The sequence below is a fragment of the Malania oleifera genome, chromosome 5 (assembly GCF_029873635.1).
Source record: "Malania oleifera isolate guangnan ecotype guangnan chromosome 5, ASM2987363v1, whole genome shotgun sequence".
NCBI lineage: Eukaryota > Viridiplantae > Streptophyta > Magnoliopsida > Santalales > Ximeniaceae > Malania > Malania oleifera.
The window spans coordinates 18,887,683-19,031,861 of record NC_080421.1 but is presented as its reverse complement, the minus strand read 5'-3'; the positions used below and the strand labels follow the sequence as shown (position 1 = coordinate 19,031,861).

The 144,179-nt window shown below is 36.1% G+C and overlaps 3 protein-coding genes across 4 annotated transcripts; all 3 read left to right on the top strand.

Annotated features, from left to right (window-relative positions):
* The first annotated feature begins 16,180 nt into the window (after positions 1–16,180).
* On the top strand, positions 16,181–20,153 carry LOC131155809 (receptor protein kinase-like protein At4g34220). 2 transcript variants are annotated; one of them, XM_058109238.1, is made up of 3 exons: positions 16,181–16,464; positions 16,707–18,388; positions 19,118–20,153. In XM_058109238.1, exons 1-3 carry the CDS (start codon positions 16,418–16,420, stop codon positions 19,762–19,764), a joined length of 2,376 nt encoding a protein of 791 aa, XP_057965221.1. In that variant the 5' UTR covers positions 16,181–16,417; the 3' UTR covers positions 19,765–20,153. The 2 variants fall into 2 exon arrangements, with proteins under 2 accessions (XP_057965221.1, XP_057965222.1); XM_058109239.1 differs by having other exon boundaries at positions 16,262–16,464; positions 16,707–18,382.
* A 26,752-nt stretch (positions 20,154–46,905) lies between these two features.
* Positions 46,906–63,230, top strand: LOC131155812 (probable carbohydrate esterase At4g34215). The gene is made up of 2 exons (XM_058109243.1): positions 46,906–47,676; positions 62,867–63,230. Exons 1-2 carry the CDS (start codon positions 47,131–47,133, stop codon positions 63,068–63,070), a joined length of 750 nt encoding a protein of 249 aa, XP_057965226.1. The 5' UTR covers positions 46,906–47,130; the 3' UTR covers positions 63,071–63,230.
* A 2,065-nt stretch (positions 63,231–65,295) lies between these two features.
* Positions 65,296–130,888, top strand: LOC131155873 (subtilisin-like protease SBT3.5). Its single transcript, XM_058109323.1, has 13 exons — positions 65,296–65,482; positions 67,658–67,760; positions 68,150–68,228; positions 116,956–117,047; positions 118,416–118,513; positions 118,614–118,769; positions 118,855–118,969; positions 127,222–127,768; positions 128,703–128,803; positions 129,206–129,448; positions 129,694–129,805; positions 129,876–130,062; positions 130,188–130,888. Exons 1-13 carry the CDS (start codon positions 65,296–65,298, stop codon positions 130,739–130,741), a joined length of 2,574 nt encoding a protein of 857 aa, XP_057965306.1. The 3' UTR covers positions 130,742–130,888.
* The last annotated feature ends 13,291 nt before the right edge of the window (positions 130,889–144,179 follow it).

Sequence of the window (144,179 nt, the reverse complement as noted above, 5' to 3'; positions counted from 1 at the left end):
TCAGATTACCTTTCTATATTTTCATAACCCCACCTTCAGACTTGTAATTGAAACAATTACAATCGAAGGTGCCAAGTGAAATAAAACTCTTCCTCAACTCTGGTATGTGTCTTACATTATTCAAGGTTCTCACAGCACCATAAAAAATTTTAATTTTAACATTTCCAATGCCAATGATCATACAAGAAACATCATTGCCCATAAGAACTGAACCTAAATTTACCAACATGTAAGTGCTAAACCACTCCTTATTTGGAGTCATATGGTAAGAACATGCCGAGTCAAGTATCAATATAACGACCCCAAAAATTTTGCTATATTTTTTTTCCACATAATAATAATAATAATAGAACTCTTATACCATAAAATATAATCAAAGTGAACTCGGACCCAAAGGGGTATGGGAGATCAACCTGTTTATACATACATGTCAACTATGCAACGGAAACCATAATATACTTAACCTTATATACAATACCAGAGTTTTACTATATCCATAAGTACACATATACATCCCAAAAAGGACCACAGATATCCTAGGGTCATACCCCAAAAATCCATCCTGATCTCAACTCAACTACTTACCCTTCAGTCAAGGTAGCACTAACAGTCTCCTCTATCTCGGAGCTTGCTCTGCTCATCTATCTGGGTTTCCTGAAATGTTTGTATTTCTGGGGTGAGACACCTCTTAGTAAGGGAGATAGACTAATATCAGAGTGTGGAAACATGAGTATTATTGTATTATAAACATATACTGTACATGATAAAATGTATCTAATAAGTAAGGAAAATATGTACATAGTTTAACTGCATTTGACAAATCTGGTAAAACTGTTCTGTATAAATTTGAATAAATCATATTTCAACATAACATATTGTGTCATACTAAATTTTTGTACACGTATAAATCATCTATTATATCTATATATTACTAAAATCATACCTTGGATGGATAACTAGCTGATGTCATGTATTACCCCTACATGACTGGGTTATGTGACTCGTATGCGGGACCTAGCAATGGTTGACCTACCACGCTAAGCCAAAATTGATTAATATGTAAGTACGATTGCCCACCCAGCCTGGTCCGGACCCATCTTGCTCTCTGCAACACTTCACGGGCCGGCCCCAGGGGGGGTATCCTACTCTCCGCAACACTTCACAGGCCAATCGACTATCCATCCCTTACACTCTGTCTGAGACGTGTGGTAGCACTACCTAATCTGAATAGCTATGGTACCGAACTCTGAAACTAAACTAAGTCATCAGGGTTCTGCTATCATATAGTATATTTCATATGTAGCTGTATAATACTATTTCATGATTATATGTAAAATCTGTCATAATAATATTTCTATATACCTGTTATAAATACATCTAGTCACGGTATCTACGTTGGCTGAATATCACAGCATCTGCACCATCTGAATATCACGGCATCTGCGCCGGCTGAATATCATAATATACTGAAAATATTATTTATGTCCTGTTTATAGTTTTTCTAAAAACTGTCGTCAAATCATGCTTGTTTTGTGAAATCATAAAACATTCTGACATACTGTGACAACCCGAATAATAATGGGATTTAAATAATAAAGAGGAAGGGAAATGGAAACAGTAACAGAAGGAGAAGGTCGACTTCGTTGACGAACGCTTCACGTTCGTTGACGACATTGCACTTTGAAAGGAATAACTGAGGGAGATTATCAAGGCCTCATCAACGAACACAAGGGATTCATTGACGAGAGTATCACAGGACCTCGTTGATGAAGGCAAGATTCGTTGACGAGGAGATACCAAGAGAGATTTTGAGTAGTCTGAATTTCGTCGACGAGGAGTGGGTTTCGTTGACGAAATTATTAAAGGACTTATCGATGAAGTGACGTGTCTCGTCGACGAATCCAGTCCTATAAATATCAAAAACCTGGATTAATCTTCAAAAATTGTGAAAATTTCACACTCTCTCTCTCCCTACGGTTTCTCTCTCTTCGATTTTAGGCCGGATTTCCACCGATTCGATGATCTGAAGCCACCACGACGCTCTTGGGGAAGTTCTCTCCAAATTTACTGGAGCGGATCGTTAGAGAAAGTAAGTTGGAAATCATCCCTTAGTTGAGGTAAGACTTTTTATGCCAAATTTGGTCTTACGGTAATTATAGGAAATGATATACATATGAAAATACTGAAGTTTAGTACTGAGAGTTTTCATTTTCAGGGTATTGAGCAGGAAATCCTACGGGTGTAAGTCCAGAATTTCTAGGGGTTTTTCTCAGTAGCCAGGTAAGGGAATAAACTAAAGCAGTTATTTTTCACGCAAAATACTATTGTTTATGAGTACATTGATTTTCTGAAAAATATGTACGATGTTCGAATATTATGGAATAAATGCATATTTGGGAAAATACTGTTGTTGTACGGAAATTATGATTTTAGAATGAAATGTATGATTTACTGATTTACCAAGCTTTATGTGGCATGAATGTTATTTTCATGAAAAATATTATGATATGGAAAATTTTACGAGTAAAGCATGTTTTCAGGTATTATGAAAAGGTACAGTATGTTATGATGATTTTGACCAATACATGATATTGAGTTATTTTCAGAATGTATATATATGAAATGATTTTGGCATGAGGCCGTATTTATGTATGATTTTGGCGCGAGACCGTATTTATGAAACGATCAGCACGATACCGTATTTATGAAATGTTCGGTGCGAGGCCGTATTTATGAAACTATGAAAGATGTTATATTATCATGTATTATAAGTATCAGAACCCGGATGTTAATTTAGTTCAGTTCAGGAGCGCGGTATCGTAAATTATATATCAGATACCTATGATCAGATTAGTGCTAACCACCCCACGAGGGGTTGGGAGATGGATAGTCAATGTGGCTTTCAGTAGAGTGTGGACATCCACCTAGCAGTCCGGACCAGTATGTGGCGGGCCCATCGTACTTACAGACATTTTTGACTCAGCAGTAGTCGGCCAGCCATTGTCAGATCCCGCCTTCGAGCTGCACAACCGGTCATGGGGGGTAATACATGACATCAACTAACTATTCATCTTGGGTATGTTTTCAGTATTATTAGTTATAACAAATGTTTTATGTACGATACGATTTACTAGTAAGTATGAAAGTATATGATTATTCAGTACGACATGATGAATGTTTACAGAAATATAAAATGTATATATATGTATATAATTGCATTAAATGTTCATATTGTCACACAACTGTATTTAGTTTATTTTCCCTTACTGAAAAGTGTCTCACCCCCGAATGCAATTAATTTTTTAGGAGACCCTGAGAGACCGGCGAGTCACGGCCGCCGTTGAATTTATTGAGTTACTCCACTAGGAGTGTAAAATTTTGATCTAGGATTAGGAGATTTTTATTATATGATCCTATGGTTATTTTGATATTTTGGAGGTTGTATATAAATACAGTATTTTGATGATGTAGTAAGCTTTGGTATTATGTTTTATGGTTGAATGATTGAAATTTTATACTTACTGCTGCTTAGGTTTCCGCTGTGATTGACAGGTGTCCCCGTTACCCACGGGTTCAGGTTGAGATTATTATTATTTATGTTTCATTTATGTTAAATTAAGCAGGACGTTACACATACCATTATTTACAGTAAAATTTATACTCATGCCACACACAAGTGAGTACTACTCTATAGTATATTATCTAGCCTGGAAAAACATATTTTGCTGACAAAATAATATTAAATATATTTTCAAGATTTCTTCGGTTCAACATTAGTATTCCCAAAAATTATACTAATTCATATATACCTTTCTGAATCAAATACTGTATATTCAATGATTAATTTATTGAAAATACTTGACTTAATCTATCCTCTTTCCTGTTTCCTGAGAAGCCAGCTAAAACCCTAAACCACACCCGCGGTGCTCCGAATTCCAAACCCTGAAATCACATTATCCCCACTTCAATCAACTCAACCCTAATATATTTATCATCTAATACATTTTCTGGGTCCTTATGTTCCAAATAATCATTTAAATTCTAAAATAACTTACTTATCCTGATTTTAGAGTGGTGCCTAAGGACCCCAAATCGACAATCCGCTCCGATCACCTTGCAGATAATCACCCCTAGATCTTCGTGGTGGTTCCCGATCGTTGAAACGGGATAAAATCGGGCCGAAAATGAAGAGAGAAGGAGGAGAGGCTGAAAGTTAGAGAGAGAGAGAGAGAGAGAGAGAGAGAGAGAGAGAGAGAGAGAGTAAGTGAAGGAAATCTATTTTTCTCGCTGAAAATTTGATTTGAGCCTTTATCTAGACAGTTGTCCACCTGTTCTCACTGATGAGACACGTGTACTCGTCGACGAATCACATAAAGGCGTTCGTCGATGAAGAATGGGTTTGTCGACGATACACAAAAGGCCGCTTGTCGACGAACATAATAGGTTCATCGACGAACCCTTAATGGCCTAAAATTCTCTACTCTCGGTACCTCCTTGTCGACGAGACACGTGTACTCATCGACGAGATCAAGAAGGACATTCATCTACGAAGATAATGGGTTCGTCACGAGTCCCTGATGATGCACCTTTTTAAATTTCTTTTCCCCTTCTTTTTCTTTCTCTTTCCTTTCCTTTTTCCTTTATTATTTTTATTGTTATTATTTTTTCGGGTCTCTACATCTTCCCCTCCTTATAAAAATTTTGTCCTCAAAATTTGCTATTTGTCCCTTACACCAATCCTTAAAGAAAAATACAAAAAATTTATTAATTACCCTCACTTATGGCGGATGAATACCGTGGTTACATTTACGGTCCTGAGAGATTACAATAACCAAACAAAAGTCTCCCAAAACCATTAAAACAGAAAACTATTACATACAACTAATTAAAAAAGTTTTCTTTTCTTCCTTTCTTTGATTATTTAATTATTATAATTCTTCGGGTCTCTACACCTGGGAGCACTCGTCGACGAGTAGGGTACACTTGTAACGTCCCTCAATTTCTTAACATAAAATATCACATAATAAATAAAATGGTCAACCCGAACCCGTGGGTAGCGGGGACACTTGTCAAAACACAGCGGAAAACCTAGCAGCAGTAAACATATAATCTCAAACATCCAATCATAAAACATAATACTAGAGCATTTTATACATCCTCACATACATCAAAATATCTCTAGGGTCAAACACAAAATAACTCTGACCCTATTACAAAATCTTACCCTTTTCACAGGGTAATCCCACTAGCTCAACGGCGGCCCTGACCCGCAGGTCTCTCAGGGGCTCCTGAAAAATTAATTAAGTTTGGGGGTGAGACACTTCTTAGTAAGGGAAAATAAACTAAATACAGTTGTGTGGCAACATGAATATTTAATGCATTTATACGTATACAGTACATTTCATAATTCTACAAATATCATCATATCGTACTAGGTAAACATATATTTTCACAACTGTTAATTAATCATAACATACATAAAATCATCTGTTATAACTGTAGTATTGAAAACAAACCTAGGATGAATAGTTAGATGGTGTCATGTATTACCCCTCATAACGGGTTGTGCAGCCCGAAGGCGGGACCCGATAATGGCTGGCCAACCACTGCTGAATCAAATATATCTGTAAGTACGATCAGCCCGCCACACCCTGGTCCAGAATGCCAGGTGAACGTCCACACTTTACTGAAAGCCACATCGACTATCCATCTCCCATCCCCTTATGGGATGGTTAGTACTAATCTGACGTAGATATCTGATCTACACATATAGCTACGGTACCGAGCCCCTAAACTGAACTAAACTAACATCCTGGTGGTGATAACATATAATACATGATCATATATATAACATCATTACGGCCTCGTGCCGAAAATATAGTAATTACGGTCTCGTGCCGAAAACATAAATACATGGCCTTGTGCCGATAACATAAATACGGCCTCGTGCCGATAACATAAATATATGGCCTCGCGCCAAAATTGTTTCAGGTATATATATTCTGAAAATACATCATTTATCACATAATTGTCAAAACCATCACAACATAACTCATATTTTCATAATACCTGAAATCATGCTTGGTTCGTAAAATCTTTCACATCATAATACATTTTATATAAAATAATATTCATGTCACACATATGCTGTTAAAAGTCATACTTTATATTCTAAAATCGTGAATTCCTTACATCTCATACGCATCATAGCAGTATTTTCCCAATCGTACATTTCATTCATAATACACAATATAACATATGCTTTTTTGAAAATAAATTTACTCATAATCAATAATAATTTGTATGGAAAATTACTGCTTTAATTTATTCCCTTATCTGCCTACTGAGAAATTCCTTAGGACCCAAAATTTCACGCCCTTGGCGCCCAAAATTTAATTCCTACAAATTTACATTTTTCCCAGATTAATTAATCTATTTCTCCAAAATAATACTCATCTAGCCTTCCCTAAGCTCCATATACCTCAAATTAATATTTAAACTATTATTTAATATCCCTACTTAATTTTCTGAATTTTACCTACAGGTCCCAAAATTACACCCGTGGCGCTCACCCGGACCCTAAATTTTAGAAATCCTACTTCAGTCCTAAATGCTTAATATTTTAACATTTTTAAATTAATGCTAATTAATTAAAAATAAGCCCCTTAATAATCGCCGCACCCCAAATTTGGGGTTTTGGCCCGACACCCACACGAGAATTCCGTCCCACTAGACTTGTAGAGAATCATCCCTAGATTCTCGTGGTGGTATCCATTCGTCAATTGGGTTTATATTTTGTAAGAAATTAAAGAAAAAGGAAAAAATGGCTTACCTTAGGGAATACGCTTACGCCGCTCCTACCACTGATCCGCTCCGGTAGAAATGACGGCAGCGACGAATGGAGTCCAATGATATCTTCAGATTTTCGATCGGGCAAAAATCCATCACAAAATCGATGAGAGAGGGAGAGAGAACGTGAGGTGAGAGAGAGAGATTGCAGAGAGTTACAGAGAAAAGAAAAGAAAAGAAGAAGAATAATAATAATAATAATAATAATAATAGATATACTGAGAATCTCCTGAAGCTCGTTGAAGCTTCAGGAGGATAATAATAATAATAATAATAATTAATTAATATTAATAATAATATATTTTTTAATAAAAAAATTAATTTTAATTAATTAAAATTTTTTTCTTTTTCTTTTTAAATTCGTTTAATTAATTAATTATTTTTTGGAAATCAATCTATTAATCTTTTATATCTCTTTTTGGGGTTTTTACAATACTCGTTAACGATCGGGGTCCACGTCAACTAGTGAGACCCATTCGTCGACGAGTCATTGAAAAACTGAGATTTGTTATTCTCGGTATCACAGATGTCTGAGATTTTTTGGCTTTCGGTATCTCCTCGTCGACTATTGAGGCACACTCGTTGACGAGTCCCTGCTACATAGCACCAATGAATTCATCCATATACTTTTCTTTCTTTGTTTATGAGCTCCACTAAGTATAAGAGCCACACAAACACAACAAAAACAATACATAATAAGAAAGTAGAGCTATCTTTGAAACATTAGAAGGGTTTCTTCTCTCTTTGGTACTTTGAACCTCTATGATTGAGGCCTTAACCTAAGTCCTAACAAAACTTTATCACAAGCCTTGTCAAAGATGGGAGGAGGAAAAAAAGAACAAAGAACAAAGTTTAGCCACTGCTTTACTTCATAATCCACTTTATAATTAAAAGGTATTTCATACAAACATCATCATATGTCACTCACTATTTTCATTAGCGGGTTAAATTACTTGGTCTCCTAAGCTATACTCTACTATAGGTGCTATTTGTCAATACTTTTCATGCTTAAATTTTTATCAATCATTTACAATTAAAATTATTTAACTCACAAAAACTTAAACAAGCAAATTAGCATAGAAGAGTTACGCTGTGTGTTAGGGTGTGACAATGTAATGGGGAAAATGGGGGAGTGAGATATTGCTATAATTGTATTCTTCAGGGATTTAGAATGAATATATGAATATCTGTGTTATCGCTTGTATGGTGATTCTCTTGTGGATGAATAATACAAGTAGTTCTTTTCATTGTGGTGTTCTGTTGCCTTGGATTATGATGTCTCTGATTGTTATAGTCTTATTCAGTGTATAAGAATATATTGTTCATGTGAAATCCTATTGTTCCTTGTTTTCCTTGAGTATTGAGACTCACCTGGTGCTCGTGCTTGCAGGCTTGAACGTGTGAGAGTTGGCTGACTTGTCGAGGGAGAGCTCTCAACGAGTGCCACACGGCCCGTACTTGAGTCCCATTTTGGGGGTCTGTGACAGTTGGTATCAGAGCACAGTGTGTGCGAGCGCCATGCGTGGGATTAGGAGAAATAAGTCAGGAAGAGTGAAGCGCATTGAGGCGCTTGAGACAAAACTTGCAACCCTGGAGACAACGTGCGGTGACCTCCAAGGGTTGGTGGCAACATTGATAAAAGAGAAAGGCGGGTCAACAGAGCTTGAGGCCGCCGAAGAAAACCCTAGAGAAAATCTCTATGGGGTATCAAAAGTCGTAGAGAGACTTGAGGAACTTGAAAAATTCATTCCAAGTGTGAAATCCCTGGAGAAACGGCCAAGAGAGCTTGAGGCCTTCCAGAAGAGTATCGAGCAGTTGGAAGCCTTTGAGAGTAGGCTACAACATATTGAGGGCATATTGCCATCTCTTTCGTCCCAACGGGGAGAGCCAATAGAGCTTGAGGCCTCCTTACGGGAGCTAACAGATAATCTTGATTTCCTTACAGAAGATGTTAAAGTGTCCATTACTGCTTTGAAGGGAGATTTGAAGGAGATGGGCAATGTCCAAAGTGCGGTGGTCCAAGTCCAGAGGGATTTACAAGAGATCACTGCGAAAGTGAATGCAGTGGCACAGTTAGCCCGATGGCCAGTTGCACATCCAAATGAGAGTTCTCGATGGAAGGTACCAGAACTTAAAAGTTTTGGGGGTACACGAGATGCAAAGGAGCTAGACAATTTCTTCTTTGATATGGAACACTACTTCACATGCTCCCGAGTGGATTTAGAAGTAGACCGTGTCAATATGGCAACGGTATACCTGGTTGGGGATGCAAAATTGTGGTGGAGAACTAAATGGAATGATATTCAGCACAATAGATGTGTCATTAACACATGGGAGGGGTTGAAACAGGCGTTGAAGGCCCAATTCTATCCAGAAAATGTGGAGTATATAGCAAAGTGCAAAGTAATGGAATTGCAACAGACAGGCTCGTTAAGGAGTTATGTAAGGGAATACCAAGCCTTGATGTTGGACATTGTAGACATGACTGAATCGGATAAACTGATTCATTTTCTTCGGGGTTTGAAGACATGGCCAAGAAATGAAATACGTCGGCAAGGTGCTGGTGATCTCTCTTCTGCCCTCGCTGCTGCTGAACGGTTGGATGATTTTTCAGATACTTCTGGGAAGCGAAATTTCCCTACATCCGCCAATAATGATTCCCGTCCCAACAAAGTGTACAAGCCCACAAATGGGGGAAGGGATAAGGAGACAAATAGTTCTTGGAAAGATAAAAGAGCGCCCATGAATAGGGAGTGGAGGGGCGGACGAACCGGGGGTGGAGAGCGTCGACCGATCTCTTGTTTTCTTTGCAGTGGACCACATCGAGTGGCGGAGTGCCCCGATCGTAAGGCTTTGAATGCTATGAAGGCCCTTCGAGGGGAAACCGAAACCTCGATAGTAATTCCAAAAGAACAACCAAATATGGTGGGAGCCTTGAGATTTTTGGGGGCATTAGAGCGTCAAGTAATTAACAACAAGTCTCAGGAGAAGGGACTAATGTATGTGGATTTACTTTTGAATGGAAAGAAAATCAGGGCCATGATTGATACAGGGGCCACCCATAATTTCATTGCGGATTCTGAAGCTCAACGGTTAGAATTGCGAGTAGATAAAGATGTGGGCAAGATAAAAGCAGTGAATTCTCCAGCATTAACCACGGTGGGGGTGGTACCTAAAGTGGCATGCCAAATGGGATCATGGTCTGGAACAGTTGATTTCACTGTGGCACCCCTTGACGACTTTGATGTGGTATTGGGGATGGATTTTCTTAAAGTGACACGCTCAATGCCGATCCCAGCTGCGGATTGTCTTGTGATAATGGGAAGTGCACCTTGTGCGGTCCCCGCAGTTTACAACAGTTTCGATGAGAGGAAGTTGCTTTCAGCCCTCCAATTCAAAAAGGGAGTAAAAAGGGGAGAATCTTCTTTCGTGGTTCTACCAATAGTCTCAGAAGATGCAGAAGTAGGGGAATATCCACTTGAGATTAAGGAAGTTTTAGAAGAGTTCAAAGAGGTGATCCCGGAACAACTACCCAGGGTTTTACCACCTCGACGACAGATTGACCACGAAATTGAACTTTTGCCAGGAGTAAAGCCGCCAGCACGTGCCCCTTATCGAATGCGCCGCCTGAGTTAGCTGAACTTAGAAGGCAACTGAATGATCTTATTGCAGCAGGGTTCATCCGGCCTTCAAAAGCACCTTTTGGGGCCCCAGTGTTATTTCAGAAGAAACAAGATGGTAGTTTGCGCTTGTGTATAGATTATCGGGCTCTTAATAAGGTGACCGTGCGCAACAAGTATCCTATTCCACTGATTGCTGATATTTTTGACCAGTTAAGTACAGCTAGATATTTCACGAAACTGGACTTGAGGTCGGGATATCATCAAGTGCGCATTGTTGAGGGAGATGAACCGAAGACCACTTGTGTCACACGGTATGGAGCATTTGAATTCCTTGTCATGCCTTTTGGGCTAACAAATGCACCCGCTACCTTTTGTTCTCTAATGAATCAGGTTTTTCCGGACTACCTTGATCAATTTGTGGTTGTTTACCTTGATGACATACTGGTTTTCAGCGCATCCTTAGAAGAACATAAAGATCATCTTCGAAAGGTTTTTCAAAAACTCAAAGAAAATCAGTTATATGTAAAAGGGGATAAGTGTGCTTTCGCTCAAAAGCGTATTAAATTCTTGGGGCATATCATTGAGGAGGGCCAGATTCGGATGGATTCAGCTAAAGTAAAAACTATCAAGGAGTGGCGAACACCTACATCCGTTAGAGAACTGCGATCTTTCTTGGGTCTAGCCAACTACTACCGAAAGTTTATAGAGGGGTACTCTAGCAGAGTTGTATTGTTAACGAATTTATTGAGGAAGGGGGTACCATGGGGGTGGTCAGAAGAGTGCCAATCAGCATTTGTTGAATTAAAGGAAAAGATTGTAGGAGATCCTGTGCTAATCTTTCCTGATGTGACAAAACCGTTTGAAGTGCAAGTAGATGCCTCAGACTTTGCATTAGGGGGAGTTCTCTTGCAGGAAGGGCATCCAGTTGCTTTTGAAAGTAGAAAATTGTGATGACCCAAAAATATATATATATGATTAAAGTACAATAATAATAAAATAATAAAAATAGTCATTAAGTTAATATCAATACAGAAGTGTTTTTCTGTAGGATCCTTGATTCCATGTTTGATGCCTAAGAAAGACCTTGTCTTAGCGAGTGCTCAGAGACCATTGCGGCTCAGTCGCTCCCTGGAGGTCAGCCTGGTCAAAATGGAATTTCATAGGATAAACAGGATAGACACTATTTGTACACGTAAATAAGTATATATACATAAAATAGTGTTTTGACAGACATAATTTGTAGAAATACATAATAAGATAATAATAATATAGGTATCATATGTGGGGCCCACAAGACTATGTGGGGTCCACATGAGTCCCCGGAGCCACAAGACACTGTTTATATACGTAAATAAGTACATAAAATAATGTTTTAACTGATATAATTTGTAGAAATATATGATAAAATAATAATAATATAGGTTATCCTATGCGGGGCCCACAAGACTGTGTGGGCCCACATGAGTCCCGAAGCTGTATGGAGGTTTCACAAGTCTCAAAGTTATGTAGGATGCATAAAATCGTATAAGAGTTATTCGAGTTACGTAGGATCCATTCGGGTCTCGAAGTTGTGTGGGGCCCACAAGACCATGTGGGGCCCACATGAGTTTTCAAAATTCAAATTTTATTCTTATTCAAAAAATAATAATAAAATAAATAATACTAAAAGTAGTTTAAAATTAATAACAATGATAATAATAATGATAATAATGATTAGAAAAAAAAAATAATTAATTAACTAATTGATTAATTAATTAGATAAGTGATTAATTAAAAATTTATTTAATGGGAATGGTGGCAAGCACTCCCATATGGCCTCCATCCCCATCCCATACTCAACCCATACCTTGCCCATCCTTTGCCCATTCTTTAATTTTTAAAATTATAATTTCACCCATCTTCCCACACTTTTATAAATTCTATTTCTTCCCCAAAATTTTCCTATAAATAGGGAGCTCTCAACCTTCATTTTTCACAACAATTTTCCAAGGAAGAGAAGGATTAGTGAGTGAAAGAATTTGTGGTGGAGAGAGAATTTTTGAATAAATTCTCAATCACTCACTTTTTCCGATCTCATTTCTTAAAGATAATTATTGTGTTCGTAGCACACGGTAAAAGAAGAAGGTAAGTAAATTTTGATTATGTTAGTTTCTTTTTATTTTAAATTCATACCCGAACTTATTTTATACGTAAATTTTAATTATGTTACTTAGTTCCACAAAATTTCCATGAGTTTATTTTTACGCATATTTAATTATACCAGTTCTACCTTTAATATACTTGCATCTATTTTTGGGTTAAGAAATGTTCCAATCCCCTCGGGTAAATTTTTAGCATTTCTTTCTATTCAAAAATAAAATTATATATATTTTTTTAACACAAAAATTGTGTGGCATGAGTTTATTTCTACGTTACATTTTTTATGTAAATATGAGTAAAGATAAGATTTTCACGATATTATTTTAAATTGCATAAATGATAATAAGATGATTTTCAAACCCCTTATGGCAACGAAAGTTCAAAGTTACAGATGCTCGGTACCGCAGCTTAAAGTTTATACGGATCAGGGTGCACCCACACTGTTTACAGAGTGGTTATTTATGTTAGTGGATTTCTCCTGAGTGCACACCTGGTTTAAGTCCAGGACTTAATAAGGAAAATCTCACTTAAAGTTTACGTACGTTGATTTAGTTTGGTCGGCCAGCCAACTAAGTCCAGTCTTCGGACCGCACAACCCAGTCATGGGGGTAAACATGACTTACGGCAAACAGGCCTAAGGGTGGTTTTTACTATATATGTTTATACATATTTAATTACGTATACAAGTTACTGATGATTTGAAGGAAAAGTATAAGTTTACGTGAAAAGGATCATTCTAGTGCTTAAATGACGATCTAAGGAAAATGTATAACGAAAAGTATATGTATGTTTATCATTAAATGTTTTTACAGTTTTAAAGTTAAAAGTTTAATTTAGCAGTTATAATATATGATTATAATAATTTACTGTTGAAATTGATGACAAAAGTTTTATGCAGAAATTTTTAAATTTATATTTATTCTAAAAGCAGTCTTGAAGTTATATTATTAAATATTGTTTTATGAAATTTTTTAAAAGCTCATTTTAGCCACACACTAATAATAATCTTATTTACTTACTGAGCGTCGTCTCACCCCAATCATATTTTATTTCAGATAACTCTAAAGGACATGTCGGAAATCAGACTTAGCAAGCATGCGGGTGGGGATTAGAAAAATAAAGATTGATTAGAAATATTAGTATGGTTTCAGATATTTATGTTTGTGTAATTTTCCTTCTTTTGAAATAAATGATTGTAATATGGAATATTAGTGCTCTGGTTTAATAACAATTGAGTTTATTTGCTTCTGCTGTAAATTAGTAGTAAAAAGTTAATATCCCAGGCCCCTCGGGGTCGGGGTGTTACAAAAATTGTCGGGTGCCGAACGGAACTACACAGCACAAGAAAAGGAGCTTCTCGCAGTGGTACACTGTCTTCGGGTGTGGAGGCACTATCTCTTGGGGTCCAAATTTGTGGTAAAAATCGATAATGTAGCAGTTACTCATTTTTTGTCACAACCTGGACTAACGTCAAAACAAGCCCGTTGGCAGGAGAAACTAGCTGAATTTGATTTTGCTTTTGAATATAAAGTGGGGAAGACGAATGAAGTGGCTGACGCTTTAAGTAGAAAAACTGAATTGGCAGCATTGAAAATCATCAGTCATCTATCAACTAGTAGGGTGGCGCTACCTTTGAAGAATCTTATCAAGGAACATTTAAGTACAGACCAGCAGGCGCAGTCACTAAGCAAACTAATAGACGAAGGGAAGACACGACAATTCTGGGTAGAAGATGGACTGATAATGACTAAAGGCAGGAGAGTCTATGTGCCTAAGGCTGGAAACTTGAGGAAAACCTTACTGAAAGAGTGTCATGATACGTTGTGGGCTGGTCATCCGGGATGGCGAAGAACTCATGCTTTGATTACACAGGGGTACTATTGGCCAAATATGCAAGATGATGTGATGAGTTATACTAAAACGTGCTTGATCTGTCAACAAGACAAGGTAGAAAGAAAGAAGACCTCAGGTTTATTGGAGCCATTGCTAGTTCCTGCTAGGCCATGGGAGAGTGTCTCTTTGGATTTCATTTCCTCGTTGCCAAAAGTAGAGGAGTTTGACACAATTTTGGTGGTGATTGACCGGTTCTCAAAGTATGCAACTTTCGTACCAGTCTCGAAGCCGTGTTCAGCAGAGAAGACAGCTCAGTTATTCTTCAAGCATGTGGTGAAATATTGGGGTGTTCCAGAAAGCTTAATTAGTGATAGGGATGTTAGATTCACTGGGGGATTTTGGGGTGAACTCTTTCGCTTGATGGGTTCAAACCTTAATCTTTCCACGAGCTATCACCCACAGACAGATGGTCAAACTGAACGTTTTAATGGGATGCTGGAAGAATACTTGCGACATTTTGTTCACTCCAATCAGAAGAATTGGGTTACTTTACTAGACACGGCACAATTCTGTTTTAACTCTATGAAATCTTCTGCAACTAATAAAAGCCCTTTTAAGATTGTGACAGGTCAACAACCGACTCTTCCACACACTCTGGATGGTCCATACAAAGGAAATTGCCCAAAAGCCTACCAATTCACGAAAAATTGGTTGCAAAACATTGAAGTCACCCGAGCTCAGTTAGAAAAAGCATCCAAGCGCATGAAGAAATGGGCTGACAAAGGGAGACGACCACAACAATTTGAAGCTGGAGATCAGGTTCTTGTAAAAGTGCCACCGGAGACATTTCGCTTTCTTCGTGGCAAGGATAAAAGGCTGTTACGTCGTTACGAAGGTCCAATCAGAGTAATCGAAAAGGTGGGACATGCATCTTATCGGCTTGAGCAACCCGAGTGGATGAAAAGCCACAGACGTCCAGTTCATCCCGTGTTTCATGTAAGCAATTTAAAGCCATTCCACACAGATGAAGCAGATCCGCACCGACAAAAATTACGGAGATCAACAATTTCCAGAAGGCATCCTGTCACCAAAGAAGTCCAGGAGATCATTGCAGACAGAGTCGTCAATCTAGACGGTCGTCAACAACAACAATTTCTGGTTCAGTGGTTAGGACTGGGGGAAGAAGAGAATAGTTGGGAAACAGCAGACAACCTTCAGCATGCTATACAGAAGATTGAAGATTTCAGAAATTCGTAGTCAACGACATCTACGTCAACATCAGAAGAGTGAGAAAGCCGTCTACAACACATCGACGAGGACGTCGATAAATTGAGTGGGGGAGGATGTTAGGGTGTGACAATTTAATGGGGAAAATGGGGGAGTGAGATATTGCTATAATTGTATTCTTCAGGGATTTAGAATGAATATATGAATATCTGTGTTATCGCTTGTATGATGATTCTCTTGTGGATGAATAATACAAGTAGTTTTTTTCATTGTGGTGTTCTGTTGCCTTGGATTATGATGTCTCTGATTGTTATAGTCTTATTCAGTGTATAAGAATATATTGTTCATGTGAAATCCTATTGTTCCTTGTTTTTCTTGAGTATTGAGACTCACCTGGTGCTCGTGCTTGCAGGCTTGAACGTGTGAGAGTTGGCTGACTTGTCGAGGGAGAGCTCTCAACGAGTGCCACACGGCCCGTACTTGAGTCCCATTTTGGGGGTCCGTGACACTGTGCGTCACGAGCTTGTGATGATACAGGCGTGGCAAAGCTTCACTGAATATAGCAATGTGAGTTCCACACTATTATATCCACTGTTGCCCCGTCCAATGGACCTGTGTCATAGACACCTGTGATAGTGAGCATTTTCCATGTGAGAAAGAAGCAAAGAGAGCGAAGGAAAGAGGCTATTAGGCATACCTCTGCCCATCCCCTGCAAGCTGATGAATCTGTCCAACAACGCACAGAAATGTCCTGTAGCAGCCATCAGAGATTCCTCCTCTGCTTTTCCCAATTGTAAGTCCAAGCAGACTCTGCTTGCTAAGTGTTAAGAGTCACATTACTTTATTTCTTGTGTTCAAGTGAGCGGTGTCCCACTGTATCACCCAACATAGCATCGAAGACTAATTAAACTTTTCCCTCACTCTTCTGTCTCTCTCTGCTCACTTTCCCTATCCTCTTCGCTTTGTCACCAAAACCACCATTGCTGTAGTTGTTCACCCTCTCTCTCTCTCTCTCTCTCTACTATGAATTTGCAGTCTAGGTGCAGAGTCAGTTCAAGAAATCATGAGTACCAGTAGGAGTGACGATCTCCATTTTTGGTGGAAGATCACTTCGTTTCTTCTTCTGCTGCACAGCTCCTTTGCTCTGAACTCAGATGGGGTCTCCTTGCTTTCTCTCAAGTACAATATTCTCGGCGACCCTTTATCAGTACTAGAGAGCTGGAACTACGACGATGAGACGCCGTGTTCATGGACGGGAGTCATCTGTGCGGAAATTGGAAACCCCGGCTCGCCGGACATGTTTCGGGTCATCAGCTTAGCGCTTCCGAACTCTCAGCTTCTGGGTTCCCTATCCTCGGACTTGGGTATGATCGAACACCTTCGATTTCTCGATCTCTCCAACAATTTCTTTAATGGGTCTCTGCCGGCGTCTCTGTTCAACGCTTCGGAGCTTCAGGTGCTCTCTCTCGCCAGCAATGCCCTCTCCGGCGAGTTGCCGGAGGCCATAGGAAGGTTGACAAATCTTTCGTTTCTCAATCTTTCTGTGAATGCTTTTGCTGGGAGACTCCCGGAGAGTCTGATTGCTCCGCAGAATCTATCTACCGTTTCTTTGAGGAGCAATCACTTCTCCGGTACTGTTCCGAGCGGATTTAATACGATCCAGGTGTTGGATTTGTCTTCAAATTTGTTCAATGGGTCTTTGCCTGGAGATTTTGGTGGAGGGAGCTTGGTTTACTTGAATCTCTCCTACAATAAACTTTTCGGAAAGATTCCTCCGGAATTTGCACAAATTCCGGCCAATGCGACAATCGATATTGCATTCAACAACTTGACGGGTGAAATCCCGCAATCGGACGCATTATGGAATCAGAAAAAGGAATCTTTCACCGGAAATATTGATTTGTGCGGGAAACCACTGAAAATCCTCTGTTCAATTCCTTCTTCCCACTCTACTCCTCCTAATGCTTCCTTTCCTTCTTCCCCTGCAATTGCAGCCATTCCCAAAACGTTCGACACAAACACGGTGAAAAACTCTTCAACAACATCAGATGGGGCCCAAGAAGAAAAGCAGGCTGGGCTAAAACCAGGAACAATAGCCGGAATCGCCGTCGGAGATTTAGCCGGTATCTCAATCCTCGCCATTATTTTCCTCTCTGTTTACCAAATCAAAAGGAAAAAGCAAAATCCAAGCGACAGTTCCGACACACCCACCTCAGAAAAGGGCCCGAAAGGAGACCACCCCTTACCATCCACCGATTCCAGAGGCCTCGGCGGAACGTGCTCGTGCCTAGCGAAGAACGGCGACGAGACATCAGACGCAACCTGTTCCGACGCTGAAGGCAGAGAAGTAACCGGAAAGGAGAATGGAGACGAGAGGGAGAAGGTTGAGAGAGGAGGGTCGCTGGTGATGGTGGACGGAGAGATGGGGCTGGAGATGGAGAATCTGTTGAAAGCCCGGGCGTACGTGTTGGGAGCGAGCGGGCGGAGCATAGTTTACAAGGCGGTGCTGGAGGACGGGACAGCTCTGGCGGTTCGGAGAATAGGGGAGAGTGGGGGGTTTGAGATGAGGTTGAAGGAGTTCGAGAACCAGGTGAGGATGATTGCTAAACTGCGCCACCCCAATCTGGTTCGCGTTCGAGGGTTTTACTGGGGAGACGATGAGAAGCTCCTCATCTCCGACTATGTCTCCAATGGCAGCTTGGCCACTGTTGGTAACAGTACGCTCTCTCTTTCTCTCACTACGTATGCGTATTTTAGCAGGGTTCAGTGGTTTCAGTGGTTTTTGCTAGAATGAGCAGTTAAGTGTGTGTAGATGTCACTTCTAACTTGCTCCCCTGTAATTAATTTGGCTTGTTTAGATTATATAGGAAAATTAAGAATAACTGACGAGGCTTCTTTGGGTAGAAATATTTTTTTATTCTATTTCTATTTTTAAAAATAATTATAAAAATATGATCTTTTTTTTTTAGCTTTTTGTTATTTATGTGAAAATTTCGAAAAATATCTTCTTCTTTTTTGTATTTTTTAATTTCCTTATAAAAATTTTGAAAAACTAGAAGCACTTTTGTAATTATCTAGGAAATAAAAATAATTTTTTTTACAATTAAACTAGACCTAGAAATCTGTTCAATTGTGGAAATCAGATGTCACTTTTTTTTTTTCTTAATTTTGTAATTTTTTTTGAAATTTTTACTTCGCTAGTTTTCAGATATTTGTGTGTATATATATATTATTGTGGTAAAAATTAGAAAATAATGTGATATTTTTCTGGAAATTAAAATTATTTTACATAAGTAAATCAATTTTAATGTTTTATTTAAAATATTGTGATATTTTTGTAATATTTTTTAATTTTCATAATTAAATTAGCCCAAATCTTTTATGCATAAAAATTTGAGGCTACCACTTAGTTTCTCATTTCATTTTTTTTGAAAAAAAAAATTCAGGGAAAAATGGCTCCTCCCCCTACCATCTTCCCCTAGAAGCCCGGTTCAAGATAGCAAGAGGCATAGCCAGGGCCCTCGCCCACATCCACGACAAGAAACACGTCCATGGCAATCTCAAGCCCTCCAACGTCCTCCTCACCCACAACTTCGACCCCGTCATCTCCGACTTCGGCCTGCACCGTCTTCTCCCCTCCCACCACCGCCAGAGCAGCAGCGGCGGCAGCCGCTCCACCGCCTCTGGAAAGGACTTTTTCATCGCGGGCGACCATCCCCATTTCGCTGCCGGTGCCGACCAGGCTCCCGCCGGATTTGTATCTCCATACGCCCCGCCGGAGTCGCTCAAGAACCTGCGGTCCAACTCCAAGTGGGACGTGTACTCCTTCGGGATTTTACTGCTGGAGCTTCTCACCGGCCGGGCGTTCTCGGACCGGGAGGTGAGCCGGTGGAGCGCCGAACCGGCGGTGGACGAGAAGAACCGGGTTCTGTTGTTGGCCGACGGGGTGGTTAGGGCTGAGGTGGAGGGTGCCAGGGTGGACGCCTTGCTGGCATGCTTTAGGCTGGGGTTCGATTGCGCGGCCGTGGCCCCACAGAAGAGACCGTCTATGAAGGAAGCACTCCAAGTGATGGAGAGGGTCACGCATTCTTAGTACTAATGATGGTGTATGGGCCCACACAGAGAACCAATTTGGGTTTAGGGTTTAAGGAGGGAGCGTCATTGTCAAGGGAGAGAGTTGGGGAATGTTCACAAGGAAGAGTGCAGTATTGTTGAAGGGGCAAATTATAAGTATTAATAAAGGAGATTGTGTACTTTTTATTAGGCAAGGGATGGTGAGGATGTTTGGAAATGGGATGGCAGTGAGATATGCGATTCATTGATTGCCAAATGATGCGTGGCCTTGATTTTCTCCCCCTACCTTCTGCTCGAATATTTTAAGAAGTTATCCGAGTAATTTGATGTACTAGTACTTTGGGTTATGAGCTTGTGACCATATAAAAATATTAAAGAGAAGTTATATAAAGCTTACTATTGTTTTCCCCTTTGGTATTTTCACATGAATCTATAATATTACGGGTTTATAACTTTAATTTTTAGTTTATGATGGTGTATAGATTATTTTACTACTACTTCCAAGGGTATAATTTAATGACATAGACCTAAAAAGATGTTTGCAATGGGCTAATTGGAGCTATTTTTTTTTTTTTTTTTAAATATGGGAGGGTAATATGATGCAATGCTTTAATGTTTTAGAGCAAATACTAAATCTTACGAGTCATGCATATAAATAACAATGGAATTCACAAACTTACAACTATTTTTTATAATTTAAATGAATACATACATCTTACCATGTGCTAATTAAGTGGAAGGCCTAAAAAATATCATGACTAATGAATGCAATAAGAAGAAAAACCAAAATTTATCTGTCTTTATGCTCTTCATCATAAAAAATTAGAAAAGATGCATTTTGATCAAATAAGAAAAAAAGTGTCATCAAATAAGAAACCTCCTTTTAAAAATTTCTCATTAGATAGTTTAATATGCATGAAAGTTTTTATTTTCTTTAGTAAAACATTTAAAATTTATCTTATGACAAAACTTGGAGGAGGGGTAGTTGTGTTCGTTTAGGCTCTTTTGAGATAAGGTGACTCATATGTTCTTTAATAATATTCCAAATGAAACGTGAAAGAAGTTAATATTTAAAGTCTTGACAATTCAAAATTCATTTGAAATTCTTAAAATTAATTTAGTGATGAAACTTGGGGAAGAGATAATTGGGTTCCTTCATATTTTCCTGAGATGAGATGAACAACATGTGTCTAAACGAAATTCCAAATGGTTGTGTAGGGATTTTTTGATATTTCAAAGTTGATTAACTAAATAGACGTGTGAAAATATCTTAAATCAATCTTACAATAGAGTTTAGAATAAGGGCAATTGTGTCCATTTGGTTTAATTTAGATGAAACAAAGTCAATGTACTTGAACAAAATTCTAGGTCTTTTTTGGATTTTCATCTCTTTAAAAATCTCAATAAGAGAAAGGTTGAGGATATGACTTTGTTGCTGTTCAAGGATTTGATTGGGGGATTCTTATGGTTCTTCAACTTCTTCATCTTCATCTTCTTCTTCTTCTTCTTGCTTTTGACGACCAATCTCTTCAAAAAAGGATTTGAGGAATTGTATGGTAGTTGGAGTTAGTGGTTCTTCTCAACACCTTGCTTGATCCATTGAACAATCAAACAATTTGTCTTTGAATACTCAAGGGGATTTGGAGCATTCCCCTAGGGCAATTAGATGTCAGGTTTGTAACGACCTGCTTAATTTCCATGTTTTTTTTTTTATTTTATACTATGACATATAACATGCTCTGATACCATTCTGGGAGTAAACTCAATCATTAGCTTAAACAGCGAGAAGTAGAAATCACATAGACATAACCATATGAAAATATATATACAATATCAATACTAGAGTACTAACATGTTTCCCTAAAATATACACATATATCAGTTTCCCAAAATACCCTCAACTATACTGGGATATACAAAAATCCTCCACAAACATACTCACTATCTACTGAAAGGGTAGTACTGTGGCCCTTCTATCTGCGAGCCTAGTCTGCTCGCCTACCTGGATCACCTGAAAAATGATTCAATACTAGGATGAGTCAACGCTCAGTAAGACGAAATATGCTATTATTAGTGTGTGGCAAATGAGTTACAATATTATGAAAATCTGTTTTCATATATTCATGTATAACTGGATACGTAAGTACAGTACAAGTAATAAAATACACAACCCTTTCCATGTTGCTTAACATAACAGTATTGTAAGTTACTATTCAAAATATTTCTAGTGTACATAAGTACGTTCCCTGTTTCTGTAAAGTTGTATATACGTAATAGTAACTGAAAACTTTTCCTGTGAATAACTGTGTGTCATAATTTAACCCCTCATGACAAGGTTGTGTGGCCTATAGGCGGGATCTACACTGGCTGGCCGATCAGGGTAAATCACTATACTCCATCGTTCTGATCTGCTCACCTCAACCCATATCTGATGGGGAGCCTATCCACGTCAAGGGTCTAGGTGATCGACCTACTACCACGTATTATCTAAATAGGTGGTTACACTCATAACATAACATAATATTTGTAGCAACGGTACCGTGCTCTGTAACTTCATAGTCCAATAGGGTCTGATATTATATAATATATCTCTATATACCACTATCTGATTTACCGTGATTATGAAATAACTGTAATAACCATGATGCTGCATAAACTGTAACTGTAATTCATACGTCATAATACTGAGAACTGTATAATCATAACACTGATAACTGCATAATCATAGTACTGTAATTCGTATAATCATGGTACTAGAATTCATATAATCATGGTACTGAAATTCATAAAATCATGATACTGAAATTCATAAAACATATCTCCATACTATATTCATATTCTCAAGCCACACCATACTTTAATACATAATTTTCATAATTTAATAAACTGTATAATATTTCAAAATTTCCTAACATAACATATTTCCCTTACCTGACTACTAGAAAGCCCGTATGGTATACTGGCCTAACACCCGTAGGGCCTCCTACACAACACCCTGAAAATAACATTTGCCAGAATAAAATATCAGTATTTCTTTGCCTATATCATTTCCTATAACTGTCATAATGCCAAAAACGGACTAAAAGGCCTTACCCTGAATTTGGGATGAAATCCAACTTCGTTTCACCAACGATTCGCTCTGGCAGGCTTGTAAAGAACTTCGCCAGGAGCGTCGTGGTGGTTTCGGATCGTTGATCCAGCGTCTAGCAGAGCCGAAATCAAAGAGAGAAGGGAGAGGGACCGTAGAAGAGAGAGAGAGAGAGAGAGAGCACTGAAATTTGAATAAAAATCCGAGTTTGCACTATTTATAGGGCCAGATTCGTCGACGAGTCCTTCATTAAATTCGTCGACGAACCTTACCTTTGTTAACGAAATTCAGAGCAGCCCAATCCTTCGCTCGGTATTTTCTAGTCGAAGAGATCCTAAAGACCTTTGTCAAAAAATCCCTATATTCATCGATGAAGCTTAGAAATTTTCTTGAAATTATTATATTCTCCAAAATGTAATGTCGTCGACGAAGTCTACTGCCTCTTCTGTTTCTAATTCCATTTCTCTTCATCTTTATTATTTAAATACTATTATTCTTCAGGTCACTACAAGGTTAGCATTAAGCAATGGGACCAGGAGATTGACCATTCATGATTACCCTTCAGTATCCAACTTTAGTCCATTGCTTCGCATGCTTTAACTCAAAGTGTACTTTCTAATCTAATGGGACCTGTTAAGCTATCAATTGATGTGGCTGATCCCCTGTTTGGTTTATCGATTCACTTTTTTTTTGGGAGTTGTTGGCCAATCTCGTGAAAAAGGCCTTCCTATTCGGCAACTTTCTATAAAGGCTAATATCTTTTGCGACCGCCTATTGATTTAAGTACTAGTGATCATTACTCCTTTAATCAGTCTATCCAATATAATTAATTTTGCACATTAAGATATTGTAAAATTGGACTACATTAGGCTAACTAATATCAGAGTAGACTAATTTTAATAATTAGCATACCCTTACTTTGCTATTGTTGTGATATGGATCGAATAATTAGGATGCACGACTGAATAAATACAACAAGTAAATGAAACTCAACCAGAAAATGATAAACAACAGGAATAACAACAAGATTTACGTGGTTCAGCAAAACCTACATCCATGAAAGCAATGACACAATAATTTCACTAAGGAAATCACAAAGTACACAATACACTTCTCAAATGATCACCTTCCCTATCAATATGTGCCTAGAATGACATATATAATAGTCCCTCGGAGGTTTCCCTCCGAATACCCAACCACCCAACGTTCAAAATTCAAAATTCAAAATTCAAAATTCAAAAAAAATGTTCGCAGTCCAGGGGCATTCGTCAATGAGTACAAGGGATTCATCGACGATCCATAGAAAACCACTCATCAACGATAACAGGGCATTCGTCGACGAGTCTAGAACTTTGAGATTTTCCTGCTCTCGGGATCTACTCGTCGACAAGTACAAGGCACTCGTCAACGAGTCCTTGTTGTGTTGTCCCTTTATATTTTTCTTCTTCCTTCTTTGTTTAAGAAAACCAAAGTATAAAAGTCACACCTCAAGCAACAATCTCCACCTTGGCGATTATACACCCCTTAGGAGAATCTCGAAAAACATGTCTAACTGCTCCACCTTGAATTTGAAACGCTTGGTTGGATTTATCTCCCTTCTATCAATTGAAGACATGGAGTAAGTCCAAGAAATGCTTGAACTTCTTAGATGTAACCGATTTTGTCAGAATATTCGCTGCATTTTCAGACGTGTGAACTTTCTCCAACACAAGCTCACCCGAAGAAATCAATTCCCGAACTTTGTGGAACCTCACATCAATATGCTTGGTTCTAGCATGGTATATCTGAGTCTTTACCAAGTAAATGACACTCTGACTATCACAATGCAACACCACTCCATCTTGCTGTAACCCTAGCTCTCTAACTAAACCGGTAAGTTATAAAGCTTCCTTTGTAGCTTCGGCAATTGCCATATATTCCGCCTCAATCATGGATAATGCTACCAGAGACTGTACCATGGATATCCAACACACCGGTCCTCCTACAAGGATAAACACATATGCCGTTATATACCTTATGTCATCTATATCTCCAACATAATCAGCATCAACAAACTCCATAACTGAAGGACAACCGTGTTGCTTGCCGAACATGATGTCATATCCTAATGTACCCCATAAATATCTAAGTATCCATTTGACAACTTCCCAAAGGTGCCTTCCTAGATTAGAGAAAAACTTACTTACCACGCTCATCAACACCTTCTGTACATAACCACCCTAAGATAGCCATAATCTTCCTGCAGTTCTATCACGGCGAATTTCCATCCCAAGTATTTTCTTAGTCGAGCTAAAATCTTTCATGTCAAATTCCTTATACAACAGGTCCTTTAACTGATTCACCTTAGTTAATTCTTTTGCAGCTATCAACATATCATCGATGTACAATAACAAGAAAATAAGAGAACCATCCTCAAGCTTGTTCATATATATGCAACAGTCATACTCACACCTCTTGTAGCCAATCTTGATCATGTAAGAATCATATCTTTTATACCATTGCCCTGGAGACTATTTTAGCCCATAAAGAGATTTTTTCAATCTGCAAACTAAATTTTCTTTTCCCGGTTCAATGAATCCCTCTAGTTGTACCATGGAGATTTGTTCCTCCAAGTCACCATGAAGAAACGCCGTCTTCACATCCATTTGTTCCAAATGAAGATCATAATGGGCTACCAACCCCAACACAATTTTGATAGAAGTATGTCGGACTACTGGAGAAAAGATCTCATTATAATCTATTCCCTTCTTCTGTGAGTATCCTTTTGCTACAAATTGTGCCTTGAATTTATCTCCTTTTTTTCTAAAATTGCTTCCTTCTTCCTATATACCCATTTGCAGCCTATCGGTCTCTTTCCATCTGTAAGCTCCACTAAATCCCAAGTTTGGTTCTTATGTAACGATTCCATCTCTTTAATCATCGCACCCATCCACCTATCTTTCTCATGACCGTGCACTGCCTCTTAAAATGTAGTTGGATCATTGCAACTAGTAAGAAAAGTATAAGATACTAACTCTTCAAATCCCTACCTCAGTGGAGGTCTGATAGTGCGTCTAGATCTCTGTATAGGAATATCGTCGACTTGCTGGATTCCTGAGCTAGAACTCCCTGCAACCATAGGACCATGATCATTTTCGTTGCCCTGAGCTTCCAACTCCACCAACACAATATGTTCATTACTACCCCAGCTTTCTGGCTCCTGTTTCCGTTCATCATACTCTTGAGTACGTTTCACCATAACCTTTTCATCAAAGACTACATCCCTACTAATCACCACTTTGTTTGCCACAGGGTCCCATAGCTTGTACCCCTTCACACAATCTGGATATCTTAAAAAGATACAACGACGAGACTTTGGGTCAAGCTTAGACCTCTCTTCACTAGATATGTGAACATAGGTTGGACATCCGAATACCTTCAATCCGAAGTAGTCTACTGCATTTCTCATCCAAACCTCTTCTTCCACTCTGCCCTCTAATGACGTCCTTGGTGATCGGTTTATCAGAAAACAAGCCATAGTCATTGCCTCGGACCAGAAGTTCTTCAGTATCGTTGCATTTAATATGAGACACCGAGTCCTTTCAGAAAGAGTTTGGTTCATCCGTTTTGCGACACCATTTTGCTGAGGTATCTAACAAACTGTAAAGTGTCTCTTGATGCCGTGCTCCACACAAAACTCCATAAATCGAGAATCAGCGTACTTGGTCCCATTATTCGACCTTAGTATTTGATTCTCCTCCCTGTTAGGTTTTCCACTTCAGCCTTCCAAATCTTAAACTTGGTAAACATATTTGATTTGTGACGCATGAAATAAACCCAGACCTTCCGTGAGTAATCATCAATGAAACTCACATAATACACATGTCCACCCTTTGATGCAACTCTAACCGCGCCCCAAACATTTGAATGCACATATTCAAGAATATCCTTTGTCTTGTGTTTAGCTGATCTGAACTTTGCCCTATTATGTTTTCCAAGAACACAAATCCCTCAAAGGTTTCCCTCCAAATACCCAACCACCCAACGTTCAAAATTTAAAATTCATAAAAACTGCTTGCAACCCAGGTGCATTCGTCAATGAGTACAAGGGATTCGTCAATGATCCATAGAAGATCACTCATCGATGATAACAGGGCATTCGTCGACGAGTCCAGAACTTTGAGTTTTTCCTACCCTCGGGATCTACTCGTTGTGAGCATAGGGCACTCGTCGACGAGTCCCTACTGTGTTGTCCCTTCATATTTTTCTTCTTCCTTCTTTGTTTAAGAAAATCAAAGTATAAGAGCCACACATCAAACAACACCTATTTATATAGGATAGAATAATAAGGACATGAGTAGAAATTTCTTTTTTCTCTTTTTATTGTTTGTGCATTTTGTTTGCCTTAACTTGAGATGATAAATAAGGGGAATCGGCCAACTCTAATCAATGTCACAATAAATTTTGAAGACCAAACCTTCTGTTTAGAAGCATGAAATTTGGTTTATAAATTTGAATTGTGTGGATTTTGACAATAAACGACATATAGAATTGTATTTTTTTTACAAATCTAGGCTTACCTATATGCAAAACAAAGTACCTATTAACTAAGCACATAGCTCTTACAATCAACTATAAAAAAATAAAATAAATAGAGATAAAAAAATATATGTAGCTAATCTCACTTTCCCCTTCCCATCTCCTTGGTTATAGTTATTAGCCAATGCTCGGTCAGTAAAAATAAAATAAATTGAGTGTAAAATGCAATAAAAAATTGCATGACAAAAATATAAAATTATAACGACTAATTCTAATTTATTCCATTCTATTCTTACATATCTGTTTATGCAATCTCTCAAATCACCATTTTCTCATCTCAATATTTATTTTACTATCATTTAAAATGTACTTGATTTTTACTTAAACCAACACCCATATTAGAATTGTTAATTTTGTTATTAATCTGTTAATTAGTTTAGTTGTTAATTTGTTAGTTATTATTTCAGTTGTATTTTTCATTTCGTACACTAGTATAAATACTAGTATAAATATTACTGTAAAGATAACTTTAATTCTAGAATAATACAAATTATTTATTTTAATATGGTATCAGAGCATTTTCCTTCCGCTCTCTCTCTCTCTCTCTCTCTCTTAGTTTCAGAGTTCTTCCGCTATTCCTTGTGAAGAGTTCCTCTTGCAATCTCGCCTCTTAGAGCACTCTTCGCTCTACTCTACCGCTCTCTCAATCTCCACAGGCTTTGCGATCTCTTCTCACTGCAATCCCTCGCGTTTGCCATGTCCGTAGCTCCAGATTCCGTCAATGTCGTCGCCACCGGCGGTGATGACTTCAAGTTCAGCTTCTAGCATTTGAAGAGCAAGTAAATCGTTCTTGCAATCAAGATTCATGGGTTCCCACTCACGATCAAGATCACTCCTCATGTTGAAGCCCTTGAAGCTTCTTGATGACACCTCTGAAACCGGGTTCTTGGAACCCCTCACCGTTCTTGTGTTGGGCAGTCACTGCGGCTTTGTTGCAGACATTTGCCTCTGAAACCGAGTTATCGAAACCATAGTTCACCCAGAGTCGTGGATTCCTTACTGCTTTGTTGCTAGAGGTGCCGAAGAGTCGGATGGGCGAGGCGTTCTGTATTTTGCGAGATTTGAAATTGCCTATCTCAAAGATTTTCTATTCTTGTTTTCTTTGTTTGGGCATTTCTCATTTCGTTTTCGCTTCTTTGGTTTCTTCTTTCCCCTGTTGGTGATTGCGTCGCTTCCCTTCCTCAGATTTTTTGCTTTTCTGATTCTTGCTTCCGCATACATTTTTTTTTTCTTTTCATTCTCCCATATTCTGCTCTAGAATTTTGGGAATTTTCTGCTCTAAACTTCTGCTCTAGAATTTTATACTTTGGAATTTTATGCTCTGCAATGCTGCATATCCTACTCTAAAATTCTACTCTGGAATGCTGCATATCCTACTCTAAAATTCTACTATGGAATGTTGCATATCCTACTCTAAAATTCTGCTATGGAATGCTACATATCCTACTCTAAAATTCTACTATGGAATACTTTAAAATTCTACTTTGGAATTTTCTTCATTTCTTTCTTCAAGTTTTTATTACTTGGAAAATTGCTGATGATTCTTTCTCCCATATTCTGCTCTGGAATTTTGGGAATTTTCTGTTCTAAAATTCTGTTCTGAATTTTTTTTTTCTCCCATATTCTGCTCTGGAATTTTTGGGAATATTGTTTAGTATGGTTTCATTTCCTATGTGTGCTCCAAGTGTTCGAAAGAATGACACAAAGGAGCTGGTGATTCACAATGCTCCGGCAATTGGAACAAGATCAAGACCTGTCTTGCGGTTTGCGTCAAGCTCAGTTAGGAGTATGTCACCGTTGGTTAGTTCTTCGCCGCCCGAATTTCGCCTCTTCAGTTTGGGTGGTGCAAGCCTCCATCAGTTTGTGGATATACTTTCGTGAACCCAATTACAAGGGTGAATCCAGTGAACCAAGCATCGACTTCTTGGTCTTGTTCGTGTTTTTCTTTGAAGTTTGGATGGAATTTTGTTTTATCTCTAATTGTTGAGCGAGGATGTTGTTTGTTGCTATTAGTTAAAAAAAAAATAAAAAATGGTGGCAATTGGAATTCTGGAACAGGTCTTCAGGAAATCCCTTCCATATCTGCTGTTCCATTATCTCAATTGAAGTTGATCCATATCTGCTGTTCCATTATCTCAATTGAAGTTGATTCCCATGATTGCCGGTCAGGAGCTTCGCACTTCAGAGTGACTTCGCAGCTCTCCACTCTATCTCTGGTTTGATCTGCTAGTTTGTGTCGTCGTCTCCGTCTCGTCTCCGACTCACTCGTATTGGGTCTGGTCTGCTAGTCAGCCATTCCCGCTCCGGCTATGCCGTGTTTCGTCACTCGTTCTTAGAGACAGTTGATCTCTTGGAGTTTCTTGATTGAAGGAATTTTTTACAGGCTTTTCTTTCGTTTTGGGCCATATTTTTGGTCTTCACTTCGCAGCAATTTTCGTGTTCGTCGGCACGTCTCGCCTGCTTTATGCATCGGCATCTTCTCCTACGAATCATCTCCGTTGCCGTTGCCTTCTCTGCTACTGTCATACTTCACATTAATGGAGTTTTTTTTTTCATCATCTTTTTACCGCAAGATGGCGATGTGAAATCTTTATTCACCATCTCCATCTTGAGGGGGCGTATTAGAATTGTTAATTTTGTTATTAATCTGTTAATTAGTTTAGTTGTTAATTTGTTAGTTATTATTTCAGTTGTATTTTTCATTTCATATACTAGTATAAATACTAGTATAAATATTACTGTAAAGATAACTTTAATTCTGAAATAATACAGATTATTTATTTTAACAACCCAAACAAATCATGGAAGGAAAAGCAAAGAGAAAAAACAAATATTATAACATATAAACTAATATTCGGCTCGAGTTAATTACATTATAATACTATAAATTGGATAACAAATTATGATAAAGGTTGGAATGCAATATTGCCTCCTAGCTATATATGAAAGCCCTATATGCTCACACAAATATGATTGAATTGGTGACATTTTCCATGTGCAACAATTGACTTGCTGCAATGCCATGAACAGCGGCCCCCTGCTTACCCTCGATGCAGAATTCCTTGCGCAGGAATATTGTGCCATCATATGCACGTATGAGTAGCAACACTCATATAATTGGAGTAAGGAGTCTGCATCAAAATTCGTTTCAAATCTTAAAATCTTGGCTGCCATATTTTTTGAAATTTTGGTTAGGTCACAATGACATCTTTCATTTTTGCAATTACTTCTACCTTTCTTTATCAAACAAAACTTATATTTATGGTTGGGCAAAGCAAATTAAAGACTATATTACTACGTATGACCTTGTTGGACTTAAACAAATATTATATCAGGGAGTATTAGGAGCATGCAACAAGTGTGATTTTATTTTTAAAATGCTTCTTATATTTTCCTCATCCTTGGATAAAGTTTTATGCTTTTAATTTCAGAAAGCGATTAGGCGAGGTGTTAGGGTCTTCAAATTTTATGACTCTAACACATGGTTTTGGAATATGATACTGTCTTGGAGGGAAGGTCAATTAACCTAGTTGTTGTTACATTCGAAGGAGCCCATGGGTAGACTTGATACACATGGATGAATACCAACTTAACCCAAAAGCTTAAACCTATTGGGTCTTGAACCCAACTATGTATATAAGCACTCATCATCCATTCAATTTTTCCAATGTGAGACAAACCCACAAATGAAATTCTCAACAATCTCTCCCTCACTTGTGAGTTCCCACTACTCCCCCTTGAACGGAAACCGTCTCCCTTATGGGAGTCACCTCAATTCCCCAACAGTTGCTTAAGTGGGTCTTACCACTGGCGCCTTATGTGCCTTGGATTGCATTCCATGTGCGTCCGAACCAATCCTACCTCCTACGTCTTGACCCTATTCGGATCCATCCCTAGCCTAGATGATCCTTATTGGCCTTGACCACACACTTGGCCCTCCAACTGTTAGCACATCAGGAGTATTAGTTTCACGTCTCGACTTTTTACGATGCTGCTCACCGTGAGTTACAATTCATCGGCTCTGATACCACTTGTTAGGACTAGAGGAGTCTATAGGTGGACTTGATACCTATTTGCTGTTAACACCGAAGGAGCTCATGGGTAGACTTGATACATATGGGTGAACACCAACTTGACCCAAAAGCTTAAGTCTATTGGGTCTTGGGCCCAACTATGTACATAAGCACCCATCATTCATTCAATTTTTCCAATGTGGGACAAACTCACAAGTGGAATTCTCAACAAGTGTTAGGTGGTATTAGGTCTTCTCAACCCCAAAAGTTGGCTCATGGGGTGAGGCTTTCCCACACACTTAATAATTGACCACCAGCCCCTTCCACAACCGATGTGGGATAACCCCAATAGCTACCACTATGTTGTTGTCACGAAGATGACTCTAGTACGTTACTATAATGTTGCGGTTGGTCCAAAAAGTATTGGTTCTGAATCTCACACGTATGATGATTAAATCGATCTTCGGTGGTTACTCGTATGTGAAAAGGAATACTTCAGAGACATGATTTTTGGGTAAACGCTAAGTGAACAACCTATATCCCCCAGTATCCTATTAGGTACTAAGTGAGCACCTTAGTAGTGATCAGGGGCGAGCTTTTGAAATCCTTGAGGGATGTCCTAGGCTTCCGTGTGGGAGTGAGAGCCCCATGGATGATCCATTTGGGAATGAGATCACATAGTACTCTCTACCTAAAGGTTTAGGTGTACACCCTTCCTGGTTATCTGCTTGACAATTGGGCGGTTTCGTCTAAGACTATGGCTATGATATGGGGTTGAGAGTTATGATATGGGGTTGAGAGTTACCCTTAGTATTGGTGGAATGTAAATTATTTTTCTTTATTATATGAATTCGAGTTCATTGGTGATGACCTTAGTTAGATCAATGGTTGATCTGCGAGACTTGACCACTTGGTTAGACACTTGAGTGTTTTCTGAGATAATGATGAGTATAGATGGACTAGACTTGGTCTAGTCTTTTCGCCACATGGGCATAACTCCTTGACACTTTGGGAGGATCTAGGCAAGGGTGATTTCTTTTGGCCATTGAGATCTCCACGCATGATACCAGTTGGTATCAGAGCGGATTTCTTGATTTTGAATGAATGTGAGATTGAAACTATTAGCATTAACTCGATTATGGGAATTCAATTTGAGACATTGAGTAAAGGGAGGAGTGAATTATCTTTGAGTAGGTTCTTGTCTTGCACTCCCCTTTTGTCATGTGACTCATTGTAGGTGATGAAGTGAAACTCAACCTTTAGTGAATATTTTGTGAACGTTAGGTTATCCTTGAGAAAGGATGAGGGTAGATGGAAGGGAACAAAGATGAGAATATCTTGTGTCCTTGAGGTGTGTGTTGTTGCCACACTTTGGGAGTCATTCTATTTTGGTTGACAATGGAGCTTGTATGGTTATATGTTGAGACTTCGTGGTGTCCTTGTTTCATAAATAGAGGTGATATTCTTAGTTCTATTGGAAGTGGACAGTTGGAGGAGTTTGCCTAAGGGTGTCTTTCATGAAACTTGTGACGTTTGAATTCATAGAGAGATGTGACATTCTTAAATCTATAGGGAAGAATGAGCTATGAGCACCTTGGACAAATAGTCCTCAAGTCACGAGTGCAGCTCTGTGTTGGTCATAGTAGTGACATTTACTTATGGGGTATGGAATCAAAAGAAACCACGAATGTTGCTTATTGGACTTCAATGGGACCTAATGATTGTCTCGATGGGAATGCAGTTAGAGACCGCTATTTTGGAATTGACCAGAGCGCATTTGCGCCATAATGACCTATGCCAGCGGGCATTAAATTGAGTTTTCCAAGGGCATTTGACCTATGTTGCCAATGGGCACATGATTTGTATTAGTTAGAGGACCATTTTGTTTGTTGTCGCTATGAAAGTTCATCCAGCACAATCGAGCCAGAGGGTCAATTTTAGATAAAAGCTTGAGTTTAGTCTAAGGGTAGTGGTATCATATTAGTAACCACTACGGACTGTGATTGAGATCAGTTTGTCTAAGGACAAGAGAATGTGAATCTTTGAGCTTTGGTTTGAGTTTTGATATTTCGATGTCTAAGGACATGGAAGATTGGAAACAATATTGAAGATTGTTACTTAAGATGTGACTTGAGATTGAGTGTAACGCCCCGAACCTGCCAATGGGGTCCTAGGTGTTATGTGTTCCATTCACCTATATCTAATACCTCATTCATCAAACACGCAGTGGAATTAATAATACATCCTCAATTATAATACCAGAGTACTATACTATACAACCAAAAAGGGCATATTTATTCCACAATGTTACATAACTAGAACTATAAAACATAACAAAAATACATCTGAGTTTCTACAGCCATTCACGCTATGTTATACTATCAACCCTACTTTGGAGCTTTCTAAAATCGACCACCAGAAGGTCCTGAAAAAAATGAGTTGTATATTGGGGTGACACTTCTTAGTACAGATGGAATAAATTAACGTCAGTGTGTGGCCAATGAGTTTAGTGTATACAAAATATAACCATTTGTTAATCAACAACAATTGTAAACTCATTTATAGACCATACTCGCACATACATCATTATTATAAGTGAGAGTTCCTGAGGATTGGGGAGATTACACGCCTATACATGTAACGCCCCTTTGCTCTGATACCTTATGTAACCTTGCCCATTTAGCTTGGGCATGACTACAACTGATACCTATCAGGGCACTCGCCTTACTCAGCAAGCCATCGGGCGGAGAGTTTACCTCGCCCCAACCACATGTAATACCAATGTATAAAATACATTTAATACTTTACTATAAATAACTTTCACATACATACTATAACTCACACCTATATAAATACTATAAACGATAAGCTGTTAATACTTTTGCAACCATAAGTTGTGTACTATAAATACTTTGCAACTATACTCTATTTTCATATGCTCTGTTCTACTCTGGTTAGATCTACAAATATGAATATAAGAACTCACTCTCGAATGGATAAACGACATGCTACTCCCCATGACAGGTTGTGCGGCTCGTAGGCTGGACTTAACCCTGCCCGGCTTGCCACTAGGTTAAGTCAACAATATTGTATATTAGTACGAATGACCATCCCATAGTTGTCTAGACTCTAGGTGGGAATTCTACACTTCACTGGCCCAATCGACTATTCAATACCAACACTCTCTCCATGACGTGTGGTTGCACTAAACTCTTCATTACTGTAGCTACGACAACGAGCGATCTATGGTCTACCAGAGTTCTTAAACCATACTTTGCAATTTGATAAAACTACATGTGGTCTATATGCCACCATAATTATTTACTATACATGCATTCTTTTCAACCATTCCAAAAATTAATATATATATATATATATCAACACATTTCCAGTATTTCCATCAAATAGTTCGAATAACATTTTCACGATAATACTACAAATATACTCATATTCAATTATGTAGTAAAATATAATTAAACCTCATGCCATACAATTTATTCAATAATTATAATTATATAAACTACTGAAAAATAGGAAATTTTATACCCAATATCTATTTTATTGAAAATATCAGTTTAATTATCTCCAACTTTTATTTAACTCAAAATATATATTTAAAGGAAAAATGGAGATAATCAACCCTACTCACTTTAATCCTTTACCAACACATGTTTAACAACTCAAACTAATAATTTAAACTGGCCAAATCATTCAGAAAATCTACTAAAATAATCCAAAAATCAAATACTTTAATTCAATCAATTCAAGTTTAAAATAACAATTATTATAAAATCCCTAAGCTCATAAACACCCATTTAATTAACTCATAATAATAATAATTATAATCCAAAATCCAATTTCCATATACCAAAATATTCAAAAAAATGTGTATATAATTCCTGTAATTTCATATTACAATTTAATCGGTTAAATTATAAAAATTTCTAACATAATTTATTTCCCTTACCTCACCCCAGGAGTGGTGCCTATGACGCTCCTACGACAAATCCACTCAGGTTAAAATATTGGTGGTCGAGAATGGAACCCGAGGGTATTTTTCGTTCTTCGATTAGCACACGTTTGGCAGAGAAAAATGAGGAGAGAGGGAGAGGGATTGAGGAGAGAGAGAGATGAAGCAAAAAAAGAAAGATAACTCGCTGAATCTGAGATTAAGATTGAATCTCAATCTCAATTATTATCTACTTTATATATATATAAATTATAATATTATATTATATTAATATATTATATTAAATTATTTAATTAATAATAATTTATTTATTTATTTATTTATTTTTTTGGGACCACTACAATCTCCCATTTTTAAAAGAATTTCGTCCTTGAAATTCACTAATTAATCCTTTTACCTAACTCTAAAATTACCTAATCATCTTCATACCACAAATTCTAGTATACTCCACAACTATAAATAAATATATTAATCTAGAACAAAAATAACCATTGTTTGCCCTATAACATAAATATATTACCTGCTACGCCACAAACATTAACCGCGTCAGTCAGGATCAGCATATACACATGCGTCGGGCCTCCTTTGGGTGCCTGAATGTTCCCTCATTATTGACCAAAAGCAGGTGCGTTAATCGGCAGCGCACAGTAGTATCGTGCGATGTGACTTGGCCTACCACACCAGTAACAGTTCACACTCCCAACCTGACAGTCACCCTGATGCCTTCTGTTACATCTATGGTATAGAGGGTGCGACGAATTATTCTAATAGCCTCGATCCCCTATCTCCTGCCTCCGGCTCACACTGTCCCTACCTCTCCTCCATGAACCCTGACTGGCTTCAGTGAGGAAACCTGAAGGCATGGGTCACTTTTTCTGCTCTGACAGCTCTGCATCTCTCTACAGGCTCATCTCTATAACAGTGACTTTATCCACCAGCTCCAAGAAGTTATGTACCTATAAGACTGCCACTTGCTTGTGGATCCTCTATTTCAGGTCCCTTTCAAACTTCCTCGCATTTTAGTATTCATCTAGGACCAAGAACGGGGCAAAGTGTGACAGCTCCACGAACCTAGCAGCGTACTGCTGAACGGTGAGTTGCCCCTGAGTCAGGTTAAGAAATTCCTCCACCTTTGCATCCCTGGTGGTAACGGGGAAGTATCGGTCGTAGAAGACCTTCTTGAAATGACTCCATATCATAACTGTGGGTACCACTTGTTGCTCGTCCAGCAACTTCATCTCTAGCCACAACCGCTCAGCTTTGCCTGTCAGCTTAAAGGTGGCGTAGAGAACCTTCTACTCCTCAGTGCAACCCAGCACTGTCAATATCTTCTCCATCTCCTACACCTAATTCTCAACCATGATTGGGTCGACACCATCCGAAAAAGCAGAGGGTTTCAGGAGAGTGAATTGCTTGGTCGAAGTGCCCTGGTTCACATGTGGATAGTTCTGTCCCTTGGGATCCCACCTAATCTCTTCCCTGGCCTGCCGTGCCAAACCTCACAGCAATCTGGAGGTTTCAATCTCATCCCTGCCGGAAGCCCCAAAATCATTTTCCTCTCCAGTGTCCATGTCCTTACCTTTGAGATCCATCCTAAAGATAAGACAGAGGCGAGTTTAGAATTTACATATCTTAACATAAATGATACAGTTATAAAGTAAAGAAACCAGTTTAGCATTCAAATCCTCAATTTAAATATCAAACACCCAACTTGACCTCAACCGTCAAATCACAACACCTAAATTACCAAAATACTCTTTCAGATGCTTATCCCCATAAATCAACCAACCTAACCTTTGAGTTCGAATTTCAACTTCCAATCTCTCCGCTTGGAAACATAACTGTCGATGGATTTACCTTAGTTTTCTGAACTTGTCGATTGATTCAGAAAAACACAAAAGTCCGTCAAGGGATTTCTGCCTCTAGGCTATGAAACAAAACTCAAAATTCCTATTAGTACCATAAGCTACCCATTTCTATCCTCATCCTAACTCGAACCTATACTCTAGTATTAATCCACCCTAGAGTATGCAGAACCTAACAACCTAAAGCTCTGATAACACTTGTAATACCCTGAACCTGCCAGTGGGGCCCCGGGGTGTTATGTGTTCCATTCACCTATCTCTAATACCTCATTCATCAAACACGTAGCGGAATTAATAATACATCCTCAATTATAATACCAGAGTACTATACTATACAAACAAAAATGGTATATCTATTTCACCATATTACATAACCAGAATTATAAAACATAACAAAAATACATTTGAGTTTTACAGCCACTCACACTATGTTGTACTATCAACCTTGCTCTGGAGCTTTCTAAGATCGACCACTAGAAGATCCTGAAAATGATGAGTTGTATATTGGGGTGAGACACTTCTTAGTAAAGATGGAATAAATTAACGTCAGTGTGTGGCCAATGAGTTTAGTGTATATAAAATATAACCATTTGTTAATCAACAACAATTGTAAAATCATTTATAGACCATACTCACACATACATCATTATTATAAGCGAGAGTTCTCGAGGATTGGAGAGATTACACGCCCATACATCTAACGCCTCTTTACTCTGATACCTTATGTAACCTTGCCCATTTAGTTTGGGCATGACAACAACTGATACCTGTCAGGGCACTCGCCTTACTCAGTAAGCCCTCGGGCGGAGAGTTTACCTTGCCCTAACCACATGTAATACCACAATATAAAATACATTTAATACTTTACTATAAATAACTTTTACATACATACATACTATAACTAACGCCTGTCACACCCCAAATCTGCGGATGGGTCCTAGGTGTGAATATATTCTACTTCGGCTGCAGCATTCTTCTTCTTGATCTCATAAGTCATGAGAGATCCAATGAGCTCATCAAGAGTGACCTTAGATAGGTCCTTTGTTTCTTCAATTGTCGTAGACTTTGTGTGCCACGATTCCATTAATGAATGAAGAACTTTCTACACATTATCTTCCATAGAATATTCCCTACCAAGTGCTTTCAATCCATTTATTATATGTGTAAAACATGTGAACATGGAAGCAATCAACTCATCTTCTTCCATTTTAAACATTTCATATTCTTTAATTAACATATAAATTTTTAATTTTTTCACCTGATTTGTACCTTCATATGTTACCTAGAGCTTCTCCCATATTTCCTTGGCTGTGTTGCATCCACAGATCTGGTTGTATTCTTCATCGTCTACAGCACAATAAAGAAAGTTTTTTGTTTTAAAGTTTAGTTGTGCTAGCTTTGCATCAGCTTCTGGGAGTTTCCCAATCGGTACAATCTCATCATCGTCATCCTTAAATACGTAATCTCCTTTGGTGATTACATTCCATATTTTGTAGTCGTATGCTTGGATGAAGATTGACATTCGGTCCTTCCATGTTGGATAGTTGACACCGCAAAACTTGGTTGGACGGTCAACAGATTGTCCTTGGGCAAACATGTCCGCCATTGGATCTTTGCGCTCTAGATGTTACTCCAAAGGTCTAGCGACTCGCTTTGATACCACTTGTTGGCCTGGGCGTGCATCTAGAGGGAGGGGGGGTGAATAGACGTCTTTCACGGATATAAAACTTTTTCTACAATCACAAAAAAACATTGGCAAGATGCAAGAGTATTATATCACAATTTATATTTAAGGCAAATAATAACAAGCAAACTATATGAAAGAGGAAGGAGAAGAAGAGCTTAACACGACAATATTAACGTGGTTTGGCACCAAACCTACGTCCACGTCTTGAGACCAACTCAAGGATTCCCCAAGTCCACTAAGCAATCCTTCTTCACCGTCGGAGAAGTCTTTACAATCTAACTGCTCACCAAGAGCTATAACAAGGTGCTCACCAAGAGTCACCTTAACGAAAGCTTACCAATAGCCTTCAAGGATCACACTCAACAAAGCATGTAGAGATTACAAGACGTTGCTCCTTCTAGAGCCGATGATATAAATAAAACCTCACACTACTCTCTTTTAGCAACTGATATATAACTAAGAATAAACAGTAAGAGAGCTTGAGCAATTAAGAGCAAGAATGAATGTTTCACTAATTTTATCAACAACTAAATGCTTCAATCAATGTTCAAAATAAATGCTGAAGGGTTGTATTTATAGCCAAGGGGATGAACTAACCGTTTGGTAGCCGTTGGGCATTTATTGAGTCAATACAAAATAATAACTAGATGTTTTAAACTCATTTAATGTATTCTATCACCGCCAGAAACCATCGACGATTTTCCTAAGCATTTCATAAACCATCAACCATTTTTTGTAAGGACAGCAGTCTCGACCCAAACCGTCAGCGGTTTTTTGGGCACTCTCCAAACCGTCGACGATTTTTTGTCGGCCAGGCCCTTTTCCAGAAAACCATTTAAGCACTTGTTTTAAATCATTTATTTGGGTGCTTGACTAATGTTTAACTAAAATGGGGACCAAGTTTGTAAAATATTGAAATACTAACTTGTTAAAAACTTGTCCTTATAAAAGTTTGTCTAGTTGTAGGATATCTTGCAAAAATATGTTTGAATACTAATTAAGTTCGTTAATCCTTCGAACTAGCATGCAGATGCAATTGCTTAATCTCTTGCTGAGTATTCTTACCAATATCATGCCATAAGAGTTACAAGGGTTTCCTACCCCACACACAACCCAGTACATATAATCCTAAAATGTGGACTTCAATTGGTTGTGCTTTGAGTACTCATCATGTATGTCATTGCTTATTACTTCATCAAGGTTCATCTGATTCTTATGCTTGCTTTAGAGTCCACCTGGTTGTCTGCACTGAACTTGAGAAAAGATATTAGTAAACTTATTGACCTAATAGGTCACGCCCAGTTTTGATCATGACAAATACTCTTGATACTAATGGTTGTACTAAGGCTTGTATGCAGGTTCACTGTGCATGTGTATTTGGACTGAAAGACATACCATGATGGCGTGCGGTGTTCGTGCCAAAGAATAAAGAATTTTGTGCTGTATTTGTATTTATATTTTATTTTCTTCATTTTGGGATGTAATATTTATTATAGACTGTACACTCCTATGACTTGTAATAATTTGCATCATGCATGATAGGTAGGTATGCTCATAATAGACCCTAGTTTGACTTTAGGTACCTACATTTAGTACACGTGTCCCCAACATCACTCTTCATATCAGGGGAATCAATTCAGGCTAAAAATGAACTTAATAGAAAATATTGAGAGGGTTCGGGCAACCGAACCTATGCCGTGTAAAATGGTTCGGGTGATCGAACAAGTCAATATATTGACTTGGTGTTTGGGCACCCGAACCACTTTTGAGTGTATCTCCCTTGGACACCCAAACTTGTGTCAGGTTCATTTTCAACAACCCGGGTGCCCAAGCAATCACGTTCAAAATGGGCTCGAGCGACCAAATTGGTCAGTTTGATTAACCGAACTTGGAACCGGGCACTCGAACTAATGAACAAATGCTACTGACTTTTGTTCAACCGACCGACCGTTTTTTCGAGCACCCGAACCATTAAAAATTGGATTTTTGACTGAGTCTATTCGGACACCCGAACCTCAGGCGGGGCATTCGAACCTCGTGGGTTAAAGTATTTTTTATCGATTTTTTAAATGGGTAAAATGGGTTAATTTTCTTAATGGCTTTTGAAACAAATTTAATTATTCCCATTGAGTCCCCAACAGTTAAAAATTTCTCCTTACCTATAAATACTTGTTCTTTTGTCATAATTAGCAAGGATTAACATTTTGATTAAGGCAAAAATTCTCTCAATTTCCAAAACCCTAGTTTAGCCTATATTACTCCAAAACATTCATGCACTTCATTTCCCTTGATCTTTCAAGTGTTGTGAGTATCTCTAAGGCTATTGTGCTTAATCTTACTAGTTAGAACTCTCACTTGTATTATTGCTTAATTTATTTTCTTTGAGAGTTTAGCATTAAAGTTCTTCCACCGATTTCATTTGATAAATCTTGTGTGGGAAGATTTTGAGGGTTGTTGTTCTTGCATTGTCATTGCAAGATACCTAAACCTATATTTTTGTGTGCAAAAATCCTTTTCAAAAGCTAGTTTTTCAAACAACTCCGTTGTGCTTTGTATGTTGAAATATCTTATTGAGTTTGTTTGAATCAACTTGCTTAGCATATTTGAAACCCTGATCTGATTTTGTATCATTCACGTGTTGTGTTTCAAATCTTGCTTTAATATACACTCTAGATCTGGACTGATAATCTATACTTGATTGAGTATTTAACACACATTAGAGCACTGAGCATATTTATATATCATTCACGCTTGCAATATTAATTGAGCTGTACTGGTGCACATATCTGCTTGTGTAGAAGCATATTTCTGTGTACAAATTTTATACACATTGGTTGTATTCCAAACACATGCCTGAAGAGGGAGACTAGTCCCGAACTGGCTTAAACTCAGTTAGGAAAATTAAGTGCGCCATCCTGTTAAGGTGTGTTGGTTGAGGTCAGCCACTTGAATTGACCTGATTGTAATTGGTGCCGCTCCATTCGTTAAGTGAGCAGTAGTAAAATCCTTGTGCTGGTGTGACCAAGGCGAGAACGTAGGCAATTTGGTTGAACCTCAATAGCATATTGCGTGTATTGTTTACTTTTCCGTACTTTACTTTTATTGCACGTATATGTTTATTTATTGATCGCATAGATTGACCCCAGGTAGCGTAATATTGTTGTTAAACCAATTGACTTAGGCGATAATTTTTAAATACCCAATTCACCCCCCTCTTGGGGTTGTACCAAAACTAACAAAACTAAAGAACCACTAATGGGTTGTTATAATTAGAACAAACCGAAGTGAGGAACCTTAGCCACTAGGGCTAACACTAACATTAGGAAGGAGTGAGAATGTGTTTATGATCATTACAAACTTTATTTATTTATTTATTTGTTTGTTTTTTTTTTTTAGATACATTTAATTATTTACAACAAATAGGAAAGTGTCACATTTAATAGTTATTTGTGACAAAAGAGAAAACATTGAAGTCACTTACCTATAACATAATTAACATGCCTATGTACTCTCCTTTCTCTTCCTTTCAAGTGGGTCTGTGATCATCACAAGAAATTTTAGGCTTTCATCCTTGTAGAAATTGGGGTCTCTAATTCGAAAAAAAAAAAAAAAAAATTGATGTACAAGATCGATTGTTCCATGTTAGTTTTGGTCCTTGATTTTCTTTAAGAATGGAATCGATGCTTTTCAAAAGTTTTATTTTGCCTTGTTTCACTTCACTATTTTTTTTTATTTTTTTTTGATCGGTAAATGATAAATCAAATTGATCAAATGGAAAATGAACAGAAAGCTCCGGACATACACCAAGAGAGGGAGGGGGGAAACAAGTCCCCAACACAATTGCTAAGCAATACAATCAAAAAGCCAACCAAAAGGCCACCTACATCAAGAAAGGAGACCTAAGCTCCTACTCAAAGTAACACAAAAGTCACACAAAAAACCTGGGCATTCCCAGGGGCACAAAGGCCAATCCAATAAGATACATTTATGAGCAAAATAGGAAAAGAACAGCTAAACCTCAAGGAGGCCGAGTGCTTTTGTTCCTTTTCTTACTCATCGTAGATGTAGTCAAGGCTAGTACAATCTGTCCCTACACCTTCTTCCCAATTTCGGTTTGGCTACCCTCTCCATGATTCAGGACACTCCTAGAGCAAACAAGAGGAGTTTTTACAGCAAATCCTTTATCAGAATCACTATCAATTGCAGGAGCTTTACCTGGCTGAATGTTCTGAACCATAGCTGCCTTAGTGACTTCAGATTCACCAAACATCTCTCCCTATGCAGCACTCATATTATTCTGAACAACTCTTTCTGCCACAAATAAATCTCCCTGCCCATGTAATTATTTACCCTGGATAGTCATGGTATTGCAGGAAGGAAAGTCAACAGGAATGACACCTACTTGTTCTTCATTCATCTTGCTTTGAACATGTTCATTAGCAGTACAGTTCTCTTCAACATGGCCCATACTCGAGCAAAGTTTGCAGAAACTAGGCATCTGCTCATAAATAAGCTCCTGAGAAATTACCTATTCATTAGGAAGCATGATCTTAACGGAATCTTTAATATCTTTGGCAACATCTATCTCAACCAAAACTCTAGCATAAGATAATCTCTCCATATTAGTGGTGAGTTTATCGGCACACCCAGACCTTCCCAACTCTGAACAAATCTTACCCAAAGCATATGGAGACCAAAATTCAAGTGGCAGGTCTTTAAGCTTAATCCAAATTGGACAAACACTAAAACTCTCTTTCTCAAATTGGAAAAAAATTTGAATCCTTTTAAGCATAAGAAGCCGTCCATATGCATGATAAGCGCCACCTTGTAGCACATGGATCAATTCCTCCTCTTTTCCCAATTTGAAAACAATCCAACCACTCTCACGGTGAAAGATTTCAACCTTTCCATTTTCCAACAATAAAATCAAGGGCTACTTTACCTGGGAACTTACCCATGAAGCGACCAACCAAGCAGTTCTTCCATTGTTCAGCAGCGTGTGCTAAATCTTCAGCTTCAAAACGAGCTCCTGAACCATATGAACAAAACTAGGGATAGCTCCACAGTTCTGTTGGTGCCTGTTTGAGCAAATAAATCAGCCCAAGGCACCTTCTTACCCCCTTTCATAAAGAACTTCTTTTGCTCCTTTGTGGGATTATGTTGAACACCTTGAGTGTAGGTAGTGTTATCATCTTCCTTTGCAGTACTTCACCATCGGAGTAAAGCCCAGAATCTTTTACTGCCCATCGTTGCCTACCTTTCCCATAAATGCCCCCTTGAGACATTTAATCGAGCACCTTGAGTGCAATCTTCAGCATCAGCACTCATATTTGCCCTTTAATCCCCCATCTTTCTCATGTATGTCCGTTGAGATATATTGTCGAGCACCTTGCTTGCAAGCTTCATCATCAACTGAGTTGACAGCATTTCGTGTATTGTTACCCACCAATCTAGCAGACTCATCACAGTCGGAATCATCCTCCACCTTAATCGTGTCTTTTGTACCCAAGGATTCCAATACTGGACATTCATCACAATCCAAGTCACAATCACCTTCCGAAGACTTTCCATCCAACTGTTCTTCATTATTCCCACCTTGAATCCCTTGAAGCACCATTTTAGACAACCTCTCAAACTCAGCCATAATCTTAAAATGCTTCTTTTTAACCCAATCATTCCGGATACCACCTTTAATTTCAATGAATTTCAGGGCATTTCTCAATCTCCTCCTTCATCTCAGATTCCAGATTTGATTTCCATGTGTGTTGTTCACAATCACCCTCCGATTTCAGCTTCTTTGCTGAATTCTGACGAGCCCCTGCATCGCCCTTTGCATCATTTGCATTAGCTGCATTCTGTCGAACACCTGGAGGGCAAGCTTCAGAACCGGCTAGAGCATAATCATCACAATCAGCGTCCTGATATTCAGTCGAACATCCGGCACATTACCTCTGGTTCGACCATCTACAGAATCATTGATTCCCATCTCTTCATCCGATTCACCTTCAGGGACATCATCCGAAGATGACACACCCTTTCGAGTTACCTGATTTTCCATTGCCCTCTTTGTCGCTAAATGTTTCACAATCACCATCAGATTCCTCATTTGTGTTGTCATCAAAATCGATTTCAGAATTCCATTCTGCAACAGATTGTTCACAAACATCCTCATCCGTCCCTGTTCTGCTACTGTAAACTGTAGCTTTCCCTCTCTGTAACCCTTGAACGACATAAACAGTTGTACCACTCTGGGTTTGACGTAGATCTCGACCAGAAGGGCTCTGATGGGGGTTCCTCTTTACCCAGGCCAAACAATACCCCCCTCTTCCCGTTCATTATTTGCTTCATCAGATTTTCGTAGCAAAGAAAACCGATTAGCAGCAGGAGTGATTCGCGCAACCTCCGCTCAAATCTGCTGCACATTATTCCTCACCCAAACCCCATGATTTCCACCGTGGTCTCTTGCAAAATCCATATTAGATTCCCTTTCACTCTTGATGAGCGAAGATTTCATCTTAGCAGTAGAGGTTACTAACTCAAAATCAAGATCAATCTCAAGAATCAAGCATTTCCCAACCCATCCCAAGCGTCCCTCCTAGAGAGGGAAGAGAGCTTCTCTCCTCCATAACTTGGGATCAATCCTCTTTCTGTGGAACATCAATTGTTTCACTTCACTCTTTTTTTAGGTGACGTACCGGTGTGCACGTCTTTTTTATGGTTGGTGGCTAATCCCACGCCACATGGAGTGACCTACAATACCATGCAAAAATAAATTTAGGAGATCAGAGGAAAAATCAAATTCGAGAGGCGCATTGCTAAGCTCGTCAGAGGCACTCCCAACATCCGATCTTACCATCCGAACCATGCCCTAGGGCATTGTTTCACGTCACTCTTGTCTACTCCTATAGTTGTTAATACTTGTATTACTGGTGGCTAGTGGCCTATGGCAAGAGTGCCCTTACCACCTTCTATAGAAGTGGCTGCGCCATCTCGATTTTTGGGTAATACTACAATCCACACACATCAATATTCTTTTAATAGTTTTACTTTTAATTTACTCATCTACTCTCACTATTAACTATTTCCAAACAAATCTAATTGTGTTCATGTATTAACAATTTCAATTCTTTCTTGGAACTATTAGTCTAAATAGAATGACTAACTTTTTTTTTCGCATTGATTCCTACATAATCACAATAAGAAATTTCAATCAACCACCATTTTTGGGCTAATTGCATCACACTTGCTAAAAGATACCAATTGGTGTTTCGTGACTATACTCTCTCATTTTCACCATCGCAAGTTTGTACGCTTCATGAGCATAAAACTAGATAACTCGTGAATCGATAAATCTCAACGAAGATTTCATTGAATCCACTAATGTTAAATATTTATCGAGCAATTTTATTTCTAGGTGAAAAGATAATTGATGATTATAGAACTAGTGGAGGAATATTGGACGTTTTGATGTCAAACTTGTGTTTCATTGCCATTAGCTAGTGGGGGAAATAATAATTAAAAAATTGGTGAGATTAAAGCTGAAGAAGAGATGATTTAACAGTGAGTTCTATAAGGATCGTGGTAGTCATTAATCCTATGCAATATTAAATAAATTTTAAAATAATTATAGCTTAGCAAACTTCTATAACATCATTAATTTATTTTTAAATGACAACTTAACAATAATTAATTTTAAAATTATACTTAAGTTTATTGGGATTATAACTACAAATTGTTTTGCACAATATGCTATTTAATCAATAATTACAAATTGAAACTCATTTATATATAGCAAAGAATTTTCAAAGAAAAAAAAAGAGAGTTTAAATAATTTTCTTTTAATATTTTAAAACAAATTGAACAAAATCATTATGTTAATTTAACTGCATTAACAAAAATATATTGATTTGATTTATTATTTCAGTACTTGAAACTACCAACTGAAACTTTAATTTGGCTAGAGATGAACCAAGCCCACATAGCCCAACCATGGTCATAATTTGACAGCCATTTCCAGGCACAAAGCCCACATGCCCCTCTTGTTTGGTAATAATTTCTACCAGCTGGACCTCATCATTTCTCAACAAAACAGGGTTTAACAAGCTGAGAAACCATCCTCTGCAATTTCATTTTCCTCTCTGTGTAGTTTCACCCCTAACCAAACAGCCCCAAATCCCAGAAGCCATGGCGACCTCCAGCTCAATCCAGAACTCGGAACCCCCCGCAGACAAACAGATCTTCATCCTCTCCGGCCAGAGCAACATGGCCGGCCGTGGCGGCGTCAACAGGCACAAAAAGTGGGACGGCTTCGTGCCCCCGGAGTGCTGCCCCCACGCGTCGATCCTCCGCCTGAGCGCCGACTTCCGGTGGGAGGAGGCTCGCGAGCCGCTCCACGCCGACATCGACACCAAGAAGCCCTGCGGCGTCGGTCCCGGAATGTCGTTTGCGAACGCGGTCAGGACGCCGGAGGGGACGGTGGGACTGGTGCCGTGCGCGGTGGGGGGAACCGCCATAAGGGAGTGGGCGCGAGGGGAGCACCTCTACCAGAGGATGGTGGAGAGAGCGAGGGTCTCGGCGAGGGATGGTGGCCGGATCCGGGCCGTGCTTTGGTACCAAGGAGAGAGCGACACTTCGGATCAGCGTAATGCGGAGGCGTACAAGGCTAATATGGAGAAGCTCATTCATGATCTCCGCCACGACCTTCAATTGCCTTCGCTTCCAATCATTCAGGTTTGTTCTTGTTATTTGTTTTTATTTTTATTTTTATTTTTCCTTTTTCCATATTGAACCAGTGATATTTTGATTTTATTTTTTTTGGGTAAAATTCTTAAACAGCCTCTAATAATTAAAACTAATTCATATACCCCATCTAGATCTAGTGGCTTTAGAAAAAACAAATTATTATTATTTTAATTTTTTAAAAATACATAAAAATTAAAAGTTAGTAATAAATTATAAAAAATTCTAATAATTATAATACTATAAAGTATTTGTTACTTGCATTTTTTTTAAATTTAATAACTAAATACATCACGAAACAAATAAAACATAATTCATTGTTTTTAAATTCAAGCAACTTATCAATATAATGAAAAAGCTTAATTATTGTTATTTTTCATTTACTTAGTGATCAATTAATAAATTTTTGATGTTTTAAATAAATTTGAAACTTATTATTTAGAGGGTATTGTTTGGTCTATATTTTCATGTCTATAATTTATTTTTTAGAAATTATATTATTATTTATCTAAATAATGTTAGACACTTCATAGTAATTCAAGAATTTATCTATTTATGTTGAGATGTATGTCTTATTTAACATTTATAATATCATTGTATTTATTTTATTTTTTGTATGATATAGATTTTTTAGGTCCAAGTTTTGAGCTATTTAAAATAAAAATTTTTAAATGTTTTTATCAAATGTTATTAAATTTTATTTTTTAGATATATCTTCTTAGTTTTAAAAGATAATAATATTTATTTATACTATTTGTTTTTTTATATATGATATATAGATATACACGCATCTATTTTTTTTTTTTTTTTGGATTAAATAGAGTTTTTTTAACATACCTAAAATTGATTTTATAAATGTAATTTATCTAATTTTGTTTGAATTTATTTTCTTTAAGGAACGCTTTATATTGCTTTTAAAATATATAGATATTTTTACCACAAAATATTTGACTTTGTTTATACTTTTGGATATACTTTTATCTGATTTTGATTTAATTTACTTTCTATATATATATATATATTACAAAAATTTACTTTCAAAAGATAAAAGTACTTTTTACAGTAAAATGATTTATATACTTCTAGAAATAATATACAATTTTTTTTTACTAATGTTGGTTTTATATTAATTTATTTTTTAAAAATAAGGATAGTTTTATATACAAATTAATTTATAATTACATCTTTTAAGAATTTTTAATCCTTTTAGGGTAAGTTTGGATGGGGGATTTTACTTGTGAAAAGGAAAGAAGGTTAAGGAGGAAATTTATTTTTCATTATATTTTCTTTCTATATCAAATATTTGTTCTAATGTGATTAAACATTAAGAAAAATCAAATCTTAAGGTCTGTAAAATTAAAATTTTATTTATTGATTTGATAAATTTTAAAATTTTTTTTTGTTACTTTTCTTGTTAACCAAACATAAAAAAGTGAAATCCTTCCTATTTTCCTTTCGTTTTCTCAATTCTTTTCTAGTTCGAAACGAACCATTAAGGAAAATGATATTTTTGTCTACAAAATAATCTACACTATTCATACTTTTATATATAGTATAAATTTTATTAAACATGTAATATGAAATGGATAGACATTATTATAGTAAAATTTGAAAATAATTATGATTGTTTATTTCTTATTATGGACTCGTAAAAAGTTTTATATTATTGTTTTCTTATGATATAAATATAATTTTTTGTATAACTAAGAGTAACTAATCTTATAACTAATATATTCCTAATAATAGACATTTCTTTAACTAAATATAAAACTAGTTTGTAGAGAGACTGAATTTTAAGAATAATTTAAGAACTTTTAAGTTTGAAAGTAAAAGTTTGAATTTATATTTGCGTGAATTTGAATAAAATATAATATAAAATTATACTAATTTTATCCAAGTTCCTAAAAATTTTAGCGTAAATCTTAAAATTCATGTGTGTGTATTATATATGTAAGAAATTTAGAGTTTAGGTCTTTTTGAGATTGCACTCTTTCAACTAGCTACTACATAAGGTATAGGTTCAAATAAATAAAATTTGGAAAATTATTTTAAAATGAAAAATAAAAAAGAGAAGAGAATCAAATGAAGAGGAAAACCATAAGGTGAACGCTTAATTTTTTTTTTTTAATTAAAACTCTATTGTTATGTCTAAACTTTTGAACATAGAAAAAATGGAAAAGATTGGAAAAAACTTTGGTTGATTGTAATGAATGAATTCAAAGATGATCGGATTTGAGAAAGAAAAAAATGGTCTTTTTTATAAGATAAAAAGATGGAGAAATTTGGTGGCCGAGTGGTTTTGGAATCAAAGATCAATGGAGGTTAACACTAAAATTTCTTAATTTAAATAAGGAATTGAATGAATCACATGAAATCATTGGTTCAGGCTAGGGATTAATGGAGATTGAGATTGATAATCAATGATTGAAATCAAGGGATTAATGATGATTGATGTAAAAACCGTTGATTGGAATTGAGAGTTTATGATGATGAAGATTTAAATTGAAATCAAAGATTTAACGGTGATTGAGTTGAAAATCTCCTAATTGAAATCAAGGATTTATAATGATGAAGATTGAAAAATTCAAAATTAAAATAAGATGTTTAATGCAGATTGAGTTAAAAATTCTCTTCATTGAAATCTGAAATTTATGATGATAGAGATTTAATTCCAAAGCTAAAGTCAAAGATTTAATGGTGATGAGTAGAAAATCTCCTGATTGAAATTAGGAATTTATAGATGAAGATGTAAATTCAAAAGTAAAGTTAAGGATTTAATGGTGATTGAATTGAAAATCTCCTAATTGAAATTGGGAATTTATGGAGATGAAGATTGAAATCCAAGACTAAAATCAAGAATTTAATGGTGATTGAGCTGGAAATCTCTTGATTGAAATAAGAAATTTATAAAGATAGAGATTTGAATTCAAGATTAAAATCAAGAATTTAATGATGATTGAGTTGAGATCCTCCTAATTGCGATATGGAATTTATGAAGATGGAGATTTAAAGTCTAAGATAAAAATGAGTTTTAATGATTGATTGAATTAAAGATCCCTCAATTGAAATCTGTCATTTAATGGTGATTGGAAAGATTTTCAATTTGCAATTAATCACAAAGATGAATTTTTAAAAGCAAAAGATACTAGGGATTCAAAAAATGGAAGTTTCCTTTTAAAATGAGAATCTTTGACAATAATGAAAATGCTTTTGAAAAAAAATATTATTAGGTTTCATCATCAGCCATAAAAATAAACAATTAAAAAAAAAACCAGTTTGAAAAAATATTTTCTGGGAAGGTGGCTTGTAGAAAATGGAAGAGAGTTTCAGATTTATCATTCATGTCTCTACCTATAGGGTGAAGTTCACCCATACAAGTTTAAGGGAGAGTACTCATCCCATGCCTAAGAAAAGAAGAGGGAAGGGCATCATACGGTGGGTTTCTCTCTCCCATCCCATTATTAGTCAAGATGAAGGGTCACATAGGCAGACATGGCTGTCCCAAATTAAGCATGAGATATGATGCATGTGTTTAAAGTCAATTGAATCAATGCATGACCTTACTTACATGAAAATAATTCAAACACAAGCCTTGACATTAAATATGCGCATCGAGCAAATAAATAGAAAGTTAACTAAATCAATGCATGACCCTACTTACATGACAATAATTCAAACACAAGCCAAGATATTAAATATGCATATCAAGCAAATTTAATGGAAAATCAACATAATCATAACAAAATTCAAAAACAAGTCAAGATATTAAATGTGCACATCAAACAAAAAAATGGGCTAAATCAAAAGATCACTCCTTCATTCCCAAATTAGAAACGATCATTAATGTAGACAGCTTTCTCTTTCCCTATGTGGTTATTACCTTATAAAAGTAGTCATAAAAGGGTAAGTCTTCTATTTTCTTTTTCCACATGCATGTTTTTTTTGGCATTTTTGAATTTCAGACCTCCATTTTTTCTTCTTTATATATATGGCAATAGGTAACAAAGAGAAGACTAAAAAAGGAAATATATAAAAAAAAAGAAATGGAAAGAAAATTTAGTGAGCAAATTAAGGCAAACAGAAATAACAGTATAATCTTGGGCCACATTGAAAAAAAAAAAAAAATTTATAAAGGCTCAATGATTAGCAAGGATAACAAATTTTACTGAGGTAGAAATAGGATAATTTAGTTGCCAAATATGACCATCCATCATAGATTCGCATTCTAAAGCAAAAAATTCTAATGGCTTGTTCCATCCAACTTGGACTTGCATGAAATCTTTGAATATATCTTTCTTGTATGCCTAGTAAAGATGCTTAATAGAATCATCTTACAAAAGTACCATTAATCCTCTTCTTGAAATTTTTGAGGTGCACCATTAATGGGACACCATTTTTCCTTTTACCGCAGTGGACCCACATGCCAATGCCAATCTCTAAGGGCAAGTTCTCGTTTATCCATCTTTCCTAGGTGCGTATTGCAATCAATATTATCTCACGAGATCTGGGATGACAATTATTCAGAGAAAAGGGCTTGGGACAGTGTACATGCTAACGGACAGAACGATTATGCAGCACAATTCCTTGGGGTAGCAAACAGATAAAACTTTTAGGATTTGATTTCCATTTTGACTAAGATTGTTTTTTCCTGCAATTAAATAGGTTAGAGAGAAACTCCGAGGTTTGGTTTTTCTTACATTTTGAGTCTTTGGGAGCTCTATTTGAGGATAGGTCTTTCCGAGGCTGTTTTAAGCTTCACAGAAGGTCCAAACATCCTGGGAGTTAAGAAGGTAATCCTCTTTGCCTGCAAGGGCACTCTGGGAAGTGCTTCTTTTGACCTAGCCCTCACCTATAAAAAGAAGGCTAGAGGAAGGAAGAGGGACGGTTGACAAGGGGGAAGAGAGGAGAGAGACCTTCCTTTCAGTAACACAAAAGGAAGAGAGAGACTTTCTCCATGACAACATATAGGAAAAGGAGATATCTTCTCCACGACAACACGCAAGGTAGCGAGAACACCTTCCTGACAACACTCAAGGGAGAGATAGCCTTCCTATGCACACGCACAGAAAGCAGAAAACAAGGGAAGGGAGGAGCTCTGTGAGGATACACTCTTATGGAATTGGCTCATTTGTAGATTATCTTTCTCTGGAAAAGGGTTTCGCGAGCCTATTCTCATAAAGTAGGTTATGCATCTCTCAATCCATTTCAATTTTTAGTATGTAAGTTAGGGTTTTATACCTTTGTTTCATCTTTTGCTACGAAATTATTATTATTGTTTTGAGGCGCATGGATGTCCTTACAATTTTTTTTTGATTAAGTTGGTTTTAATGAGATATTTTGGCTGTTTTTAAGCTGAGTACATGAGCAACTACTGCTGTATGCCAGTGTTGGCAGCATTGTTGAAGGAAATTGAGGATAGAAAGGAGAAGAAAAGAGGTTTATCTATTTAGAGGAGAGGCGGCTAGAGCTGGGTAGATTCCCATGCAGCAGAGGCTTAAGATCATGGGCATGCTGATCGTGGTCGAATATGCGTGCAAAAAAACCCACTTTGCCGCATCCACATCTTGGTGGTGGTGGCGGCTGGTGCCTGGGGTCCAGTGGGTGCAGGCTGCATGTAGGCATGCTAGGGTTTCGTTGGAAACCCTAAGCCTGACATAGGAGATGATAGATAGTGAGGGGCGTGCCCTCATATGGCTTGCCTTAATTTGCTCATTAAATTTTCATTCCATTTCTTTTTTATATATTTCTCTTTTTTGGTCTTCTTTTATACACACACACACACATAAAGAAAAAAAAAATGAAACTCCATAATTCAAAAATGCCAAAGAATACATGCACGTGGAAGGGAAAATAGAAGACTTACCCTTTTATGACTACTACAATAATGTAATAACGACACATAGAAAGAGAAAGTTATCTACATTAGTGATCAGTTCTAATTTGGGAATGAGGGAGTGATTTTTGATTTAGCCCATTTATTTGCTTAATGTGCATATTTAATATTTTGACTTGTTTTGAATTGTTGCTATGGAAGTAGGGCTATGCATTGATTCAGTTGACTTTCCATTCATTTATTTGATGTGCATTTTTTAATATCTTGGCTTGTGTCTGAAATGTTGTCATGTAAGTAGGGTTATGTGTTGATTCGGTTGACTTTCATTTATTTGCTTGATGTGCATATTTAATATCTTAGCTTGTGTTTGAATTGTTGCATGTTAGTTAGGCCATGCATTGATTCAATTGACTTTAAACACATGCATCATAATTCATGCTTAATTAGGGACCGCCATGTTTAGCCTACATGACCCTTTATCCTGGAGAGAGGCCTATAGTATGGTGTCATTCCCTTTCCTTTCCCAAGGCATGGGGTGCGTACTCTCCTATCTCACTCTATAGGTTTGAGACACGAAAGATAAACTTGGAACTCTCTTCCATTTTCCATAGGGCATCTTCCTATAAAAGACTTTTTCAAATTGATTTTTTTAATTGTTTCCTTGCACGGTCGATGATGAAACTTATATATATATAATCTTTTCACTTTGTCAAAGATTTTCATTTCAATAGGAAACTTCCCATTTTTTGAATCCCGAGTTATCTTTTGCTTTTAAAAATCCATTTTGTGATTCATAGCAAAGTTAAAGTCTTCTGATCACCATTAAATGATGAATTTCAATTAAGGGGTCTTCAACTCAATCATTATTAAAGCTCTGATTTTTATCTTGAATTTTTAAAATCTGTCTCAATAAATTCCTGATTGTAATAATGAAGTCTTTAACTTAATCATCATTAAATTCTTGATTTTAGTCTTGGATTTAAATCTCCATCTTCATAAATTCTTGATTTCAATAAGCAAATTTTCAATTTAACCGCCATTAAATTCTTCAATTTAGTCTTGAATTTAAATCCCTATCACTATAAATTTCTGATTTCAATGAGGTGATTTTCATTTCAATCACCATTAAATCCTTTAAATTTGGATTTAAATCTTTATCTCCATAAATTCTTGATTTCAATTAAGAGATTTTTACTCAATCACCATTAAATCCTTTAATTTTGGGTTTAAATCTCCATCATCATAAATTTTTGATTTAATTAGGACATTTTTCAACTCAATCACTATTAAATCTCTAGTTTTAATCTTGAAATTTTCAATTACTGATTTCAATTAGAGATTTTCAATTCAATCACCATCAAATCTTTTATTTTAATCTTGGATTTTTAAATCTCTATCAACATAAATTCTTGATTTCAACCCGCAATTTTTACATCGATCTTCATTAATTCCTTGATTTCAATCATAGAATTCCAATCTCAATCTTCATTAATCCTTAGCCCCAATCAATAATTTCATGCAATTCATTCAATCCCTAATTTAAATTAAGATATTTTAATGTTGACCTCTATCCATCTCTGATTTCAAAACCACTCAATCACCAAATTTCTCCATCTTTTAAAAAAGACAATTTTTTTTTAAAAAATTCGATCATCTTTGAATTCATTCATTGTAATTAATTAAAACTTTTCCTATCCATATATATATATAAATTTCTTTTTTCTATTTTCAAAATTCAAGGTTACTTGAGGCTAACCTTTTTTCAAGTAAGAGCATATCGAGGTTTTCTATTGAGAAAGGAAATATCTTTTCTCATTTTCTTTCTTTTTCTTTTGTTTAAGGCATGCACATATACACAGTAGTAACTATGCTTCAAACGGGTGTCGATGTGGTGCTAGTTAAGTGATCTTCCTTTGAACAGTTGGACAATCACCTTCCTTACACATAAATGTACTCTCGAATCCTCTTCTCTATTTCGTAAATCTCTTAGGATTTTTTTCCCCCTTTGTTTTCCCTTTTCAAAAAATAAAGGTGTCCAATCAACTTTTTCAATCATTCGTGTCTTGTAAATATATTCTTCCTTCTCCCTTTAAGTTTTCTTGTTTGGGGGAACGCCATGCAACCCCTATTCGTTGGCACCCTTGGACTAGAACAATGGTTTCCTTTTTACAGTTGTGGTTGTTGAATGTGAATATTTGTATTAAACTTCGATTTTTGATCCTTGTATATTCTTCATGTCTTTTCCTTTTGCCTGAGGCAAAATAAGGAGGCCTAGACTCATTGCACATAACCCATCATCATCTGATCTAAGACTAAGGAAATGTGTACTTAAGATGTATAACCAGATCATTCCATTTTAAAAAGAAAGGAAAGAAAAATAAAAATAAAAATAAAAAAAATGGCTACTTATTAAACAAAAATTTCACTAAGAGCTACAAGTTCAGCCATTAGTGACAAAAATAATTCACAATTGAATGACCATATAAGGGTATAATATAACAAAGGTAACTTTTTATTGAGACAATTATGCCACCTCTAGACTGTTTACAGAAGGTCCCCCAAGATTCAACAACAATCTAGTCTTGACTTTTAGATTCTCTCTTTCCTTAATTTGGAACCTTAGAACATTAGCATTGATCAAATCTTGTATCTTGTGCTCCAATATGCCATAGTTCTTAGTGGCATGTCCCAGGTAATTCATATGGAACTCACAGACTGCGTTAACGTTGTGCCACCTTGTGGGAGTACCAAACTTTGGCGGGACAAGGGCCATTTTGCCTTGAGTAAGTAGCTCTTGCTGGATTTCCTCTTTGGTCTGGTGATCTTTCTTTCCTCTTGTACTAGCAACTTAGGCATGACTTTTTTCTAAAGCTTTGATCCTCTTGTCAAAAGATCTTACCCAACTGTACTCTGGAGTACTCATCTCCTTAGTCTTGGATTAAGTAATGATGGGTCACGTGCAATGGACCAATGCCTCCTCGAATGCAGAATTTTGCATAAGACAAGAGGAAAAGACACGAAGAATATACAAGGATAAAAAATAGAAGTTAGTACAAATATTCACATTCAACAATCACAACTGTAAAAAGGAAACCACTGCTTTTATGAGGTTACATCATCATTTGAGTTCTCGAACTCGTGGCCTATGCGAGAGCTTCCACCCTATAGGGATCACACTACTTTGCTTTATAAAACTGAAGAGGGTTTCACTACAAAATCTTATATATCATTCATCCTGTTGAGTCAAGATGTGACCTCAAAACACAATAGTCCAGCAATTAGCAAACATAATTTAGCTCTTAGCGTCCTAGCTGGATGGGATTGTATGATTTATCAAGTTGTTGGTGAAATTTATATCATAGGACAAGATGAATACATGGATAATAGTATAGAGTTTTGACTCAATTTTGAAGTTATAAAGGCTCCCAGACTATCCTCATTATTGCTATTATAGACTAACAAGGTCCCCAATCTTTAGTTATTAAAGACTTTGAGTAGACCTATGCTGAGGACAATGTCTCACGGAGGTTTTTACTATTGTTTCTTTACTAATTCTAGTAGGTGAGAGCCTGGGTATAGAACTCGTGCAATGTCAGTGATCAGTGTGTATTGGGACTACCACAATAAACATGATCATAATAAAAACAAGTGAAATCAATTTATACAATAATTTATATAATCAAACACACCACAAGAAGACAATAGAACATAGAAGAATCGAAAACACAAAAGCACAGACAAGTCAAGACTAACTCAGGAATTCAACAAATAAAAAGAAAACCATACACAGAGGAAGCAACTTGACTTTGTCACTGTCCCTAGTGGAGTCGCCAAACTGTTGACACTGGATTTTGATATAGGGTTGTTAACAAATGATGTTGCATGGCGATCTCCAACAAGAAGACTAAAGAAGATGAAGACTCTCATAAGATGACCTGAAAGATTGAAAAAAGGAGAACAAAAACTTTGAAAAGATAAGAAAAATTGAAAAAATGAAGTCACCACCTTTATTATTTTTCTTATAGGGAAAACAAAGGAAAAAATCCTAATAGATCTACGAAACTGAGAATAGGGTTTAGGCGTACACTTGTGCATAGGGAAAGGGGATGAACCAATCATTTTAAGGGAGATTAGTCAACTAGCACCCCTATTGACACCTTTTTAAAGAATGATTACCATTGTGTGTGTGCACACCTTAAACAAAAGAAAAAAAGAAAAAAAGGAAAAAAAAAGGGTGAAAGTTCCTTTTTTCAATCATTTCATGAAATAATTATCGTTCAAGAGTCCCAACAATAGAATTAGAAAACCCCGATATACTCTTACTTTGAAAAGGGATGACCTTAGGTAACCCTAAATTTTTGAAAATAGGAAAAAATGGAAAAAAACTTTGGTTAATTTCAATGAATGAATTCAAAGATGATCGGATTTGAAAAAAAAAAATTATCTTTTTTAAAAGATAAAAAGATGAAGAAATTTGGTGATAGAGTGGTTTTGAAATCAAGGATCAATGGAGGTCAATACCAAGCTTTTTTTTTTTTTAAATTTAAATAAGGGATTGAATGAATCACATGAAATCATTGATTGGTGCTAGGGATTAATGAAGATTGGGATTGAATATCAATGATTGAAATCAAGGAATTAATGATGATTGATGTAAAAATTGTTGATTGGAATTGAGAGTTTATGATGATGGAGATTTGAAAATCTAAGATTGAAATTGAAGATTTAATGGTGATTGAGTTGAAAATTCCTTGATTGAAATCAAGAATTTATAATGCTGAAGATTGAAAAATCCAAGATTAAAATAAGAGATTTAATGGTGATTGAGTTGGAAAATCTCTTGACTGTAATCAAGAATTTATGAAGATGGAAAATTTAAATCCAAAATTAAAGTCAAGGATTTAATGGTGACTGAGTAGAAATTCTCTTGATTGTAATCAAGAATTTATGGAGATGGAGATTTAAACCCAAAATTAAAGTTAAGGATTTATTGGTGATTGAATTGAAAATCTCCTAATTGAAATTAGGAATTTATGGTGACGGAGGTTCAAATTTAAGACTAAAATCAAGAATTTCATGGTGTTTGAATTGAAAATTTCCTTATTGAAATCAAGAATTTATGGAGATGGAGGTTTAAATTCAAAACTAAAATCAAGAATTTAATGGTGATTAAGTTGAATACCTCTTGATTTCAATCAGAAATTTATGGAGATGTAGATTTAAAAAATCCAAGATAAAAATAAGAGCTTTAATAATGATTGAATTGAAAATCCTTAATTGAAATATGTCATTTAATGGTGATTGGGAAGACTCTCAATTGCAATCAATCATAGAGATGAATTTCTAAAAGCAAAAGATACTCAGGATTCAAAAAATGAGAAGTTTCCTTTTGAAATGAGAATCTTCGACAAAATAAAGGAATTTTTTGAAAAAAAAATATTACTAGGTTTCATTATTGGCCATAAAAGGAAATAATTGAAAAAAAAAAAAAACTAGTTTTTTGGGAAGGTGGCTTATGGAAAATGGAAGAGAGTTCCAAGTTTGTTCTTCATATCTCAACCTATTAGGTGAGAACCTACTCCCATTCACCTATACAGAGTGTACTCATCCCATGCCTAGGGAAAGGAAAGGGAAGGGCACCATACAATGGGATTCTCTCTCGCATCCCATCATAAGCTAGAATGAAGGGTCATGTAGGCCAGACAAATGGTAGTCCCTAATTGAGCATGAGCTATGATGTATGTGTTTATTATTAATGCATGACCTTACATGACAACAATTCAAACACAAGCCAATACATTAAATATGCACATCAAGCAAATAAATGGAAAGTCAACTTAATCAATGCATGACCCTACTTACATGATAACAATTCAAACACAAGCCAAGATATTAAATATGAACATCAAGCAAATGAATGGAAAGTTTAACTGAATCAATGCAAAGCCCTACATACATAGCAACAATTCAAACAAAAGTCAAGATGTTAAATATGTACATCAAGTAAATAAATAATCTAAATAAAAATTCACTCCCTCATTCCCAAATTAGAACCGATTATTAATGTAGACAACTTTCTCTTTTTAGGTGTGCTATTATCTTATAGAAGTAGTCATAAAAGCGTAAGTTTTCTACTTTCCTTTTCCACATGCATGTGCTTTTTGGCATTTTTTGAATTGCAGGCTTTCTTTTTTCTTATATATATTGACAATAGGTAACAAAGAGAAGCAAAAAATTAAAAAAATTAAAAAGGAATGGAAAGAAAATTTAATGAGCAAATTAGGGCAAACCATGTGGGGGCACGGCCCATACTATCCATCATCTCCTATTTTAGCTCTAGGGTTTCCAACAAAACCCTAGCATGCTCCCATGTAGCCTGCACCCACACGACCCCAGGTGGCAGCCACCACCTCCAAGATGTGGATGCAGCAAGGTGTGTTTTTAGCATGCATGCGAGGCAAAGCAAGAATCTGCCTAGCACCAACCGCCTCTGCTCCAAAGAGATGAACCTCTTTTCTTCTCCTTTCCATCGCCATTTTCCTTTAGCAGTGTTGCCAACACTGACATATAGCAGCTGCTGCTCGTGTACTCAGCTTAAAAATGACCAAAATATCCTAGTAAAACCAACTTAATCAAACAAAATTTCAAGGACATCCGTGCGCTTCAAAACAATAATAATCATGCCATAGCAAGAGATCAAACAAAGGTATAAAACCCTAACATATATGCTAAAAACTGAAATGGATTGAGAGATGCATCACCTAGCTTATGAGAACAGGCTCACGAAACCCTTTCCAAGAGAAAGCCAATCTATGGATGAGTCAACACCGTGGGTGTGTATCCTTATGGAGCTCCTCCCTTACCTTGTTTTCTTCTTTTTGTGCGTGTCTGTCGGGAGGGTCTTTATCCCTCTAGTGTTGTGGAGATGTTCTCGCTAGCTTGATTATTGCTGTGGAGAAAGTCTCTCTATTCCCTTTGTGTTGCTGAGGAGAAGGTGTCTCTCCTCTCTTCCCCCTTGTTAATTGTCCCTCTTCCTTCCTTTAGCCTTCTTTTTATTGGTGAGGGCTGGGACGATGGAAGCACTTCCGAAAGTGCCCCTAGGGGCAAAAAGAAATTACCTACTTGTCTCCTAATATGTTTGGGCCTTTCGTGAAGCTTAAAATGGCCCTAGAAAGTCCTATCCTCAGATAGAGGTCCCAAGGACTTTTAAAATGTAACAAAAATCAAACCTTAAGAGTTTATATTTAACTATGAGATAAAAAACCCTATCCAAAATGGGCATCGACAAAAAGAATCTATTTCACTTTTATTTTGCCCACTCTTAAAAGTTATTAAGTGTTCATAAGACATGAAAAAATCTAAAATTGTATCACCGACCTCATTTTTATCTCCATATTCATGACCTCCATGTATTCTCTTATTACCTAATATTATATTTTTCAACGCGTCCATTCAAATCAAATCCTATGAATGTCTTTTCAAGCATTGGTATTTCTTGTAAAGTACTATCTATATTTTTTCAGAATTATTTTTTAAGATTTTTTGTTGAGCCTATTTAGTGAGCATATACGCACTAGTAACATTTACTATTTGTAGGCCTAGCGCTATCTTTATTTTAATTATTCTATTTCTATTCTTTTAATACCTACTACCGTATTTTTAAGTCTTTGTATACAATGATTTCATCTCATTTTTTTATTTCTTTTTCCTAGTGCACCAAAGTTCATATCTTAATTTTTCAAAATTTCTAACTTTTTTCCTTACTTATTTTGTCTCTTAAAGACAAGTTAAGTTAATTTTCCTTTTAAATATTTTTTCCACTATTTTCATGCTTTTGCCTGTTAGTGTGAGATATTACAAGTTGCTAATTTGATCCTAATTTCTTGTGCTAACTTTTTAGCCCTTTTTTTTCTATGTTGACCCAATCTATTTCCTTGAGTGGATTTGGTAAGAATTCACGATATAAAGATTTGACAAGTTTTATGTTGGTTGTCAACTACTGAAGGCAACCTTGCTCCTTTATTTGGGTTTGAGACTAACTATATGTACAAAGATAATTTGTGTTACATAATTGAAGTGCAAGTTTGAATTTTTTCTTGGATGCAAACTTATTTCACATGGACAATAACGTAAAAACTAAAAATCCACATAACCTACCATAAACAATCTTAAACATAATTCAAAATTAATTTATACTAAAAATTCTTCTAAAAACCTACCTTGCGTTCAATTGGATGCAAACAATTTGGCGTGTGAATCTAATCTAGACTAAATTCAAAAACTTGTGCAATAATATTTCGAAAATATTTGTATAATCCTAGATTTGCAAATCAAAAGGACAAAATTTACTCTACTAACCAACAATTGGTAAAAAACAGATCAAGGGAGGGGGAGATTTCACTGGTGTCAAAATGGCAAGGTTGTATATCAGGAAAAATGATTGTAATACTGTACTAATTACACTTTGATGCCAAACATTTAACTTCGATAACAAAAATCAGTCGAAGAATTTGAAAAGCAATAAGGAATTGCAAGAGTTCTTCAATTCAAATTCAAGACTAAAAATTTAAGTCTACCTCTTGCCATCATGGTTAGAGTTGCCCTTGATGGAATTTAGGCATTGTAGAGGACCCCAAATTCATCCATGCTTTTTTGCTTTTATTCGAAATCTCACTGAAAATTGAGTACGATCTATAACAATCAATCCACTGGTACTTGGAGGTTCTTTTGTGGCGCAATCTTAAATAACTAACGATGCGATCTTAAGTGAAAATGGCGTCGCATGTTGAGCGGTGGTGACCTAGCCTTAGAAAGAGCACGAACAATCGAATGGCCAATTTGTTGGCTGTAGGCCGTAGTAAAGGCGAAACAAAGGGAGTTGCAGTGGTAGTTCCTAGCAACGGCTTCAATGGGGCTTTCCTTGAGCATTGTAGGCGGCCAATGGTGGGAAGAGCTGGATCTTGTAGTAAGGCAATAAAGAGGGAGAGAAAGCGTGGGATGATTATCCTTCGAAATCGAAGCTATATCGACTAGGGCTTACAATTTTACCTATCACTGCTAGGGTAGAAGTGTGGTGGTGTGTGGAGGAGAGGTAAGGGCAACAGTGGTGTTCTAGCAAGGGTGCAACTTCTACTAATGTGCATTGCATTTTCAAAAAATATTGAACTTTGTATGTTGACAATTTGGTTTTTTATTTTTTTTTAGCAGGGAGATACAAGGCATGACTTTTATGGTTTAATTTTTTATTTAAATTTTTTGATGAGCAGCATGAGATATGCATACCCCTAGTCAAAGCTCATAAATGACCCATCTTATCTACCCAAAATAAAAAAAATAAAAAATATGCAGGTCGCAATTGCCTCAGGAGATGAGAGGTATATGGAGAGAGTAAGGGAAGCACAAAGGGGCATAGATCTCCCAAACGTGGTCTGTGTGGATGCCAAGGGACTCCCCCTAGCAGAGGATCATCTTCATCTCACCACAGAGGCTCAAGTTCAACTAGGCCTCATGCTGGCCCATGCATACCTTACTCACTTTGCATCTAGCCAGTAAAATTAATTATTTTGCTTAGAAAGACATAATGATTATTTCTTTTTCTTTTTTTATTTTTAAAGATTTTTTTTTGTCACATTATGGGTCTGTTTGGATTGAAGATTTTGCTTGGAAAAAGAAAAAAAAAAAGGAATATAAGGGGAAAATTCATTTTTTATTATATTTTTCTTCTATATTAAATACTATTAATAATAAAATTTTATTTTAATATGATTAAAAATTAGAAAAAATCAATAATAATGAAATATAAAATCAAGATTTGGTTCTTGGATTTGGTATATTCTTATTTTTATTTCTCACTTTCCTTGTAACAAAACATGAAATTGTGGATTTCTTAATATTTTCCTTTTTTTTCCTAGATATTTTGTTTTCCTGAATATTTTTCGAATTCCAAATGGACTAGAAGTGGGCGGACCTAAGGGTCCATTTGGAACTTTGGATGAAGGGTTTCCTTAAGGGAAAGGAAATAAAAGGAAAAGGAAGAAAAATAAAGGAAAGGAAAGGAAAGGAAAGAGGGGAAGGTGGTGGGGAGAGTGTCTCTTGAGTTGTTTGGTTAAAGCACGGATTAAGGGAGAAGGAACTATAATGATCATCACTTAATTTATAAAGGTAATATCTTCACTTAATTTATAAAGGCAAGTATCTTTTAATCAATTTTCTTCTTAATTTTGAGACTTTTATTAAATGAGTGAGGTGTTGAACTTATTAAGGCTTGTGAACAATTCATTTATAAACTCGTTTTTTAGCTTTTTTATAAGCTTAATTTACATTTTGTAATCCTAGAGTTGCTAGTCAGCTTGAGTTGGTTAATACTGTAATGAATAAGTTTGAACCTGTATAATTAATGAAGCTTAGTTTGAGTTCCAAGTTGAGCTCAATTTTGATTAAAAATTTAATTTGCAATCCTATATATTGTAGAAAATGATTGAGCTCAACTTGTTTGTAACCACAAGGTAAGTTTTTTTTTTTTTTTTTTTTTAAAATAAAATTTTCTTATTTCTCTATTTGATTAAAGGAAAAAAGCTTATTCCTTTTCCTTTTAGTTTTACCTTTTTTTTTTTTTTTTGGAAATTCATCTTATCATCTTTAATACACAAACATGATATTTGAACCATTAGTTGCGTTTTCTCTCCTTTCTCTTTAACAATACAAGGGACAATGATGACATTGGTAGAACTATTGGTGGCAAGGCTAATGTTGAAACTACTACTTCGGAAATGGGTGGCCTTATGACTATACCAACAGTTTCTCTTTTGAACCTTCAATTATACATTAGATTCTAAATCTAGGGTTTTTCTTGTGAAAAATAAGGGCAGCCTCTCCCAACAATGCGTAGCAAAATGAACATTGTATAAAGGATCACACGGACATACTTGCAACAAATAAAATGGTGATAAACAGAAAACATTCCACAACCATTGTAAGATAAAGAGAATAAAGATTAGTGCAACGCCACCAGAAATTACATGCTTCGGTAAAGTTTACATCCACGGGAATAATCGGCAAGAGATTCATTATGAAAATCAAAGTTTCACAATACAATTATCTTCTCTCCTTCTCTCACCCTCTCTTACTCTCTTATATGTTGAAATATGCTCAGAATGACATATATAAACACCTCTCGAAGGTTTCCCTCCGAATACCCAACCACTCCAACGTTTAAATTCAAAATTTAAATTCTTTCTCGCAGTCCAGCGACCACTTGTCGACAAGTCAGAGAAGACCACTCGTTGACGATTCTGTCCACTCATCGATGAGTCTTTGAACTCTGAGATTTCCTGACTCTCGGTATCTCCTCGTCGACGAGTGCGCCCTGCATGAAGACCACATCCATATGTTTTTCCCTTTATTTATAAACTCCCGAAGTATAAGAGCCACACCATAAACAACAATTTTAGAAAGAGAAACACTAACCTACTCACCATCAAAGGAGAAATCCTCAAAAAGGAAAACCCACTGCTTATGTTGTCTTTGCTATCTCATGCCTCCAAGACAGTTACAAGTTGGGTAGGGGTGATGCCTTGAGTGGCAGTTTTCTAGGTAAGCCTCTTCCATAATCTTATGAGAAGAAATTTGAAAGTTTAACTAGCTGTTTCAGATTTAGTTGAAAATATGGAAGTTCAACAAGAAGGGGAGGGCTCTAATTTCACTGAGAATGTTATTTCGAAGCAGCCTATTCTAAATGAAAAAAAAAAAAAATTCCTTCGTTATTTTTTGAGGAGGTAATGGAGGAAGTTGTAGAAACTCAAGAAGTTATAATGCCTTCTAGCTTGAAGAAGATAAACTCTATTGAGAAGTCTAAAAACACGAGTAAATTATCTCAAGATTATCTTAATGTCAAGCTTGATAGGAAAATGGATTCTATTAAAAAGGAAAATCGAAAGGTTAAGATGAAGGGTAGAGCTGCTAAAGGTTAGGAAAATGCACAAAAGCCTAAAAATGAAAGTTGCAGCATGGAATATTAGGGGTTTAAATGAGCCTTTAAAATAGAAAAGGTAAGAAATTTTCTAAGTCTATTGATGTTCAGATGGTGGATTTGATGGAGCATAGAATCCAGGCTAATAGAATTAAGTCAACTGTTTCTCTAAAGTCGAAGCTTTCTTTCACATAATTACAGAAGTTCAATAGAGGTTGGAAGAACATGGGTTGGATATAGCCCAAACTCCATCAAAGTATTTGATATTTAGTAGTTCTCAACACATTTCTATCAGAAATTTTTTTTATTTTTTAACTCGATTTAGTTTTGGTTCTCTTTTATATACACAATCTGAGAGAGTTGATCTCTAGAAAGATTTAGTTGCCTTCGGTAGTGGAATTAGTGATATGTCTTGGATAGTATTGGGTGACCTTAATACAGTAGAGTTGGTCTCAGATTATTCAAATGGGATTCTTGTTGGTAGCTGTTTAGGAGTCGAAGAATTCAACCAAATTTTATTATCCACTGGCCTTGAAGATGTTCTTTACTTGGTTCTCACTGCGCCTGGCCTAACAAAAGAGAACAAGGTTTCATAACCAGAAAGCTGGACATAGTTCTTGCTACTTAACATTCTATACTGAATTTGCCTCAACTTTGTTCTGAATGTATTATTGGTTGTCAATAGTTATTTTAACCGAATGCCCAAAACAGAGATTAACAAACCTTTTTTAACTAATCTAGGATGGTCTCAAACGGTAAGACGGGGTTTTGACAACAATTTTGACCTTGTGCACGCAAACTAAGACCAAACCCTTCTGCGCTTTTTTTCTTTTTTCCAATTCTTACTGTATCGGGTGATTTAGAGTAATTTAAATCATTGAGAAGAGATATGACAATGATTTTTGCTTTGAGCCGAGGCAAACCCCTAACTTTTTAGACTTTTCAACTTTTTTTTTTTTGCCAAATCTGACTATACAAAGTGATTCGAAATAATTTTAAATGGTAAGAAGAGATATGATAGTGATTTTGATTTCAAACACGTAAATTGAGGCAAAACCCCTATCATTTCAGGGTTTTTATCCTTTTTTTTTTTTTTTTTATAATCAAATCTGACTGGACTAGATGACTTGGAGCAATTTTAAATGGTAAAAAGAGTTTTAACAGTGATTTTGACTTTGTGCACATACATCGAGGTAAAATTTTGTCATTTCTGACCATTTTTGGTTTTTTTTTTTCCTATCAAATTTGACTATATTGGGTGATTTAAAGAAATTTGAAATGGTGGTATGTTACGCGAGGGGAAGATACTAGCACCTCCTACACATCCGTTCTACTAACGGTACCTAACTAACCATGAATTATCCCAAAATTAAATCTAATGATTTTTAAAAACTTCTCAAAAAATAAATAAATATTGAAATTTTAAAATAAAATATAAAAATAAGGTGTAATTTAAAAATGTCTAATAAAACTTCGAAAGGTGACGATCTTATTAGATAAACTCCTTTAGAACTAATATAGGTGAGGTCTAAATTACCTCTTTACCTTTTGTTTAATCATTGGGATGTACACACACAAAAATAGAATATGTACAGAAAATAATCAAACAAATTTAATAAAAAAAGAGTTTTTAAAACATTTCCAAATTTTTCCAAAATTTTTTAGAATTTTCTAAACATTTTTCAACATTTTTTCTAGGATTTTTAAAGACATTTTTTCTTCATTTTTAGTATTTTTATTTTCCATTATTTTATTCGAGTCAAAATAGCTCAAATAATTTTTATTTATTTTGTTTGTTTTTTGACATTTTTTTTCTATTTTTTTTTCTAATTTTTAAAAATATTGTTCCCAATTTTTTTAAAAATTAAAAATCATTTAAAAATAAAGTTTAAAATTAAATAAAAAATTGGTGATTCAGGACACGTAAGGTCGGTTCAACTTGGTCAATAGGTTAACTCAGGTTGACTCGGGTCAAATCGATTGGACCCGGCTGGGTCAAGGTGGTTGGCCACGTGCTAGCCAGCAATGTTGACACATTATTTGTTATTTATTTATTTATTTATTTATTTTTTTGAATTTTCTACTGTAGGGTGACGTTACCATAATGTTACTTGCCATGTGGTAGAATGTGATTCGTTATGAGAATTTGATGCAGATCGTTAATGTGGCAGCGATCCAACCGTTCAGAGAAAGTGCACATTGGATGGCCAGGATTGCGCCATGTCGTTTTTTGGATACATGGTCTTGGTTGTGCCATGTGTCACCATATGAATGGTGACACATGTCCCACTTGTATATATAAAAACTTTTTTTTCTCTCTCTCTTTTCTTTTCACCGCTTCCATTCTTTCTCTTCTCCTTTTTCCCTTTTTCTCTATTTTCCCCGAATCCTTTTGTTTTCTCTCTTGATCTCTCTCTTTCTCTCTTCTTCTCTCATCTCCCACATAACTCTCTCTCTCTGTCTCTTTATTTCTCTTCTTTGATCTCTCTGTCCCTCAACCTCACTGTACCATGAACACTATAGCTGCCAGTGATGGCAACCTCCATAACCAGTACCTATGAACCTAAGGTCCTCTCTCTTTCTCTTATTTTCTCTCTCTTTTTCTTTTTCTTTTTATTTTCTCATGAATCTCTTCCTAACCTCTCTCCTTTTTTCTTTTGTAGGTGGAACAAGACTCGTGAGAGCAAAAAGCTTGAAGATCTTTGCCTCATTCTCCATATCAAGGCTCAGATTTTACCAAAGGTGAGAAACCTTCTTTTATTTTTAATCTCTTTTCATTCTGATTTTTTTTAATAAAAAAATTACATGAAATTTATAGAGGTTTTCTCGTATTTTCTTGCAGGTCAAACAAAGGATTGGGGGTTGGTTGACTTGGGTTCTGACCTAGGTTAGGTTCTGGCTCAGGTTCAGATTAAGGTTAGGGTTTGGTGAAGGTTAGAGTTAGGCTGGGTCAATTGGGTTAGGTTAGTAGGGCTCAGGTGAGTTGGGTCTAGGGTAATTGGGACTAGGTTTGGGCTAGTCTTGGTTAATGGATCATGGGACTTGGGCTCTAGCTATGGTTGAATTGGGTCAAGAGCATGGGTTTGGGCTATGGTTGAATTGAGTTAGGCCCAATTGGATCATGAGTTTGAATAGGTTTAGGTTTGGGTTATGAAGTTTTAGGTTTATGGGCTAGACTATCTCAGGCCCAATTAGGTCTGATCTAGGTAAATGAAACTAGGCATTGGGATTAGAATTGGGCTCAAATCATGGGACCCTAAGTCAATGTTGACCTAGGTCTTTGGTCATTGGGTCTGTTATTTAGGACCTGAGTAAGGTTGACCTAGATTTGAGTCGGATTTCGATTAATTGGGTATGTGTATTTGGATCTGGGTCAATATTTGAGTCTAGGCATTCTAAATTCGGGTCAAATTTCTAAATCTTATTTAATATATTCTAAAATAAATTAGTTTCTATTTTATTAAAACACTAATTACAAAATTTAACACTCAATATCTACTAAAAATTTTAAAAGAAAGCAGGGCAAAATCAACTACTAACTTGTTTTTAATTCTTCACTTTGCAATTCTTCTTATTATTCGAGTTTTCTTGAACTCTTCCATTGTTGCTTCTTCATGGCTTCCATAATTCACGCCTCTAAATTCTTTATCTTTCTTCTCTTTCTCAATTCCAAATCTTCAGACTTCTCTTCTTACTCCTCATAATTCTGTTAGGACCATGTGAGCATCTAGAAGCAAGTGACACCAAGAAATTTACGTGGTTCGGTCAAAAACGACCTACATCCACGGAGCACAACCAAAATTCACTAACTCGTCGGAAAATGTTACAATTCTCTCTCTCTCTCTCTCTCTTCCTCCCTTCTTCCTCTCAGCTCTCTCTGCACTCTCTGTGCTCTCTCTGCACTGTGCTGTGCTGTTGTTGTGCTATGTAAAACATCTTCCACAACCCTCCTTTTATAGGGCTAGGATTAAATTACAATTAAGATAAAATTTAATCAAGAATGAGAGTTACAACAAAAAGATAAATTGCACCATAAATTCCACCACGTGAAATTAAATTCACCACGCTTTTTTTAACTCAGCAATGCCTCTCCAGCTGTGTTTCTGGCTCCATCTCTAACAATCTCCCACTTAGAGACAGAGACACCTTCTCAACCAGTATCACGAATAAATGATGTGCTCATAATATGTGTCTTCAAGCATGAAGACCAATTGAAGTTGAACACAACTTCAGCCCCTTTGTAGTCGCCATCTTCCTGTCTGCTCGATTCCTGCGGACTAATCTGATGGCTGTCATCTTCACAACTGGTGTAAAAATTCCAGTGTAGTCAATCCCTTTCTTCTGCTCGAAGTCTTTGACTACCAACTGAGGCTTGTACCTTCTGGAGCCGTCATGCTCCTCTTCGATTCTGTACACCCACTTGTTGTGAAGGCCTTTGGGCAACTTCCACGTTCTGTTGGAGGTGAGGGACTTCATCTCATCCTTCATCGCAAGCTCCCACTTACTCGTATCTACCACCTGACATGCTTCATCATAGCATTCGGACTCTCCTCTATCTGTAGGATGTAAGTAATCAATATACCTTCTATCTGGTATATAGGACCAAGTAGATCTCCTATGCTTCGGAGCTGGAGTAGGAGACGGTGGTGCGACAATCTACTCCACTGGTTCCTCCACCTAAGGATTCTCGGTATTCTGCTAATGTGTCCTAACACATTCTAAGTGGACCAGTTCTAGTCCCTTCTTCTTTGGGGCATGGGTGTTTATCTGGAAACTAAACCTCTTATGTTTCTTGACTATACAATCCTCACATATGTCAACCTGCATTGACTATAGACCACTCAAATTTTCTTTTGAGTGTATCACCCTGAGTCCCTTCTCGCTCATGTGACCAAGTCGTTGGTGCCAGATGTTGCTGTTGTCATTTCCTGCAGCAATTGAAATAGACATGGAGGCATTGGAGGTTAGAAAAAGTGTTCCACTTTTCTTACCTCGCGCAATTGTTAGTACACCCTTTGAGACTTTCCATTCATCGCCAATGAATTTCGTCGTGTATCCCTCATCTGTTAGCTGACCAACTGAGATCAAATTCTTTCTTAGGTCTGGAATATACCTGACATCCTTCAGCTTCCATACTGACCCGTTTATGTTGATCTTCACAACTCCCTTACCGGTTACGTCGCAAGGTTGATCGTTGCCAAGGTACATCTTACCAAAATTACCTGGTGTGTACTTCTCTAGGCAATCTCTGTAGCATGTGGCATGAAATGAGGCTCCGGAGTCTAAGATCCAAAACTCCTACTTGGTCTCCGAAGAGCAGATCAACATCTCATCATTCTCAGAAGCAATATTTGCTTCTGTCTTTGCCCTCGTATCGAATTCTTTCTTCTGACTCCTGCACTAGTTCCTGTAATGACTAGTCTTTCCATAGTTCCAGCACTCAATAACTTTAGTGCTCTGGGAACCTGTGTCCTGAGTACCTCTGGGATTTCTGGATTGAGACCGCCTGGGCCTAGATCTGCCGCAGTTGTTTGATCGTCCATGCCTGTTTCCTCTGCCTCGACTCTCTATGTTCAAGGCTGAACTCGAATTGGAGCTATGGTTCGGCTGCATTCTTATTTCCTCCATCAAAATCCTACTGACAACCTCATCGTATACAAGCTTCGATTTTCCTGCGGAGCTACTAATGGTAGTGACGACACCATTCCAATTTTCAGGCAACTGACTGAGAATCAGTAGAGCCCGAATCTCATTATCAAACGTTATCCCGACTGAGGCGAGTTGATCAGACAACTCATTGAAGTTATTCAGATGTTTTCTGAAACTCTCACCTGCAGATATGTTCATCATAAATAATCTTTTCATGAGATGTACCTTGTTTGCGGCTGAAGGCTGCTCGTACATATTAGAGAACACATCCATCAGAGACTTCGTGGATGTTATATGCTTGATATTGAATGCCACAGATTTCGACAACGTCATTCTAATGGCTCTGAGGGCTTTTAGATCAAGCAACTCCCACTCGTCCTCGTTTATGGATGTTGGCTTACCCTTCAACGGTAAGTGCAATTCCTTCCCAAACAAATAGTCTTCTATCTGCATCTTCCATAAACCGAAATTGTTCCCGTTGAACATTTCGATTTTTGAGCTCTTTTAATTCAAAATCTCGATTTTCTAATCTAGAGATGGAATTAGCTCAAATGGATAGCACGGTTGGATTTGAAACAATCAAAAACCTAGAAATGGTTCGAGTTGCTCGAAAAACGGACCCAAAACGACCTCGAAAAGTTCAGTTAAAGTTTTCAGTCAAACCTGGTCAAACTGTTGATGTGGCGCTGACGTGGCACTGTGACGTGCTGTTGACGTGGCAGTGGGGTCCACCTACTGGTGTGGCAGTGGGCCCACCGACTAACGTGGGCGGCTGACGTGGCAGTAGGACCTACTTGATGACGTGGCGGCTCTGGCTGACGTGGCTTTCGTTGGCGTGTCAGCTGACGTGGCTGGTTTTGAGCAGCGGGTCGGATCTGGTTCGTGGATCGGATCTCGGGTTCACCCTGGACTGAGAGTTTTTCGGGTCGGGCCGGGTAGAGAACCGGGTCGAGTCGAGGTAGTCGGGTGAGGAAGACATGTGTGGCGCGTCGCCGACGTGTGGAGAGACGTCTTTCTCCGGCAAGACGCATGGGGGCGTGTGCGGGCTTGTTTGAACTCTGTTCGAGCTCTGGCGGACACCCTTCTCTTCGTCTCGGCGAGGTGAATACGATGGTGGCCTCAAAACATAGTTTCGATCTACTAGACAGAGCTCTGAATTTCGGGATCACTTCCAATCTGACTTTTCTGCTGTAACCGGGTTCTAATATCATTTGTTAGAACCCTATGAGCATCCAGAAGAAAGTGATGCCAAGAAATTTACGTGGTTCGGTAAAAAACGACCTACGTCCACGAAGCACACACCAAAATTCACTAACTCGCCGGAAAATGTTACAATTCTCTCTCTCTCTCTCTCTCTCTCTCTCTCTCTCTTTCTCTTCCTCCCTTCTTCCTCTCAGCTCTCTTTGCACTCTCTGTGCTCTCTTTGCACTGTGCTGTGCTATTGTTGTGCTATGTAAAACATCTTCCACAACCCTCCTTTTATAGGGCTAGGATTAAATTACAATTAAGATAAAATTTAATCAAGAATGAGAGTTACAACAAAGAGATAAATTGCACCATGAATTCCACCGCGTGAAATTAAATTCACCACCGTTTTCTGACTCAGCAACACGTCTCCAGCTGTGTTTCTGGCTCCATCTCTAACAAATTCTTTCTAAAAAAAACTCTTTCTGTCCCCCTTCCTTCCCTAAGAAGCCCACTATTTATAGGTCTAGGAAATTACTCAATTCATCATTGATTAGATCAATCAACATCTAATTTGACCAATCAAATTTATTTCAAATTGACTCGCATGTTTTAATTCATAATTCCCACGTATCAAATTGCAACATTTCCTTTTGTGCTTGCAGGTTTGAAGTTGAAGATATTGGCCCACCATTTATATTTTATTTTCCTTTTTTGTTTTATAAAAATTTTCACTGTTCAAACTTCATTTTCCTTGTATTTTTTTTTCATGTATTTTCTCACTTTATTGTATTAATAAAATTTTCCCAATTTTATGTTAGATAAGCCTCGAAAAAATTGGGGTGTCTATATAACATTCAAAATTTTCACAAATTCATCCACAATCATTTTAAAAATGATGCTCGTGTTTTTAAAAAGAATTTTCCTTTATGCTTGCTCTTACTTGGTAAAAATAAAAAGGTTTTTAGGACGAAGGGAAAAAAAATGTCTCACAAATCAAATTCATAAAACCATTCATAATAATATATCAATATGCTCAACAATATGCTTAAATTCATAGCAAGCTCAATATTCCCAACAAAATATTCAATGTGCTTAAAAGATCATCATTCAAATATTTTCAAAACATTTAGTATGATCAACTTAACATACTTTTTGTTTTTTTCCTAACAACAAGATACTCGTTTAAGCTCAATAATCATAGCAAATTATTCATTTAAGCTCAATCAAGGTATTCAATTAAGCTCATCTTTCACATATTTAATTTTTTCAAAACATGATAATTAATTACAAAATCAAAACACGATGCTTAATTTGAGCATGCTCCCTCTAAACCAATGTATACAACTTAAGTTATCTGAAAGGTATCCTTTGGATGGATAGGTGAGGTCTTGTTTTCGTTCGTCGTTAGTTCATTTCTAGAGTTTTGTTTGGTATATTTCGTTTTGTTTTTGATTGTTTTTATGTTTTTATCTCCTTTGTTAGTTATATATGTTTAATTTTGTTTGTCCTAATTTGGTTGTTTGGTTTTAACTTGTAGCCACGGTATTCCTCTGTCAAAAGTAAGGGTTTATTAATAAATAAATGGAGGTGCTGTCCTCTTTTACCAAATAAATAAATAAAAATAAAAAAAATAAAAAAAATGCGTACAACTTAAGATTTAACTATGAGATTTTGCAGTGATCATTTCAACATAAAAAATTTCAAATTTTCACGCAAAATTTTCATTTATTTTAAATAAACTCATAACAAATCAACATTTGAAAATAATTTTGAAAAGCCCATCTTTTATTTGAAAATGTTAAGGTGTGTTTAGTTTTGAAAAATATATATTTTTTATTTCATTATCTCAAAATTTATAGAAAAGTTAGTAAAATTTTTTACTTTTACGATTTTTGTATGAAGTAGTTTTGCTTAAGAATGACAGTTTATTTTTCTAATACTATTTGCTTAAGACAATGGTTTTATTTTTGATTTCTGATTTTTCAAATAATTATAAAAATGACAGCTTATTTTTTGATTTTTAAATTTATAGAAAAATTCAAAAATATCTTTTCATTTTTTTTTTTTTAGATTTATGTTGATTATGTAGACAATTTCTTATAAATCCAAATAAATCTAAATTTAAGTTCAAACTCCATGATTCTTAATATTATCTTAAATAAAATTTGAAAATTTGAAAAACAAGTTATCTTTTTTATAATTATGTTCAAAAATAAAAATAAAAAATAAAAAAATATTTTGGACATTTAGAGAAACTCTTTATTTGCTTAATTTCTTATTAAGAAGTTTCCTAGTATTGGAGGACGATTTTCTTGTCAATTTTGATTTTGATTTTGATTTTTTTGCAATAAAATTATTATTTTTACCATAAAAAGGGAGAGAAGATGATAGTAAAAATTTAAAAACAAGGTAATCAAAAAATTTGCAAAATTAATGAATCTAAAAATAAAAATGAAAAATTGTTTTGGGCATTTAAACAAGTTTTTTTTTTCCTAGTTTCCAATTGAGCAAATTCTTAATATTGGAGGTCAATTCTTGTCAATTTTGATTTTAATTTTTTGCAATAATTTTTTTTTTTTTTACTTTAAAAAGGGACAGAAGATGACAATAAAAATTTAAAACGAGGGAATGAAAATATTTGCAAAATTAATGAGGCAGGGAATGGAAGATCAATGTATGATCTTTCATACATTTAATGTTAAAATAGGGTAGAATGGAGCACCACCTACTCACTTTTTAGAAAATGATTATCACAAATCCTCCTGAGGTTTAATTTTCTGAACAATATAAACCTTCCGTTAGTTGATCGTTAGTCAACCATTAAATTTAATAAAAAATTGAACTTAATAAAATGACAATTTTATCCTTCCACTCAATTTTAATAAGATAAATTAATAAAATTATATTTATTTAATAAGTTAAGTCGGAAAAGTTGATCGATTAATTACAATATACTTTGAAAATTAAACTTTTAAGTGAATTGAACATCCAACAACTAAGTCGGGTCAATTAGTTGACATAAGCAAGACAATATAATTAAAATATTGTTTAAAAATTTAAAATTATAAACAATAAAAATAATTTATAAAAAAAATATCTTCAATTCACGAAAATAAATGACTAAATATACCTTTAACATATAAAATATAGTTTTACAAAATTGATTTGGATGAGATATTTGGTCAAATTGTGGCTTTCTTTTTTGGGCTTGATTAAATATCATATTAATAACATAATAACTTGATTAAAATAAAGAATAGTTAGGTGAATTGTCTTAAATAATAATCAACTAATTAATATAAATTTGAGTATTTTTTTTTTATCCATTTAACATTCATATTTTGCACACAGAAGGACTAACATCCAATCTTATAATTTTAATTTATAAATAAAAAATGTCGAATTTTTTTTTGACATTATGTTTGATAAGTTGTTGAAATTAAAAATATTGAACTTATGTTCTATTTGTTTCATAATGTTTTTCGTTTTTAAGATTCAATTCAATTTATTTAATAGGTGTCATTTAAAAAAAATATCATTTTATTATGAGTAAAAATAAATTTTTTTCGCATATATTCAATAGTTGACTAACAGTCAATTAATGTAAGGTTTATTTTGTCAATAATATTAAACCTCTAAGGATTTTTTGATAGTTTATGAAAATACAGGAGATGAAGTGTCATTTTTAAGAAACTCTGGGGGTATCGCCGGATTTTACCCTTTGAAATAAAAAAAATAAATTTATCATGGACGAAATGACCAATCACCTCCGATAATTTTTCTATTCTTGAAAGGAGGAAAAATTGTTTAAAAAAAGGAGTTGGAAGGTTTTCACAGGTGTTTTGATTACAATATCTGATATATTATTTAAGACTAATTTCGATGGATGAAAACTACTCATTGTTTTGGATTATGAAAGCCTTGGGAAAAATCAAAAAGGTTGAAATAGGAAAGTTAATCACTATTGGTAATAGAGTACAAATTTTGTTCTTCTCTTTTCTTTGTAAAGAAGTTCATATGTTGCATATTATGAGTCTAAAAAATAAGAAATAAAAAAGTTGAAATGAAAAAGTTTATCACTTTTGTGGATTGTAAAGTTTCATTTTTTACCATTCACAGAATTATAATACACAAGAATTTATATCTAATGCAATCAATAATATCTATGTTTGAACAACCTTTAGATTTAGATTTGTATTAGATTTAGATAAGTTGTTGATATACCTCAAATATATCACTTACCATAAATCTAAAGGAGACTAAAGCCCAGCATTGATGAGGGCAATTACCACCTAAGTCAACTGCTCAGGCAGAGCAATTGACGCCAGCTTCATGATGATTAGAGCAATCTACGCCAACGTTATAACAGCTGGAGCGATTCACGTTTGCGCCATAATTCGCTAATAAATGGCACATCATCCTTGGGTTAAACTCCATCACTATAAATGGGGATTCAGAGAAAAGGCTAAGGTATCTCATTCTAAACTCTACTTTACTGTTGCATAAAAGAACCTCTCAAGTCAATCCCTGACTTAGGCATCGGAGCGATCCCTCGGAGTACACCCTGGGTCCTCCAAGCCTTGCTTATTTATCTCTTTTCAGGTGGTCGTGATCAGGGATCGTGAAGGTCGTTCAATTTTTGGCTGCAACAGTTGTAATATAAAATTGTATTGAAATTTGTCCAAATTTATCCAATTCCAAATTTAAAGTTCAAAATCCATGCTCTCAAATGTTGCATTACCATATTTTGAAATTAAACAAAAGAAAAATCTTTTAATATTGTTGCATGATTTGTGTCATAGATTGATTAACTCTTTTTGAAGAGACAAATGTGCATGTGGACAAGATTATTATTTAAATAAAACCTATATTCAAAATAATTTGTATTGAAGCCTTAATATTTTGTTGTGAATATAAACAAACTTTGATGAAATCTATTAATTGTTTGGAAGATCCTATCGCAACATCTTGGGGGGTAAACTCCCGAAATACGTGAGTCGAATCTTTGAACTACCTACACCGGATGGCAGACTCAAAATTATGTATAAGGAATGATGCATGTGGTGAGAAATGGGTCACCATATAGTCCAATGGAGTCGCCGCTAACCTATTCTTACCTTAGGTGAGGTTAAAACACCTATTCAATATACTACTAGTTCATTGGTACCTAAGTTATTCCTAGGTCCAAGGAAACTGATAGTCAATGGTTTGGGTTACCAAGTCGGATTCAGGAGTACAATTATGTAAAGGGAAGGTATTAGCATCCCTTTACACCCCGTCGATGAACAGTACCTGATTAGCTTTGGATTACCCTTAAAATTAATCGTTCAAGACTCATATTCTTCCTTTTTGATTACCAATCCATAATATATTGGGCAATCCTGCGAAAGATAGACGCTACCCTTACCTCGGGATTCCCAAAGGCATGCGAAGACACAACCCCCAACGATCCCAATGAGGATGAACTATTTACAGAGTTTTTTCCAAGTTAGGGGTTTCCTTGTCAAACCTTTAAATATTGAGGGGCCTTGCGAAAAAAAAGAAGCCCCACACCTTTGATTTCTCAAGGGCATGTGAAAACATAACCCTCAAGTTCATAGGAAGATTTATTATGGAATTTTATTTCAATAGAGTAGGTGTATATTCAAAGCATGTAAACCACAAGACATGTAAGAGAAATATGCACATAAAATCAAGGGATATAATAGGATCACTATCGTGCAAGCTTGAAGTGATTTTACTAGACTTCTCGCCCCTCAGACGATAATTAGGGATTACATAGCCTAAATTTCTCATGCTCCTACTCATGAGGGTGTGCACACACATGCAGATATATAGGCACGCGCATACACAAAAAAAAGGGGGCATACACACATTCATGCAAAATTATGCAACATGCAAGCCATACAAAGTAAACTTTTAAATGACCAACATTTAAGCAAAGAGGGTCCCAAAAGTTTTCTAGAATTTTTTCTATTTTCTGGCAATTTTTTCAAGATTTTAAAGGATTTTTCTCAATTTTAATTTGTTCTTGGGATTTTAAAATATTTGTTTTTTTGGTTCTCTAATTTTTTAAAAAAACTCACAGAATTTTTATAATTTTAAGATTTTTTAGTACTTTTCTCATTTTTTTTCTAAATTAAAATGAACTAAAATTAAATTTTCTAAAATTTTTATTACTTTTAATAAAAGGGAGCGGTTCAAGGGTGTCTGAAGTGGGCTAAACTAGTTCAACCGGTTTGACCAAGTCAACGAGGTCAGACCCAGTTTAACCTGGTTCAGGGGGAGGAGAAAGGCGGGAGAGGACCAGAGTCTACCACAAGTCACTCACATATGGTGACACATGGCAGCTCCTGAAAGGTCACTTTTTCTTTTTAAAAAAAAATGATGACATCACTGCCATGTGGCACCATGCCACTAGAAGGATTCAAAAGACACGAATTGCTGACATGACAACAACTCGACTGTCTGCAAAAAACACAACATGAATGGTTGAGCTAAAACTGCACCACGTCACTAGGTGACATCACCCACTAGGCGCGGTCCTGAATGCGCCATGTGTCACCTTCCAATGAGTGTCACGTGGCACACTACGACCAATTTTTTAAAATTAAAATTTAATATTTTTTTCTTTTCTTTTCATTTCTCAGACCTTCTTCTTCTTCTTCTTCTTCTTCTTCTTCTTCTTCTCTCTCTCTCTCTCTCTCTCTCTCTCTCTCTCTCTCTACCTCTCTTTCTCTCTCTCAACTGTCTCCTTCTCTCATATCTGCTCTCTCCCATCTCTTTCATCTATACTCTTTTTCTTTATTGTATCTCTCACCACTCTCATCTTTTATCTTTCTCTTTTATCTCTATCAACTCAATCTCTCTATTTCTCTTAGCCTTTGTCTCTACACTCTTTCTCTCTCATCTATCTCATCTCTTTTTCTGTCCATTCTACTATGGATGCCATGGCCACCACCATAGGTGACCACTATCACTATCCGTAGCTAACCTAGGTAACCCCCACTCTCTATCCCCCCCCCCCCCTATCTCTTCGATTTCTTTTAGATCTCTTTAGATAACCCCCCATTTTTTCCCTACTCTTGTAGGTCAACTAAGGGCTCAAGGCACCAAGCTTCAAGCTCTTTGCCATGCTTCTCACTCAATATCTCACAGAGGTAAATCCCTCCCCTCTTTGTTTTCTCTTTTCATTTTTTTTCGTTTGTTGTTGTTGTTGTTTTTTTTTTTTTTTTGGAATTTTTTGGGTGTTTTTTGCATTTTATCCCATTTTTTTTACGAGCCAAACATGGTTCAGGGGATTGAGCTGGTTGCATTGGGAACTAAACCATGTTGGATTGGTTAGGTTAGGGTTAGGTTAAATTAGGGTTCATGTTAGGTCAAGTTAGGGTTAGGTTAGGGGTTTGGGCTTTGGTTAGGTTGGGTTTGGGGCTAGGTCTAATTGGGCTTAGGTTAGGATGGGTTGTGGTTTGGGCCTAGGCCGAGTCAGGGTAGTTTAGGTTGGGCTAAGTTGGGCTTAGGAGATAGGTTAAGGGTTTGGTTGGGTTTGGGGCTAGGTCTAATTGGGCTTAGGTTAGGATGGGTTGTGGGTTGGGCCTAGGCCGAGTCAGGGTAGTTTAGGTTGGGCTAAGTTTGGCTTAGGAGTTATGTTAAGGGTTTGGTTGGGTTTGGGGCTAGGTCTAATTAGGCTTAGGTTAGGATGGGTTGTGGGTTAGGCCTAGGCCGAGTCTGGGTAGTTTAGGTTGGGCTAAGTTGGGTTGAGTTAGGTCAAGTTTGTGTGATGGGTCTAGGCTAGGTTAGGCCCATTTGGGCCTTAGGGGTTTCAGGTTTGGGGTAGATTAATTAGCAGACCCAATTGGACCAAAGGTGTTTGGGTTTGGGGCAGTTTTGGCTTGGTGTTAGGTTTAAGGTTGGGCCAGGGTGAGCTAGGCTTGGATTTAGATTTCAATGGGCCGAGGGGCCTTGGGTTTAGATAGGTTTAGTAGGCTTTTGGATTTTGAGTCAATAGGCTAGGTTCAGGTTGAATGAGTTTAGGTCAGTTGACACTGATCAAGGTTGACTTGGATCAAGTAGTCGGATTAGGTCCAAGTCATTGAACTTGGGGTTGACTTGAATCTAGGTCAAGTTAACTCGAGTTTAAATATTTGATTAGGGTTCTCAGGTTAAGTTGACTTGAGTCTGGGCAGTTGGCTCGAATTTTTAGGTTAAGATAGGGTATTTGGGTCAAGATGACTTGGATTTTTTTTGGTAGCTTTCTCGGGTCTACTTGGGGTTTTTTGGGAGTTTTAGGGAATTTAAATGCTCGGTTAGGGATTGGTCCTATTCTTCATTTTGGGTTTTGCTTAAGGCTTTTGACAAGGTTTTTTTTTTTTTGGGGGGGGGGGGGGGGGGGGGGGGCGGCTGGGGGGGGAACACATGTTCTATGATGGGGATTTTGTAGAGTTTTGAGGGCTTTGTTTGGGGATTTTTGACTCCATAGTAGGGATTTGCAGTTTTGAGGGCCTTGTTTGGGGATTGAGTACTCTGTTTGGGGGAGGAATTTGAGTGTTTCTTTTGGGGATTGAGTGTTCTGTTAGGGGATTTGGGGCTCAAAGATATAAAAGAAATTAGGGCAATAAGTGGAGCAGCTAATAATATAGCAATTTAGGAAATTAGAGAAATATAGGGAAAGGGGTACCTACCTTGGGCCTCTAACTCCTTTCTCTTTGAATCTTCCTTATCTTTCTCTACTCTCTTTCTCTCTTTCTTATTCTTTTCTCCTTACTCAACTGTTATGAGACATCCTCTGTCCTGGGAAGCCTCTGCTTCTCCTTTTCTACTCTTGGTAGAGCTCTGCCCTTTCTATTCTCCCTCTTTCTTCTCGAGTGACTCTTTTGAGATCTTCATAGCCTCCCAATTATCCCAAAGTTTCCCCCTTCTCTCTACTAAACACCTTCTATTTATAGGTTAAAGGGAGTGGGTAGGGCCCTAATTGGCCTTGAATTTTCCAGGGAGCTAGTAAGATGCGGTGTGGAGGAAGTAAACTCTGGGGAGTTTGGTGGGTTTGTGGCTGTAGAGTGAAGTAGGTAGGAAAAAAAGGGGATTGCATATGGGCTACATATGGTTAGGCTACACAATTTTTTATTTTATTTTATTTTATTATTATTATTTTTAAAGAAATGAAACCCCCAAGTTGGGCATTAAACCAAATCTAGCCCTATTGTGGGCCTGAAATTCAAAACCAGCCCTTCTGGGGCCTCAAAATTAGCACAAGCCCACAATGGGCCTAAATTTCAAAACAAAGTCCTGGTTGGGCCTCTTTGCTAGTTTGTTACTAACCTGGGCTTGATCTTTGTGTGTGCAGGTGTAGGGACTCTAGAAGGCTAGCCTGCGAGCTCCAAGGGCAGCCAGAAACCTTTTTTTTTTTTTTTTTTGTTGCTATATTATTGTATTTTTTTATTTTTTATTTTTGATTGTATTTATCATTTTGGTTGTATTCTAAGAATATGCAAATGCAATATTGTATAATTCGCCCAGTGCATAAACATTCAAAACAGGGTGGTGAGGTTGAGTGAATAAGGGACTCACCCAAAGCGTGACCGATTATGCAAAGACCTTAGACAACACACTCCGCAACCTCAAAAGCTAAATTACAAAAATAATCTAAAAATGCCTTAAATTGAAATAAAAATAGGGTAAAAATCCTTGAATTTTTCTTCATAATGATAGGGCCAAATAGGGTGTCTACATATCCTATTCCTAATTGATGATTAAAGTAAGCTAATTAAGCAAATAGCTACAAATTTAATTTATTCGCTACAATAAATATCATTAGATTTCAAATTTTTGAATAGGATTCATTTATTGAACCAAAAAAGAAATAATGCTGCTTTTGGGATCATGTATTTCGAACTTTTGAATTAGGATTTGGGTGGGTTTGAATAAATTTCAATATAATTTTGTATTACATTTTATTTTAGTCCAATAAAACTCCAAATTCGAATTCTATCCAAACATAGTGTTATTGTATTTCCAAATTAATTTGCATTTAAATTCGAAATTTCAGTTGAGAATATTGGTGAACTTTGATGTATATGTATACATATAAATTCCAATTAATTAATATGCCATAATACTCATATGCCAAAATTCACATATATTCTCAACCAAACTTTGAGATTGGTGCAAATTAGTTTGGACATGGAATTTATTTTTTTGAAAGTGTAGGACTTTTTTGAAAACAAAGTAGCAATTTTGTCCAAATAAGCATGTATATGTCTACTCAAACACAATGAACAATAATATTAATAGCCCAAGTCATGGCCATATATATATTAGCAAAAGTAGGTGCACACAAATTACTTTTTCTAGGTTTATTTGAAAAAAAAATATTTCTCCTTACAAATCGCTTATACTTAAAATAGTTCTTATTTTTCCAAAATTTTAAATTTTTATTTCATTTTATACATTTTCTCTATATATTGAAAATTTTAAAATTTTAATCCCCTTTTCTTTCAAAATGAATAATAATCCTCAGTAGAGACTGATTTAGAGTTTTGAAAATTTTTAATGAACATATTTATAAAGAAAATATTGAACTTCTATTTTTTAAATTATTGAAGCCAATCACATGGCTTGCACAAATGTGTGAATAAGATTCAAACCTTTCCTCTCTTTCCTTTTTTTTTTTTTTTTTTCAAAGGCTAAACTTTATTTTTAATTAAAAATGTGAGGATATGGTGCAAGCAAGCTTTCTAGCGTTGTAAATGCAATATAAAATAATTCATTTTGCCCTAATTACTGATTTCCCATCCTTGTGATGCTACACAGGTCTTCTTTATGATTTTACCTATTCATTGTATCGAGTCTTTTACAAAGAATTAATTTTTACTTTCCACAAGGTTGAAACATAAAGATATTCACTAGTGATGCACTGAATATTGCTTTGTTATGAACTTAAAAAAGTGATTTTTTTTTACCAAAAGATAATTTTACATGTTTTCATGATTTGCGCTATGCGCCAATCCACTTTATCAACTTTTGGAAAAGACATGTGCTCATGTTTGTATAAGCAAAATTATTTTTTCATTACAATAAATGTCCATAGATTTCAAAAAAAAAAAAAAAAAAAACTCAATATTGAAACTAATTTAAGAATATTAATGAAAATATTTATAAAAAATATGAGGGACTTGCCCCCTACTAGCCCAAGCATATCTTGACAAAGTTAGCATTTTGTTCCCCCTCCCCCACCTAAATATAGAGAATTCTTGGGAGAATAGAAGAGGGCACCCGAGAGCACAAGAGAAAGCACCTAGAGGACAACTACTCAAGTAGCAAAGAAGTAAAGAGAAAGACAGAGTGAGAGCTGAAGTATTAAGGGGGAGGGGTAATGCTCGAAGAACATTCAGAGGCTAGGAGATCCCTAGAGTCGCTAAGAAGGGAGAATAAGAAGTAGACGAGAAGAAGGAAACATAAACAAAGATAGAGAATGAGGAGTTAGAGACCCAAGAGGTTAGTACACCTTCCCCTGACCTTATCTTATTAAATTCACAAATTGTTTGGGTTGAAGTATCGATGCGAGTTGAAAAATGAAGCGGGTTTAATAGAAATGGTCATACGTTTTTTTATCTACCTAACATTTGTTCCAGTCCTAAGTCCCAAAATTTGAATCAAAATTCACAAGCTAGGATTCCAAAATGCCCAGAAAACCCTACAAAAACCGTTGTCTATATTCTTGAGTAGAGCCAAATAATTGATCCAAATGCCACCCATAACCCGGGTCCAGTGACCCGAATCCCAGTCAAATCAAACCCCACTCGAGTCAACTACCCAACATCTTAGACCCGAGTCACCTGTTGACTTTGGCTCATTGACCTAAGACGTAAAACTTAGTCCCAAGCCCAGCCTAACTCTACCCAATCCAACCTAGCCTAGGCCAAACTAAAACTCATTTTGCTATAGCCCTATAGCCCAAAACCAAACTCAGCCCGACCCCAATAACTAAAGCCCAGTCGGCCTATCTAGCACAGGAAAATTACCCGAAGCCTAACAAGCTAACTTATCCCCAACTAGCCTAAGCCGAAACTTATACTAAACCAACCTAACCTAGTCCAAACCACCATATGCCTAATTCCTAAACCCAAGACCCCAGGCCTAAAAATCCTAAACCCAACTAAACCTTAACTCGAGCTTAACCCTTACCTAGACCCTAAGTTAACCTAACCTTAACCCTAGTCACACCCAAACCCTATGACCCTGTTTGGCTTATAGGAAAACACAAGAAAACAACAAGAAAAGAAAGGAAGATGTAAAAAAATAAAGTGAGATAAAAAGAGATTTGATTGAGGCAGAAAAAAAGTAAAAATTAGAGAGGGTAAACCTTTGGGATTCAATTTGAACTTGAGATCTAGGATCAATTTGCAAAGAGATCGAAGTTCTTTATCTTGCTTTGAATTGGGTCGTACAAGAAGATAGAAAAGAGTGTGATTTGAGAGAGAATCGAGAGAACAAAGAGAGATTTGAGAGAGGTAGAGAAGATAGATGTGAGAAAGAGAAGAGAACGAGAGAAAAGTTAGAGAAAGAGGGAGAGCCTACCTTAGCTCTACCAAAGGTTGGGCTGGTCACCGAAAGCCATAGCTGCTAGAGTGAGAGAGTTGAAATGTAAGAATGAGAGAGAGACTGAGAGAGGAGAGGCAGAGGAAGAGAGAGCCTTCCCTAAAAACACCTTATATTTAAATAAAACTAGGCTAAAAATCCCTAAATTTTTCTATATAATGATAAGACCAAATAGGATGTCTACTGATCCTATTCTTAATTAATGATTAAAGTAAGCCAATTAAGCAAATAACTACAAATTTAATATATTCGCTACGATAAATATTATTAGATTTCAAAGTTTTGAATATGATTTGAGATTAAAGGTGTACTTCTAAGAGGGGTTGAATTGGGTTTTAAAATTTTCTTTTCAACACTTTAGTTAATTTTTACCCTTTTTAAAATAACTTGCTATAATCACACAATCAAAATTCTAAACAGCTACCGTACTAAACTAGTCGGGAGTCCAAGAATATATGAATGTAAATATCAATAACTCCCTAATTCTTATGTGACGACTCGATTTCTCTACCATTTTTTTAATAGAATAATAAATAATAACATTCCATCATTTAACAAATATCCCTGATACCATATATCAATCTAGCCTAACCCGAAATGGGATACCAGGTATCTGACCATCAATATGCACAAACCATGCATGCAACGAAATACATAAAGTGTCTGGGTCCCAAAATACAATACCAGAGTGCTATAACCTCTACACACGTACATATACATCCCCAAAAATCTACAAAATACTCTGCGGATTATACAAGTCATATCCCCAACTCTAAGATACTTACCCTGAATACTAGGGTAACAGGACCACCTCTACCTCAGAGCTCTTTCTGCTTGTTTGTCCTGATTTCCTGAAATATTTTAAAATTCTGGGTGAGACACCTCTCAGTAAGATGGAATAAATTAATAACAGTGTATGACAACATAAGTTTTTTTATATCATAATACATTCATTTAAATAATTATATCAACTTGGAAAAACATACATATTTGTACTCATAATCATATCCATATATAAATATAGTTTCATACTCTTCCATTTCTCATCATCATATATCAACATGTTTTCATAAACTTTCATTTCTCAAAATTATATATTAACGTGTTTCCATAAGTTTTCTTTACTCATAATCATATTCTAGCTCATGAGTATGCATCAACATATAGCACAACACGTCTATAACTCATGGTTATTCATTTATCATGTCTGTAATGAGGAACCACTTGAGGATATTCATATTACATCGTCATGTATTCACCCCACATGACCGGATTGTGTAGCCTGTAGGTGAGACCTAACTGTGGCTTGCCTATCAGGTTAGATAAAAAATAAATGCGTCTGTAGTACGATTGGCCTACCCAATCTTGGTCCAGACCCCAGGGGGTAACACAACCCTTCTTAGGACCAATCGATTGTCTCGCCACACTTTATACAAGACGTGTGGTTGCACTAACACACATACTAGCAACGGTACCGTGCTCTCTATACTTCTATGGTCCATTAGGATTCTCATTTCCACATTTATGTATTCATATTTCAACATTTCTGTGTAAAACTCATTTGTATATCTCATATATAATCATTATTATGTAAAACATATCTGCATATCACGTATCATCATTTCAATATAAAACATATCTATATTTCTCATATCCTCATTTCTATATAAAAACATATCTGTTTATTTCATAACTTCATTACTATATAAAATCATATTCGTGTTTCTCATACATCATTTTCTCAGTGCAAATCATATATTTCAGTATAAAACTGTTATTCCATATTCCTCATGCCACACAATTTTAAACTGATAATCATAATATAATAATCACAGGGAAAATATCCATATCATAGTTTTTCTAGAACCATATATAGTATTCTCATTTTTACATATCTTAAATCAACCAATTACTTTCCCAAAAATATCTATCATAATTTATTCCCCTTACTTGCTTACTGAGAGAATTCCTGCGAAGATCCTAAACCAACATCTACGACGTTTCGGAGCTCGAAACCCTGAAATCATATTTCCCAAGTTCAGTCAACTCAACCCCAGAATTATAATCATTTAAACATCCCCACGCCTAAACACTCCATTTAATCAATTAAATTCCAAAAATTCAACATATTCTTCACCCTTTCCTCAACTTTGGAGTGGTGTCTGCTATTCCTAAAACGAAAATATGCTCCAATTAACTTGCTAAGGGTCGCTCCTAGGACCCCGTGGTGGTGTCTAATTGTCAATTTGGCTTGAAATCAAAGAGAAATCGAAGAGAAAATGAGAAGGGTTCCACTGCCGAGAGAGAGAGAGAGAGAGAGAGAGAGAGAGAGAGAGAGAGAGAGATTTGATTTTACAAAATAAAATGAGGTGCAGATTCCCTTTTAATTCAGCATCGTCAGAAATAATCATCGACGATTTTCCTAAAATCTTCGATAGTTTGGTTTTTTAACTAAACAATTTTTACCGTTTTACCATTACTAGGGCATGGTTACACAAAACCGTCGATGGTTTTTTGGCCTCTCATCAAACCATCGACGGTTTGGTCTACACCAAACCATCTTCTTGTTTTTCTTTATTTTTCTTACTATTTAAATTTTTCGGGTCTCTACATTCTTTCCTCCTTACAAAAATTTCCTCCTTGAAATTTGCTATCCATCACATTTTCCAACCTTAAGGAAAAACACCAAAATTTTATTAATTACGCTCACTTATAACGGAGGAAAACTGTGGTTACAAGGCAGGGTTTTGGGAGATTACAATCATTCACATAAAAAAAAAAACTCTCCCAAAACCATTCATAATCGAAACCAAAATTACTAAATTCTCTACATTATACAAGTTAATAAACATACATTGTCATTTACTTTTACTCTTACTAGCTCAACTTTGGGCTCCACTAAACAAGTGTGAATATTTCTGGTGCATCTTATCCTTTAATTCCCATGAAGCCTCCTCAACTTCATGATTGTGCCATAGCACTTTTACCAGTGGAATTTTTTTTTTTGTGCGCAATTTTTGTTCTTTCCAGTCTAAAATTTGCACTGGTATTTCTTCATATGTTAGAGTATCCTTAAGTTACGATGCCTCATAGTTGATTACATGTGAGGAATTGGGGACGTACTTCCTTAACATCAATACATGGAATACGTCATGGATTCTAGATAGAATCGGTGATAATGCTAACCTATAGGCCACTGGACCCATTCTTTCCAATATCTCAAATGGTCTAATAAACTTAGGGTTCAGCTTACCCTTTTTCCAAAATCTCATAATTCCTTTCATCAGTGCAACTTCCAAAAATACATGATCCCCCACACCAAATTCTAACTCTCGTCGATGAGTATCTGCATAACTTTTCAGCCGAAATTGAGCTATTTTGATTTTGTCTCTAATGAGTCTGACTTTATCATAAGTTTGCTGTACCAACTCTGGCCCCAAAATCTGCCTTTCACTAATTTCATTCCAGCATAATGGAGATCGACACCTCCTACCATACAATGCTTTATATGGTGCCATCCCAATGTTGGTCTGGTAGTTGTTATTATAAGCAAATTCAACTAACGACATAAATTGTATCCAACTACCCCCAAAGTCCAGCACACAAGCTCGCAGCATATCCTCTAGTATCTGTATAGTCCTATCTGTTTTTCCATCGGTCTGAGGATGAAATGATGTGCTGAATGTCAACTGGGAACCCATGACTCCTTGAAAATTCCTCCAAAAGTGTGATGTGAATAGTAGGTCTCGGTCCGAAACTATGGACACTGGCACGCCATGCAATCTAACTATCTCTTGTATGTACAACTCTATTAGTCTACTCATGAAGTAGTTAATTCTGATAGGAAGGAAATGGGCAGTCTTCGTCAATCGGTCAACGACTACCCAGATGACATCCTGTCCATATAATGGTAGCGGTAACCTTGTGACAAAATCCATTAAAGTATGTTCCCACTTCCATTCGGGGATGTGAAGTGGCTACAAGGTTCCCGTCTGTCTCTGATTCTTAGCTTTCACCTGTTGGCATGTCAAACACTGCTCTACAAATTCAGTGATTTCTATTTTCATATCACTCCACCAAAAAGACTCCCGAAGATCCTTGTATATCTTAGTGCTTCCAGGGTGCACTATATAAAAGGATCGATGCGCTTCCTTTAGGATAATTCTCTTGATCTCAATGTTAGCAGATACATACAGTGTGGTACGGAACCTCAAAGCTCCATCATCTGAAATATTAAATTCTGCTCCCTGACTACTATGTACTTTGTCCATAATCTTCACTAATTCTGAATATTTCATCTGAGCAGTTTTAATTCTTTCCTATAAGGTGGGCTGAAGTACTAGATTAGCAATGAGTGCTTGGTGATTTCCCTCTATCAACTCCCCACCAAGCCTTTCTAAATCCATTTGGATCAGATGCTGAGTCACTATTGTTGACATTGATGATGTAACGTCCTCAAAATTCTTATCATTTTTTTTTTGTATATCTGTGTATCTACATCCTACCTAAGCAGCGAGAACACATATCATATAACCATTCACATATATATACTATACATACTAGAATCTAGTATATACAGACCATAGCCATACAAAAATACCCCCTCAACATCATCTACTCAAAACTATACACAACTCTGTAAAAAACTCACCCTATAACCAGGGTAATCAAACTACTCTCTATCCGCGAACCTGATCTGCTCACCTAGTTGGCTCACTTGAAAAATGTTAAAATAATGGGGTGAGTTGATGCTCAATAAGTGGAAATATGCTATTACTAGTGTGTGGCAACTAAGTTAAGAATACCTTTTAAATAGCAACTGAACTGTAATGCAATAAACAACCTATAAAGCATATCTTTCTTTTAACAATCTAAAATATAACTGTATCATCTGTATTTTCTATTTTTCATACTGCTAATATCATACTATACTCATTATATACTGTAAAACTGTATACATATATATATATATATATATATATCTGTGCTTTATCCTTGGGACTTTGTACGTCATGATTTGACCCCTAATGACAAGGTTGTACGGCCCGTAGGCAGGACTTCATCTGGTCGGCCCTTTAGATAAGTCAATATACTCTATACTACCTCAGCCCAGCCAAACTGCATCCTCTCCTAAGTGCAAGACTGGCTGCTACCTTGTCTAATCGGCCCCCTCAACCCAGCGTACTGGGGAGCTGCATCCTCTCTGAGCACGGTTAGACGGTACCCACACACTATCTGAGATATGTGGTTGCACTCTATCTATATATATAGCAACAGTATCGTACTCTGTATTCTATATCTGTACTGTATCTGTCTGTAATCTTTCCACATAAATCTGATACTATATACATATATACATATATGCTCTTTTACTGTTTTCTTCATGTTTCCAAAATTTCCATAACGTTATTTTTCTGTATTGTAAATGTTGTAATCTCTGTATACTATATTTGTAGCATCTTGATGCTACCTTTGTATTTCTGTCTGTACACTCTGTCTATATATTCTGACTGTATACTCTGTATGTTATGGTAATAGAAAACATGGCATACTATAATTCTGTATATACTATTCTGTATAAAACTGTGTTATAATACTGATCTGAATAAAACTGTATACATGTATATGTATATATATGTCTGTTCCACGAAACTACTCTATAAAAACTGTATATGCATGTAAATTTCTCTGTTTAATCTCTGTAAATATATATCTCTATCTGTATATTCAGTATAGTATGTTACATTATAAAAATTATATACATTCTTTATCACATGAAAATCTACTCAGGCCACACAAGCATTTAAACTCATATTCTGTAAATACTGTATAATAAACTAGTACAAACATATGTCTAAGAAATCTCTAATATCATTCTGAAAACTCCTAGCATAGTATATTTCTCTTACCTTAACTTTAAAAAACCGCTATAAAATTTTGGCTCTATACCCATAGAGTTCCTAACTTAACATCCTGAAAACACTATCCCCCAGAACAAAATATCAGTATTTTATCGCCTACATCATTTCTTATAACTACCATAAGGCCAAAAATAAGCTAAAATGCCTTACCCTGAATTTGGGATGAAATCCAACTTCATTTCCCTAACGATTTGCTCCGGAAGACTTGTAGCGAACTTCACCGGGAGCGTCGTGGTAGCCTCAAATCTTCAATCCGGTGACTAATGGGGCCAAAATTGAAGAGAGAAGGGAGAGGAGACGTAGGAGAGAGAAAGAGAGAGAGAGGAGAGAGAGAGGGGAGCAGATAAGTGATAAAAATCCGAGTTTTCCCCTTATATACTGCAGCCTTCATTGACGAGACATGTCATCTCGTCGACGAATCTTTCAGTAATTTCGTCGACGAACCTTGCTCCCTCGTTGATGAAATTCAGGCTATCCCAAAGCTCTCTTGGTATTTTCTTGTCGACGAGGCGTAGCTTCGTCGATGAATTTCCTTATGCACTCGTCGACGAAGCCCTGTATTCTTCGATGAGTTTCCTTATGTACTCATTGACGAAGCCCTGTATTCGTCGACGAGTTTCCTTATGTACTCGTTGACGAAGCTCTGTATTCGTCCACGAGTTCTGGATATTCTTTGAAATTATTATTATCATTATTATCTCCAAAATGCAATGTCATTAATGAAGTCTACTGCCTCCTTCTGTTCCTGTTTCCATTTTTTTCTCTCTTTAATTTTTAAATATTAATATTTTATGGATCGTTACAGATGAGCCCATTAATTTCCGACTCAAAGCATCAATTACCACATTAGCTTTTACGAGGTGGTAACTGATGGTGCAATTATAATCTTTAAAATAAGCTTTAACCACCTCCTTTGCCTAATATTTAAGTCCTTGTGTGTGAAAAAGTACTATAGGCTCTTATGATTTGTGAAGATCCCACACTTGCCCCCATACAAATGACGTATCCAAATTTTCAACGTGTAAACTACCGCGGTTAACTCTAGATCATGGGTAGGGTAATTCTTTTCATATTCTTTGAGCTATCATGAAGCATATGCTACAACTCTCCCCCGTTGCATCAGAACACACTCGAGCCTTTTGTGCGACGCATCACTATAAATTACAAAACCTTATTCTCTGGACGAAATCATTAGAACCGATGCAGTGATGAGTCGTCGCTTCAACTTCTGAAAACTCTATTCACATTCATTAGTCCATTCAAAACTTGCATTCTTCCAAGTCAGCCTGCTCAAAGGGCCTGACAATTTAGAGAATGCCTCTACAAATTGGCGATAGTATCCTGTCAGTCCCAAGAAGCTTTTGACTTCCTGCACATTTTTTGGTTGTGGCCAGTCTGCTACCACCTCATTCTTGTTCAGATCCATAGAAATGCCACTCTCGGATATCACGTGCCCGAGGAAAGTGACTTGCTTCAACCAGAACTCACACTTCTTAAAACTTGGCATACAACTTTCTTCCTTTCAGCACCTGTAAAACCATCCTCAAATGTTCCTCGTACTCCTCAAGGCTCCTTGAATACACCAACATATCATCAATAAAAACTACAACAAAATGATCTAGGTATTGATGGAAGACCCTTTTCATCAGGTCCATGAATACGGTGGGAGCATTCGCCAGCCCAAACGGTATAACGAGGAACTTATAATGGCCATACTGAGTCCTAAACGTTGTCTTCGAAACATCTTCTGCCTTGACCTTCACTTGCTGGTACCCAACCGTAGATCAATCTTGGAGAAAGTCCGTGTCCTTTGAAGCTGGTCACATAAGTCATCAATGCGGGGAAGCGGGTATTTATTCTTAATAATCACTTTATTGATTTCTCTATAGTCGATGTACATTCTCATCAACCCATCTTTTTTCTTCACAAACAATACCAGCGTTTCCCAGGGTGACACGCTGGGCCTGATAAACCCATTGTCTAACAATTCCTATAACTATTCTTTTAACTCTTTTAATTTCGCAGGTGCCATTCTATACGGTGCTTTAGAAATCAGCACTGTTTCCAGACACAAGTTGATGGCAAACTCTACCTCACAGTAAGGAGGAAGTCTTGGCAAATCCTCTGGAAACACATCTGGAAAATCCCTCACTATCGAGATATCTTCCGACTTTAACTCCCCATCCAGTGCTTCTTTTACACAAGCTAGGTACCCTGGCATCCCTTTAATAGCAACCTCCTCGCCTGGATGGTTGATAATATCTGTGGTGGGGCGCGTACATGTCCCCAAAAATCGATACTCCTGCTCTCTTGGGGGTCTACATACTACCTTTTTTTTAATAGCAGTCAATGGTGGCATAGTTGGCAACTAGCCAGTCCATACCCTGAAGTATCTCAAAACTATGCATGTCTAGGACTACCAAATTAGCCGGCAAGGATCTCTCTTGAATACTGATTGGACAGTCTCTAAGTAGCTTCCTACATAATACTATAGTCTTGGTTGGTGTGGCCATTCAAAAACTGACATATAGTGGCTGAGTTTTTAAATCACATATCTTTATGAATCCCTAGGCTATAAAGGAGTGAGTCACTGCTAAATCAAATAGAGAAATAGATTTATATGAAAAAATTAAAGTTATACCTGTCACTACATCGCCTGCCACCTCAGTGTCTTTCGGTGTCAGTGCATGACTCGCACTGGGGTGGTATTCCTATGCTGACCGCCTCGGCTTACCATGTTATCTCCTCGGTATGGTCTAGGAGCAGGCACATTGCCCAGTGGTGCTAGACAATATCGTGCCTTGTGTTCGGGTTGACTACATTGATAACAAATCACCTCCCTGACCCGGCAGTCTCCTAGATGACTTATGTGGCACCTAAGACGGGGAGGGTACAATGGTCTGCCTTGTACAACTCGATCTCTCATCTCCTGTCTCTAACCTCCTCTGCCACCATGCCTCGTCCATGGCCCCTGGCTGGAACCTGCCATAAAATCGGGAGGCATGTAATACTACTATATTTAATACTGATAATACCTTACTACATTACTCTTTATGATGTTATCACTATGTCATTCATTACATTCACTTTCATATTCTATATTCATGTGTCACATATTCATCATCTCTTTCTATATTCATATCTGTTTTCATATATTCTGTTTTCATGTCATTTCCGTTTAGTGTTCTTATATCCATTGTTTCCATAACTGCCATTTCCATATCCATTATTCCCATATTATCCATGGTTAAACTTACAATTATATGTTTTGAACCCTTTATACCAGTGATAAATCCTAATTATGCTTCCGCCTCATGACTGGTTGTGCGGCCTGAAGGCTGGACTTAACCATGGTTGGCCCTTTAGAGTTAAATCAACCACATTCTACAGTTTGTAGGTACGATTGGCTGTTCCCACACTGGTCTAGACTCTAGGGGGACACTACCCTTCCCCAGCACACTCGACCATCCTGTCTCCACACTCTATCTAAGACGTGTGGGTGCACTAAAGCTCCACACATATCCGCAACAATACTGTGCCCTTTTTCTAGTCCACTGGAGTTCTCAAACCATACATTGTAATTTAACATTACCAAACATATGCAAAATAATTCATATCACCTCTTAATTCTCAATACATTTCCATCACACACACACACACACACACACACACACACACACACACACACACACACAGAATCTTCATTTACGCATGCCACATAATTTAACAACATATATTCATACATTCATTGATAATAAGTCAACCCATATTCATCGTTCATATACTGAAAATATACATTTAATCTCTTACACAATTAATTAGAAAATTTGTCATTTAACTTTCTATTTTCTCAAATAATATCTAATACCACAGCCCTAAGTTCAGAAATTCATAATTTAAACGGTTGACATTTCAAAACCCACATGAAAATTATATACATATATACGTAATATTTTTATTTTTTTCCAGTTATTTTCTCAAAAATCTTGATTTAATATATTCTTCTTACCCGATTTCTTGAATTACGCCAATAGGAACCTCGAAATGATGCCTATGATGCTCACCCAAACCCTGAATCAAAAATCCTAATTTAATCAAATCAACCCTAAATAAAATACTATTTTAACATTTCGTAAGCCCATAAATTTCAAATAACAATTAAAATCCCGAAAATAACCAATTTTCTTAATTCCCTAAATCCCACTCTCGCTTTACAGTGGTACCTAAGATCCCCAAATTAAAAAATTTGCTCCTACCAAAATGATGACGATCGAGACTAGGACCCCATCGTGGTGCCCGATTGACTATTCAGTTGAAGATCTAAGGCGAAATTAAGGAAAGAGAGGGAGTATACTTTTTCCAAGGAATGGTGCTTATGCTGCTCCTACGACAAATCCACTTCGGTAGGAATGTCGGTGACGGAGATAGGAATCTAATGGTATCTTCCATTTTTCGATCGGTCGAATATTTGCCGATAAAATGAGGAGAGAGAGAAGGAGGACAGAGAGAGACGTGAGGAGAGTGGTGGCCGCTGGAGCTTCTGTTTCTAATTGAAACTAATTCCAATTTCAATCCTATAGCTTGTAACGACCTGCTTAATTCCCACATTTTTTTTCCTTTTCCTTAAAAATAATACAAAATCTATATAATAAATCCATTAGATCATAATCAACTTGAACCCGTGGGTACCAGGGATATAACAAAAACACAAATGGAAGCCTAAGCAGCAGAAAACACAAAAATCATAATAACACATAACACCATACACAATACCATATATCATAATACCAGAGTTAACATCCATTATATTTATATACACATCCCAAAAAGAAAGTCCTAGGGACATTTCCCACCAAATCCAACCATCCCCACCAAAACTTACCCTTCAGAGATAGAAGATCAACAATATTATCTCAGCGGAGCTTTATCTGCTCTCCTATCAAGGGCTTCTGAAATATTTATGAAATTCGGGGTGAGACACCTCTCAGTAAGGGAAATAAACTAATACTAGTGTGTGACAACATGAACATTTCCGTGATATATATATAATCATTTACATAAGCATAACCAATAAATTGTATATCTCAATTTTGGGGAAAACATGTATAATCAAAGCATAACAGAACATAAGGATTCTCATAGCATAATTCATCTCATATGAATATAATACGAAAAAAACCCTGGTATTTTAGCTATCTATTATCATGTATTACCCCCACATGATTGGGTTGTATGGCCCGAAGGTGGGACCTAACAATGGTTGGCCGACTAGTGCCAAGTCAAAAATACAGTCTGTAAGTCTGATGTGTCTTCCAGAGCTGGTCCGCACACCAGGGGTGCTCACACTTATTAAAACCACATCAACCATCCAACCTCACGCTACTCCGTACAGTAGCATCAACACAAATATCATGATAAATCATGAACACATAGCAGCAGTACCGTGCAAGTGCTAGCCTACACCAAGTCAACCAGGTTCTGATACCATATAGCATATAATCAAACTGTGATACATGAATATTTCATACTAATATTGGTCAAGTTAATCATCACATCATTTTGCATATTTATATACATCATGAAAATCATCGGTTCATACGTCGGCATTTCATATTTTACCATAACTCGGCTCGTACGCCGGCACATCATATCCATAGCTCAGCCCGTACGCTGGCAAATCATATCCATAGCATGGTCCGTACGCCAAAAAATCATATACATAGCACGACCCATACGCCGGCAAATCATATACATAGCACAGTCCGTACGTTGGCAAATCATATACATAGCACGACCTGTATGCCGAAAAATCATATACATAGCACGATTTGTACGCTGGCAAATCATATAAAATTCTCGGTCTGTATGCCGATTTTTCGTTATTAAAATCCATATCTTTATCATATTCCTAGAAAACAGTATTTCATTATAAATTCTACTCATGCCACACGAAATAGGTTTCATACATATTTAAACATATCATCTTTTATAGCAATATTTTCCAAACATAAACATATATAAATATATTTATTTTCCTGAAATCAGATGTTGTAATAACGTATATACATTTTCATAAAATAACTAACTTAATTTATCCCCTTAGCTGATTCTTGAAAAGCCTCTAAAATAAGCAATCCCGCACCCACAGGGTTTCCTGATCAACAACCTAAAAATAACATCCCCCACAACTAAACTTCAGTATTTCTACGTGTACTACGCTTTCTACAATTGTCAAAAAGTCAAATACTGAGTAGAAAGTCTTACCCTGAATCTGGGATGAATTCCAAAGTTGTCCCACCAACGATCCGCTCCAGCAGACTTACAGAGAACTTTTTCAAGAGCGTCGTGGTGGCATCATATTGTCGAACCGGAAGAAAATCAGCTTGAGATCTTAGAGAGAAGGTTAGGAAATCGAAGAGAAAGAGATAGAGAGTTTATGCGGCCAAATTAAGCTAAAAAATCGCGTTTAACACTATTTATACACTGGCCTTCGTCGACGAGCCACGTCACCTTGTTGATGAGGTCATGAAGACAACTTGTTGACGAAGACCTGCTGTGCGTCCCTTTTTAATTTCCTTTTCTCCCTTCCTTTTATTATTTAAATATTATAATTCTTCTGCGTCACTACATTATAGGTTAAGCTTTATATATATAAAACTTATAATTTTTATTCCAATTATTTTTTTTCTTTTATACTATTCATTTTTATTTGTTTATTTAATTAATTAATTTAATAATGTTTAATTAATTATTTAATTAATAATTACTCTTAATTTTTTTTAATTTAATTTTTTTCTAGGTTACTACACTAGTCTCCATTTGAGCATTACCGCATGAAAAAGATGATCCGACCATATGTTGTTTAATTCGGCCAAGTATTTGATCAAGAGATGTGTAATTCACCTGAAGAAATGTGTAATTCGCCTGGAGTGAGCTGAAACCGAAACACACTTCACCACGAAAATAAGTTAACTGCTATTGGTAGGCAACAAACCATGAAAGGGTGTCATCAGCCTGAAGAGCAGGTTGTTGAATAGGTGATTGTGGTTCCCGAGTCTATCTTGATCGCCAACTATATTTGGGAAGCCATCCTTGATCATGATGCTCGTATCCCATTTGCTTAAGAGTAGTAGAAGAGAAAAGGTCATAATGGGTTCTCTTGATGAACATTGTTGATGGAGTGGCTACACCAAGATATGCAAAGACAAGATTCAAAATTCTGCCATATGGAAGAATTACTCTACGATCTTCTTCTATAGAAACCATCCATTTCAAAATTAAGCTTGGTAAGTGAAGCTTTTTCCCTTTGAGCAAGCACCATATGACAAAGAAACCCAGATAAGAAACGTGGTCGTGTGATCCTATCCTTGGCAAATTCTTTTTTTGCACATGATCTCTCAAAAAGTGATGTCTAATATCGATATGCTTGGTTCTAGAATGAGATATGAGATTTTTGGAAATATTGATGGTGCTGGTATTATCACATTTGTTGACTTTACTATAATCCTAAGAGGGGGGTGAATTGGCTTTTTAAACTTTTTCTCTCCTAAGTCAAATAGCCAGCAACAGTATTTCACAAACCTAGGGTCAATCAAGAGCATATAGATAAAATAAGCTGATAAATATAACTAAATTAAATTTGCACAAACCAAGCATGCACAAAATAGTAAAGAGAGTAAAGTAGAGATAACACCAGATATGTTATCGAGGTTCGGAAAATGTGGCTACGTTCTCGCTTTGGCTCGCAAGCCCAAGGATTATACTATGGCTCACTTAACGGGTGGAGTAGCACCGATTACAACCAGGTCAAATTATCGAGGCTGACCTTAACCTTTACATACAATCTTTCCGGACTAAATTATCACCCCTTCAGACCGCGCTTGGAATACAACAGATATTCAATACAAATTTCGTGTACAATAATACGTGCTTCTCCAATAAGAAAATTTGTACAAATATAATCAATGCACTTCACAATGATAAGATCTATAAGCTCAGTGAAGTCAGTATTACAACTCTTAAGGTAATGTTAGTGTGGCAATCATAGTGTGAGTGAGATAAGATAATATCTTTGAAACAATATGTATAAGTATATTAACCACAAATAGGATTTCAAAGATTTCAACAGTATAATCAAATATCTCAAAAAGATTTGCAGAAAATCAAGCACAAGAATTATTTAACACAAGCTTGTCAAAAAATTATTTTCTTCAAAGAAAACACAAGACAAGCTCAAGAGTCTTGCAATAAAAATGAAAAGACTCACAAGCTAATAAAAGTTTCCGCACAAAACAGATTTATGAATTAAATATATGGGGAAAAACTTTCATGCCTAACTCTCTTTGAAAATCAACAAACAATCTCAAACAAGAGAGTATAAGCTTGCAATAGAAATGTAGGTAATCTCAAGATACTCTCACTCAATATGATTTTGTGATAGAATGAGTAAAAGGTGAGGTATATGGCTTGTATATGGATGTGTAGCTCAAAATATTTTAGAGAAAAATTTTCTTAATCAAAGTGCTAATCAATCCTTAATCTTTGCAAATGAGAGTATATATATAGGCTTATAAAAAAAATGACCGTTGGGACATAAAGGAAATAATTAAAATTATTTTAAAATGTTTTAACCTTAATTACCGTAGTTAAAAATATGGCAACCCGAGAGTTTCGGTCACCCAAACCACAAGGTCAGTCGCCCGAACACTCCTAACTAGAAAAGTTGAGTTTTCAATTTCGGATGCTCGAGAATAGGTTTGGGTGGCTGAACCAAGGCAATTTTCCAAACGCATGAGGTTCAGTCACTCAGTTCATAGTTTGGTCTACCAAACTACTCACTTCAGTCGCCTGGGGTATATTTGAACATAAGGTCTAGGCGCCCGGGGAAGGTAAAAAAGTTAGTATCCATGGTTCAATCGACCGTGAACAATGCATTCATTTTGGTTCGGTTGCCTGGGCTAAGTCAACTATTTTGACTTTTCACCCATTCGGTCGATCGAGGTTTTTTCAACACACTAGGTCCTATTTTTAAGTATGGTTTTCCCCCATTTGCATAATTATAATATGACGATTGAGGAGATTTAACCAAGTGATTGTGTAGGGACCTAAGGTTGACCTAAGGTCTTTGAGCTTATAGTTCTTATCATGAAAGTTATGCATTAATTATTACAGACCCGAATGATTAAAAATATAACTACAAATGTAAATAATTTGTCTTAATTTTTCCTTGAGTCTCTCCATGCACCACCAAGAGATATGCTCCTTTTCCATTTCATGCATAGAGTGATCCTGCATACAAACTTAATGCAAGAATAAGATGCACAAATATTTGTTATTATCAAAATGGGATATGACCTATAAGGTCAACAACATTTTATAGGTACCGTTGAATACTCCAAATCGAAATCCTTTAATAGTTGTTTCATATAGAGAGTTTGTGCACAACAACTATTTGCTACCACGTACTCTGCTTCCATAGTAGATAGTGTTGGCCTTACAAGGCTTAACATCCTATTTTGATACTAACAAACAAGTGAAACTTAACATATTTGGTTGAATAATGATATTTCAGGATTTAAGTTTTTGAAACTCAAGAATATGTATACAAAGATGATTATGTGAAGCTTAAAGGATGAATTTCAAGATGATATTTAAAGTTTGAAGAATATGAGAGAGAGCTTGAAAGTATATCAAAGCTTGAAGAAAAACAAGAGAGGTAAAATGAAAGCAAAGCAAGAGAAAGCTCAATGTATATTAAAGCTTGAAGACAAGATGGAGTAAAAGCAAGCATGAAGATTTGAGTGCTTAGAATGTCAAAGTCTTAAGAAGTCTTTATATAAGTACTTCATTCGATTTCAATATGGATACATGAAACTCTTAAGTTAATTACTTGGACCTAGATACATTTGAAAATACTTGGAAAATATTTTCATAAGGTCAGAAATTATTTCAAAAATGTTTAAATTGTTTTTGGATTGAAAAGCACTAAAACAGGATTTTTCAAATTCTGTTATTTTTTCTATATTTGTATTGATGAGCATTTTTATCTATCAAACACTCCTTATTTTAAAAAGTGTTCAATGTGGAAGTTATGAGATTTTATATTAGATTTCTGTTGATACTAAGAACGTCCAATTTGGAGTTATATAGAAAAATTTATGATCAAAATATTGAAGGGTGGTCGAAGTTGTCAACACCTCAGCAAACTGACTGGTCAGCTAACTAACCAGAATGAATTGGTTTTGTCAGCCAACTGATAGGTCAGCCAATTGACCATTTTGACCTGTGTTCAGTCAGCCGACAAACCATCTAACAGAATAAATTTTTGGCAGACAGAAAGGTCTCAGTCACTTGTCTAGTCGGCTGACCTTGTATAAACACCTACTCAGTCGCCTGTCCAGCCAATTGACCCTACAAAAATTTAAATTTTGAACTTTAATGGGAAAATTCTAAAAATTAGTTTTTCAAATCTAAACTTTATAAAAACTTGGGAGATATTCCAAGTAACTTGGGAGACAAGGAAACTCACTCTATAAATACATGGTTTTGTAAATCAAATTATACCAAGCAATTGAAAATCAATTCTCAAAGCTGAAACTCTCATACTCTTAAAGCTCTCATGCTCTCATCTTTGCACATCTAAATTGCTGAGATTTTTTGGAAGCAACTGAACAATCCTTCTCTGTGTTTCTGAATTGTTGATTCTCTTCTAGAAGGAAAACTTGGTGAAATCTCTCTTGAGCTTCAATTGTATTTCATATTGATATTTTGATTAAAGTATATACTATTTGAAATTGTACTAACCCACCCTATCTGAAGGTAGTTCTTTGTACATAGATTATTGATCTTTTTTCTTGTAGATTTGACGATTCAAGGATTATTTGGATCGTTGCCCAAGCGTGGGGTATCGCTTGGAGAGGCATTGCTTTAGCCTAGTGAATGAGTGTTTGAGCGTGGAGTATCGCTTGTAAGGTTTTGTTCCGCCCGAAAAGGAACTAGATTAGTGGAATCCTTTGGTGGTTTGCCGAAGGCAAGGATGTAGGCTGGAGATAAGCTGAACCTCATAAAAATCCGGTGTCACTTTCTTTCCCTTACTATCTTTATTTTCAGCATATATAAACTACGTGGATGATATAATTTCTTAATCATATATACTACGTAATTTGAAAATTAAGTAAACTTAAATTTAATTTTGATTTGGGATTGCGGAAACCAAAAGGGAGTACCTTGGTTGTTTAATAGTTTGTAGAAACCTCAAAAAGAGTACGTTGATTGGTTAACACCCAAAGATAAATTAACTAAAAGTTTATTTAAATTCTAAGTTATTGGGCATTTGAGTTGTGGTTTGCATTGAAGAATCAATATTCATTCTCTATAGGGCTTGCATAACCTTTCATTTACACAAGACTATTAACAAAAGCTGAAAGCTGAATATTAAAATTTGTGGTTTGAATGCCTTGATTGTTGATTGGTTACTTGATTGTTTAAGTACTTGTGTTGTGGTTGTGGATTTAATTTTTTTTAAGTATTTATTGTGTATTTGATAAATCAACAAGAAGTCAATAATTCATTAAAAGAAGTAAAGGAGGTTAAGGATTCTTAAAAAGAATTAAAAGAAAAATTTTAAATCCAATTCACCCCCCTTTTGGGACTACACCTTAGTTTTTAGATAGTGTTACAAAATTTTGTTTCTTGGAGAACTAAGATACAAGAGATCTTCCTAGGAAGTGGCAAGTGCCACTTGTGCTTTTTTGATCAATTTTTCAACTTGGCTGATCATCTTAAAACATGTATCTTTAGCATACCATAGACATATAAGTCAATAGTACTTATCAAATATCTTAAAATTCTTTTGACGGCTACTTGGTGAGATTCTTTAGGGGCAGCTTGAAAATGGGCGCATATACATACACTGAATATAATGTCTGGTCTATTGGCTATCAAATAAATAAACTTCCTATCATGCCTCGGTAGTATTTCATATCTATCGATTTTTCTTTTTCATCTTTATCAAGATTTATAGACATACTCATTAGGGTCCTTAAAGGTTTGCCACCTTCCATATCAAATTTCTTAAGCAAGCCTCTTATGTATTTTGACTGATTAATGAAAGTCCCAATTTTAGCTTGCTTAATTTGAAGACCAAGAAAGTAGGTCAACTCACCTATCATACTCATCTCAAATTCGTCCTGCATGCATTTGGCAAAGTCTTTGCATAACTCTTCATTTGTAGTACCAAAGATGATATCATCCACATATATTTGTATAATAAGAATATCTTCAATTTTAGCCTAAATAAACAGTGTGCTATCCATTTTTCCTCTAGAAAAGCTATTTTTCAACAAAAATCCACTTAAACACTCATACTAGGCCCTAGGAGCTTGTTTTAGTCCGTATAATGCTTTTGTTAGTCTAAACACATGATTAAGGTAATGCAAATCTTCAAATCCTGGAGGTTGTGCTACATATACTTCTTCATTTATAAATCTAGTTAAGAATGCACTCTTCACATCCATTTGATAAAGTTTAAAATCTTTGTGAGATGTATAGGCTAATAGCATTCTTATGGCTTCCATTCTAACTATGGGAACAAAGGTCTCGTCATAGTCTATTCCTTCTTCTTGATTATATCCTTGAGCTACAAGTCTAGCGTTATTACGTACTACAATGTTGTTTTCATCCTTCTTATTCCTAAACACCCATTTGGTTCCAATTACTGATTGGTCAGTGGGTTTAGGAACTAATTTCCAAACTTTATTTCTTTCAAACTGATTTAGTTTTTCTTGCGTGGCTACTATCCAAGAGTCATCACCTAATGCTTCATCTATGTTTTTGGGTTCCTCCTAAAATAGGAACACGTAATAGCTATACATATTTTTCAAAGAGGATCTAGTAGATACTCCTTGTGAAGGTTTACCAATGATTTGATTCTTTGGGTGATTTCTTACAAACTGCCATTCTTTATGTAGTTTAGATTGATCTAGAGGTATATCATTTGAGCTTGATTCCTTATTCTCATATTTTACTTATTGAATTTCTAAGTCTTCTAGATTTTGCTTTATTTCAGCTTCCTCAATATTAGATGGTTTAGAGAATGAATTTGCCTCATCAAAAGCTACATGTATTGATTCTATGATTATGAGGGTCCTTTTGTTGTAGACTCTAAAGGCTTTATTATTCAATGCATATCCTAAGAAGATTCTTTCGTCTGATTTCACATCAAATTTTCCTAAGTCCTCTTTATCATTCAATACAAAACACTTATATCCAAATACGTGGAAATAAGATATGTTTGGTCTTCTTCCTTTCCAAAGTTCATAGGGGGTCTTCTCTAGGCTTGATCTAAGGGAGACTCTATTCATCACATAACATGCGGTATTTACCGCTTCAACCCAAAAATATTTAGGTAAATTATGCTCATTTAATATAGTCCTAGCCATTTCTTGAAGCGACTTATTCTTCCTTTCAACAACTCCATTTTGTTGTGGAGTACGAGGTTTCAAAAAGTTGTTAGCTATTCCATATTCATCACAAAATTTTTCAATGTCTTTATTTTTGAATTCTCTTCCATGATCACTTCTAATATTTAGAACTCTGTAGCATTTTTCTTCTTTATCCAAGGACATTCTTTGCCATCCAACTAGTTTATCAAAGTTTTCCTTTCCTTTAGGGAAATTGTAGATTATTATTTTTTTTCTATCTTCAATTTTACTCTTAAGATCACATATTTTGGAGTCCTTTATATTTTCACCATTTACTTGAAGCTTTACTAATTCTTCAGGCATATTGTTTATTTTACACATAAGTTCATCAATAAGTGAGTCTTTTTCTTTTTCAGCTGATATTGAAGTCTCTAATTGGTTCTTTAGCTTTTCATTTTGTTCTTTCAATGCTATGTTTCTTTTGATTACTTTTATGAACCTATTATGCAAAGAAAATAATTCAGCTTGCATTTCTCTATATGAGGGCATGCTCTTGCATGAGTCACTATACAAGATTCATCACTAGACTCTTCTTCTTGTGAGCTAGAGTAAGAATTTACCTTGTCATCTTTCGCCATGAAGCATAGGCTTTCCACATCTTGATCACTTGATTCATTTTATGATTCACTTGAACTTCAGTCATCCCACGTGGTAGCTATTGACTTCTTGAGTCCGATCCCTATTTTGATGTTGACAAAACACAAGTATCTCATGTGTGTATTAAGTGCTTTTGAATAGTGTTTTTCCCTAATGCATTAAGAGAGTTTATTATATGGATAAACCTAGTATACATACTAGTGATGGTTTCTTCAAGGTTCATCTTGAATGCATTATACTCGCTGGTGAGCAAGTTAATTCAACTATCCCTTACGTCAACCGTTCCTTCATAGGTGACTTCAAGTTTATCCAAGATTTCTTTAATTGATTTACATCTCACGATTCTATCGAATTCATTGACATCTAGGGCACAATATAATGCATTCATTGCATTATAATTTATTTGTAGCATCTTTAGATTATTGTCAGCCATCTCTTATTCATCCTTAGGTATTTCTTTGTTATCTACATTTTTAGTGGGGATGAGGTCACCATGTGTGACTACTTCAAGGCTTTCCAATCCATGGTGTGAAAATTCATCAATCGCCTGTCTTGCTTGCAACTTCTATGTTCTTCAAAATTTGATTTCAAAGCTCATCTTTAAACTTGTAAATCTTATTTGAGACTTAAGAAAAATATTTTCCATGGTTTAAAAATAGGTCTCTAAGTCAACGATATTTCCTAAGAGCTTTAAGCATCAATATTGAATTTTGTAAAGTACTTACATGAGACTTTTAAAATAAACTTTCTAAGCACTAAGTCTTCTTGTTTTAACTTCCATTCTTTGGGTCCACTTTGAACTCTATCTTCAATAAACTTCATCATTTCTCATGTCTTTAAGTATAATCGTCAATCATTCTCTTTAGACACTTGAACTTGATCTCATGAACACTTTTGAAGCCTAACAACTTACTTAAACAAACAAGTTAAGTATTCTTAATTTGGTATCATCAAAACCTGAGATTAAGCCTTGTTAGGCCAACATGATTCATTTATTGAACTAGAAAAGAAATAAGATTGCGTTCTAGAGCATGGATTTCAAACTTTGGATTTGGATTTAGGGTGGGTTTGAATAAATTTCAATATAATTTTATATTACACCTTATTCAAATTCAACACAACTCCAAATTCGAATTCTATTCAAACATGGCGTTATTGTATTTCCAAATTAATTTGCATTCAAATTCCAAATTTCAATTGAGAATATTGGTGAACTTTGATGTATGTGTATAAAAATAAATTCCTACTAATTAATATGTTATAATACTAACATGCCAAAATTCACATATATTTTAACCAAACTATGGGATTGGTGCAAATTAATTTGGACATGGAATTTTTTTAGTAGGACTTTTTGAATACAAAGTTTTGTCCATATAAGCATGTATATGTCTACTCAAACACAATTAATAATAATATTAACTGGCCCATAGCCCAAGTCAAGCAAGCCTTCTAGAGTTGTAAATGCAATATAAAATAATCCATTTTCTCCTAATTACTAATTTTCCAACCTTGTGAGGCTACTAAGGTCTTCTCAGTGATTTCACCGATCCATTGTATCGAGTCTTTTACAAAGAATTGTTTTTTACCTTTCACACAGTTTGAGGTTGAAACATATAGATATTAACAAATGATAAATTGAATATTGCTCTGTTATAAAATAAAGAATTGATTTTTTACCAAAAGATAATTTTACATGATTACATGATTTGCGCTATATGCCAATCCGCTTTATCAACTTTTTGAAATGACATGTGCTCATGTTTATGTAGAAAAAGTTTTGTTCCCCCTCCCTAGCCTATGAATGGAGAATTCTAGGGAGAACACAAGGGGCACTTGAGAACAAAAGAGAAAGCATCCGAAGGAGAACTACTCGAGTAGCAAAGAAATAGAAGGAAATAAAGAGTGAGAGCAGAAGGATTTTTGGGGGGGGGGGGGAATGCTCTAATAACATTCAGAGGCAAGGAGATCCCTAGAGTCGCAGAGAAAGGAGAACAAGAAGTAGAGGAGAAGAAGGAAACAAAAACAAAGGCAGAGAAGGAGAAGTTAGAGACCTAAGAGGTTAGTACCCCTTTTCTTGACCTTATCTTAGTAAATTAATAAATTGTTTAGGCTGAATTATTGATGCAAGTTGAAAAATGAATCGGGTTGAATAGAAGTAGGCATATGGTTTTTATCTACCTAACATTTGTTCGAGTCCTAAGTCCCAAAATTTGAATCAAAATTCACCAGTTACGATTCCAAAATGCCTAGAAAAACCCACAAAACCCTTGCCTAAATTCTTGAACAGACTCGAAAAATTGACCCAAATACCACCCACAACCTGGGTTCATTGACCTGAATCCTAGTTGAACCAAACCTCGCCCAACATCCCAGACCCGAGTCACCTATTGACCCTGGCCCGTTGACTTAAGACCTAAAACCAGTCTTAAGCCTAGCCTAACTTTAACCAACCCAACTTAGCCCAGGCCAAACCAAAACTCATTATGTTATAGCCCAAAACCAAAATCAGCCCAACCCTAATAACTAAAGCCCAATCTGCCTATCTAGCACAAGAAAATTCCTCGAAGTCTAATAAAATAACTTATCCCCAACTAGCTTGAGCCCAACCTAACCTAGCCCAGACTAGCCTATGCCCAATTCCTAAACCCAACTGAACCTTAACCTGAGCTTAACCCTTACCCAGACTCTAGGTTAACGTAACCTTAATCCTTGTCACACCTAAACCCTAGGACCATGTTTTGCTTATAAGAAAACACAAGAAAACACCAAGAAAAGAAAGGATAATGTGAAAGAAAGAAAGTGAGATAAAGAGAGATTTGATTATGGCAGAAAACAAAATAAAGATAAGAGAGGGTTCACCTTTGGGATTCAATTTGAAATCGGGATCTAGAATCAATTCACAGAGAGCTTAAGGCTCTCTATCTTGCTTTGAATCGAGACCTGCAAGAAGAGAGAAAAGAGTGAGATTTGAGAGAGAATTGAGAGAACATAGAGAGATTTTAGAGAGGTAGAGAGAGAGATGTGAGAGAGAAGAGAACGAGAGAAAAAGTTAGAGAAAGAGGGAGAGCCTACCTAAGCACCGCCTAAGGTGGGACTGGTCACCGACAACCATAACTACTAGAGTGAGAGAGAGACTGATAAATGAGAGGCAGAGGAAGAGAAGCCTCAAGAGAGTTCGGGAGGAAGAGAGAAAAGAAAAGAAAAGAAAATGGAATATATATATATATATATATAAGCAGTCAAGTGACACTTTTTGGGTGGTGAGACGTGGCACATCCTTGTTCACATATTCTGGGTGATGTAGGCATGATGTCACCAAATGACATGGTGTAATCTAGGATGCCCGCGGTGCATTTATGTAGATGACCGAATTGCTGCGAAATTAGTAATTTGCATTCATCTCAGTGCCAGTAGCATAGCACCACGTGGAGGTGACGTCATGATAACATCACCCTGTCATGTGTCAATCTCCTATTTTTTTTTAAAAAAAAAAATGAAAAATGAAAAAAAAATGTCATTCATAGATGGGAGACACATGGCGAGCTCTGGTAGCTTATTCCAACATATTCCCTTGAACTAGATCAACCTAGCTTGATTTGGGCTCAACTCGAGTCCTCCTTGTTGAGCTGGTCAAATCGATTGACCCAGCTTGACCCAGTTCAACCTCCTTGAATTGCATTTTTTTTAAATTAAAATTTAATTGTTATTTTTTTTAATTCAAAAGAATTGAGAAAAATTGAGGAAAAAAATTAGAAAAATTAGGAAAAAAAATGGGGAAATATTCTATAAGCCCTTTGGACTCAAGAAATTTTTTTTCAAAAAATTAAAAACTTAAAAATTACAAAAAAAAAAAAATTGAAAAAAATTCTTTAAAATATTAAAAATCTTAGAAAAATTTGAAAAAATAGGGAAAATTTTGGATAATTCTTAGGATCCTTTTTGCTTAATTTTGGGTAATTTCTTAATAGTTTATCTTGTGTGGCTTACCTATTGCATGACTTTGCATCAATGTGTGTTAGCCCTTTCTTTTATATGTGTGTGTGTTCCTACATGTTTGTGTGTGTGTGTGTGTGTGTGTGTGTTGTGTGTGTGCACCCCTCTGAGGAGGAAGTGGTGAATTGGAGTTACATAATTGTCGGTTATTGCTTGAGGGGTGAGGGTTCTAGTAAAATCACTTCAGGCTTGCTCGATGGTGATATAGTAGACTCTTCTAGTTAAGTGCACGCCTTATATAAATGCCTACCTTATATAAATGCCTTATAGCTTGCTGGCCTTGAATATTAATTGCGTGTGTTTTTGAAATGAATTTTCCATAATAAATCTTCCCTAAGTTTGGGGATTATATTTTTGCATGCCCCTAATGTCACGTCTCGAACCCACTGATGGGTCCTAGGTGTGAATATAGTAACCTAACCTGTCTCTGTATCAATTAAACATACATGATACTACACTGAATATCTTCTCGGTCTTCTGCACCCAGTTCTCTACTACTATCAATCGGGTCCTCCCATAAACATCGAATGGTGCATGCTGGTGAACCTCTCTATGGTACAACTTGTAGCAATAGGAGAGTGCTCATGTATCCTAACACTTCGCCTGATCTCCCGCATAACCCACCTCGTCAAACCCTGAGGCACAGAAGGAGACCCATCACCCGCAGTCCCCTGGGAACTACTATCCAAGTTGTTATCTTTGGGCTCTATTATGAAAATAGGATAGAAATCGGTTAGACTTCCTATATCATACACAGTTAACACAATCATTGAAAGCTAATCATGTCAACTACTACTCTCATGGGTCCAGGCCTGTCCTACCATACCGACACGAAACCATCAATGGTTTGTTGTGGTTTTACTGAAATCATCATTCTAGGAAAAACACAGAACACCGCCAATGAGTCCTCGTCTAGCAACAAGACAACCCTCGACCTACTCTACCCATTTCCTATATCCTATACTCTGGTATGTACACATAGCTATGCCTAACCAAGTTTACAAGACCTAACAACCTGATTTTGCTCTGATACCAAGCTGTCACGTCCCGAACCTGTAGATGGATCCTAAGTATGAATATAGTAACCTAATCTGTCTCTGTATCAATTAAAACATACATGATACTACATTGAATGAGAGTCTGACCCTATGGGGTACACATACACCCTATACATATTAACATACATATCCATACTCTTCAAATATGTAGCAGGAATGTTATTTCTATACATACATCATACGATACAACGTACATTACCAAAGTCTATACATAACTAGGATCTACATTCCAAAATACCATGCATACCTCGATTCTCTACAAAACTCAACGATGACAAACCTGGTTACAACATCCATACTTACATAGGTACTCTACGTAGCTAACCGATACCCACACTTCCGGAGGCTAGGATGCTAGTTTTGGCTACCTGAAGGACCTGAAAAACATTTGTATATTCGGGTTGAGACACCTCTCAGTAAGGAAGAAAACAGGTTATATCAGTGTGTGACATACAAGTGTTATTTTAACATAAAACATAACATGATACAGTTCCAATATTTTCAAAATTCAGTTGCAATACATACAATACCAAACATACGGTCAGTGTCGTCACACTCAACCACATGATACCCTACAATAACCGAATCCTCACAAAGATACCATTGCCAGTACGGTGTCCACACACACCCATCGGTGACCAGCCGGAACAAACAGGTGATATTTCACACCCTCGGATATAGAAAAGGACACTCTTGCCCCACGGTAATTAGCCGAGACATGGTGGCAGTGTACGGTAATTAGCCGCTCCTAGCTGCTTTATAAAACTTGGAACAATTTTGGAACTCATGTTCCTATACTCATCAGCGTACAATAATTAGCTACCCCTAGCTGTTTTACAAAATCTAGAACATTACATACAATAGTTCATTCCACACTTATTTGAGCATACACAAATCATATCGTTTTCAGGTCCAGAAATACAGTTTAATACAAATACAGGTACGATCATCCCATTACTACCATTTTATACAAGATATGATTTTCCAATCAAAATAGAGATGATACACGAAACCCCAAAATTTTCCAAAAAATGTGATATGAAAATATCGCATTTTCACCTGATAGATTTTTCCAAATAATTAGCCAAAACATACATATGATCATAAACTACAGGTTTATCGATCCCGATTTCAAAAATAATTGATATAAACAAAATCCCCTTACCTTTTCCCGAATACCAAAATACGAACTCTACGTCTCCAAAACTACGAAACCGAGATACTAAAACCTACACAACGAAGAACAATACTTTCTTACAATACTATTCTCTATAGATTTACCGAAACGAAAACGAAATCAGGACCCTTATCTTGTTTTTGGGTCAAAACCCGAAAATTCTCAAAACGACTTTCTGATCTGCTAAAAATGTAGAGATTCCTCCCCTGATCCATGCAGTAACGTCGGATCGTTAAATCAAGCGACGAACAACAAAGAATCGAATAGAGAAGGAGAAATTTTTCTGGTGAGAGAGAGAGAGAGAGAGAGAGAGAGAGAGAGAGAGTTTTAGATTTCTTAACCTCTAAGCAAAGCAATAGGATATTTATAGCGCCTTTGACCCGGCCAATCTTGTTGATCAAACGACGCCTTCATCAATGAATCATCCACACATTTCGTCAATGAACCGGCTCCTTCAGCGACGAACCCTATTCCGATATTTTACAACACGTTCGGTATATCTTCGTCAATGAGGCTCTGAATTTCGGCAACGAAGAGTATGAGGGCCTTCGTCAACAAGAACAATGGCTTCGTCGATGAAACCTGCAAAATTTACCTTTTTATCCTTTTATTATTTATTCAATCTACATATCTCAAGTCGAGTTCTTACACCTAAGAAATTGGAGGTGAGGGGGTTTTTTTTTTCACAAAGCCTCCTAATATTTAAAGGTCACATAAAGAAACCCTTAACCTTTAATAAATTTAATAAACAATTCATCCTCAAAGGGATCATTAAAGGGGTGTGTCCTTTGTTGGGAATAAAGAACAAATTCCCGAAACTTGTGAGAAACAAAATAGGGAAAAATAACGCCAAAGAAAAAAAATCAATCACATGCACAAGACAATATTTAGGTGGTTCGGAAATTTTGCCTACGTCCACGGAGTTGCAGGGATTTCAATATTATCAGGAAGAAAACACAGAGAGTGCGGCGATACAATGCTCTCCCTCTCGCTTTCTCGCAGGTACAACCACACGAACCCTAATCACCCGAAAGCAATTCCTTTTATATGTTGCGTCTTCGCTCCATGGACTGAGCCTTAGGATAGAAATCTTTAATTAAATAAAGGTTGGGTCGTCATCCAAATTAAAACACAACTAGGCTCCACAAAAGCCCAACAAACCTCCCACTTGGAGACTAGTTCAATCACCAGTATCAACCACAATCCTCCTAAACAAACAATCCGTCATCCTTGCAACTCAACCTCCTCTCCTCAAGCTAGAAAACCAACTGAAGCTGCACACAGCTTCAGTTTCTCAATAGTAACACCCTTAGTCAACATGTTTGCTGGGTTCTTAGATCCACATATCTTTTCAAGTATTACCAGCTTATCTTCAACAAGGTAACGGATAAAGTGGTATTTTGTTTGTATGTGTTTCGACTTTGAATGAAAAGCCGAATTTTTGGCAAGAAAGATTGCACTCTAACTGTCACTGTGTAGAATGCTCATCTTCTGCTTCTTACCCAATTCTTCTAAGAAACCATGTCGCCAAATCATCTCCTTTCCAGCTTCAGTTACTGCAACATACTCAGCTTCTGTAGTAGACAAAGTAACAATCTTTTGCAAATTTGAAGCCCAAGATATAGCTATACCACCCAGAGTAAATACAAATCCCGTAGTACTCTTTCTACTATCATTATCACCAGCAAAATCAGCGTCTACATAACCCTGCAGTTTCAAACTTGCACCAGTGAAGCAAAGACATGTATCTGATGAACCCCTTCGCTCCATGGACTAAGCCTTAGGATAGAAATCTCTAATTAAATAGAGGTCGGGTTGTCATCCAAATTAAAACACAACTAGGCTCCACAAAAGCCCAACATCCTCACACGCCTTCGAGGATCCCAAGGTGAGGGTAGCTTTTGTTTTTCGCAGGGCTGCCCAATATAATGTGGATTGGAAATTGAAATAGAAAGGAAGAATTTGAGTCTTGATCAGTTAATTTTGAAGGTAATCCTAGGCTAATCAGGTATCGTCCATTGGATGGGTATAAAGGGGTGCTTATACCTTTCCTTTACATAATTGTACTCCTGAATTCGATCTAGTAATGCAGACTATTTACTATTGGTTTTCTTGGACCTAAGAATAGCTTAGAGAATATTGAACTGGTAGCATACTAAATAAATGTTTTAACCTTACCTAGAGTTAAATAGGTTAGCAGCGACTCCCTTGGACTATATTTTGACCCATTTCTTACCACATGCATTACCCCTTCATATGATTTTGAGTCCACCATTCGGCCGCAACAATACAAAAATGCGACTATCATATTTCGAGAGTTGACCCCTCCATGACTTTGTGACACTCTGTATTAAAAATTATTTAAGAAGATTAATGAAAAGGCTTAGAAAAAAGAAGAGGAACTTGCACAAGATCTTTATTGATATGGAAAAAAACTATGATTAGGTATATTTAGGGAAGTTTTGTGGGGAATTCTAATCTGTAGTAGGTACATTAATGTTAGTAAGAATATGCACGTCAAATGAATGATTAGCATGCATTAGAAATAAAGGTGGAGAGTCTAGGGAATTCCAATCATGTTATATAGAGGGTTTGAAAACAATTTTATCTTTTTGTATTAGTGGGGGATAAACCTATTAAGAATATAAAAAACTGAAGTTTTGTTTGAATTTTTTTTTTTGGGTAGATGATATTGTCTTGATTGGTGAAATTAGTGTCGGAGTAGAATCTAAAATAGATTTATAAAGAAAAATTTTAAAAATCTATAATTCATGGAATTAAGGAAGGTAGGGTAAATTGGAAAACTGCTTTAAGCTTGTTGTATGAGTAGAATACCCTTATAATTGTTTGAGAAAAGTTCTATAAGACTCGTGTCATGCAACTAAAAAATAACATATACAAAAAAGTATAAATTTTGGAAAATAAGAATGTTAAGATATTTGTGTGGTATTATTCAAACAAACATACAACAACAACAACAATAGTAACAACAACAATAATAAGCCTTAGTCCCACTAGGTTGGTTGAGTACATGAATCATTTTCTATCAATTTACCCAATCAAAGGCATTTTTTTTGACCTAATTTAAGAGTTATTAAGTCATTCCTTACTATCTATTTGATATTATTTTAGGTCTAACCTTACCACTTCTAATACTAATTATCTGGGGCAGTTGTGTTTGGCAGAAAGAGACTAGAAAATCCTAGAAATGATAGCAATTTTGCCTCAATTTGTGTGTCTAAGGTCAAAACCACTTTCAAACCTCTTCTTATCATTTCAAACTACTTTGAGTCATCTGCTGCAGACCAATTTGGTAGAAAGACAAAAAAATCTTGGAATGATAGGGATTTTATCTCGATTTGCATGTCTGATGTCAAAATCATTGTCAAACCTCTTTTAATTAACCATTTGACACTATTCTGAATCATCCGGTGCAGTATGATTTGGCAAAAAGAGACCAGAAAACCTTGGAATGACATAGTTTTTACCTCAATTTATATGTGTAAGGTCAAAATTGCTGTCAAACCTCACCTTACTATTTTGCACCATCCTGAATTACTTGGGACAGTCAAAAACAACAAAAACAAAATAGAAAAGGCAAAAACAAAAAGCTAGAAGAGGATAAAAAAAGTAAGAAGACTTGTCGATCCCCACTTTGCATCTTCGGGGTAAATGGCAACCGTTAAGGTCTCGATTTTCGTGCGTGAAACTTGAGACATCACTAGAAACATCGTAACCATCTTGGATGACTCTGGCTTACCTAGGAGGGACAAAATTGATTGAGAATGCTTCGATATACCAAAGATAATTTGAGGAAGGGGGAGCTTAGGATGTGCCTCGCTTTTTCAGTGAATTAACACCCAAAAAAGATTTGGTTTCAACAAGAATGATGATGATAATAGCAATAATCATAATAAAAATAGCAATGATCTTAACTGATTTTGACCTTTTGTCAATCTAGCTTGTAAATCTAAACAATGAAACCTATAAATATTTTTACTTGCAACATTGTGATTTTATTTCTTATAGTGGATGAAAAGGATAAAAATAATACAACATGTCTGTTGGAAATGGTTTGATCCCAAGAGGGGGGTGAATTGGGGGTTTTTAAAACTTTATAACTAATTTAAACATTTTTCAATTCACCATAGATCATATCTCATTTGATATTATAGCGTGTATGTAAAATGATTAAGCTATGAGTGTGAACATATACGTGCAACATATCTCTTTGAAATAAAAGTGTGCATGCAAATAATTAGAAATACGAATAAGCAAGCATACACATATGGAAATTTAAAGTGCAGTAATTAAATGAGATAGAAAGATACACACACAATATTTGTTATCGATGTTTGGCAAAACTAGCCTTTGTCCTCGCCTTGGACATACCCCCCAAGGATTACACTAACCTTACTCACTTAGACGGGCGGAGCAGAAGCCTTTACAACCTCTCCTTACGGGACGAGGTAAACCCCAACTCAATTACAAGACTGAGTCCAAATATGACCCTAAGTTATTTCTAAACCTTTTTGTATGATTCTAGTCTTTTAGGAAAAGATTTTCTATGAAGTGTGTTGGTCCCTAGGGTCTGTCTATGGTCATTCTGAGCATTTTATTCATGTCATGCAGATGCATGCATTATTACAGACCAGAGATATGTAAAAACTAAAATGCATATACAAATTAAAGCAGTTGTCTTCTTCTTATTTTTTTGCTTTTCTTTTTCCTCATGGAATGCGCCAGACAATTTGTTCTTTAAGCTCTTTGGGTTGCCATTTTTTCTTTACCTCATGTATGTGCTAAATCATAAACCTGTTCAAAAATACTAAATACACACATAAAATACGAGTGTTTTGTCTGCATCAAAATAGGGATCAAACTCAAAAAGTCAACAAAGTCTTTCATGGTTGTTCACCTATTAATATTTGTCCACTTGTTAAGAACACAAATAGCATCAATGGAAAATTAGAAAGTGATATAAAAAGCAATCCTGTACCTAATAAATTGCTTGCATGAACAAATTAAGGTTTGCATTGTGTATTAATTATATTTTGTCCAAAAAGGACAATGTGAATACTCAATAATAAATTCCATGTTTGAGTCCAAATCATCAATTTAGGTTCAAAGTTTAAAATGTGATATTTAAATATATTTTCTGCTAGTTAAGTAAGTTGAGCTTTTTAAAATGCACTTATTAGTGAACCTAACATTTTTTATTAAGTGAAGAGAAGATTTTCTATGATATTCTATATCCAAGTAAAAAGGAACTTTACGTCAATGTCTTTTCCTTTACACTCTTTTGACAAGCAACAACTAGGGATTATTTTTTTCTTATTTGATCAAAAGATTTGCATCATTATTGATTCCTTGATTTAAGAGAGAAAATTACAGATGGACTATGGAATGGTTAAAATTTTCACATAAAATCACATTTAGAAAGAATTTAAAGAACATTGATGAGAGTTCTTATAAAAACATGACTATTTGTCTTCCAAATTAATCCATGGCCCACTAAATGGCAAATTTGTCATTAAAAATGCTTAAGCAACAAGTTACTATCTACTCATTATATATGTGTGTGTGGAGTTTGATGGATATGAATGATAACATTCTCTCTTTTACTATTTAGGTCTATCATGAACATGGCTTCTTCAAAGATACTCCACATCAATATTCTCATCCTTATCTTGCAACAAAATTTTGTTCTTATCGCTCAATCAAAAGATGTGAGTAATATTCTTCTAAATGCGAGGCTTAGCAATAACTTGTTTTGAATATTTGTCATTTGTCTTACTTGTACAGGTTTACATTGTATATATGGGAAACATAATCCATCAGACATCTGAACTTGTTGAAGCCTCTCACCATGAGATTCTCACAAATTTGCTTGGAAGGTTTTATGTTTTGGTCCTCTATATTTATGTGCATCCATCCTTCTATGCAAGCACGCATATAATAAACGCATATTTTTTTAGGGAGAACAAATTTGAATTCCTAGAAATTTTTATCGCACCATGATGTTCGGTTGACCCTAGTCCTGTGTATGGCTGGGATGAAAATATGGGCATAAAAATCCCTTGAAGGCTAATAATACACTTCTTTCAAGTTTAATTGAAAAATGTTAGAACCTTTTATCATTTTTTTTATTTTTTATAACTAGTTAGCTATGTACCCATTTAATCGATGGTTTAAAGGGAAAGTGAAAGTGTATCCAAAATATTATTGTGATCCAATTGAAATATAAGTGATAACTGATATTGAAAACAAGCACTATAATTATAAACACCAAAATCAAATTTAAACATCAACGTGATATGAGATTTTCAGGTAACGGTTAGAATGAAGAAATTAGAGAATCACATGATCAAACTAATCAATCCATATATGTGTTTCTTTACAAGTGTGTTTGTATACATACCCAAACACATGTATTAACAACAAAAGAATCGTAAAGGCTAAAATAATAAATAAAAAATTAACCAAAAAAATTGCTAGGTTTTAAAAAGTTAGAGGTAATTACAATAGATCAAAGTAATAGTAACTGAAAAAAAATGGTGAACAATTTGAGAGAGTAACAACGCTTCATTTTTTTGTTGCATCGATAAAGGGATATTTAAAATAAAAATAATATAAAAAAATAAAGAGTTGAAAAACAAAATAGTTAAAAAGTGAAAAACTAAAAAAATGTGTAAATTAAGGGATAGGTACAATGCTCATAGCAAATAATATATCTATTTACATTTTTTTTAACATGTCTTTAAAAAGATATAATCAAGAAAGCCTAACTAGTTTCACTAAAGAAATATGCTTCCAAGAATCATGAAAATAGTGTATTGATTGAAATCGTTGCAACCTTTGGAAACGAAAACTATAACAATTATCTTTTAAAACTTTTTAAAATTAGATAAAAATACTTTAAAATAGCAGCCAAGATAATGTTTAGGGACTTTCACGATAATAAATGAACGGCAGTAAAAATTCTTTCTTCTTGTTTTGTTTGCATCAAATAATTAAAACTATTAGTTACCCTCCACTTAATTCCTTATGCTTTCTCTCATTAAAATTTATTAAGAAAAATTCTTTTTCCTTATTGTGCTTTGCTTAGAATAATTGCACAAGTGCATCAAACACATTATATCTATATATGTGTGTGTGCGCGTGCATTTGTGTAATATGTATATATTTTAAATAGAATTTCATAGAATTCATTGAAAAGGTAACCATGAAAAGAAACCCACCGATTGCTATTTTCGATCTGATAGCAAGGAAGTTGCCCAAGAATCAATTTTATATAGCTACAAGCATGGATTTTCAGGGTTTTCAGCAGTTTTGACCGAATCTCAAGCCAAGCAAATTGCAGGTACCGTGATCTTATGAACTTAGAACGTTGTATGTAGAATATAAATTGACTTTGCCCTTTTGTAAATTATTGTACTTTATGTGATAAACAAAAAATGTAGGTTTCCCCGAAGTTATTTCTGTATTTCCTAATAGAATGCTTAAGCTACACACAACTAGAAGCTGGGACTTCCTGCATGTAAAATCCCAACTTACAAATGGAATACTTCGTAAGAGTAATTTTGGTGCTGGAGTAATTATCGGCTTCCTTGATACTGGTTTGTGCCAAAAATATTGAATATACATTTATTTCACATGCATTTGATTTGTCAATGAATTTTAAATGGCTTATACATGGTTTAGGAATATGGCCAGAGTCTGAAAGTTTCGTAGATAATGGTATAGAAGAGGTTCCTTCGACGCGTTGGAATGGCTTATGTCAAGAAGGGGAAAATTTCAACAGATCCAGCTGCAATAGGTTAGTTATAGTGCATTCTTTGCATTTCAATTGGCCTTTACTCTCTCTATCTCTCTCTGCTATGCCATTTTCTTTCATGCTCAACTGAATTAAATGATTAAGATGCCAACAAAAATTTAATCTGCCTTTCGTTATGCAAAAAATACATAAGTTAATTTTTTTTTTTATGTATCCTAAATTGAATATGTTAATTGGCATTCAATATTTTGTATTTTTTTTACATGTCCTAAATTGAATATGCTAATTAACAAAAGTTTAGGTACCCAATATTAGTTATTTTTTTAGAAGGTGCCCCCCCCCCCCACCCTTCTTTGAAAAAGAAGAAGAAGAAGAAGAAGAAGAAGAAGAAGAAAAATGGTCATTCCATCCCAAAGATTAGAGTATATATTGTCTTTCTGCAATGGTAATATTTTTTAATTTCACGAGTTGATTTCATCCTACTAGTAGACCATTGGAATAAAATGAGCGCTATATTAAATTCAGTCTCAAGACACAAACTGTCGATGGTTCCAAATGATTCTATCGATGGTTTGCTCTTTGCTTCAAACCGTTGCAATAACCGTTGATGGTTCCAAATATTTTTATCGACAGATTGTTCTCTTTCTGAAACCGTAGATGGTTTGCCCTATAACCATCGACGGTTTACTTTCTGTTAAGTTGGTTTTTTCTATTTTCAACATTAGTTTCTTGTTAATTTAGCAATTATTTGGTTTGTAAGTTGGAATTCTGCATGTATATATATGATGTCTATGATGTACATGTAAGATATACAAGTTGGAGATTTGTTTTTCTCTCTAAGATTCAGTTTTATTTCTTTGTTTCCTGTAATATATTCCTTCTTTCAATTCTATCATGGTATCAAAGCAAGGTTCTCGTTTTTTGATTGAAGATTTTTCTAATCCATATTTTCTCCATCAATGAGAAAGTCCTGGGTCAATCTTGGTTTCTCATCCTTTAAATGGTGAGAATTATTATACATGGAGCATATCCATGTTGAAAGCTCTCAATGCCAAGAACAAAATAGGTTTTGTGGATGGAACATTTTCTTAGCCTAAAGATCAGTCTAATCCATTCTACATTTTGTGGTTCCATTGTAATAATATGGTTCTTTCGTGGATTTTAAATTCTCTCACAAGAGAAATTGCTGCCAGTGTTATCAGCCCTTCAATTGCTGAAGAAGCTTGGAAGAATTTGAAAATCATATTCACACAAGGTAATGGCCCGAGCTTATTTCAACTCAAGAAAGATCTTACTTCATTAGTTCAAGATCAATCTTCTCTTAGTTCTTATTAAACAAAGTTGAAAGCTGTATGGGATGAATTTTCTATTGTGAAACCCATTCCTAGCTGTTCTTCTAATCTAGGCTGTTCTTGTGGGGCTTTAAAAACAGTAATTGAACAACATCAAAAGGAATATGTTGTTTAATTTTTGTTGGGTCTAAATGATTTTCTTACACATATTCGAGGACAAATTCTATTCACGGATCCAATGCCATCCATTGATAAAGTTTTATCTCTCAATTTACAAGAAGAAAAGCAAAGAAAGGTTGTAGGATCATCTTTGATGACTGAGACTGCTACTTTATTCAGTAAGAATGTTCCTAGAACAATGTCCAAGAATCGTCAGAGGCAACATCCCAAGCCATTTTGTACTCATTGTGGTTTCACTCAGCATACAATTGACAAATGCTACAAGTTATATGGATATCCTCTTGAATATCATCAAAATTCAAGAACCAAGACATCTTCTGCACATCAAGTTTCATTATCTTCTAATGACTCATATTGTTCGGCCACAAATCCTCAGTTTCCTTTCACTAAAGAATAGTGCCAACAACTTCTTTCTTTTCTACAACCCTCTTCGTAGACACCTCCACCCTCAGGCATGAATGCTATAAGCAAATCATCTGCTGCTTCAAACCCTTTGAGTTTATCAGTTATGATTAATTTACTCGATTCTATTTCTAAGCATCCTAATTCATGGATAATTGATAGTGGTGCTACTAATCATATGGTTAGTTCTATTTTGTATCTCACTACAATTACATATGTTGAAAATACATCAGTAAAATTGTCTAATGGAACATATGTTCCTGTTACACATATTGCAACTATGAAAATATCAGATTCATTAGTTCTTCATAATGTTCTGTATGTTCCATCTTTCTCTTTTAACCTCATTTTAGCCAAAAGACTCAGAGAAAATTCTTGTTGTTTGTTGTTTCTTTCTCATTATTGTTTTATACAGGACCTACATTCATGGAAGATGATTGGAGTGGCTAAGCAATTAGTTGGATTATATTTGTTGTAAGAATCTATTGTAAATTCTAATGTTTCTCCTGCTGTATATTTTACTTCCACTGCAAATCATCCTCCTTTTGATTTTGGCATTTTAGACAAGGTCATCCTTATTTTCATAAGATTCAAATACTACAAAATATGTGTCTTGATAAACATACTCATTCATATTTCAATTGTAATGTTTGTCCATTGGAAAAATATAAAAGATTGCCATTAAATACTAGTCATTCGATCAAAAATAAAATTTTTGATTTGATACATTGTGACATATGGGGTCCTTTCTCTATTGAGTCAATTATTGGTTTTAGATATTTTCTTACAATTGTGGATGATTATTCATTTTGTACTTGGGCATATCTAATGAAAAATAAATATGATACTCGCTCTTTAGTTCATTCATTTTTTAAGCTCATAGATACATAATTCAATAGTCATATCAAAACAATAAAGTTCGATAGATGTTGACTTTTTAAGTCTGATCCCTAGTTTTGATAATGACAAACCGTAAGTTACTTATGCGTGTATTAGTGCTTGAGCAAGCTTAATATTTTAGGGCACATATAAGGAAGAGATGGAAGTCAAGAGGAACATAAAGATCATATCATCCGGCGTCTTCTATGGGAAGTTCAAAGAGCCAAAGAATAAGACATTTATTGATTTATTTGGTGATGCATTTTAGTTTCTTCATTTGATCTGTAATAATGTATGCATATGCATGATATGGATAAAAACTTAGATTAACCATAGATTGACCTTAGGGGACCTATCCTATCACCAAAAATCTTTTTCTAAAAGGCTAAAATCATACAAGGGTTGTTGGAATAGCTTTGAGGTAAAAAACAAGGCTAAAATTACTTTTACAAAGACTTGGCCAACCGACATTGGATTTTTAGGCTTAATTAAAAAGCTTCGGTTGACCAACCACCTTATATTTTATAACCCTTAGTTGACCGACCGTACAGTAAGCCCGAAGTCAAATTTTAACTAAAGCTCGGTTGACCAACCAAATTTGATCTAAGCTTCCACGGTCGTCTGACGTCCGAATTTGACTTTCCCACCTTCCTCAGCTGACCAACCAACTAAGTTCAAAATGCCCTCAGCTGACTGACCCTCAAGAATTGGTAGAACGACCTTAGGCCACGGTCGACCAAACCTACAAAGGCTCGGATTCACCTTTTGGTCAGCCGACCGGTCATCTCCCACAACCAACCGAACCTCTCGGGTTGGAAATTTTTTAAGCGCTAAAATGTAATTAATTTCGTAATTAAAAATTTTCAAAATGCCAAGCATGTCCCTCAATGGTCAGATTTTCAGGAAATCTATAAATACCTCTTCCATAACTTAGATTAACAACTTTGATTAATTTCAAAATCCTCTCAAAATATGTCTTAATCGAAGTTCTCCCACATCATTTTTATTGCAAAAATTTCTTTGGGGAAAAAATTCTATACTCTCTTCAACTCTCTTTCCTTTCTATTCATTTGAAAAATACTTTGATAGAGAGCATTTTGGGCTTTCATTTTCATTAATAAGCATATACTCTCACTCTTTCTTTGGTTCTTGAAAAACATTTTTTTGAGAGTTAGGTTAGTGTTTCTCCACATATTTTTTCTTCATAAATATTTTTGGAGAAACTCAATTTTAACTTGTAAATATTTTTACACACTACTTAGATCAGACATATTCATTATTGCAAAAATCATTTGAAAGCAAACCCTTGATTCTCCTACATTTTCATTGAAATATATTTTTGGATATGTTTTTATTAGGATTCAAATATTTGAGCATTTATCATATACATCCTCTTCAAAGATTGAAAATATTATTTTTAGAAAAATACCACATACTCACATGAGCATAATTCATATCATATGTGAGTGCATTTGAGCTTATTTATGTACATAATATTTTTATTATTGTTGTATTCTCGACGTGTAGTCAAAAGAGGATTACACTAGCTTATAACGTGTACCGGATAGACTTAGACCCGATTAAGAAAGTTACGGATTGGTTCAGACCCTATTAGGAGAATTAGGAGATGCACCCTCCTGGGAAAGTGTGCAAGGTGTCAGCTCCACCCGTTAAGTGAGCTGGGGAGTGTCCGCCCAGTAAGGACATTGTAAGTGTTATCGCTCTGTCCGGTTAAAGTGAGCATTTAGTGAATCCTTGGGTTGCAACTTAAGGTGGGGACGTAGGCAGTATTGGCGGAACCCCAATAACATATATAATCACTCTCTTCCCTATGCCTTTTAAATTTCCGCACTTGAATATTTATATCTTAATTATTGTGAATGAATGGGAAGTACTGAGTTTGCTTTGTCTGTGTCATATATTTGCTCAATAAATTATTGTTGGGTATTGTGCTTACTTAGAAAGACCCTAGGTTGTGTTATACTGAATGCGAATTCAAACTAAACTTAGGCAATAATTTTTAAATATCCAATTCACCCCCCCCCCTTTTGGGAATACACCATTTCTAACAATAGAGATGCTAAGTTTGATATGACTGAATTCTATTCTTCTAAGGGAGTCTTGCATCATCAAACATGTGTTGGTACACCTCAACAAAATGGTGTAGTTGAGCATAAGCTTCAACATCTATTAAAAGTGGCAAGATCTCTTAGATTCCATGCAAGTTTACCCCTTGTTTTCTGGAGTGAAAATAGCTTACTTAATAAATAGAACACCTTCTCCTCTTTTATCTAATAAAACACCATACGAAGTATTATTCTCAAAACCACCAATTTATACTCATCTTAGAGTATTTGGTTGTCTATTTTTTGCATCTACTCTATCTCATAATCATTCTAAATTTGCACCTAGAGCTCGTCCTTGTGTTTTATTGGATATCCATATGGCACCAAGGGATACAAATTGTATGATTTAGAAACCAATGTCATTTTCTTATCTTGAGATGTAACTTTTTGAGAATCTATATTATTCCTACTTCACCAGTAGTCATACCAGTTCCTCAAATAGATGATCTCATTCCTATTGATATACTCACATATCCTACAACTCAAGCTACTCAAAACATTTCTTCAGATTCTGTTGATATTTTTTCCAATCCCATAAATGAACTAGTAAATACTTCAAATTCTTCCTAGTAAAGTCTTGATTATACTACTTCGCATACTCAGATTAGAAAATCCACTAGAATTCACAAAATTCCATCATATCTTGTAGATTATCATTGCAACTTAGCTAATATTGCAAATGCCACTTCATCAGCAGATTTCATGAGTGATGGTCTTCTCTCAGGTACTAAATATTCAATTTCTAACTTTTTGTCAAATTCTAATCTTTTTTGTCCTCAAAAAGCATTCACACTTTCTATTTCTTTGCAAAAAGAACCAACATCTTTTCGACGAGCCATCCAACACACTCAATGGTGTAATGCCATGGCTGATGAAATTCAAGCTTTGGAAGATAATAAAACTTGGACTATAACTCATTTACCTCCTAACAAACAAGATGTTGGATATAAATGGGTTTACAATATTAAATATAGTTACGATGATTCTATGGAAAGATACAAGGCATGATTAGTTGCCAAGGGCTATACACAATAGGAAGGATTGGATTACTTGGAAACTTTTTCACCAGTTACCAAGTTAGTTATTGTACGAATCTTGTAAGCCATAACTGCTTCCGAGAACTGGTCTTTGCATCAACTGGATGCCAATAATCCTTTTTTGCATGGAGACTTGGTAGAGGAGGTGTACATGTCTTTACCTCCTAGTTTTCATTACAATTTGAAGGGATCGTCTGCTTAGGGGAAGTTTTTACCATTTGCTCAAGTTGATTTTACTAACTCTTAGCGTGTGTGTAGACCACAAAAATCTTTGTATGGTCTTAAATAAGTATCAAGACAGTGGTTCTCCAAGTTTTTATCTACCTTGATACCTCATGTTTTTATTCAATCTTTAGCTGATCACACGGTGTTCACTCGACAGAAAAATAATCCGTTCATTGCATTGTTGGTATATGTAGATGATATCATCATTACGACTAATGAGGATAATGTTGTACTTGTTTTAAAGAAGTACCTCTATTCTCATTTTAAGTTTAAAGATCTTGACCCTTTGAAATAATTTCTTGTTCTTGAGATTGCTCGTTCCACAAAAGGTATTGCGATTTCACAAAGGAAGTATGCTCTTGAAATATTGTCTAATTCAGGGTATTTAACATTTAATCCAGCTTCATTTCCTATGGACTAGAACTTGAGATTATCTAAAATAGAAGAAGAGTCTCTCTTAGATCCACTTTGTTATAGAAGATTAGTGGGAAGACTTCTCTACTTGACCATTACGAGGCTTGACTTATCATTTTTAGTTCAAATATTAAGTTAGTATGTTGCAAATCCTACTGAAGTTCATTTCGCTGATACTCATTGTGTTTTGAGATACATTAAAAGCAATCCTAGTCAAGGGTTATTTTTTCCATTAGTAAATGACTTACAGTTGAAAGCATTTTGTGATGCAGATTAAGCTGCATGCAAAGACACTAGAAAATTCATCACTAGTTTTTGTGTGTTTCTTGGGCAATCCCTCATTTCATGGAAATCCAAGAAGCAGAATACAGTGTCTAGGTCTATAGCAGAGGCTCAATATCTTGCCATGGCAACGACTACATGTGAAATTACTTTGCTACAACATTTGTTGAACGATTTACTTGTCACTCATTATAAACCAATCGTGCCTTTTTGTGATAATGAGGCTATCTTGCATATAGCTGGCAACCTAGTTTTTCATGAACACACAAAACATATTGTCATTGATTGTCATATTGTTAGAGAAAAACTGTTGGCTGGCACTATGAAAGCATTTCATGTGGTCAGTTAGCTATATTTTGACGAAACCTCTTGGTTAAAATCTTTTCTCTAATATTCTTTCCAAGATGGGTGTTATAAATATTTACACTCCATCTTGAGGGGGAGTATTAAATTCAGCCTCAAGACACAAAGTGTCGATGGTTCCAAATGATTCTATTGATGGTTTGCTCTCTGCCTCAAACCGTCGCAATAACCGTTGACGGTTCCAAATTTTTTTATTGACAGATTGCTCTCTGTCTGAAACAGTCGACAGTTCACCCTGTAACCGTTGACGGTTCACCCTGTAACCGTTGATGGTTTGCTTTCTGTTAAGTTGGTTTTTTCTAGTTTTTGAGCATTAGTTTCTTGTTAATTTTTGCATATATTTTCTTTTTAAGTTGGAATTCTGTGTGTATATGTATGCAGTCTATGATGTACATGTAAGATATACAAGAAATAAATACAAGTTGGAGATTTGTTTCTCTCTCCAAGATTTAGTTTTATTTTTTTGTTTCCTGCAATATATTCCTTCTTTCAATTCCCTGAGTGCATTTTTTGCCCCATACATACATATTTTTTGTGGGAGTTTTATGAACTAGTGTGGGAAATTCCCATTGATTCTCCATTTGGCGAAGGAAATATTTTCTTAGAAAATAATTTTCTATTTTTCATTCTAAAATATATTCCCACCCAACATAACCTAGGCTATTTTTTATTTTTTTTTTGCCATCTATTGTGATTCACAAAAATTGGGAGATATTTCTTTTCCTTGATTTATGATCAGTTTTCTTCTTTAATTTGTGATTAATCGATCTTTAGACAATTAGCTAGGAACTATTTAAATCATAAAAAAATGAATAATTATTTTTGGATCGACTTTATTTTGTGTTGCAAAGTACTTTATGATCATTTACGTAATAGACCTTTTATGACTATCTTTTCGTAGTACCCTATAATGTTAAAAAATGTAATAAGGGATTGCAAGCTAGTTTTGTGAAATGTTCTCTTATGACTCTTGAAACTGTTTCGTTGCTTGTTTATTTTTTAGCTCTTGTAACTTGGCATTATGTCCTTGTAATTCTCATTTATCTTCATGATTGTTGAAGTGTAGCAACTAATTGTTTGGATATCACGAGTAGGAAAATTATTGGTGCAAGATGGTACATTAAAGGATATGAAGCTGAGAACGGAAAGTTTGATCCAAAAAAGTTTGGCGACTTCTTATCTGCACGAGATACACAGGGCCATGGTACTCATACTGCTTCTACTGCAGCCGGGAGACTTACACAAAATGTAAGTGTTGGGGGACTAGCTGGAGGATTTGCAAGAGGAGGTGCTCCATTGGCATGGATATCTAGTTATAAAACATGTTGGGGTCCCGGTGCATGTGCCTCAGCAGACCTTCTTGCTGCCTTCGATGGCGCTATTTTTGATGGAGTGGATGTGCTTTCATTATCACTGGGCGATGAATTACCGCCTTTTCCTACTTATGTTGAGGATGTTTTGGCGATTGGTTCCTTCCATGCAAATGCAAAAGGAATTTCTGTAGTTTGCAGTGCTGGGAATTCTGGTCCATTGCCTCACACAGTAGCAAATACCTTTCCATGGGTCTTGACCACTGCTGCCAGTACTATTGATAGAGTTTTTCCAACATCTATTACCATGGGCAACAACAAGACTGTTTTGGTACTACTAAAACTTTTTCTTAAGCTGTTAAAACTTATAATTTATAGTGGTTATGCATACACCTACATGCACACATGCACGAAGGAATGTTAGCTTACCAAATTTTTGAATAGTTTAGTGTAGTACCTCTTTTAGATTTAGAGAGTGCATAACCTTGCTTTCTCTTTATGATCGAGGAGAATTTGTCCAACTTCAATTACTTTGTTAGCAATGTATGCGTGAGTCATAAAAATCTCAAGATCTTTACCAAGCAACTTTTCCTTAAAAAATCCAATCACTATCTTGTGCGAAGATATTGAATAAAATGAAAATATAATGAGATGTAAATATTATGGGGTTGCCTATATTTTAGCTTGTCGAGAAAATGTAAGTTTGTTGGGGTTTGTCCCACATCGGTTGTGGAAGCAGATTGGTGGTCAATTATTAAGTGTGAGGGAAAGTCTAATCCCATAAGCTTGTTTTTGGGGTTGAGAAGGCCCAAGACCACCCAATACTGATATCAGAGCTCATGGTTTCTCCCTGGGATGTTGGGCATGTGGTGCTGCCAATTTGGTGAGCCCAATTCGTGTGGAGTTTCGAGCCCAATCCCAATTCGTGAGGGGTTTGGAGCCTGATGTGTAAAGGGGAGATTGTTAGGGTTTGTCCCACATCGGTTATGGAAGGAGCTTGGTGGTCAGTTATTAAGTGTGAGGGAAAGTCTCACGCTATGAATTAACTTTTGGGGTTGAGAATGCCTATGACCACCCAACACGTTTTTGAGTTTGTTATTTAAAAATAAAAATAGTTTAGCATTTAGGCTATAACATTTAGCAACAGAAAGATCTTTGACCCAATAAGTACTCAGCAACCAATCTGAGCTTTAATTTTTGTTATTTCAACCGGCGAAGCCATAAGGTATATAATACTTATAAATTAATTTTATTTTCTTGTATAGGGTCAAGCCCTTAATATAAGGAATATCACGAGCAAGTTCTATCGTCTTATGTGTGGGAAAGATATCACAATCAATGACGCAGCTGATGATGTAGATGGAAGGTAGTATATGCAACTCCACATTTATTAATTATTTTCAATTTGTGCTTTATACATACTGCATATTTGGAGGGACCTTAATTTGGAGTTGGAGTTGTATTAATGGTTTGGATAAGTTGATGTATATAACTATATTGAAATTTGTTCAAATCCAAATCCAAGCCCTGAAATCATATCCATGCTCCCAAACACTACCATTACTTGTCCAACCCACAAAAAATCGACTAATGGAAATGGGTGGAACGGAAATGAATTACCACTTGGTTCCTTCTTTTTTCAAATTTTCATTCTATTCCATTTCACAAATCAAGCATGAAATATGTATAATCTTTCCTTTTCATATTTCTTTTTCCTCTGTGTATAAGAAATCCATGCATATGCTTGGGATTTTTTTGATTTGAACAGAAGTTGTCAATTGGGGAGCCTGAATGCCACACTGGTTAGCGGAAATATAATTCTATGTTTTCAGTCCGGCAATGACCTACTAACATCAGCTGACATAGCTTTCAGAAGTGTGAGGAGTGCAAATGGAGCTGGTGTCATCTTTGCTCGAGCACCGACAGATCTTACGATAGAGTTCCTTCGCAATTTTATTCAAGTGGACTTTGGAACTGGATCAATTTTGCAACAATATTCAAGGATGCCAAGGTTATTAGCTATTTTATGTGGCATAAAATTTTATACTTTAATATTTAGAGTTGATTTGAGAGCATGGATTTTATGCTTGAATTTGAATTTCATACTATTTTTTTAAAAAAAATCTATATTATATTCGTTGATCATTTGCACAAATATAAATTCAAAACCAGAAATCGATGCTTCTAAACCGGAGGTTTTTAAGTTTATGCAATGCATAGTTATAATATAAATTTTTTATTTGATAAATACTGTAGTCCTATGGTACAAATTAGCTATCCAAAAACAACTGTGGGGAAAAAGACTTCCCCAAAAGTAGCAATCTTCTCATCTCGAGGACCCAATTCAGTAACCCCCTACGCTTTAAAGGTACCAACATTCTTTTGCAACAATTTTTTTTAGTGTCATTTTTATATTGACGTGGTGATCGAAAATTTAGCCGGACATTGCCGCTCCGGGAGTCAATATATTGGCTGCCTGGTCTCCTGCCGCTGGAGGCAATCTGTTCAACGTGGAGTCTGGAACATCCATGTCAACTCCTCATGTAGCAGGCATTGTTGCCCTTTTAAAAGCCATCCATCCTAGTTGGAGCCCCGCAGCCATTAAGTCTGCACTAGTCACAACTGGTACATATTTAAATGAGTACCTCTCTCTCTCTCTCTCTCTCTCTCTCTCTCTCTCTCTCTCTCTCTCTCTCTCTCTCTCTCTCTCTCATGTATGTGTATATATATATATATATATATTATCACAGCTTCACACAAGGATATATATGGTCAAAGACCCATTTCGGAGGGTCTTCCGAATAAATTGGCTGACTTATTTGATTATGGTGGTGGTCTTATTAATCCCAATCAAGCCATGGATCCTGGTCTTATATATGAAGTTGAAGCTTCAGACTACATCAAATTTCTCTGTTCTATGGGCTACAGTGAAAAAGATATTGGTAGGATGGCCAATATACAAAATCCATGCAATGATGAAACCAACTTCCTCATCAATCTTAATTTACCTTCTATTTCAATCCCCGAGCTAAAGAATAGTATAACAATATCAAGAACCGTAACGAACGTGGGTCCTGTAAATTCAATATACATTGCTCGAGTTCAAGTTCCATCCGGCATATTTGTGAAAGTTCAGCCGTCAATCTTGTTTTTCAACTCTACGAAGGAGCAACAGGAGTTCAAGGTCACATTTTATTCCCTACAAAAAATTCAAGGAGAGTATGCTTTTGGATATCTATTTTGGGAGGATTTTACACATCAAGTCAAGACCCCACTATTCGTTCAACAAATAATTGATTATTGATGACATGTACTGCTTGTAGCAGGCAATGCTTCTTATCAAATAACCCCTATTAATCGTTGCGGCTTTGTTATGTTATTTAATGCTAAGCTTATCTTTAGTTTTCTTTCTTCATATTGTAACTTTATTAACCATGTTTTGGATTTCAAACTTTTTCTACTACTTCTTCTTCTTCTTTTATTAGTTTTTCTATTTCAAGGATGTCCTTCTCTACCACCTTCTTTGCTTTTTTAATTCCACTATTCTATTATGTTGAGTTGTGGCTCCATTTATAGGGCATACATGCACTTAAAGACGGTTATAAATTGAGGGACTCATGCAAGCCCCTAAGCCCTCCACGCACAAGACCTCCATGTCTGCTTAAATTAGTTAAGTGGGGTGTGTTGGGAGGTGCGAGGGAGCGAAGCACCCTGTAGTATGATACAATGTATTTATGTGTAGATTCAATGTAATTGTATATTATATAAGAGTATTTTGGGTTTTTGTTGTCGTCCACAAGCTACTGTGGCTTCTCATCTTCGCCCTAGCCTTAAAAACTCTCTTGATTCCCCTTTTATTTCTCCAACCCCAAGGACCCTAGTGCACGGCTGCTCTAGCCTTTTCTTTACATGACCCATGCATGAATTTAAAACCCTCACATGCTGTTGTGGCCTTCCTTTTTGTATGGACCATGCACAACCCTTTCCCTTATGCTATATGTTAGGGGTTGACAGTGTGACCTCGATTAAATGGAGAGGAGAGATCTCTTCATTTGCCCTCGCCGGGAATTTTTATACTAGATGCTAAATTACTCGGATGAAGACTTATGTGATTGTCTTGTTGATTGAATATAACAACTAGTTCTATATGTCATTCATGAATTCATTACTGTTGGAACTGATATTTCATACCTACAATGGCTTTCGAAAATCTTTTCGAGTGTTCATGACACCCGAATTGAATATGTAGTTGTTGGCTGTCACTGTCGAGGGAAAGCCTCGACGAGTGTCGTGCGGCCCGGTTTAAATTCCTGGTCCGTGACACTATGCATATGGCCAATTTAATTTGCTGCGCATGGCCTACAAAATGCATGGCCCATGCATTTTGTTTTGCTTTCATGTGTTGTTTTTTATTCCAATGTTGCCTCTCCTTTTGCATTTCAATTGCATGGCTTTAAATTGCATGGACCTTCACCTTCTTTTTATTTTTGTTTTACCTTTAATTCCCAAAAATTGTCTGCGCTAATTAAACACAAGTGCTCGTAAATTTTATACACAAATTTAGAATAAAAATCTTAATGTTATAAATTGAGCTCCATTTAAAATAATGTGTATAGTTTGGGCACTTAATCAGGGGGACAATCGAAAGAGTTCAAAAATTAATTCATAATGGGTCACATGTCGCCCTTTCGGTGCTAACACATAGAACAACCACGTCCGCACGTTTTAGGTGGGTGACGTGGCGCGATCCCAACTGGTCATTTTTTTTCCCCTCTAGATGACTAGATCGATGCCACGCCAACAATTTGTGCCTTATTCCCCGAGCCAATGCGTGCCCTGCTACCACATGAAGGGTGATGCCGTGATGATGTCACCCTCCCACGCATCATATCCTGATTTTTCAAAAAAAAAAAAAAAAGAAATCAAAATCACCCTGTACTACCACGTGCCTCTTCAGATGGATGACACATAATAGCCCATATATACTTCCAGCCTATTCTCCTTCCCCTAAATCAAGTCAATCCAGTCTGGCCTAGCTCAATTTGAGTCTAACCTATTGACTTAGTCAAGTCGGTCAAGCTAGTTTGACCCGATACAGCTTCCTTGAACTGCCCATTTTTTTTATTAATAATTCATTTTTAATTCAGAAAATTTGGACAAAAAAATAGTAAAATAAAATTAGAAAAATCGGTGAAAATTAGAAAAAAAAAATTATCTGAGTTTTTTTTGACTCGGGAAACAAAAGAATTAATTCTAAAATCATAAAATTAAGAAAATTCCTTAAAATCTTGAAAAATTGCAGAAAAATTCTAAAAAATAAAGAAAGTTTCTAAAAAAAATTTGGGAACTTTTCTGCTCATTTTTTTAAATCACTTTCCAGTGGTTTTCCTTATATGGTTTGCTTATCGTGTGCCATGTTTGTCACATGAATGCATGTTTTCCGTACCATTTTATGTGCGCGTGTACATGCATGCTTGTGTGCATGTGTGCATCATCCCTATGCGGAATATTAAAAAAATAAATTTGTGGTTCTTTGGTCCCTAATTATCTCCTAAGGAGCGAAGATTCTAACAGAATCACTTTATCTTTCTCATTAATTAGTGGTTCTATTAGAATCTTTGAATTATTGTGCACATCTTGCTTGTATTTTTATTTTATTTTATTTATTTTTTTTTTGCCTAATTGTGATTTTGATTGTATATTGTGAATTTATTATCCTTGCCTATCTTGTTGTACTATTGAATGAAAACCTTAAAGAAGTCACCTTTAAATCTCGAAGGTTATGTCTTTGCATGTCTTTGAAGTTTGAAGGCAGAATGTCTTTATCTTATACAAGTCCTCCAAATAGTTAAAGGTCAAGTAAGGAGCACTTTTAAAGTAAAGTATCAAGTAAATAATCGTTGAAAGGACTATTGGGAGTTTGTATTCTTATCACGATTTTGGGAGTCCTAAGGTGGATAGTGTCTATCCTTCGAAGGGTTATCCAATATTTAAAGGTTAGGTAATAAATAAACAAGGGAATTAAAGTCTTGATTGGCTAATTTTGAAAGTAATCTTAGGGTAATTAGGTATCGCCCGCTGAACGAGTGTAAAGAGGTGCTAATACCTTCCTTTTGCATAATCGTATTCCCAAATTCAAACCTGGTGATGCAGACCATTGACCATTGGTTTTCTTGGGCTTAGGTGACCAATGAATTCTAGTGGTGTATACATAGGTGTTTTAATTGTAGTTAGAATAAATAGTTTAGTGGCGACTTCGTTGATTTTTTTTCAATAACTCATTTCTCAATCCCATGAATTACATCAGACTTCATATGATCGAGTTCACCACTCCATCAAGGTGATTCAGAGATTCGGTCCCACCTGTTTCCTAGGATCGGCCCTTTAGGGCATTGCGACAATGTAAATAAGTATTATCCTATTTCGTCGATACTACTTAAGTTCCAATGGGTTCATTTGACATATGCAATATTTTCCTAGTTATAATATAAAATACTCATATGCATATATGTCTACAACATATTTTTATTTTTAAAAAAAATTAATTACTCTTATAGTATAAAAATATGAGTTGAATAAAAGTAATTTTTTAATTTTTTTTAAATCAGCACATATATCTAATATGCATTATGTCTTTGTTATAAGCATAATTAATGATGCTCACATACATGTTTGTGTATGTAATATGCCCATACATTTTAATTTAATTGAATTTTTATTATATATAATAGTCTTCAAATAATGGTAATTTCTTAATTTTTAAAATTTATATGTTGATATTCATAGGGGTGAGGGATCTCATCTAAGACATAGGATTCATCTTTATAAATGCACTAGCCACGAGCACATGTGATTTGTGTGCTCTGCCACTTTTGAGTAATAATAACAACAAAATAATTCTTTAAAAAATAATAAATAAATATTTTGTAAAAAATATCAGTTGAGGAAAGTTAGTGGCATTTAAAGGTATTTTTTGGAATATTTATGAGTAATTATAAGAATATTTGTAGTTATAAAGACTTTTTTAAAATTTTAATGAATATAATTATAGGGACATTTTTGGAATATTTTATGGGTAGTTATAGGGATATTTTTAAAATATTCATGGATAGTTATAAAAACTTTTTTAAAATTTTTATGGATAGTTATAGATACATTTTAGAGATGTTAAAAATCATACTAAAAAAAGAAAATTCTCTTTCGAATAGTACAAATAAGATACACAGGATTTAACTTTTGAAATATTAAATTTTTTTTTTAAATAAAAATATGTAATTTCATCCTAAAAAATAAAAATTACTCACTGCAACGTATGCTCGTGAGAAGAAGAAATTAAACAAAACAACATGAACCTCACCTATCAAGTTCACTCTCTTCACCTCAATGTGAACACGGTAAAAATCATGGGCCTGTAACGATAGCATTACAAGCTATACCTACCAAAGGCTATCACACAATTACCTATATGGATCTTGGTCATATGAGCAGGGGTGGTAAATCAGGTCAAAACTCGATGACATGTTTATAAATAGGGTTTGGATTTAATACAAGATGACATATTTATAAGCAGGTCAATCTGAACCCGACCTGTTTATTAAACAGATTAAGCGGGTTTAGGTCTGTTTAACTTATTTTATATATATATATATATTATGCAATCAAACCCAATTCGAAAGCGTTGGGCCCAAACCCGATCGATCTATCGCGTTCGCTTGTCTTCTCCAAAGTGTTACGGTACGTCGATTCTTCACTTTCTGCTTCTGGAAATCAAAATTTGCTCCTGCTTTTCATGCTTGCGGGATCAAATTTCCATTTTTGGATTCGAATTTCGGAGTTGCATCTGCTTTTGATCTATTTGATTCTCTTCGCACCGACTCAATTACGAAGATTGACCACGGCGATTGTGCGTCTGTGATGGCTTTGTGCTTTAGTGATTCTTTTGCAGGTGGCTCGATCAGTGGTTTTTTTAATTAAGATTTAATTTAAACATGGTAAGGTCTTGTGCGTAGCTGAAGGAAAACCATGTTACCCTAGCACCCTAACCCTACCTACTACCCATCTGCCATCTCCGATTCTCTTGCTGTTGCTAGCTGCTGCCTGCTGATTCTCCTGCTGCTGCCTGCTGATCTGATCTCTCACGCACGGCCGCACTGGGCACGACCTCACACTCACAAGAAAGCAGCCTCACCCAGTCACCCTCACTGTCTCTGCACTCAGGACCCTGCTACGGTGCTACCCAGACAGCAACCTCACGGCCCTCACCCCCTCCAGCCCTCTCCCTGCCACGGTGGTCTACCCAGACGGCAGTCGCCTCGACAGATTGGCAGAAGCCTTACGTGTAAAATATGAGAAGTGTATATTAACAAGCTTCTGAAAGAACAGTGAAAGAAAACAAGAATGAAAATATTTCTTTTCTTGAAAGATTGATTACAGTGCTGCTGTATAATTGGTTCACTTATATAGGAATAGTGACCAATTACATCTTTACATTTGGACCACTAAGATAATGAAGAAATAAACTACAGTCATAACAGATTTCTTTGTAAAACTCTAACACCCCCCCCCCCTCTCAAGATGAGAATGGATATTAATCATTCCCATCTTGTGAATAAGATGATGATCGAAAAGTTAATGAACCAAGAGGCTTGGTTAATATGCCAGCTAATTTATGCTTTGAAGGAAAATTAAGCCTTCTTGTAACTTTTCTCGAACCAAATGACAATCTAGTTGAATATGCTTAGTCCTCTCATGATGCACAGTGTTAGAAGCAATTTCAGAGGCTGGTTTGCTGTCCGTGTATAACAGAGCAGCTTGAGAATGTTGAACATTTAAATCAGCTAGAAGAAAGAGAAGCCATTGAATATCATAGGTGGTTGTAGCTAAAGCTCTGTATTCAGATTCAGCAGATGATCTGCTAACAGTAGCCTGTTTCTTTGATTTCCATGAAATAAGAGAATTTACAATGAAAACCATGAAACCAGTTACACTTCTTCTAGTATCCAAGCAACCACCCCAATCACTATCTGAATAAGCTTTCAGATGAAGAGAAGAATTTGCAGACAATAAAATTCCCTGACCTAGTGTAGCCTTAATATATCTGAGTATCCTTTCAGCAGCTCGAAGATGTATCATGCTTGGATTAGCCATAAACTAGCTTAGTGCTTGAACAGAGTATGTTATGTCTGGCCGAGTGATAGTCAAGTACAACAAGCGACCTATCAATCATCTATATGATGCAGGATCATTTAGAGATGAAGAAGAATCTGTTGCACTGAGTTTCAGATTTGATTCCATAGGAAAGGCTGCTGGTTTACAACCAAAAAACCCACTATCTTGTAAAATATCCAATGCATATTTTCGTTGAGAAAGAGTAATACCTTTAGCTGATCTAGCAATTTCCAAACCCAGAATGTATTTTAGCTCACCAAGATCCTTGATGGTAAAAGAATCATGAAGAAATTTCTTGACTTAATTAATTTGATTAAGGCTATCAGAAGCAAGTATTACATCATCAACATAAATGAGCAAAACAATAAAAGCTGAGGGGGTTTGTTTGATGAAAAAAGAAGAACATGATTTTCCTTGAGTGAAACCAAGTTGTAGTAAAGAATGAGAAAGTTTGGAAAACCATTGTTTTGATACTTGTTTCAGTCCATATAAACTCTTTTTGAGCTTGCAGACACGAGGATTAGTAGCTGAAGAATAGCTAGGTGGCAATTGCATATAAATTTCTTCATTAAGATCTCCATGCAAGAAAGCATTATTAACATCTAATTGATGTAAATGCCACTATTTGATAGCAACAACAGCAAGTAAAACTCTCACAGCTGTCATCTTAGCAACAGGAGAATAAGTATCAAAAAAAATCTAAACCCTCTTATTGAGTGTAGCCTTTTTCCACTAGTCTTGCTTTATACCTTGCAATTGTGCCATCATGTAACGACCCGAAAAATAATGACATTTAAATATTAAAGAGAGAGGGAAATGGAAACAGAAACGGAAGGAGGCAGTAGGCTTTGTCGACGAACGCAAAGTGTTCAACGACGACATTACATTTTGGATGGAATAACTCAAAAATTTTACACAGAGCCTCATCGACGAACACAGGGAGATCGTTGATGAACTCATAAGTAGGCCTCGTCGATGAAGCCAAGCCTCGTCGATGAAGCCAAGCCTCGTTGACGAGAAGATGCCGAGAGGGGTTTTTGGGATAGTCTGAAATTCGTCGATGAGGGAGGAAGTTCGTCGACGAGGTGACGTGCCTCGTCGACGAATCCGGCTCTATAAATAGTGAAAACCCGAATTTTAGATAAAATTCAGTGCAGGAAATCCTCTTCTCTCTCTGTACGTCCCTCTCTCCTTCTCTTTTCGATTTCGAGCCTTTTTCTCACTGGATCGAAGATCTAAAGCCACCACGATGCTCCTGCCGAAGTTCTCTGCAAGTTTACTGAAGCTCATCATTGGTGGAGTTGGCTTGGATTTCATCCCAATTTCAAGGTAAGGCATTTTATTCAGTATTTATCTTTCCCTCAGTTATAAGAAATACAATACACGAAGAAATACTAATGTTTTGTTCTTGGGGAATTGATTTTTAGGGTGTTAAGCGAGAACTCTGTGGGTATAGGGCCAGAATTTAGTAGGGGCTTTTCAGAGTTAAGGTAAGGGAAATATGATATGCTAGGGTTTTAAGAATATTAACAGAGTTTTCATATATATATATATATATATATATATATATATATATATATATATATACCAGTTATTATGCAGTATCTACAGAACGAATGTTTTAATGTTGTGTGGCTTGAGTAGATATTTACCTGATGTAAAATTTATACAGTACTTCAGCATAGCATGTTATATAGCATGTAAATACAGTTATTCACAGATGATTAATAGACAAATTTATATAGATTTTATTCAGTTCAATATATCATAATTTTTACAAAATGCTATATTTTCCTGAACACCATAACACACAGTTTATAAAGACAAATTATACAACTATAGCATCGAGATGCTACAGTTACTCAGATTTTACAATACAGAATTATAGCATTATGGTTATTTTAGAAACATAATGAAAATAGCAAAGGTATATATATATATATATATATATATATATATATATATATATATATTGAGGTACTTATATAGTATCAGATTCCTGTGGAGTTATTACAGACAGATACAGCTTACAAAGCACGGTACCGTTGCTATATACAGATAGAGTGCAACCACATATCTCAGATAGTGTGTGGGTACCGTCTAACCGTGCTCAGAGAGGATGCAGCTCCCTAGTACGCTGGGTAGAGGGGGACGGTTAGACGAGGTAGCAGTTAGTCCCGCGCTTAGGAGCGGATGCAGTTTGGCCGGGCTGAGATAGTGTAGAGTATGATGACTTACCTGGAGGGCTGACTAGGTTAAGTCCCGCCTACGGGCCGCACAACCCTGTCTTTAGGGGTCAAATCATGACATATAGAGTCCTAGGGAAAGAACACAGTTATATATATGTATACAGTTTTATAGTTTTTATTGTATGTAGTATGTTATTGCAGTATGAATGATAGAAAGCTCAGATGATACAAATGTTTTAAGCCTTTATACATGTGTTTTTTAGATTTTTCAAATCATGCAGTTTTAAATATTATTATTATAATTTTATGACTCGGTCGCCACACACTAGTAATAGCATATTTTCACTTACTGAGCGTCGACTCACCCCATTACTTTAACATTTTTCAGGTGAGCCAGCTAGGCGAGTTTTGTGTAGGCTTTTGTATTTTTGGGTAGTTGACACTGGAGAGAGAGATGTATTACGTAGCTATGGTTGAAAATACTAAATTCTGGTATTGTATATACATGTATATGTGGTTATGTGGTTTATGTTTTTCCGCTGCATAGGGGTGCCCATTACATGCAAGTATTGGAGTAATTTATTATTATAAAAAAAATGGCGAAAATTTTGAGGATGTTACATTTTTGGTATCAAAGCCTAGGTTGCTAGTAGCTATAGACTCTAGAATGCAGCGAAAAACAATACCAGAATATAGGAAAAAGATTTGAGATTTTATTCTATGATCTTGATACAGGATTTCGTGGTAGTTGCTGTGTTTTTCCTGAGGTGACGATTTGAGGAAAATCATAGTAAATTGTCGATGAGTCATGTGTTTGGGTTGCAGGAGTGAATTTTGGGGTTAGGATCAGGAGGGATGGTTAATAGAGAATTTGGAGTTTTAGTTGAATAAGTTGGGTCTTTAGGGAAATAGAATTCTGAAACGGTGTTCTATGTGTTTACAGGATGGACCCAGGAGGCAATAGCGCTTATGCTAGTGGGAATGATGGTGCTGGTCCTTCTGACGCGGCAGGTGGGGATTCAGATGTTGTGCTACGTAGCGTGACTCAGCAAGTTATGGCTGAGATAGAGTGGAGTTCTAAAGAGCTGGGAGGTCCATCTCCAGTTCAGGGATGCACCATAGAGAAATTCATGAAGATGAATCCGCCAACTTTTTCTGGAGCGACTGACCCTGCAGTTGCTAAGAATTGGGTGCAGGAGGTAGAGAAGATCCTGACAGTACTTCACTACACCAACGAGCAGAGAGTTATGTACACTACGTATAGACTGGAAGGGGAGGCTGAGAGATGGTGGACGGCCACTAAACTATTGGAAGAGCAGAGAAGGACTCCAATGCCGATGACCTGGGCCCGTTTCAGGGATATATTCTTTGATAGATACTATCCCAATTCGGTCAGAGAGGCCCGAATTCAGGAGTTCCTGAGCTTGCCCAGGGATTGATGACAGTCCAGCAGCACGCGGTGAGATTTATCGAGCTCTCGCATTTCTGCCCATATATCGTTCCCGATGAAGTAAAGAAGACCAGAATGTTCGAGAGGAATTTGAGGCAAGATATCTACAAGCAGGTGGCGGTACTGAGAATCTAGGATTTTACAGAGTTGGTTGACAAGGCCATTATAGCAGAGGAGAGTCTACCAAGAGAGATTGAGACACGGAGTTAGAAGAAGAGGTCCGCACCCTCGAGCTTTCAGGCGGGTCCCAGCCGAGGCGCTTGGAGGGGAGGTAGATCTTGCGAAGGTCAGAGACAGATGGTAGAGTAGGGTGGATTTCAGGGTAGCCGGCCTCCTGCCATTTGTACCAGATGTGAACGGAGACACACGGGTGAATGTCGATTAGGGGAGAATGTTTATTACCACTACGGGAGACCCGGTCATATGGCTCGATCCTGTCAGATGACACCAGGTTATGTACCGGCTCCTAGGCCATTTCGGGGAGGATACCAAGCGCCCCGCAAAGATCAGCAGAGAAATTCCGCGCCGGTAAGGGTTTACGCATTGACACCGGGAGACGCTGAGACGGCTGGAAACGTGGTCACAGGTACCCTTACTACTTTACCATATAGAATTGTTGTTTTGTTTGATACAAGTGCCACCCATTCCTTTATATCGGCGGAGTATGTCAGAATAACTGGGGTAGAGACTCAGCTACTAGATGTAGAACTGTCTGTGGGTACACCGATGGGATCTGTGGTTAGATGCAGGAGGGTACTCCGGAATTTTCCTGTAAGTATTCAGGAGAGCTAGAGTGTTGTTAGCCGATCTTGTGGTCCTAGATATGCAGGGGTTTGATGTGATACTAGGCATGGATTGGCTAGCAACTTATCACGCAAGTATTGATTGTCATCTGAATGAAGTAATTTTTAGACCCCCAGGAGAGTCAGAATTTAGATTCGTGGGTTCACATGTACGTGCCTTACCACAGCTAGTGTCAGCTATTCGGGAAAGGAGATTGTTACAATGTGGTTGTCAGGGGTATGTCGCATACATAAAAGAATTTCCAAAAGAAGAATTGGGACAAGCTGACATACCAGTAGGGAGGGAATTTCCAGATGTATTTCCAGAATAATTGCCTGGTTTGCCACTAGATCATGCGATTGAGTTCACTATAGACTTGTTGTCAGGATATGCACCAATATCGAAAGCACCATACCGTATGGCCCCAGTAGAGTTAAAAGAATTGAAAGAACAATTACAGGAATTGCTGGATAAAGGTTTCATCAGGCCCGGTGTGTCGCCTTGGGGTGCGTTAGTTCTGTTCGTGAAAAAGAAAGATGGAACCATGAGATTATGCATTGATTATAGGGAGATAAACAAACTGACAGTCAAAAATAAATATTCTCTCCCTAGGATCAATGATTTATTTGATCAGCTCCAAGGGACCCAGATTTATTCTAAAATTGATCTGCAGTCAGGCTACTATAGACACATTATTTTTGCCTTAGTCAAATAAAATAAGGGGTCTTTTATTATTATTATTATTATTATTATTATTATTATTAGCATTTTTGTTATCTTTATTTTATTATTACTTTCTTATAATTATTTTTATTATTTATTACTAGCAGTATTATTATTATTACTCTACTATTATTATTATTTTTTGATATATTATAATTATTATTATTATTACCTTATTGCTTTTATTATTATTATTATCCTTGTATTATTATTATTATTATTATTATTACCATAAGAGTAAAAACAAAAAAACAAAAAACCAAGAAAAGGAAGGATTTTTAGGGTTTTCGAAAATTTTTTTATATAAGGGTGATACGCACAAGCATCCTGGGGGAGGGGGGGGCGCAGCAAAGAAGCCAGAATAGAAAAAGCAAAAAATCCAGCCGCTGCTCTTCATCTTCTTCCTCCAACCAGCCATTCTCTCATCTCTCTCCCATCCTCACACAACCAGCCACCCTGTCTTAATTACAACCACCTGAGTATCCCCTGCAGATTCCTTCAGCAGCATCCTCTTCTTCCATCACTCCGGCAATCGTAGCAGCAACCACCCCACTGCCAGAGCATCCCTCGGCGAGCCTACCGTTCACAACTCTCCAGCAGCAACCGACAACAACCCCTGCCGAGACCATCCTCGGCTCTCTCCAGCAGGCACACATTCACCGCAAGAACCGCCAGAACTCCACGGCCAACCTCCGAGGACTTCTCTCCAACCAGCTGAGTTCCTCTGCCTCTTCACGAACCAACAGCAGAACCACGCCAACACCTCCGTCAGTCACAGCCGTGCCGCCGCCGCCGCTTGCAGTAGCAGCCCAGCATCTCCGGCGAGCCTCGCCTCCCTTTTTCCGCCGCCGCTCCCTGCTCACAGCCGCCGCACGAACCCGACCACTCCAGCAGCAGCCCGAACATTCACCTGCAGATCCTCCGCCCTCCTCTACAACACTCCACAACTCCTCCAGCAGCGAAGCTCCCAGCCGTTCCTCAGTCTGTTTCTGATCCTGGCAAGATTCCGCTGCACACAGCCACGCAACCCCACGGCTCCGGCCATACCAGAACTTGCTTCAACACCAGACCACAGCAGCGTCTTCCCCCCACGGCCACAGCCCACAGGTAAAGTCCTTCTCTTTCTATCACCACACACGTGCACACAGATTCCTTTTTATTATTATTTGTATTATTATTATTTTTTCATTTTATTGTTTTGATTTATTTGATGTTTGGGTTTTCACTGTATATGCAGGTATGTCTAATATTCATGTTGAGGCTGTGTTTATTATATTAAATGTTCATCTTGCAGAGTTTTTATAGTTATTATATTTATTTTAATATTTAATAGTCATGGTAAGTTTTTTTGTTGCATTTATTATATAGGTTAATTGTTTTACAAGTATTGTTGTGGAATTTGTATAGTGGGAATTTGTTTTGATATTTAAAGTTTACTCTTTTGTATTCGTTGAATTATTATTGTAAGATCCTTAATGTTATAATGTGCGGTAATGTGTCTAGCATTCATGTTGTAGGTTTTATTATTGTTACAGCTATTTTGATGTTCAATAGTCAAATTTAAGGTCGTTTTTGCTATTATTGCATGTTTAATATTTATGTATTTAGAATGATTATTATTATAGTACTTATTTTCTTAAGGGAATTATAGTTTAATATTTGTATGTTTAGGTATGTTATACGTAATGTTCACATTAGGGTTATATCCAATATTAGAGTTTAGGGTTCTTGTAATTCATATTTAGTGTCTCTATTAAGAATATGGTTATATTTTAATATTGTGTCATTTTTAGTATTACATTCTATGTTACATATTATAATTATAATTATATTTATTATTTAGTAGATATTTGTTAATATTCTAATATTTATGGTATTACTTTTTAGTATCTTTAGTATCTTAATGTATATATATGGTATATGGTTTTTATTACTTATTATGATATTCACAATATTGTAGTAGATATGTATTCTTATAATTATTGCGTGTATTATGATAGTTTAATATTTTAGCTTATTATGCTATTAACCTATATTGAAACCTCTCAAATTAGTATTTTTATACTTAAAAAAACCCCTATAGGATTTCCAAAATTTTGGAGTGTATTTTGCAAATTATTTTTTATTTTGTCTCTATGATTTTAATACTAGGGTGTGAGCTTTCGGGCTTCACGTACCCTTAATTCTGAAGGAATATGTATATATTTATATATTACGTATATTCTTGTATTATTTATTTATTTATTTATTTATTTACTTATTCATTTATTTATTTATTTATTTATTTATATTGCATGTATATTTGTAAATGTACTAATAGAAGAGTAATTTGAAAGACTTATTAGATTAACTTAGAGATAATTCCAAATTAATTAGGTACCGTTCGTAAGAACGGACGCATAGGGGGTGCTCGTACCTTCCCCTCACGT

Bases quoted from the DNA above. Each gene is read 5' to 3' on its own strand.
- LOC131155812 (XM_058109243.1), top strand. From the start codon at position 47,131: ATGGCGACCTCCAGCTCAATCCAGAACTCGGAACCCCCCGCAGACAAA. The intron at 47,677-62,866 runs GTTTGTTCTTGT...AAAAATATGCAG, and splicing joins CTTCGCTTCCAATCATTCAG to GTCGCAATTGCCTCAGGAGA.
- LOC131155873 (XM_058109323.1), top strand. From the start codon at position 65,296: ATGGAGGAAGTTGTAGAAACTCAAGAAGTTATAATGCCTTCTAGCTTG. The intron at 118,770-118,854 runs GTTTGTGCCAAA...TACATGGTTTAG, and splicing joins TATCGGCTTCCTTGATACTG to GAATATGGCCAGAGTCTGAA. The intron at 127,769-128,702 runs GTACTACTAAAA...TTTCTTGTATAG, and splicing joins GCAACAACAAGACTGTTTTG to GGTCAAGCCCTTAATATAAG.
- LOC131155809 (XM_058109238.1), top strand. From the start codon at position 16,418: ATGTCCTGTAGCAGCCATCAGAGATTCCTCCTCTGCTTTTCCCAATT. The intron at 16,465-16,706 runs GTAAGTCCAAGC...ATGAATTTGCAG, and splicing joins CTCCTCTGCTTTTCCCAATT to TCTAGGTGCAGAGTCAGTTC. The intron at 18,389-19,117 runs GTACGCTCTCTC...AAAAAAATTCAG, and splicing joins CTTGGCCACTGTTGGTAACA to GGAAAAATGGCTCCTCCCCC.